The sequence below is a fragment of the Paroedura picta genome, chromosome 1, assembly GCF_049243985.1.
Source record: "Paroedura picta isolate Pp20150507F chromosome 1, Ppicta_v3.0, whole genome shotgun sequence".
Taxonomy (NCBI): Eukaryota; Metazoa; Chordata; class Lepidosauria; order Squamata; family Gekkonidae; genus Paroedura; species Paroedura picta.
The window spans coordinates 75,500,388-75,608,521 of NC_135369.1; the positions used below are offsets into that span (position 1 = coordinate 75,500,388).

General features: G+C 43.2%; 1 protein-coding gene across 4 annotated transcripts; it reads right to left on the bottom strand.

Moving 5' to 3' along the window:
- Positions 1-470: 470 nt before the first annotated feature.
- VIT (vitrin) lies at positions 471-77,875 on the bottom strand. Of its 4 annotated transcripts, none has more exons than XM_077343901.1 (18): positions 77,670-77,875; positions 43,412-43,467; positions 42,315-42,380; positions 40,794-40,950; positions 36,747-36,880; positions 30,816-30,893; positions 28,739-28,960; positions 28,501-28,551; positions 25,120-25,158; positions 24,980-25,036; positions 21,536-21,598; positions 17,197-17,244; positions 14,722-14,784; positions 9,895-10,042; positions 8,394-8,497; positions 7,537-7,763; positions 5,565-6,078; positions 471-3,164 (listed from the first exon to the last, which is right to left on the bottom strand). In XM_077343901.1, the coding sequence occupies exons 2-18, from the start codon at positions 43,434-43,436 to the stop codon at positions 2,986-2,988; spliced, it is 2,175 nt and encodes a 724-aa protein (XP_077200016.1). In that variant the 5' UTR covers positions 43,437-43,467; positions 77,670-77,875; the 3' UTR covers positions 471-2,985. The 4 variants fall into 4 exon arrangements, with proteins under 4 accessions (XP_077200016.1, XP_077200035.1, XP_077200025.1 ...); XM_077343920.1 differs by lacking the exon at positions 77,670-77,875 and adding an exon at positions 76,424-76,442; XM_077343910.1 differs by lacking the exon at positions 77,670-77,875 and adding an exon at positions 57,100-57,118.
- Positions 77,876-108,134: the final 30,259 nt, after the last annotated feature.

Here is a 108,134-nt window from a genome sequence, read left to right on the forward strand (position 1 = left end):
TGATATGTCGCTTTTCTCCACCCGAAGGAGGCTCAAAGCGGCTTACAGTTTCCTTCCCTTTCCTCTCCCCAAATAGACACCCTGTGGGGTGGGTGAGGCTGAGAGAGCCCTGATATCACTGCTCGGTCAGAACAGCCCTATCAGTGCCATGGTGAGCCCAAGGTCACAGACCTGGCTGCATGTGGGGGAGTACAGAATTGAACCTGGCATGCCAGATTAGAAGTCTGCACTCCTAACCACTACACTACCACTACACCAAAACTAGTCTGGAGGAAATTTTTCCTGAGCACCTAGATGCTGCTGTCATTCAGTAGACACAACTGACAGCCTCCTCATATATTCAGTGATGGAAGAGTCTGCAATGTGATCTTTGATTCCAAAGAGAGATGAAGCCCCTTGGATGCTATTGGAAAAAATAATTGTGGCATTAGTTTTACAAATGTTTGAAGGAAAAAACAAACAAAGGGACCTAATATGTACTCTTATATTTTATTGTAAAAGGTACTGCAGCTTATTTTGAAATTCTCTTAAAATGTTAGAATAGGAGTGCTGCTTCCTTCTTTGAAATATACAAGCACATAAGTACATGAAAACAAAGATTTACAAAATCACGTTATAGAAATTGAGATTTACAAAAATGTTTTATCAACAAAATATTTGCAAAGATGGCATGGTGCGTGACCTGAATTTTCATACTTGTTAATACAGCAAAATGTTACAGGTTAGTCACTTAGATGGGGAAATCAGGGCTAGAGGGCATGCTTTAACATAGTGTGGGTTTTGAAGACAAAGACGTAGACAATATTTTACAAGGAACATAAGACTGATACCCAAAGGCATGTTTTCATCCTCCCTTTCCATTACATTTAATGAAATTTATCATGGGCCCTGATGTGATCATTGCTTCCCTTTCCTCAGCAACAGCTAACAATATGGAAAAGCCGCAGGATTATGCCTCTAGGATATGCCAGGTAAACTGGCAAGGAGTCGACATGGTTGCCATTTAAAGTGACACTACCTGAAGAAGTCTCAGAGTGGCTCACAGTCACCGTCTCTTCCTCTCCCCACAGAGACACCCTGTGAGGTAGGTGAGGCTGAGAGAGCTTTGACAGCACTATCAGAACTGTGCCAAGCCCAAGGTTGCACAGCTGGCTGCATGTGGAGGAGTGGGGAATCAAACCTGGCTTGCTAGATTAGAAGTTACCACTCTTAACCACTACACCAGACTGGCTCTGTAATCTGAGACTGGAATTTTTCTCTTTTTTTTTCTAAACTAAGGAATGTACTATCACTTAGTCATAAAGCTTTAAAGCAAATTTGAAAAGGTCCTTGAAAAAATACCCTAATTTTTACATATTTATAGAAGCAAGTCATTTACTTTGGTATACCATCACTTGCTTTCTCAGATTACTTAAAGCTGCTGTAGGCATGCTGCTGTGACAGTGAAGGGGCTACAGCACTGAGTTTTTGCATATAGGTGAAGGGGAATTCTGACCACACTTTTCTTCTGATAACATAGTTGTTCAGTTGCTTCACTGATGATTTGGGACTGTTTTTTTCTAGGTATGTGGGGCAGTAACAGCCTTAGACAATATTACTAGCATTGAACAGGGGGAAAGCCCCATTCTGTCTTTTGCAAATATCTGTATGTGGTGTTGCAGGACAAACAGGCTGGCAAAATGTATTTCCATGTCCAAATGAAAAGCTTATTAAATAATAAATAAATGCCTCATGGTTAGCTGCAGTCTGAAGAAAACACCATTCGCCCATCAATCTTTCGTAGTTGTACACTGCAATCTGTTTGTGACAACTCTGAAAAGTTGTAACAACTCTAAGGCCTTTCCTTAGATCCTGATATTATAAACAAGCTTTTGGTTGATGGGCTACAGAATAAATAAAATACTGTTGCTGCACCTCCTGTGTTAGGTTTGTAAAGCTTTTCAATCAGTTCCCACTGCTACCTACAGCAATTTTTAAAGGTGGAGTGTGGTGAAATTGTCTGTCTTTTCCATGGTCCCCTTGGGTGTCGTATCATTGTCCTAGAAATGCAGGAAGCAGCTGATTTTTGTGAAGGCAAGAAAGAAGGAACCATACTTTCACTATAATTTCCTTGCTGGGTTGCAGGTAGGGTTGGCCTGGCATTTATGGCCACAAACATGTTTGGGTCAGTAATCAAGACCTCTACTCTCCAGATATTTCAACTATACCTATACAGGGATGTATCAGAAATTAATATACAGTGAGGGGGAAGCCAAGAGAAAAGTGATTTCCAGGCTGCATTGTGACATTTTTATTCCAGATTCAACATGTCTCTCAGTTCTTATTAATTTGTTGGCTGCTCTTTGCTTGCTTCCATACTGTCCTCTTCTGTCACCAAATCACAATTAAAAAACAAGAGCTTAGTGAATAACCACCAAATTGAGTCCAGGATCGTTTCAGCTTCCCTTCCACCAGAAGGCCCCCGTGCCCCAGAGGACCTCAGAAGCGGCAACCCCTGAAGTATGAGAGCTGCATGTGAGCATGATACGGTGTACCCCAACCAAGTATACCAGCAACCGCACAGTTTGTTGTCTGTGTGTAAAATACAAGGACCATGTGTTTACATCAATCTGTCAGGATAAAGTGAGATTTCTCATGGTTGGAAATGCTTTTCTATTCTAATTAAAGCATTTGAAAGTCACAATCATAAGCACACCCAAGATTTCAATCACATGTCTGGGTTGTATAAACTTTGGAACTATTCTTCCCTTGGTCTATGTAATTTCAAAAATTGGATTTGAATCAACTGACTTAATCTTTCTATTAAAGAAGATTTGAAACCTACAGAAGGGAAAGGCATTGATCTACCGTACATTTATATTGCCACCATATGGGGATCAGAGCTAAAATTGGCAGTCTTAACTGGCTCTGTCCACGGATAACAGTTTGCATTACCTGGTGTGATAATAGTAATTGACACGGCATGCATAGAACATGCTACTACACTCAGTTTCGTGGCTGTGAATTAAACTCTGTACAAATATTCTCAATGATCCTCGGAACAGATCTGTAGAGGCTGTCAAATTCATCCACAAAAAACGAGTGCTGCCTGTCAGGGTCGGTTGCGATGGCTTCTAGCTCGTCTTGGGCAGCCCACGCAATTCCTATGGAATAGGCAATGACTCCTGCAGTGAAAAAGGGAAGCATGTCATCAACCTGTGCATTAGTTCCAAACATTTATATTAACTTTTTAAATATTCATACTATATGAAAGGGAAAGATGGCCAATGTCTGCTCAGAAGCTGTGGGAGATCTGCTTCGCCCACCATGCAGCTACAACATGCAGTTTGATGATTCAGAGCTAGTTCCAGCCTCTGCTCCAGAGTTTCTATTCAGGGAGGTGAAATGCAGTACACCGCAGCCAATGGCTGCCAATGGCTGCGGTGCACCGCATTTCACCTCCCTGAATAGAAGCCATAGTCTCTCACCTCCCAGCCACTGTCTCTCCCCTCCCAGCAGTCACTAATGCTGGGAAAAGCCATGTGCATTGGACTGAGCATTGTTCAAGCAGCATTCCTTGACTACTAGAAAACAGATGCTCTACCATACAAAATACAACACAACATATCTCCTTGTTGTCCAGTGTTTATTGAATGTTATGTGCTTCTGTCTCTTTCTCCTCCTTCGGCCAGTGTTTGACAGTTTTGTGTGTGTATGTGTGTGGTAGATTGTGTGTGGTGGAGAGAGAAATGTAATCATAATTGAGTATGTGACATATCCATTATTTATTTCCATTGCAAAATTTCCAATTGAGGAAGAGGCATACATAATTTAAGAGCAATATTTTAGATCCAAATCTGTATTATAAGACTGGTATGGTTGAAGCTGTTTTTTTGTACCCTGCTTCTTATTACCCAAAGGAATCTCGAAGTGGCTTACAACCACCTGCCCTTCCTCTCCCCACAACAGACACCCTGTGAGGTGGGTGAGGCTGAGAGAGCCCTGACTGAACAGTGATTCACCCAAAGTCACCCAGCTAATTGCACGTAGAAGAGTAGGGAATCAACCTCTGTTGAAGAAGTCATTACTAGATCTGTGGGACTCAGCCAATTACTGCCCCATCTTGCATCTTGCGTTTCTAGGGAATGTGGTCAAAAGGAACAACTGCCAACCATCCTATAGCATACCTAGATTAAAGTTTGGCCTTTGACCTATTCCAATCTGACTTCCAGCCTGGCCATGGGGTGGAGATGGTGTCAATCACTCTGATGGATGATCTCCAGTGCCAGATGGATCAGGTGAGTTGCCGCTGGTTATGATGTTAGATCTCATGGCAGCATTCAGCGTGGTAGACCACAGGGAACAGTCTTACAATGGCTGGTCTCATTCTTCCACAATTGTGGACAGAGAGTTGCAGTAGGGAGACAACCAATCACGCCACTGCCAGTTTTCACATAAAGTTCTGCAGAGCAAGGTTTTGTCTCCCACTTTATTTAGCATCTTGCCCAACTGGAGATTTGGGCTTGGGTGTAATCAAAATACTGATGACACCTATCTCTTAGTGGATGGCCACCTGGATTCACTCCCAGAGACAGTTGCCAGTTGTTTGGAAGCAGTGGTGGTCTGAATCAAGCAGAGCTATCTGAAACATAACCCCTCCAAGATAGAGGTCCAGTGGCTGGCTGGAAAGGACCAAAAGAGAAAGCATACTTGCTAGGAATTTAGGTGTGATCCTTGATTCCTCCTTATTGATGGAGGCTCAGGTCACTAGAGTAGCTCAGTTGTCATTTTACCATCTCTGCCAAGTGAATCTACTAGCTCCCTACCTGGCCCTGGAGCACCTAGCCACAGTGATTTACACCAGAATCACCTTCAGGTTAGACTTGTGTAACTCACTGTATGTGGGCCTGCCCTTGTCCTTGACCCAGAAACTGCAACCAGTCCAGAATGCAGCAGAACAGGGCCTCAAAAGAACACCCAAGAGGGCCCATATTTCTTAAGCAATTCTTAAGCAATTGCACCGGCTCCAGGTTGAATTCTGGATCAAGTTCAAGTTCTTGGTACTGATCTTTAAGGCCATTTGTGTTCTGGACTCAGCATACCTGTGGGACCACCTAACTGACTATACTCCTTGAAAAGTGCTTTGCTCTGCCAACACAAACTAGCTGGTGATCCCCAGCCCTAAAGAAGTATGTCTGGCCTCAACCAGGACCAGGGCCTTTTCAGTCCTGGTCCCAACCTGGTGGAATGAAGGGCCTGCAAGATGGAGCTCTTCTGCCAGGCTTCTGGTTGGGATCAGTGAATGACTGATAATGACAACTGAATGGGCCCTCCCTAAAATTAACTCACCCGCCGAATGGGAGAGAGGCTGCAGGAACCCATGGCTAATGTGAATATTGAATAATTTTAATGGTTTTAACTGTAATTATTATTTTAAATGTGGCTATGATGTATTTTAAATGCTGTCAAATGTCTTGAGCTGGCAATGCCCAGGGGGAGCAGTATAGAAATCCAATTATAAATTTTAAAAACAAATAACCTCCCTACTCAAATAAAATGGGTCTTTATAGGGGTATATTATTTACCATTGTGATGAGCGGCTGTTGCTGGCCCCCGGACGTCATCATAAGATCTGCCATCTGTAATGAGGATCATTATCTTCCTTTTGTTAGGTTTAGACTTGCTGAACAGTTGTTCAAAGGCATAGTTAATGGCTGCTCCAGTGCTGGTCCCACCACTCCAGTAATTGATTCTTTTGATGGCATTCAGGACATCCTGTTTAGTGCGGTACTTATCAAAGCTGAACTCCAGCCTCTGTTCATAGGTGTACTGCACCGCACCAATGCGTGTGTCCGTATCAGAAATCTCAAATTCTTTGCTAATGTTGGCTACAAACTGGAGGACAGTACGGAAGTTACCAGTGCCCACGCTGCTGGACCCATCAATGACAAACCCAATGTCTGCTGAATTTAGGCACGTCTTGCTACACACAAGGTGATCGGAGTCACAGACTCGTTTTACTAAAGGCTGCACGATTTTATGCAGGCCAAACCAACTGGGAACATTGATCGAATAGTAGCCATTGGTTCTGCATACAGCCTGAAAAAGGGAGGGAACAAAAAGCAGAGCATTTGTGTGACAATTTATGACTGTGTTGTGACTGTTTCCCTGGCAAATGCATGCAGTGATAAGGACTAATAGCTGAATGGCTTCTGCACAAAAGGTTCCTGACCTATCCAGTTTAAGAAAGGATTTAAGGAAACATATTATGAAAGATGGCAAAGTGAAGATCCTGGAGTTCCTGCTTGAAATGACGACAATGTTAGATGGTTTGTTGGTCTGACACAGTGTATAACAACCTCCTGTGAAAAAGCTACTATTTAGCGTATTGTACATCCTTGCTTAAGGCACTTCAATAATGTATTAAAAAGGAACCATGTGGGCGAGTAGAAAAACATGATTACTAAGTATGGATTTCTTCGCAAGTCAGCAACATCTATGACAAGGAAGTGGTGATGTATATTTGTTCATATATTTCATTACAGCAGTATTTGTGCTGCAAAAATAGCATTTGAATATGGCTTATTGTGTTCATACGTTCAAGATTCATTACATATATTTCTGATTTCCTTTCTTGTAAATTGTTCCATGTTCTAAGATCAGGATACCACTGAATATAGATGTACCTTGTCTAACCCTGCATTTCCAATCTGGCAGGTGCACAGATGTTCACTGTGGTTTTGCCTTTTTCAAAACCTAAATAAAATCAAGATTCAAGTCAGATTCACCCTGGAGACTTCCCAGCTGAAGTTCTTAAGGCCCTTTGAAGCTCCTGTGAAGTCTCCAAATTATCAAGAAAGAATGTCCAGGAAGGAGGGGGGGAGTTGTTTTTTGAGGGACAGTGCCCAAAATCCACTCCACTTCTTTAACATGGGCTCATTTGCCAGGCTTCTAGCCACAGCTGCATGCTGACGTCATTCCATTGAATAGGCATTCTGTAACGGGTAACCAGTCTCTAAACTATATGGCTGCTGAGAATGAATTCTAACTGAAGTGTTTCCAGAATTTTCATGTATTTTGGAGGAAAACTGTAGGGAACAGCACACAGTGTTCAGTAAACATGTCTTAACACCATGCATCTTGATTTAGGTTTTGAAGTAACTTGATTGCTCTTTCTTTGCTACTTCTCTTAGACTTTTCATACTTGTACTCTCCACCCAGCATACCACAGCTACAAGCCAGAGCAGTAGCCTGTCAGCCTCCCACAAATATTGCACAAAGATGTCTAACTTCTATACTAAATCTCCCCAAAAGGTGGAATGAAGAGTTTCCGCACTGGGAACTTTGCTGCTTTGGCTCCCATGTGGGAATATGTCCGGGGCAGATGAGGTGTGCCACGCTAAATGCTCCCGCATGTGGGAGCATGAAGAAGTGGGGTAACCTGACCCGGGTCAAACTTCAGCCTACAGCCTGGCATGAAGCCTCCAGTGCGGAAACAATCAGATCTGTCTCTGCATATGTCTTGTTTCTGATCTGATGTGCCCCAATTTCTATTACCTTGTCCACAAAATTTGGTTCAATAACATTCTGCTTTTCATTTTCATCTGGTCCTTCAATGGTGACAAAGAAAATGTTAATGCCAGATTCCCTTGCCAGCCTTGAGGCCTCTTCCACCTTATCAGTGGGCCATCCATCCACCATCACTATGGCCACATTGGGTGCACCACCTCTGTTCCCATTGGAATCCTCAAAGAAGTCTTTGTTGACAAAGGAAAGTGCTTTTCCTGTGAAGGAAATGGAAAGTGAAAACCTATCCAAAAAATTCAGTTGTATTGGTAGAAGATGCATATGAGCCATTCCAAGATGCTGCTCGCTATTAATATCTTTTATGTAAAACTGGATATTGTGAAGAATGGCAGGAACTGTACAATGAAAGAGAATGATATAATGGGATTAAGAGATTCTTCTAGGTGCTCCCTTGGCTTCTTATGAAGGGTGTTTATTTCTGATATTACACAGTTCAGGCTCAGAGGCAGTAACTTCAGTAACTTCAGGACATATCCTACCAGATCTCCTGGTTCTTATCAGACGTCACCAGAGGCAGAGAGCTACTCTTCCAAACATTCCGTGTTTATTAATCACATAATCCTACTGTACACTCAGTACCATGAACAAGAACAAAAATTATATGAGTGTATTTATGCTGTAAAGTGAATACAATCTTTTTATTCTGATAAGTCTCTCACATGTTAGTTCATGAATCTCTCAGGGAAATAATCTTTTCCACTCTGGGGGGGAAATAGGTGAAAGTGACTTGAGAGAGGTCTTGACCTGAATCAGGCTAGAATATCTGGCATACCACTGTGGCCGTCATCTGATTCTTAAGCTGTGAATGTATCATTCAAATTACATACCGACATTGGATAATCCTCCTTTCTGTAATATTTTCTCAATAGCGTTTTTCAAATCCTTAGAATTTGTATGGGTCTTCAAATTAAATTCAGTAGATGGGTCATCACTATATTCAAACAAAACATAGTCTTATGTAGAGAAATTTCCCTTGTATTATGTCCAAGAAAAGACATGTAAAGGCTACATTATACAATCTGTAGAATTAAGAGTATGATATTAATAGCATTACACCTCCTTCGTGTGTATATGCATTACCTTTACACACTGGGCTCATGAAAAGCATATTTGTGCATGCCACTTGAGCCCTTTCCTTCCTTCTGCGGTACATGGGCTGTATGGCACTGCACTGGTCATTACTGATCATTACTGATATATATCCATCCAGTTATAAGAAGGATGGCTAGATGCATGGCACACATGAGTCTATTATTTCATGTACGAGTTAGTATGTGAAGTGTTCATTGGCTAAAGATGGAAGAGGGTGCCACTGAAACATATCCAATTGCACAGATGAACTGAGTAATGATGAATTACACCAGACAGTTACATAACATATTTTCATGACTGTATATTGCCTTATTTATTTAAAACATTTATTAGCTGCCTTTTTACTTTATGGAATTCCAAGTGGCTTATATCAGTTTCATGTAAATGTTGAAAAGCATAGGAGATAAGATGTTGCTTTGTGGGCCTCTACAGGCCAAAGGTCAAGGGTCTGACACCAAACTCATAGGAGATCTCCTGCCGACTCTTCCCTACTTGCTCACTGTGGGGGGGGCGTTCTACTACATCACGAGCCCAACCAGTTTGCTTGGCAGCTAAAAACTCATGCCAGTTACGGTTCACAAACTGGCCATACCACGAACCACAAGCTCAACTGCATTTTCCCAATTTTTGCCCATCCCTAATAGAGGCTGAAGCCTTCTCCTGATGTTGCCTCCTGGCTCCGAGATTCAGAGGTTTAGTGCCTCTGAACATAGAGTCTCCCCTCAGTCACCAAGACTAGTAGCCACCTGATAGACATCCTACATGAATCTATCTAATCCCCTTTTAAAGTTGTTTATTATTGTGGCCATCACTACATCATCAGGCAGCAAATTTCACATTCTAATCACTCTTTATGTATATTAATATTTCCTTCTGTTCATCCTGAATCTACTGCCCTTCAATTTCAGTGGATGTCCTTGAATTCCAGTATTTTGGGAGAAATTTTTTTCTTTGTCACACATCTTTGTTATACTTAATTCATGATCAGGAAACAAACCTTTGCTTAAGGAGTAAAATGCTGGCTCTTAGACCATGGTGCTCTATTTTGTGGCAAGACCACAGCAGGAAACAAAGCTAAAATTTTAATACTGTACCTCTCTGGGTACTTATTCTCTTTTAAAAATACTAAGATTTATCTAGAAATCAATCTAGAAATCTCTTGTATCACAGCTCCATATAGTTATGGAGACAATTATTATACAGTGTATATGGTTTGATAATAAAAACATTTCTTACCCATATTGAATGATGCCCATAAGAGGACCAGCTATACCAACATCCAGGGCTTGAGCTACATCTTTAAGGAATTGTTTTTGGATCTGAAAGCGGCGTTTCCCAATACTCCAGCTCCCATCTATCAAGAATGATAAATCGACTTTGCAATCTGTAAAAATAATGCAATACATAATATGACTATTCATCTTTCCTCTTTAAATTTCATATACAATGTATCACATATGCACATGTATGAATACCATGTATTAACAACAACAAATTTATTATGTACTAAATCAAAGAAGAGCAATTATAAATGTCAATAACTAAGCTACATTTTTGATACCAAAACTAAGGCCCATTCTGCACAAGGACCAATGTTGCCAATTGGTTCCACAAAGCAGAAACGCTATTTTTAAAAGTGCAATCTCGGCGTTACGCATACCTGCCTTTGTAGTGGAATCCAGTAGTGTTTCAATCGTTTCCCACAGGTTTCCGGTCTCGCAAAAATCGCTAGAAAAGAAGCGATTTTTTCTGTGCTTTGTCCCGCCCCTGGCCGTCAATCAAACAAACAGCCAATGGGCGGCTGTTATCATGCTCCTGAAAAGCCCCTTTCCCTTTAAGAACAGATTTTTTTAAAAAAGGAAAAACACACGTTGCAACGAATATGCCTTGATTCCTCCTTACGTAGAGACCCATCTAGCTGGCAAGTTACCACACTCCCCCGAGTGGAAAAAAAAATTCCCCCCCCTGCACGGGCACGATTTTCGGCTGAAAATAAAGGGAACTTGCAAACGGGGCTGTGTTGTGCTTGGGGACTTAGGGGACTCCGGGGAATGGTAGAGGACAGGAAGGCCTGGAGGATAATTGTCCATGGGGTCGCGATGGGTCGGACACGACTTCGCACATAACAACAACAACAAAGCACTTCTATGGAGGGACTGTAGCCGGAGAAGCTTCGCTGGGTGAATGAAGGCTTGCTGGTTCATTGCTTTCTACTCGCTCCAAGAAAAAAAAAATGGCGATCGCTTCGCTGGAAGTTCGGAGGAGAGAGCCAGGGGAAAGGACTTGGCTGGAACCGCAACAATGTTAACGCACAGGTCTTTTTAGCTAGTGTTGCAGATTGTTTGCAAGAGTGTAGCGCTTTTCGGAGGGTGAATCCACTTTTCTGAATTTCCCTTTAAGCGCTACAACGAATCACTTTTTGCAGGAATGTTTCAGGAGTGTGGCAGATTGTGTGCAACATCTTACGGAACTGCAAATTAGTAGCGTTTACAATTTGCAAGCCTTTTGCAACATTGAAGTTTTGCGGAATGGACCTAAGAATGTCTGCCAGCTTTTAAAGAAGGTCGTTTTTGTTTTCCATTTCTTATAACATGGATTAATTCTGTTGATTTAGCTGTTGGTTGGAGGGGTGGGGGTAGAACAATTTGATTCTCACAACATGCCTACCACTTTAAAGATGCAAAATATATTTTATTGTGACACAAACAGTACTCAAGACACAAGCAGCTATGAATATGGTAAACCTATTCCTCAGCTCTAACTCTGATAAATGCGAGTTGAGATTTTACTGACTCTCCCTGTCCTCTGCCCCACAAGAAAAAAATCTCTATTAATATACAAAACTAGTGCATCATCTAATCATTCCTTTCTTCCTCTCATCTAGCTTTCAAGATGTGAGGTATTAATTCTAATACAAAGCAAAATCCAGTCATGTGATTTGCTGTCTTCATATTAAGTGGTACACACTCACAAATGTGAAATTTTACCATACTTCAGAATCTAGTGTGCCTCTCACACCTTCCTCTTTATGTGTTGTCACTGGCCTCAGAACGTGGCAACCATTGTGACACACAGAGGAGCCTGGCAAATAAAGAACCTGATGTGGCTCCTGCATGTGAACGTGCTGCAGGCAAGCTGTTTCTTGCGTGAAGCCGCAAGATTCGGGGGGAGGGGCGAGCTGGCATGAGGCGGCAGGTAAAAAAGGAGCCCAGCATAGCCATGCGGTCTCTTTGCCGCTTGCTGCTCTGGCTGTTGGCTGCTTCCCTTGTGGGAGCTTCCTTAAGAGGCTACACATGTGACTGGGAGCCAGTTCTGGGCTGGGGAGTCAGCTACATCACAAGGTGGGGTGGCTGGGGGACCTCATCAGGGGAGTTGCATTTGAGATCTGGCCCCTCATCTTTGTTGTGCCTTCGCTCATGTTAATAGCTGTAAAAGCTGTGGCCCTGATTATGCCAGAACTATTGTGCTTGTGTTCTTTGTGTGCCAGGACCTGCCATCCTGCCTCGCGATGTTTCATATCCTGCATTCTCCCTTTTATAGCTATTTTAAATATATATATATATGCTAATTAGTTTAGGAATGAAAATCCCCTACTATATTCAAGTGGCAATTGCTATTTTGACACACATGAAAGTAGTTCAAAGAATGGTAATCTCCTTTGTGGATTTTAGATCTGTCTCTCTAGATAGTATATTAAAAACTTAGTTGCAGACACTTAAATACTGGTGTGCTTGCTCATCTTATTTTTTTGTCTCACAGAACTCCAGACACACCCAAGGTTCAAACAAACTTCCTTTTAATTTAAAGAACAATTTGATCTTTAGTGACCTGAAAGTGATACCTTAACAGTTCACAATCTATCTTTGTTTTTCTATAAGCCAGTCGAAAAAAACAGTCATTAAGTGGGAAGGGATCAACACTTGGATACAGTTAAATGGCAGTTAATGTGCTTATTTTCTGTGTGTGGCTTCTGAGAACATTCATACCCAGTCATACTGGCCAATAGCAGAGGGGAGGAACTGTAACAGAGGGAGTTGATTAGAATCAACACTTTGATACAATGAAACAATAACAAAATGTAACATGTATGATTTGGCTTGTAGAATTACTAACATTATTGACTTTGTTAATTGTTTCTATACAACAGTAGCTGTTTCCTCAATTATGTTACTACTTTAGTGTGATAGCTTTTATTTTGAGGAGGGGAGAAATTGACATCAAAGGGGCAAAGGAGGGGAAAGACAATAACCCACCCTTCATCATCAAAGCCTTCACTGATTACTCCCATATGAGCCGAAATCATAATGTAGGAAATCCACGGTATAAATCTTATTGTTTAAGAAAGTACAGATTAAGAGTGCCTGGTGATTTTGAGCATTGCACTGAAAACACCCTTTCTGTATTGAGAAAATAACATCTTAATTAGCATTGCAGCTGTCCAAAGTCAATTGTCTCCCTAAAAAAGTGAGATGTTGCTGCCCTGTATCTTCCTTTTGATTTTAGGAAGATTTAATATAATTATGAATGCAAACAAAGATCCAGAGCTGAGCATGCGGTCCATTCTGCACAGGCTGCCTTCTTAATTTTAACAGAAGAAACAGATGTACATATTCAAAGGAATGCGAGAGCAAATCTGTTCCTTTCCTCAAAACCATCCTGAGCCAGTTTCGGGAGGGTGGTATAGAAACAAAAACAACAACAACAACTTGAATGGGCCAGTCCTTATGAGTGGAACAGATCCTCTATCTAATCAAACCTGGGTCATGTTGAAATAGCATTGTAAAACAGATAGATTTATCATAACATTCATTTTTGTAGGCAGTTCCTAGGTTTATTTGACGTATGAAGCACACTGAGAGGGTGGAATTGGATTACTTGTCATGAATTTCCATAAGAACATACAGTTCAGAATTCTTCTCACAGAAAACCTGCAGCTCAATCATCTGCAACTTTGAGGAGATATAAGCTACATCTACTGTTATTATTTATATTTTTTATTAATTACACTTTTAGGCCACCACTCCCAGCCTGGTGGATCACAGTGGCTAACAGCAAAACAACAACAACAATAAAAGCACCCCCCCCCACAAGCCCACAACTAATAATCACAGCCAAATATCCCCCCCCCCCATCTACTCAGTCTCCAGAGATGATGTTATAGGGGATTCTTCGAGGAGGGCAAGATTGTCTATCAGCCTGGCCTCAACCAAAAGCCTGGTGGAATAGCTCTGTCTTACAGTCCCTGCAGAATTGTGTCAGCTCTGGCAGGGCCTTAGCTCTTCTGGGAGCACATTCCACCAGGCACGGGCCAGGACCGAAAAGGCTCTGGCCCTAGTTGAGGCCAGACAAACTTCCTGTGGGCCCTGGATCACTAACTTGTTCAGACCCATAGAATAGATTTAAAATGTTTACACCCTTGCCTTCTTCCAAATGGCCCAATATGCTTTGGGGAGAGGACAAATACCAATAGGCAATTAAAATTAGCCATCATATTTTTAAAATGTTATCTATCACATTTTTATTCAGTACTTCATCAAAGGAGCTCATAGTTCACCCCTCCTATATTTAATCCACACAACAAGCCTGAGGGGTAGGTTATTGGTTTTCTGTATTGTTTTTGTTCTGCTAAGTTCTATGTAAACGGTCCAGAGCCTCAGGGGAGGGTGGGATATAAATATAAAATATAATAAAATAAAATATATTTATTATATTTATATACCACCCTCCCCCTGTAACTCATGGTGATTAGGCTGAGGAAGAATACTATGGAGTCCAAGTGAGCTCCATTGCTGAAGATTTGAACTCCGGTCTCCCCTATCCAACATTCAACATTAAAACACTGTACTGATTCTATACAGAACATCCATGAAAATGCAACCACAATCCAGCTTCTCTCCAAAAAAGATTTTCATACCACTATAAAAACAAACAAACAAAAAGAAACAAATGAAAAATCAAAGGAATAAATGATATGCCAGAATTTAAAAAAAAAATTGAGTAGCCTTCTCCATTCTGGCCTTCTCAATTCAATTGCATATTTAGCCTATTTTCTGATTCACATACTTGGATTTCCATGGGAAACTGGATCCAAAGGTTTTGGGATCAAGTCTTCTTTGGAGCTGAAACCTGGAATGTTCAGTAATAAACAATGATTAATTAAAAAGGCAAAAAACAAGACAAAACACACACAGACATAATAAACAAACAAACCATGAGACCGGGAATATGTCAAAGCAGAAAAATCTTATAAATATAATGATAAATCACCTTACTAACTTACTAACTTACTAACCCCTGAAACATTCTTCAGGTTTTTAGGAAACCGCAGAAGTGGCATGATCATGCAGAACACGGTTGGGAAACATAGCCCACCTGGCCTCTTCCCCTTTCCCCCCTCTCCAGGTTCATCATTGACTTTTCGGGATGGGGGGTGGGTGGAAAACAGGTTGACATGACCATATATAGTTCTATCACCTGATAAATGCTTGATTTTTAAAATAATTAATTCTCACCCATTTGAGAAACCCTTCCAGGGCCATCAAGAAACCCCAGGGTTTGTCCAAAATATTTGTCCAAAAGCACCTTACAGAATGTGTGAAAACCCCATTCAATATACTATTTCAACTTGTGTGCTTATTCAAGGCCTGGAGGCCACACTAGGTCCCTTCTAATTCAGAATATTTTTACAATTCCATTTTGAAACACAGCCAACACAGTCCATTAGGTTTTAATTCTAAAATTAAATTTAAACGTTAAAATATAAGGTTGAGAATGAGATAATCATTCTTTTTAAATGCCATCAGAAGGCATGCATCACTCAATGCTAACAGAGAGGTTGTAATTTCCAGTGAACCTTCTGGGTTCCCAAGCCTACTTGATAATTGTACTGTCAGTCATGGGAATATTAGCTCACTCTCTAGATACCCCATTGAAAGCCAATTAAGCTTTTCCCCACCAGATTGTCACAGCTGTCTGGGTTTATTAAATCTCCATTCAGATAAAAGTTGCCACATTTAAATCACAGATCATTCTCTTTGAAGCGATCATCTGTATGCAGGGACTAAATTCCCCTCTGGACCAGTGTTGCAGTACAAGGCATAACTTTATCTACATGCCAGAATTCATGCCACTGTCTAATGATGTTTAGTGTTTTACAGTGGGGTTACCATAAAACTCCCCCCTTCTTCTTCAGTAACTTACTTTCAATTACTAGCAATCTTTTAACATCCATGAAATTATGCTGAGGCACAGCTGGGAAATGTAAACCTTTTTGTTTCCTGAATTACGTACACACACACATATTTATTCACATATATTCTCCTACCTCTTACTCAAAAAAAGAGGATTGGACTGCTAGTCATCAGGAGACTGAGCTAGTGGCAGGCCCCTCCCTGGCCAGGTCTCACTGTGGGAAGCTGGGAAGCAGGGATAGCACCCCAGAAGCTCTGGCAGCAGGCCCCTGCAGTGGAGGCTGGCAGCAGTCTTTGCCCTGAGTGGAGGTGGGGAGGCTGGCCAGAACAGTTTGCACCCACGGGCATAGACTGGTGGCATTCCTTGCCGTACCTGGAAGCAGGGAAGAGCCTATGGTTGACCATGAGTGGGGAGGGTTCTCCCTGTGAGGGCTAATCAGAGGCCCACCAGTGCTTCCTGATAGCACACTAACTCCTCTGATTGGCTTGGGGGAGTCCTCCTTCCCCAAGGGCCATTCAGATGGGCAGTGTGTTGTTGGAAGTACCTTGCACATTTTATGTGGTATGATGATGATATTCAAAGGACTTTTCTGGTGTTAGATGGATGTAGGAACAATTGTTGGTCATTGTTTGTGCAGAAGCCATTTGCTGCTACTTGTTCGCAGACATCCAAGGTAAAACCTGACATCACCACCATTTTAAATCTGCATGCCTGATCAGTATACTCGCACAAACTGGTCTTAAAATAATATTTCCTTTTAATATTCTTATTTTGTAAAGTCCAGCCTGTGGAAGAGTTCTAGTGAACTTGTAAGTTTGTACACTCTTTTGTGTCACTTTGGGCATGCTAATAAAAGGAATTTCATGAAATTTGTCTTTGGTTTTGAGTTTTGCTTTCAGAGCAGTCCAGCAGCAAACAACTTTGGTCTGTTCTATTAAGGTATAAAATGGTGAAAAGAAATGTATTTACTTAAAAAATGTTTATGCCACTTCTCCTGGGAAACTGTCCAAAGTTACTTATAAAATAAAACACAATAAAAACTTGGAAATGTTAACAGTTACTAGTTGAAATACAGAACTGAAAAATCTATCCAGAACATAAAACTGAACAACTTAAAAGTTTTTAGACAAAAATGATCATAAAGATAAACCCTTTCATTAAGTCTGAAGGAACAGAAATGTTTGGGCTTGCTGCCTAAAGAAGAGTAACAGCTTCAAGACAAGCTTCAAGGGAAAGGGCATTCCAAAGCAAGGTGCCACGTCTGAAAAAGCGCTGTCTCTGGTGGTCAGCTGCTTCATCATAGAAATGCCCTCAGAATTTCTGTAGGTAAAAGACTTCTGTATTTACCTGTTTCAAAAAGGCTTGATCCAGATTTCCATAAGTCTGTTTCCATAGCTTTTATACACAAAGGAGAATAATTATAATTCAAAGTAAGAACATAAGCTAAAGAATAGAGCAAATGGCACACTTTTAAAACAGTCTTTTGAAGGAATGTGTTACATGAGTGAATTTTATTATAAGAAAGTGACTGACAGGAGTATATACGACATTCATGTCTTTAAGTGAAATGTTAAGGGACGTGCCACAAACACGAAGTAGCATCCACAGGGCAAGTTTGGATAGTAACCCAGAGCTCATGGTTTATGAAACTCTGATCAGGGGGGGGGGGGGGGCGCTGCCACAGGCTTTTACTGTCATAGACCTTTTATAATTGTGTTGTGTGTATGGTATTAAATACATAGTGAAGTTAATTATTTCCGGTCATATTTTTAATATCATGGAAGCAAGAGAACAGAGGGAAGACTGGTTGTGAAGTTAAAATGGACAAAACTTGGAAACAATTTATTTGTCAGCGTGAAACATGTTGAGTGAACCTGTCAGCATGCCGTGCCAGGGCCTAAAATGCTGAGCGATGCCATCGCTTTGTTCCCAGATTTTCTACCCAATCTGATCTTGCTTCCTTTCTTGGTTTGTTCCTTCTATTTTCCCAGTTTTCATTCAATCAAGAATAGTCAGAGGTGCAATGAGATTTCACTCTTGTCCACATAGATTCCAGTGCTTATATCGTATTTACATATCTCAGATCTTTGTAGATGTGTGTGGCAGCCAGCTGGGTCTGAGAGAGTGGCGGTGACATTTTGGAAGACTGAGCTTTAAAGATGCAACTGTAAATGCATGGATATGGTTCCTTGGAAGTTAATGTATTTGGGACTGAACACATACACAAGCAGTAGCAATTGATGCCAGGAAAGAACTAGTCAGCAAAGTGATGTCTTATATAATTTATTTGTTTACATGTATAGGAAATAACTAGGGGAAATTATGACTTGACTGACGGGATAAATGTTGTTAACCAGGTTATGAAACAAATTCTGAATGGAAAGTACACCAGTGACGGGAAAATATAATGTTCCTGGAAGCAGACAGGATGTTTTAATGCAAACATTCCAAGTGTGTATTCTGAACTAACTACACATAAGTTCAATAAGATGAAAACATCAACTGTGTTGAATATGGCATGGCTAGGAAGGTTAGGTCCCAAAAGGTTAGGTGTCCTCCGAATATAAATAATCAAATTATATCAACATTAATGGCACAGAACTTACACAGTTAAAAAGTTTAAAACAGACAAATGATGATGTTAGCCATTCAATCATGTCCAATTTTTGGCTCAACTGTTGCCACGTTTTTCAATCTTGCACCGCTTTTTTCAGTTTAATAATGCTCTGGCCAGTGTCCATTTTGATCCTGTCTAACCACCATGTTCTTTGCCAGCCTGGCTTCCTTTTACCAATGACCAATCCTAGAATAATTGTTCTTTCCATTGAGTTGGATTGCATGATATGGCCAAAGTAAGTGAGCTGGAGTTTTGTGATTTTGTCTTCCAGTGATGTATCAGGCTTTATGCGCTCTAGTATTTCTTTGTTTGTGACTTTTGCTGTCTGTGGAATCGACAGAAGCCTCCCCAGCACCAGAGATCAAACAAATCAACTTTCCTCCTGTCCGATTTCTTCATTGTCTGACTTTCACAGCAATAAGTGGCTTTTGGAAATACGACAGATCTAACATCTACATTTGGTAATCGGGTTTATATCCTTGCTTTTCCATGGGTCAAGCTTATCACTGCTGAGCAACACAGAGCAATTTGACATTTAATTTGCATACTGTAGCCACCACTGATCCATTTGTGATCTTTTAAAATGTGTTATTGAACACATTTGATCTCTTCATCATCAATTACTATTGTCTTTTTTTTTTTTTTGCAGTGGTCATTATTTTTGTCTTTTTACTGTTTAAGAAAAGGCCAAACTTCTTGCTTTCTTCACTGATTTTTGCAATCAACTGCTCTAGGTCTTCCTTAGTTTCTGATAGGAGGGTAGTGTTATCAACATGGTTCTTCCTCCAATATCTGATTCTTTGAGTTGAAGCTCTCTCAGAATGATCTTAACATATAAGTTAAACAGGAGGGAGGAAAGAATACAACCTTGGCAGACTCCTTTCTTTATTTTGTACCTATCAGTGTCATCAAATCATCAAATGGCTTCTTGATTTGCATAGAGTGAGTGTATCAGTTTGATCAAATGCAAATGGGACCCCCAAATATTACAGGACTTTCCACAATTTTTTTTGCTATCTACACAATCAATAAAACAGATGTAGATATCCTTCTGATACTCCTGTGACTTTTCCAAAACCCATTGCAGGTTTGCTATGTGGTCATGAGTGTCATGTCCCTTTCAAAAGCTGGCTTGAACATCTAGCAATTCCCTTTCAATGGCAGATGCTAAGCATTGTTGTATGATTTTTGTTTTGATTGGTACACATCTCAGCAGTTCCGCAGGTATGATATCAATGCCTGGGACTTTGTTGTTTGGCAGTCAACTCAAAACCCATTCAATTTCATCCTCAAGAATACACAGTAGAACTTCTAAGCACCTTTGGAGAAGGAGACTTACACTTGATAAATGGATATTTTGTATCAGTTCCATTGTAAATGATCTTGTTATTCATAGAAAATAAATGGATTTTAAAAAATCTCACTGGCTGCTCTTTGCATCCACTACTGTATCAGATGTGTGTTCAGTATTAGACCTCTGAGGAAGACTCACTTTGGGGTTGAAATGTGTCAGGTCTAGTATTTTATGGTGCATATTACGTTACTTCAAGGATTTGTCTATGGGCTTTGTCTATGTTTTTAACTTTATAAGTTATGCACAATAAATGTTAATGTAATTTGATTATTTATATTTCTGGTCATCTAACCTTTTGGATTCTAACTACTTGTTGGTTAGGTTTGTTGCCTTTTGTTTTTGTAAGTTTTCAACAAAAATTGCTATTTATATTATACTACCAGTAAAGCCCATTATAAAAATAGGCCTAGGAATGGGCTCGGGACACGTGCAGAGGGGGCGGCCGGCAGCGAAGGGCTCTCAGCACGTAGGCAATGTGGCAAGAGCCCTTGGGGGGGGGAGCGGACCAGAAAAGGCTCTCACCGCCAGCTGGTGCGCTGCTGATGCATCAAGAAGCCTCCCCAGGCTGGGAAAGGCACCTCCTGAGGTGTGTGGGCCAGTGGCAAAGGCCTTTTGTAGCCCACGAAGGGCAATGCGGCGAGATCCGTTCACAGTCCAAGCAGGCCGGGAAAGGCCTCTGCCGCCAGGTGCGCACCACCATCCTGTAAAGGGTTGTTGACATGTCGGCCATGTGGCTGGGAGGGGCTTTGGCAGGGCGGGAAGGGCTGTCACCACCTTGCTTACCCGGTGAGAGCCATTTCCAGGCCGGGAAAGGTGACCGGCACCAGCCGCACACCTCCAGAATAGGGCAAGAGCTGTTAGTGGGCCAAGCAGGCTGGGAAAGGCCCCTGACGGTGGGCGCGCCCCCCCAGTGAAGGCCTCTCACCAGGTCTGTGTCCTCCTCAGCGGCCAGAAAGCTTCTGGTGGCGAGGCTGGGCGTGGACCTCAAGGAGGCGAGCGCTCCAGGGGCTGGCCCAATCCAGCACTGGACCAGAAATGGTGTCTGGACAGGAGGTTCCTGTGTCTGGACAGCACCTGGACAGCGGAGGACAGAGGCCGGGCAGGACCGCCGAGATGGGGATTTCATAAATATATAGAGGAACTATGGTAAGGATGGGAAAAAATCCATTTGATGTTAACTATCATGATGAAATCTGGCGTGAAAAACTATGTGCAGGTTGTTCACAAATAGCCCAATCATGCGTTATATGAATTATTCTTGTCATTTGGTGGGAGATCTTTTCCCCTTCCCCTGCCCCAATATACTGCCAACAGAACTCTTTTCAATCACTATGAATATCATAGGCTGGAATAGCAGTTTTGCAATGCAGTTACTCCCGTCTAAGCCCATTGACACTGTAAAGTGATAGAAACAAATGCTTCTGTTCAGATTAACACATCCAGTGGAATGGAAGGGAAAATTGGCTCAGACATCAAGTGTTATAGAAATATCCAATTACCCCAGTTAAGAAAAATAGGAATGCCATCTTCAGACTACAGAGATCAGTTTCCCTGTAGAAAATGGAGGGTGGCATTGAACCCCACTGAGGTGCCTGTCCTCCCCAGACTCCATCCCCAAATTTCCAGGAGTTTCCCATCCTTGACCAGTCTCCCATCCTTGACCAGTGGCCAAAGGGGACCTGGCAACCTTACTAGAGGCTGAAATGAACACCTACCTAGATTGGCAGGAGAACTGGCAGGTTTCCGGAATGAAGCAATTGGTTCTTGGCGCTGAATACCTGTATGGTTTGACAAAAAGATGCACAGAGAAGTCAGTTCTACATTTCAGCGTGAATCTGAAGCTACAATTTTGCTGACACCCTACATTTGAAGAGAGTGAGAGGGAATGTGAAAAGGATGTGTATTTTCAATTTATAGTGCTTTCAGATTTCCAGTATGGAACTATTCTCTTTTTTGGCCTCTTGCAATGTTACCCCAGTAAAAATAGCAACATAACATATATGAATTTTCAATTGTAACTGGATGCCCAGATTCGTCAATATGTTTCATTTATTTTTCTTTCACAGTTGGGTCTATTTGACATTCCTTGAAGCAGGATTCTGTTGGTAGTCTGAGGACAGTTTGAAAAGAGAAATTATTTATCATGTATACTTGTTCTAGATGTATTTCTAGTTTTTACCACTTTTTAATACCGTATTTCAGTGGTTCGCAACCTTTCCAAGGCTGCGGACCAGTGGTGGCGGGGAGGGAGATTGCGCAGCTGTGCATGCTGTGCATGCGCAGGAAGTCCACACATGCGTGTTTGTGCGATGTGCCTGCTTCCCTCTCCCCCCACACAAAAAGAAGCTTGCCGAGCCGCAAGCTAATCGGCCACTTTTGCAGCCGATTTGCTTACGGCCTGGGAAGTTTCTTACTGCGGGGGGTGGGGCGGGGAGAGGGAGTTCAATTGATTTTAATTGATTTTAACAGCCAAGCCCTTCACCATAGACCAGCGGTTCGCAAGCTTTCGCTTGCCGCGGACCGCTGCAGAGTAGTGGGCGGAGAGGGCGGTCCAGGGGCCCGCGCACGCGCGGCAGCCCCAGCGCAAATGCCTCTCCGGGCTGCGAGCAAATCGGCCACTAAAGCTTGGCAACCGATTTGCTTGCTGCCTGGCGATCTTCTCGCTTCGGTGGGGGGAGGGAAGAAGGAGCCGCGGCACGGTGCCGGGCCGCGGCCTGCGGGTTGGGGACCACTGCCATAGAGCATTTGCCACATGATCATTTGCTTGTAATATCACCAATATGGCATGGATAAGTCTGTAAAAATTCCTGGGACTTAGCTCACAATGTTCAGATTGTTCAATCGAGCCTGCAACATTTACTTTATTCGAATGATGGTGTAAATAGACTATAGATATCACTTCAAACTACATTTGTTGTTAGGTGCGAAGTTGTGTCTGACCCATCGCGCCCCCATGGACAATGATCCCCCAGGCCTTCCTGTCCTCTACCACTCCCTGGAGTCCATTTAAGTTTGCACCTACTGCTTCAGTGACTCCATCCAGCCACCTCATTCTCTGTCGTCCCCTTCTTCTTTTGCCCTCGATCGCTCCCAGCATTAGGCTCTACTCCAGGGAGTCCTTCCTTCTCATGAGGTGGCCAAAGTATTTGAGTTTCATCTTCAGGATCTGGCCTTCTAAGGAGCAGTCAGGGCTGATCTCCTCTAGGACTGACCGGTTTGTTCACCTTGCAGTCCAAGGGACTTGCAAGAGTCTTCTCCAGCACCAGAATTCAAAAGCCTCAATTCTTTGACGCTCGGCCTTCCTTATGGTCCAACTTTCACAGCCATACATTGCAACTGGGAATACCATAGCCTTGACTAAACGAACGTTTGTTGGCAGGGTGATGTCTCTGCTTTTTAGGATGCTGTCTAGATTTGCCATAGCTTTCCTCCCCAGGAGCAAGCGTCTTTTAATTTCTTTGCTGCAGTCCCCATCTGCAGTGATCTTGGAGCCCAGGAAAATAAAATCTGTCACTACCTCCATTTCTTCCCCATCTATTTGCCAGGAATTGAGAGGGCCGGATGCCATGATCTTCATTTTCTTAATGTTTCAAGCCAACTTTTGCACTCTCCTCCTTCACCCGCATCAACAGGCTCTTTAGTTCCTCTTCACTTTCTGCCATTAGAGTGGTATCATCTGCATATCTGAGGTTGTTGATATTTCTCCCTGCAATCTTGATCCCAATTTGTGACTCCTCTAACCACGCCTTTCTCATGATGTGCTCCGCATACAAGTTAAATAGGCATGGAGACAGTATACAGCCTTGCCGAACTCCTTTCTCAATTTTGAACCAATCAGTGATTCCATGCCCGGTTCTCACTTTTGCTTCTTGACTTGCATATAGGTTTCTCAAGAGACAAATAAGATGCTCTGGTATTCCCATCTCTTTAAGAACTTGCCACAATTTGTTGTGCTCCACACACTCAAAGGCTTTAGCATAGTCAATGAAGCAGAAGTAGATGTTCTTCTGGAACTCCCTAGCTTTCTCCATGATCCAGCGTATGTTGGCAATTTGATCTCCAGTTCCTCTGCCTCTTCGAAATCCTGCCTGTACTTCTGGAAGTTCTCGGTCCACATATTGCTGGAGCCTAGCTTGTAAAATTTTGAGCATAACTTTACTAGCTTGAGAAATTAGTGCAATGGTGTGGTAGTTTGAACATTCTTTGGCATTGCCCTTCTTTGGGATTGGAATGTAAACTGACCTTTTCCAATCCTGTGGCCATTGTTGAGTTTTCCAAATTTGCTGGCATATTGAGCGTAGCACTTTTACTCCATTGTCTTTTAAGATTTTGAATAGTTCAATTGGAATGTTGTCACTACCACTATTGTTGCTCAGACTTCCTAAGGACTTAAATCATTTGGAGGTTTACATTCAAATATTAAAAGTTAACAGTGCCCCAAGCCTGTAGATAAATGTTTGGAAAACAATATAGGATTTGGCTCCACTAACATTACTGAGACAGTGAATCAGGAGCTGAAATCTCTCCCACTGAAATCCGTGGGAATTAAGAGGGCTTAAAAGCCCTGATCAGAATAGCCCAGGCTTGTCTGACCTTATCAGATCTCAGAAGCTAAGTAGGGTTGGTCCTGGGATGGGAGACCTCCAAGGGAGTCCAAGGTTGCTATGCAGAAACAGGCAATGGCAACATCTTTTGCCTTAAAACCCTTGTGGGGTTGCCATAAATTGGCTGTGACTTGATGGTGCTTTCCACCACCTGAATGTTGATTGTTGGAAGAAGAAGAAGAAGAAGAGTTGGTTCTTATATGCCACTTTTCTCTACCAGAGTCTCAAAGTGTCTTACAATCACCTTCCCTTTCCTCTCCCACAAAAGACACCCTGTGAGGTAGGTGAGGCTGAGAGAGCCCTGATATCACTGCTCACTAAGAACAGCTTTATCAGGGCTCCTAACCACTACACCAAGCTGACTCTTTTACAAATGATACCTTTTAGTATGCAATCTTGCTCATATCTGCTGGAAAAGAAGACTGAGCTAAATTGAAGGACTCACTTCCAAAGAAACGTGTTTCAGATGGCATTGCAAATTTTACCTTACAGAGATACGTGAAATCAGATTTATTACAGAGAAACTTTGAAAAATAAGTAACAGAAAAGCTTTACCTGCATTAGTACGTGGGATATTTCTGTTGCTTGCATAGCTGGAAGTGCTTCTGAAGGCTTTAAAAAATATTTTAGTGATCAGTGCATCAACTTCAATTAGAACATTAACTTTGTCTTCATTAGTTTAAACTGGGACATACCTTGATTCTGGGTCCTCCCTTGTACGGCCTGAACCTGCCCTGAAGGAGGCATCAGAACGGAGAATATCAGTTAGTTTTCAAATCCATTGTAAGGCATTCATTTTAATGTAAATGCAATGTCATAGCTGGTGCCCTAATTCTTAAAACTGGATTTAATTTTCTTATGTAGGATATTAGTCAACATTTATAGTTAAAAAATCTTATTTATGAATTACTAGCTTGTATCCAACCATGCACTTCTTCTAATGGTACAGCATATATGTTAATGGAAGTGGGGTGGGGATTTTGGCTTGTTGCCCCCTCTCTCATTGCAGACCCCCCCTCCCACACACACTTTGCTCCTTGTTCTGTTCCTGAATGGCTTGATGGGAGACTTAGTGGGCTGTATCAGGAGGGGGAAGCAGACAGGCAGTCGACACAGGGACTCATGCCATGAGTTACATAATTGGGCCTTGCACTGTTGTAGAAGAGGAACTGGGGGGCTCCACAAGAGCACTCAGCACCTCACTAAACAATATCAGCATGGGGTTCTTCAAACAAATTCTATAGGTGTTTCCCACAGCAGTCAGCTGTAGCGCAATTGCTTCAATTATAGCATTTCCAGATGATATCCATAACAATCTGCAGCTTTGCGCTGTGAATTTCCAATGTGTCTTTTTGTTGTAATTTGGCGTGAATGTTGTGAAAAAGAAATCTGAAACATTTATACCAGACTTTTCTCCAAGAACTCAAGGTGACTTTTGTGCTCTGGATGGTTTTTGCACTATTGGGCTTAATGCAGATTGGGGGGCTTCAGGCGCACTGTAAAGCATTCTCCCCATGTTCCAGTTCACCCTCCCTGAGGGGCACCAACCTCCAGGCGGAGCTTCATCTCCCCAAGTTACAACTGATCCCTAGACCATGAAAAGAGTTCCCCTGGAGAATATGGCCACTTTGGAGGGTGGACTCTAGGAACTGGATGCCGGATCAGCAGATTGGCTACTTCACAGCAGTGCAGTAATGAGAGGAGAGTAACATCTTGCCATTAAATAATAGTCCTAAACAGCTTGCATAAAAAAAATGTTGACATACTTCCACAGATGAGCCAATCAGTGGGAGTGTCAGAAAACAACCACTTACTTTTTGGTAAAGAAAATTCATGTGGTGAACTATTTCAAATGGTGCAACATCCACCAATGTGGATCCTCTGTTCCATACAGCTAATGTACAGCTAATGTGAAAACAACAGTGATTGGTTGTCAGAGAATGGCTTTAGTGTGGGACTGCCCTGAAGATACTTGAGGTGATATAAAATTACTTTTAAACCACTAGCTTGGTTTGTTCCACACTGAGGCCTTTTTAAAATGATGTACTGTGGTTGGCAGCATTAGGAAGCAATGACAGTATTCCTATGTCTGGAAAAGATTTTTTTTAACATGAATCGGAGTGATTTTTTACAAACAAAATGACTTTCCAGACTTCGTAGATACTAAAGCATTGGAAAGAATACATTTCTATTTGCTTTTTCCTTTAATCTCAATAAAATGGATGAATGGATATTGGGTAAGTTGAATTCCCAGAATGCATTGTGTATTTGTATGCTAAACAGTGAGCTTCTTCTGTCTCCCTCCACCCCTCCACCCTTTTACTGCACATGTTTGCAGGCTCTTAAAATTATCCTTCTCGTTCAGAAAAAGCATGATTATTATTGCATATGTCCCTAATTTGTGGTGCCACATTCCATATAGCCCCCCCCCCCAGCACAAAAACAAAATAAAAAAGACAGGGCATATTCATTGAGAGAGCCATAGTTTCCCAGAAACTCTACTTAATGGCCTGAATTCTAGTAAAATCATGATCCCTTTGCAATGGAGACAAATGCTTGGGCCATGTTGTCTGGAATGTGCCAACAAATATCTAACCTGTTTCAAAAATGTCATTTTTCAGAAAGGCCAAAGGCCACAACAGTAACATCAGTTATTCTAAAAACAATATGTTAAAACAGCAATAGTATTTTGCAATATTTCACTTACATTTTACTAATATTCAGAGGACTTAACTATAGCTATTCCAGATTCTTGATTATATTTGACTGCCTATGGCAGGCTTTCTCAAACCTGAGGGGTTTTTTATGGCCCTGGAAGGATTTCCCAAATGGGTAGAAGTTAATTAATTATATATTTTTTAAATTTGTTAAGCATATAGTCATGTCAACCTGCCACCCCCCCCCAAATGTCCAATAATGGGCCTAGAGGGGCCCCAAGTGGGTGTGTACACAGCTATACCCAGCCATATTTTGCATGATCACAACACTTCTGGGGTTTCCTCCAAGCCTGAAAAATGTTTCAGGGGTTTATTTATTTATTATTTATTATTTCAGTTTATATCCTGCCATGAGTCCATGGAAAGTGGTTGGTTACATAACCATGGAGAGCCCATGGTTACATAAAACCAAGTAAACCCCCCAGTAAAACAGTCACAGTCCCTAATATCATAAAACACACAAGAGGCGGCATAGGTCCCATTCCTCCTCCTACAGTCAATCATTACAGGGTAGAGGTTCACAGAATGGCATCACGTTTGCCGTAGGAGGGGCTCTAGTTGTTCCTGAGCCTGGCCTCAACCAAAGACCTGGTGGAAGAGCTCTGTTTTGCAGGCTCTGTGAAACTGAGAAAGCTCTGTTAGGGGCCTCAGCTCTTCCGAGAGCTCATTCCACCAGATCAGGGCCAGGATAGAAAAATCCCTGGCCCAGGTCAATGTCAGGCATGCTTCTCTAGGGTCAGGGACCACAAACAGATTAGCACCTGCAGAGTGAAGAACCCTGCAGGGTGCATAGGGAGACAAGCAGTCCCTCAGATAAGTAGGGTCCAAGCTGCGGATGGCCTTAAAGGTTAGTACCAAAACCTTGAATATGATCTGGGTCACAACTGGCAACCGATGCAGGTGCCTCAGCACAGGCTGGATGTGAGCCCTCCATGATGTGCCAGTGAGGACCCTAGCAGCTGCATTTTGCACCAGCTGTAGTTTATGGGTCAAAGACAAGGGTAGGCCCACGTACAGCAAATTACAGAAATCTAATCTGAGGTGACTGCTGGATGGATTACTGTGGATAGACAGTCCAAGGGCAAATAGGGTGTTAATAGCATTGCCTGGCAAATTTGGAAAAATGCTGTGCAGGCTACTCCTTTCTCTGAACAATAAAAAGTTTTGAGAAATACTAGCCTATGATTTTCTCAAGAAATCCTGCAAGGTTCCTTCTTTGAAGGACCTATTTGTCAGAGATAATGCACTTTCTTTTTTTGTGGAAGGAACCCAATGAATCATCTTTCAAATATGCAACCATGAGTAGGATTACAGCCTCAGTATGATGATACTCTGCCCTATCCCGGTCCCTGTACTTACTTGATGCTACAGCTGCCACTGAGGAGTAAGCCGGATGGACATGGCTGGAACCTATGAACAAACAAGAACATCTCTAAACTGCTGGGACAGTAAATTCAGTTGGCAATGTGTAATGCCGAGGATGAAATAATGGAAAATATTACAGTGGCCAAAGATGACTGTGCAGTGTTCTATAAAGTCTCGTAAGCCCATTTCTAATGTGCTCAGAGTTTCAGAGAGCTGTATTCATTCTACTCACCTATATCTCTGACTCTGTGCATTGCAGGCTGAGGCTTCATGGTTGCCATGGTCATTGCTTTCGTGGTGACTGTGGTGGGGATGGTCGTTGGGACTGCTGTTGGTTTTGGAACTGTGCTGACAGATTCAGTTGTCATGACAGTGGGCTTTGGTAAGGAGGTGACTATTTTGGTACCTGGCAATGGTGCTGCCGTTGTCAGATATTCTCTGCGCGGTGAAGTTCCTACAAAAGTCACAAACAAGGAAATACTAGAGCACATAAAACCTGATGTATCACTGGAAGACAGAATCACGAAACTCTGACTCACTTACTTTGGCCATATCATGCGTTCCAACTCATTGGAGAAAACAATTATGCTAGGACTGGTCACTGGTAAAAGGAAACCAGGCCAACAAAGACCGCGGTGGTTAGATATGATCAAAATGGATACTAGCCATTACACAATTAAAAGAAGTGGTGCAAGATTGGAAATCATGGAAGCAGTTGTGCCATAGGATCATCAAGAGTCAGACTTTACTGCATGGCTAACATAATCATGAACATGTAGAGTTATATGAAAGAACAGAAGAGCTGTTTTTTGTACCCTGATTTTTACTACTCAAAGGAGTCTCAAAGAGTCACCCTCCCTTCCTCTCCCCACAACAGACATCCTGTGAGGTAGTTGAGGCTGAGAGAGCTATGATATAACTGTGATTGGCTCAAGGTCCCACAGCAGTCTGCATGTGGAGGAGTAGGGAATCAAATCCAGATCTATGGATTAGAGGCCACTGCTCTTAAGCACTACACCAAGCTGGCTCAGTTCAGGCAGTTAGCAGCATCTCGTGCAGATACCTTGAAGCACATGGGAGTGACCTCGGGGATAGAGGCCCAGCAGATCTCATGTGGAAAAGGCACTGTTTGTGAGAACCAGCATTTACATGAGAGGCTGTTTCCATGGCTACTGTTATTTATGCATCTAAAAAGAAAACCAGGGTTGGGGTGGGGTGGATGTTGTGACATCGCAGGCCATGTAGACCTTGTGGCAGTCCTGCATTGACCTGAGCTATTTGTTTAGAGGTTGGCTGGATCTTCAAGTGATCAGGAAAGTTCCCAGTGGGCTACTATCCTGGAGGCCAGTCTGCAGGAGATAAGGTGCATCTCAATGAGATCTGGGCTGGGTCAGGAATCCCCAAAACTGTCTGATAGTCAAATGTGCTTTCTGGGCTACACATTTATTAACATTAGGGTGCTCCGTGCAGTTGGAAGTGCTGTGAGGCTGTTTAAGCTAGCCATTCCCTGCCCCTTCATCTATTCTTATCATCTCTATAGCTTCCTGCCTTCCCTCCTGCACCATTTTCCCTAAGGCTATTTGCTCCTTTCTTGAGCAACATGTGTCCTGGGATCATGTGACTAAATTAATTCATTAATGTTTACTGTTGACTTTTTGAACAAAAACTAAGTCAAGCAACTGAATGATGATGATGATGAACGTTTCCGCAGAGGCACAATTCTTTTCTCATCTCCTTCCTTTTCAGTATTCTAAAACAATTATTTTGTCGCTGACTTGACACGGTATCAAAGCCGATACCGAGATGACCATGAACCAACTGAAAGAAGCAATCATTGACAGAGACGAATGGAGAAAACTTTCCTATAGAATCACCAAGGGTCGGACATGACTAAACAGATAAAATCATCATCATCAAAACAATTATTAAGCTTCTGGAGTTAAATTCTAGATGTTTCTTGCAATTAAAATTCTGCCATATTTTGACTCAAACCTCTGACTGTATATAATAAATATTTTGGGTGACCAGCAGGTAGTGAAGAAAAGCAATTAAGAGGTCTTATCAATTCTTCAAATAAGAGCAACTAAACTGCATAGCAGCTGTTAATTCATATTGGAATTGTTTATCTCTAACTGCATCTAAAGACAATTCAGTTGATGAGCAACATAATGTCACTGTATCTGTATCCATCAGGGCAGGAAAATGCATGTGCTCAGAACTGCCTTGCTGAACTGGGACACATTTCATCATATACAGGGGAAACACAGACATAAAAGAAAAACAGCTTCAAAAGAAATTTAACCACTTGCCTCCTTTTACTGGGGGGCTTTTGACAGATGAATATTCAAGAGTTGATGGATATTGCACGCCTTTTTTGGGTTTGCCTTCTATAAAAAACAGTCAAACAAGAAGAGCAAAATGTTCTTGGGATAAAATTAATCATGTTTTACGTTACTGAGTATTTAATACATTTAATGCAGAATTAGTGTATTAATTTTAAAATACTTTTTTTCCCAATTCAAATATTTTATTGTGATATCAAACAAAATATCCATACCCATCACTAATCCATAAATTCATCAATCTAACATTCAATAACAAATAAATACAAATATACATTCAAGACTTCTCTCCTAGTCCTAACAAATGAAATAGTAAACCTAAATCTGTGACATACTATGCTTAGAATCTGCTGTTGCTATGTTACATTTTACAAATCTTCACAAAGTCTGGATAGTTTTTTTTTTCATATAATTCCAAAACAATGTCCATTGCTTTGCATATTTTCCAAGATCGGGATCTTTGTAGATGGCAGACAATTTGGCAACTTCAGTGTAGTCCGCCAGTTTTGTTAACCGCTCTTCAGTCTAGGGAATATCAGGGCTCTTCCATTTAGAAGCAAAAACAATTCTGGCTGCAGAAGTAGCATACATAAATAAAACTCTATGATCTTTGTGGACCCTGCCCTCCAAAAGGTTCAATAGAAATAACTGTGTTTTTTTCAAAATTAAATTTTAACATTTTTTTAATTCCACAAGTATATTCTCCCAATACTGTCTTGCTTTCTTACATTCCCACCACATGTGAAAAAAGTCACCCCTCTCCTGTTTACATTTCCAACATTTGTTGGAAATTTTTTTATTTTTTTATTCCATTTAGCTAACTTAACTGGAGTAAGATGCCAACAGTAAATCATTTTATAAATATTCTCTATAATAGAGTAACAAGGGGTGAATCGCATATCAAACTTTCATAACCTTTCCCAAGTGTCCAAACTCACCGTTTTGCCAAAATCCCTAGCCCAAGAAATCATTACTTCTTTGACTTTTTTGTCTTCCATATTCCATTCCAACAGCTGCTTGTAGATTTTTGAAATTTCTTTACCATCCTGTTCTAATATTTCTTTCTGAAATCTAGATTTTTGTATATTGAAACCCTTCTCTTTATGTATTTTAAACAATTCTGCCATTTGATAATATAAAAACCAATCTATCCTATAATCTGAAAGGTCTTCTCTTGATTTCCATTTAACAATTTTTCCATCAATATAAATCAATTCCCTATAGGTATACCAATTAGGGGTTTCCTTTAATCCCCAAAGTCTCGACATTTCTTCCGGAGAGAGCCATAATGGGGTATAAGGTTCCATCCTGTTTTATATCTCTTCCGGACTATTATTAAGTTTCTTCTTATACAATGGTCCTTAAACTCTTCATGTATAACATCTTTATCATGCCAGATATATTGGTGCCAACTAAAACATTTATTAAAACCTTCTAGTTCCAACAATCTAGTATCTTTCAGAAGACACCATTCCTTTATCCATGTCAATGATGCTGCTTCATGGTAAAGTTGAAGATTTGGAAGGGAAAAACCAACTGTCCCAAACTTCTCAATTTGTTCCATCAATGATAAAATTTTCTCAGGGGGGTCTTCTAGAAAGAAGACTAAGTCATCAGCAAATCCACGAAGTTTATAAGAGTGTTTTCTTATTATAGGGCCTTTTATTCTATCATCTAACCTAATAGCTTCACATAAGGTTTCCAAAACTAAAATAAACAATAGCGGAGACAGCGGACACCCTTGATGCGTCCCTTTCTTAATTTGACATTTTTTGGTTTATTCATTATTGATTTGTAATCTTCCCCATTGCTCTGATAGCCTTTATATACTGTCCCCTTTTGCTCCTTCCTTCTCTCCTTCCCACTTGACAACCAGCCTTTCTTTTATCTGCTTCTTTTGGCCTGCAGCTTTAGTATTTGTTTGCGTCATTTAAAATTGTACCTTTCTCCCCAATGAGGACCTGAAGCAGTTTACATCAGTGGTCCCCAACCCGCGGCCCGCGGCCCAAAGGCCTTGGTGCCGGGCCGCGGCTCCTTCTTCCCTCCCCCCCCGGAAGCGAGAAGCTCGCCAGGCCGCGAGCAAATTGGCCGCCAAAGCTCACGGCCCGGCAAGCTTCTTGTTTCGGGAGGGGAGGGAAGAGAAGCTTGCTGAGCCGCAAGCTAATCGGCCGCTTTAGCGGCCGATTTGCTGGCGGCCCGGAGGGGCCGGGAGGGGGAGCCGCGGCCGCTGGCATGGCGGCGGCGCAAACGCGCATGTGCGGACTGCAGCGCACGCGCGTTTGCGCCCCTTCCAGGCGCAAATGCGTGTGCACGGCAGTCCACGCATGCTCGTTTGCGCTGAGGCTGCCGCGCGTGCGCGGGCCCCTGTACCGCCCTGTCCCCCCACTCCACTGCAGCGGTCCGCAGCGGCCAAAAGCTTGCGGACAGCTGGTTTACATCATTCTCCTATCTGTGACGTAGATTATGCTGACAGAGTGACTGATCCAAGGTCGTCCACAAAGCTTCCATGGCAGAGTGTCAGATTTGCCACAGTCATCGGCTGGCAACCGGCAGGACTGGAAGGGGGCAGGAATGCTAGAGGGGAATGATGTCACACCAATGGCACAATGCCACTTCCAATTACTTCCAATTACTTCTTAGAAGTGAAGTCACTAGTGCAACACTCTAAGAGTTGGAAAAAACCTCTATGGCAAAACTCTTTAGAGAATAACAAAATATCCATCATTAATTTTCATGAATCAGTGGTCACTTCAGAGGCATGAAGTGATTATCCATAAAACTATTGCATTTCTATTTGACATTGATGATGCCGCTCTTATTTATGTATGGATGCATTTTGCCTTGATGAATTGCATTTAACAAATTTGCACTCTGTCAAGAATTTGGGAGTGATCCTTGATACCACCCTCACAGTAGATGTGCAGGTCACGAATGTAGCTCCCTGGATGTTTTACCATTTTTTGCGAAGTGAAGCTACTAGTGCTCCGTCTGGTCCCAGAAGTCCTAACCAAAGTTATCCATGTGATGGTCACCTCCAGACTGAACTACTGTAACTCTTTCTTTGTAGATCTACTCCAGAAATTACAGAAGATGATGATGAAGAAGAAGAATTGGTTCTTATATGCTGCTTTTCTCTACCTGAAGGAGGCTCAAAGTGGCTTACATTTGCCTTCCCTTTCCCCTCCCCACAACAGACACCCTGTGAGGTGGGTGAGGCTGAGAGATATCACTGCTCACTCAGAACTGTTTTATCAGTGCTGTGGAGAGCCCAAGATCACCCAGCTGGCTGCATGTGGGGGAGTGTAGAATTGAACCCAGCTCGCCAGATTAGAAGTCCACACTCCTAACCACTACACCAAACTGGCTCTGGTGCAAAATGTGGCTGCACAGGTACTTCCAAGGACCTCTTGGAGGGTACATATTCAGCCTGCTCTGAATCATGCACTGGTTGCCAGTAGAGTTCCAGTACAAGGTGCTGGTGTTAACCTTCAAGACCTTATGCAATCTGGGCCCTGGGTACCTGCAGGACTGCCTCTCCCTATATGCTCTCAGAAGAGCATTATACTCTGCTAATAGCAACGTTGGAGATTCCTGGTTGCACAGAAATCTGACTGGCCTCCACCATAGCCAGGGTCTTTTCAGCCATTGTTCCTGCCTGGTAGAATGAGCTGCCAACAGAGACTCAGGCACTGATGGCATTAACAAAGTTCTGCAGAGCCTGCAAAATGGCAATCTTCCAGCAGGCCTATGGTTAAGGCCAGGACAAAATGAAGAACTATTTTGGGCCTCCCTCCCTAACTCCCTCTTTCTCCATGCCCCCCCTTTCCCATCTGCCACATTGCCCCCCCCCCATGCTTATGGAATGCCTGAAATATTAAGAAGGCATGGAGAGCTGTGGAAGTAGGAATCAGCATATCATTAATGTTAAATTGTTTTATACTTTAAGATGATTTTAATGTTTTACGGGTTGTGAACTGCTTCGAGCCCACTCATGGGGAGGGACAACCTAGGAATCAAAATAGAAACAAATAAAATAAAATAAATATTTTGTTAGATTTTATTTTTATTCTTTGTACATAGATTCCTTAGGCCAAAAGCTCCAGTGGTTGTAAGTAGTGCTATTGAGCTGCATTGTGACAGAGATGTCCAATACCTACAGCAAACTGCCTAGGGCTAAAACTGCTAATTAATTAAACAAAAGGGAAGGGGAGTCTGAGTACAGTTGAATTAGATCCATATACTCTGTTTTTCTTTCCGCATCTAGCTACCCCATTTTTCATTTCACCAAAGAATATTTTATTTATTAAATATATACCATTTAAATAGGATATTATTTTAAAAATAAAGCTGAGTAGAAGACAAAGCAGATGGCGGTCCACTTTCCCCCCTACTTGGAGAGCTGTGCAAAAGAAGAGTTTCACAGTCTGCTAGCAGACAGTGCTTCTTATCTAAATGGAGCCATTCATTTATATACAAACACATTCAAATACCTTTGACAGTGAATACCAGACAATTTGCATGCCTCCCAGTGGGCTCTTCAGTTTGGTTCTGTGAAGTTGGTCCTGTATTCCCCATCAGTCTACCTCCTGATTTGGCAGGCCTAACTCTTGCTTTTGTAGGGGCTTTTGTGCATATCCTTATTGGCCAAGCAGGCAACTCCCAAACTTCTCATGCTTCAAAAGTGGGCTTGCATTGTCAGTGTGGCTTTTGTTGTCAGTGCTGTTTGGCGTGTTGACAACAAGCTTGGTAGAAAGGGCTGCAGCTTTTCTGATCCTGCTGAATTCTTCATGCTCGGTGTCACCAGCAGATGACTTACTACAGGTTGTTACTTGCATTTCTGTTTACTTTCAGCATTTCCCTGCATGTTTCTCCACATAAATTATTAACAAAATCTGCTACCAATGGTAAAATTCAGTAGCTCTTTAAAAAACAGTTGAAGTTTTGCAGTTTGCCTCTATTTTTTAAAAAAATACCCTGTTAATCTTTAACCACTTAGGCCCATTTTGTTATTCTGCTACAACAACTCAGCATTGCTAAAGTCTGCAGACATCCATTATTTAACTTTTTTAATTCCTCACATACCAAGAAGGATATTTTGTCACTCCCATTTTTTCCTACCGCCTTTACCATATATAGCAGTGGTTCCCAACCTTTTTATCACCGGAGTCCACTCAACGCCGGGGACCACTCACCGGGGACCACTCAATGCCTTTTACTGAGGCCTGGTGGGGGGGGGTAGTTTACTCCTCTACTCTCAACCACTGCCCTAACGCTCTCTGATCGCTATGGTAATGTTTAAACATCCCTTCAAAATAAGATACAGACACGCCACAACAATGAAGTGTGTTGTAAAGGGCTGGGGGGGGATGAAGTAAAGGGCCGGGGGGGGGGAGAAGGTGTCCTTCGGGGCCCACCTCCAATTACTCAAAGGACCACATGTGGTCCGCGGCCCACAGGTTGGGGATCGCTAATATATAGGGTTACTATATATGGATTGGGAAATACCTGGAGATTTCTTTTTTTGGGGGGGTAATAATCAGGGGAGGGGAGGGTTTGGGAGGGGAGGGGCCTCAACAGGGTATAATGTCCACCCTCCAAAGCAGCCATTTTCTCTATGCTCTTGGTTGATAGCAGGAGATCTCCAGGTACTACCTGGAGGTTGGCAACCTTAACTATATATAAGCTGCTTACATACATGTCAATGAAGCTGATGCATTCCCACTGAACACTGTGAGGTAAGAACATAAGGAAATCTGGACCATCGGGAGGAGTAGTACAGACTGTTTGGTAGGCAGAAGGCTCCAGGTTCAATTTCCAACACCTTTGGTTTAAAAGGATCAGATAGAGCCGCTAATTTCCTAAAAGAATTAAATTCTTAGTTTCTCATTTCCATCGTACCTGAAACAATGAAAGACTCCCTCCACCGCGGCAAAGACAGTGACTGGATTCCATTGGAGTAACTACCCTTGTAGCCAGATTGTCCAGCAACTTTCTGAACAAGAATTTTCCCTCCAGATTTGTCAATTATACCACTGTAAGAACAATTGTGATTATGTCAGAAACACAATGGCACCAGGCAAAAACATTCCTTTTCACTCATTCTAACTAATGGGCTCCATCTTTTAAAGCTGTTTTTATGGTCTGAATAGGATCTTCCCCTTCTAGGCCTCAGAACTGGATGGTACAACTGAACAGTTAGGCATTTTTAATGCACTGAGGTGCATGTTCTGCTACTATCCAACTCCAAATTACAGTACAGAATCAAAGGCCTTTCTAGTTAAGGACTAAGTATAATTTGAGCAATACAGTTCTGAGTTTGAATGTACTTAATGTTTCATAATGTTTCATGACTATCAAATTAAGTGGGGAGGGTGGTAAATTTGACAAAAAATTGTATGGATCACGAATTTTCAGGGAAAGCATGAATCCCATGTATTTTGAAAATGACAACAGTAAAACCCTACAAGAATCAGGCTGGATTCTGATAACATAATCATTTTGAGTGTCACTTATTCCATAGTGATGAAAGCTTGAGTCCAGTGGAACCCTTAAGTGGGCAGGGCGCCTCTGCCACTGAGCCATATCCCCCTCCCGTACGCTTGTTCACCGGTTATAAAAAATCAATGTGGGCAGAGTGTATGGCCACTGGTTGCAACTCAACTCCTGACATACATGCATTAATTCTTCCTAGAATGAACAGTCAAGTCTCACTTGCAAAAAAAGGGAGGCACATGTCCTTGTCCTGCCCCTCCTTCAGAAGAATGAACATCTTCCTTCCAATGGATAGGTGTGATAAGTGTGGGGAAGAAGAAGGAGAGTTGGTTTGTTGGAGTCTCAAAGCAGCTAACAACCATTTGCCTACCCTTCCACTCCCTACTAGGGCACCTTAGAGTCAGCGGCGGTGCTCTTTGCCGCTGCAGGGCAGGAGCACCGGCTTAAGGCGCTGGCTGCTAGGCTGTCTCTGTCACCGGCAGCTTCCAGCATCTTGCTGGAGCTTCGGCAGCAAGACAGCTGGGAGGAGCAGAGCCGTTCGCGTGGGCATCTCCTTTTATGGAGCGTGCTCTGCGAGGCTTGTCTCTTTCCCTCCCCGGAGCCAGCCAAGCGAGACACCCACCCACCCACCCTTAGTTATTTCTTGGCTAGTTGCATATATTTTTTGGATGTTTAGGTTTGGGTCATGGAAGATGTTTGTTAACGGTTCGGGATAAGTGGGAGTTGGGTAACGACGGATTTTAGTAAGCTAGATAAGTAAGTCACATGTGTGTTAAAACAATGTTTGTGTTTTTTGCATGTTTAATTGTTATTGTCACAGTCTGCGGTTTGTGGCCCGTGGGAGGATCATTTTAGGGGTGGCTGAGTCTGCATGCCAGCCAACCCGAGGGTTTGGGGCTCCCGTGGGGGCTGAGGAGATGCATGGCTCGCGGAGAGTTTGCTTCTCCTTCAACGGTTGGTGACCCACGGAGGCAAATGCCCATTGGGTCGTATTGGGAGCTACCTCAGGTTTGTCAGAGGTCACCGGTGGGCCTACTGACCGGGTGCCTTGCGTCCGGCTGATCGCAAGGAGGTATGATCCTTCCCATGTTGGGTGCCACGCTCACATGCTCAATAAAGGCTGTGGCCAATTTGTTGCCAAGGTGATTGTGCCTGCGTCTTATTAAGGTGCGATTTGGCCCCTGCAAGGCAACAGACGCCCTGTGAGGTAGATGGGGCTTAGAGAGCACTGAGGGAACTGTGACTGGCCCAAGGCCACCCAGCTGGCTGAATGCGGAAAAGGAGTGGGGAATCCAGCCTGGTTCTGCAGATTAGAGGCTGCCTCTCTTAATGACTACACTACACTGGCTCCTTAAGAGACCCCAAAGATACACATGCATTCACCAGTTCCTGTGAGTGCTTGAAGTAACTCTCAAGCACATTCAGTGGTTATTATTTCTTCATTTATTTAGCTATTTATGTCCCTTTCTCCCCACTGGGGACTTAAAATAGCTAACAACATCATTGTCCCCTCCCGCTTTTATCCTTAGTATCAAAAAGTGGCTGTCTGGGACTCAGAGGATTTGAACATTTGGTGACTATATTGGTAGTTTCATTATCCACATTCATCTGATTATCTGATTATATGTCAGTGAAATCACTCCAAGCAGTTTAATGGCAATTTAATAAAATGTATGAATATATGGTTACAGTCAGTAGGTGGCAGTATTGGGGGGAATTAGCCATCGGTCTACATACAACAAAGGAAACCTTTGTTTGGGTTCTAATTATATGTCTCTGTGTGGGTATGCTAAGGAGCTAAAAACTTTTTAAATTTCAAAATCCTGCCCCATATCTGTTTTCTTATGTTGAAAATAAAAACTTAGTTTTCTACTAGTATTGGAATTTGCTATTGCTAGCTTTAAATTTGGCACATACATTTTTATGCTGTCACATCACATTTATATAGGATGAAGATAAGATGGCTTAGGTCCAGATAAACACGCTAAGGTGTCCAGCTTCCCTTCAACACACCCACCCCGTTTGTGATCATCTGTGGGGTAGGGTGGGGTAGAATAGCTGTATTGGTTGTATGTATATACAGCGTATGGCTGTTTTTCTCCCCTTCAAAAGTCATCCGATTTAAATGCTATGACCCTATGGGTAAGTTGGAAGGTGGGGCTTACATGAAAACTGGAGCCCCTGTCCACCATGCAGAGAAGACTGGGTCATCATATAGTTCCCTTGTTACAAAAAATATAAAAGACTCCCTGAGAAATTTGTGGAGGCACTCACATAGCACAAATTGCCTCTTGACTATAAGAAAGTGTCTCCAGCTGAACAACTGATAGGTTAAAGTGGGTAGCCATGCTGTTCTGAAGTAGTACAACAAAATTTGAGTCCAATGGCACCTTTAAGGCCAACATAGATTTATTCAAGGCATGAACTTTCATGTGCATGCACTTGCCTTGTCAGAGGAAGTATGCATACCCATGAAAGCTCATACCTTGAATAAATCTCTGTTGGTCTTAAAGGTGATATTGGACTCAATTTTTGTTGAAGTACTGACAGTTTAATATTCTGTTCCTACTAATCCTCCTCTATAGCTTGTACATCTTGATACTGAGGGAAAGAAAGAACCATGCTAATCTATGCCTTGCTCAGAGCCCAAGGTCACCCAGCTGGCTGCATGTGGGGGAGCGCAGAATCAAACCCGGCATGCCAGATTAGAAGTCCACACTCCTAACCACTAGACCAAGCTGGCCCAAGGTCACCCAACTGGCTACATGTGGAAGTTCTTCAGATTAGAGGCCACTGCTCTTAACCACTACACTAAGCTGGCTCTCAGATAGGGCAGGCACAAGCAGGCAGTGGGAATGTGTTCTTCTTTTCCCCAGTGTGGTGCCCAGGACATCAAGTATTTATCACAAGCGGACTGTGAATCTGTTGTGCTACAAAGACATGTCCCACTACTTCTTAAGAGTACTTTGGGGGTATTAACAAGATGTCAAATGAACAGGTAAATGGAAGTTTGTTAAAATGAAAGGACAGGTGGCCTGTGTGAAGGCAGGAAAAGACAGACAGCTGAGTCCATGTTTGATTCATGGGTATGCATGCTTGGCATTTCAGAGGCAAAGCTAAGAGAAAGTGGGATTCTCCCCAGTGTGAGCTGTGTTTTCATTAAATATGTCCTCAGCATGGGACCATGGCTCTCTGGTACAGATTCTACTTGGTCCCAGGGCTTTAATCTCTATCATCTCCAGTTCAAGGGCCTGGCAGTAGGTTATGAGAAGGTCATGCTACTGGTGCAAAATAAAAGTGAATAAGTGTTGCACTTTGTTAGCTGCTGGTAGGACCAAAGTTAAAGGTTTATCAGCACAATGGACTGACTGTGGAACACTGAGTTTGTAGGAGTCTTCCCTCTCATGCTACCAGTTCCAGCTGCTGAGGACGCGCTTCTCTTTCTCCACTGACCTGTGAATAGCAGCTCCACATACACTGGAAAAAGAAGCATAGATGTCTGTGCCATAGACCCGGTACTTGGTGTCTTGACATCCAGAAGGACACTTTGCAATGAATTCTGGAGTGATGATTTTTGCAGCTTTGATATCACATTCAATCTGAGGGACATCTATAAACACACAAGTCTAAAGTTATTATTTAATGTTAACAGTCTTGATAACCTAGGAACCATTCGTAAGAATTGTTAAACTGAGCAGGATTTCTAAAGAGACAGCATATAAATGCCCTAAATTAATGAATTAATACATGCAATGTTTAAGCACCCAATAGAAGAGATTAAAAACCCAATATTTGTTTTGGGATTTCAATGTTTAACAGTACTGTCCTAAGCAGAGTTGCACCTATCTTGGTCCATTGAAGTCAGTCAACTTTAAGGGGATGACTCTCCTTAGGACTGTATTGTAAATCAGAGCAAGAATAGTCCTTCTACAATCAGTTTTACCTACCAGATCAGAGCCTCAGGGCAGCAATTTGTTCATGTGAGACTCTGGTCCAGTGTGATTCAGTTTCTGGGTCCCCCTTAGCTGATTTTTAAATTTAGAATGGGTGTGCCACTTCAGGAACACACACACATATCTCCCTCTGTGCCTAAGTCCCAAACATTTAAAGACAGGCTACTGTATAATCAGTACATTATCATAGTCATTGATGAAGTGGGCTAGGAAATGTAGCCAACAGAGCAATCCCCAGTTCTGTGATTAATCATGTTATTTCACACCCCTGAGCCAGTCTTTGTCTCTGTATCTTAAAGGTCTTATCTGCTCTCCCACAGCTGGAATGGGAGGTTCCAATGATTAAAGATGTACAGGAGAAGAGAGACAATAGGAAGAAAAGCTTAGGCTATTAGGGCACAAGACCTGGATGTAATCCAGTTTATTCTTAGGTGGAGGCCTGTAATTCCCAACAAATATGTTGGGATGCATAGTAAGGGTCATAAAGCTCTTTAACACTGAATAAGCCAGGACCATGCAATTAAGCACAAAGAGCTAATGGGAGGGGTGGTGGTGGAATTAGGGTTAAAGAGCTGATCTTGTGGAGAGACAAAGACTTTGAGCTGGAGAAAAGTTAATGGAGAATTGGCATTTCTGTTTCATTCAGTTGCTAAGTCCTTCAGTGAAGATAAAGTACAAAATACAAGTGTCGTAATAATAAATAGTAAATAGTACATATTTTTCATTTAAAAGGTTAAAGACTATGTATGTTCTTAATGTAGGACAAATAATGTCAACCTATTATTTTTATGTCATCAGCCACAAATACATAGTGCCCTTTCGAAATCTCTGGGAACATTGTGATAAGTAAAAACTGGAAGCAAAATGGCTGAGAACTACCATACTGGGCAATGGTATCATTTCTATAATTCACTTTTACAATGTCTCTCTTCAAGACAGAATGTAGTTTCTAGAAAGAAAGCCCTTCCGATACCAATGAAACTCCCATTTTGGACTACTATATACCACTTTGTTCACTTACATAATTTGGACTTTTTGTTCTTCTTTGCTACTTCTTTAGTTGCAAGTGTACGAGTCAGGAGCAAGGCTAAAACAGAAAAATATGAGGGAAATAGACAGCTATCAGCACAAAGATGTATGATAGTTGAAAATGTGTTTTTTCATAAATTCAAATGGTTTATCTGCCTTTACTAAAACTTCATACATTAATTATCTATTTGTGTTCTACTTGACACTTTTGTGTCCCCAAGATCTTTAGATTTTGTACAAATGACAAAAGTCCATTGTTTGGGCTATGTTATCTGGTGTGGGTGCCTAGTAGAGACATTGCCCCCCCAACACCTGTAATCTGAGAATTGTAAATTACAGTGCCTGGACTGAATCCAGGATTTTCTGCATGCAAGCATGTGCCACTCCACCAGACTATGGCCTTTCCCCAGCATATGGTTTTAAAGTAATCCAGACTATCTACCACAGCTCTCTGAGGTCCGAGACAGGGACCTTTCTCAGTGCCACTCCAGATATCCTTTCCACTGCAGTCTGAGCAAGAAATTTTGTATGCAAGGTTTGTGACTGATATTGGGACACCAATAACCAGGTGGGACCTAGGGATCCCCTGGAATTACAGCTCATCTGCAGACTAAATAAATCCATTCCCCTAGGGAAAGTGGCTGCTTGGGAAGGTGGACTCCACAGCATCATATTCCACTGAGGTCCCTCTGAACCCTAAATCCTACCAACTCCTGGCTCCACCTCCAAAGTTTCCAGGTATTTCCCAAGCCTAGATTGACTACTGAGCTCTGCTTCCTCTAGTGGAACTGCAGTGACCTGTCCTGAATCTACAAGGCAGATTACAAAAATAAAAAAGTTAAGTAGATTGGGTGAAATATTTGTTCTTTACTTAATTTATTTATCCCCGTGACTCAAAGCAGCTGACATCACTATCCTCTCCTCTCCTCCATTTTATCCTCACAACAAACCTGTGACAGTATCATTGACAGTATCGCTGGCCCAAGTCTATACGGTGAGCTTCCATGGTGGAATTCAAACCTGGGCCTCTAAGATCCTAGTCGGACATTCTCACCACTGTACCACGCTGGTATTACTTTAAATACTTACCAAAGACCACTGCAATAACCTTCATGATGAGAGTCCGGGAGCTTTAATAAGGGTTACTGAAAAGTAAAAAATCCAATATTTTCACAATTAATTTCAAAAATCCATCATTTAATAATATTTATTTATACTTTATACTTCTGGGCAGCTCACAAAGGATTAAAACCCATATTTAAGACACAGATACTATAATGATCTGTCTACATGAATGGTCTCAATTATTTTAAAAAATACACTGCTGATACGGTCATGGCAGTGGCAGAATAAGTCATCTCAGCCACGTATACTTTCACCACTTGATTGACAAGCAGAGAGTTGATTGTATGAATGAGTCAAAAGATTTCAAGCATCAGCAGTCTTATTATGCATAACATGTGCATCCTCTAGTTTCCTCCAGGAGATAATATGTATGCTATATCTTACTTGTGCTGTAACAGTGGGTACCTTTACCAGGGATAGTTGGAACTGACAGTTTCGTTTTCCTTTCTTGCAGTCTATGAGCCGCATAAGCATGAGGGCCCCCTAACAATCACAGTGTGAAGGTCCCCTAATCGTACAGCACTGCAGGGCCCCTGGAACTGTGGGGCCTGTCGCACATGCGCTACTAGGCTAAACCGCCTCTGTATGGAAGATCCATCCCCCATGCCAGTCCTGCCAGACCATAAGCAGTGGTAGTAGCTGAACTGGGATTGCCCTTCTAAATAAGTCTTTTGTGCATGATCAAGGCGCTGATGATCTGCCAGTGCATTAATGTGAAACTGCCCTACAAATCTGAACAGCAGTCATTTAGTCCCTATCAAATCTCTGTTTGGAAGGTGAGTTCATTAAAAACCCACCTAAGAATAATATTAGGAAAGGTTTTAACATTTTAAAGAAAACAATCTTTACAAACCACACCTAAGTCACAAATGCTATATTTCAGAATTAAAGTATTATTGGCAGACTGACATTTATAATACTTTTTATAGAGTTGCAGGATGAAAGATGAGTTCTACAAATGGATTGTTTAATTACACTCCTCATAAACAGTTGGGGCATGCCTAATCTGATATTTTTAAATGGAAGTGCTGGTTTTAGGTATTTGACCCCCCTCCCCCCATGAATTGCATAGGCAAACAGACATTCTTTATGAGAGTCACATGGTTCAGCCTGGGCAATGTAAGCAGTTTGTTGTTTCTGAATTGATCCTCTTTAGGAGTCAGCTTGCATATGCTTTTCCTTAAGGAGGGTATAGGAATATTTCTTTCTCTTAATAGTAGTTGTTGCAGCAGTAATTTAATAAACAGTAAGTGACTATGAGCAATTTAAAAATAGCTCAAGCAAATGGCCTAAGGGAAACATGACTACCTTGAATTCAAGGTGTCTGTGTTAAATTTAGTTTTACAGAGGATACAAAAAAAAATAACTGGAATGGGAATAGGTGGACCAAAGGTGAATTGGCATATTTTATTCCTTCTTACAATCTGTATTAGTTAGTAGTGGTTAAGAGTGGCAGCCTCTAATCTGGAGGTTTGATTCTCCCCTCCTCTACATGGCAGCCAGCATGAAAAGTGGGAGACAAAAACACAGCTCTTCTTCTTCTTCCTCCTGTCATACAAAAACAGCTACAACATTCCCCACCCCCATTTTACCTTCAACACAACTCTGGGCTCTGTGATGGGTTCATATTTGGGCTCTGTGAGGTTGGTTAACCTGAGTGTATGGTTGGCCCAAGGTCACCCGTGAACTTAAATGGCAGAGGGGAGAGTCAGCTTGGTGTAGTGGTTATGAGCAGCAGCCTCCACTCTGGAGAGCTGGGTTTGATTCCCCACTCGTCCTCCACATGTAGCTGGCTGTGTGACCTTGGGCCGGTTACAGTTCTCTCAGGGGTGTCTCAGCCTCATCAACCTCACAAGTTTCCTTTTTTCAGGAGGGGAACGGTATGTGATTGTAAGCTGCTCCCAGACTCCTTTGGGTAGTGAAAGGTAGGGTCCAAAAAACAGCCCTTCTCCTCTCCTCTTCTAAGCCTTCTTCTTCCAGGTTGGCAAGGACAGCTTTAAACAGGGTGTCGGAAGAAATGTGGTAGGCTTTAAGTACAGAGGCCAGACAGTCTTCTGTCAGGAATGCTCTACCTGTGGATGTCCAGTAATGAGAAGCAGGTTGGACTGGATGGCTTATAAGGCTCTGTTAGACTTTCTGATACTGGGATTTGTGATATCAGAGTTACTAGCCTTAGTCACCTTTTCTCCATTCAAGCTGCAATACTCCAGAAACCTGCAGCACCAGTTTAGAACTCTTCTTACAATGGCAAGATTATGTCATGTTATCACACTTACAATGACATAGTTGTTGTCTCATTTTCTTAGCTTCTATAACAAAAAACAAACTGGTTTATGTGGGGATGGTGGACATGCCCTACAGTGTGGACTAGACGGTCTTTTTGGTTACATGGGAAAGAAGCCCATCAATGGCTACTAGCCATATTATATAAAATGGACCTCTATCTACAGAGGCATCAAACCACTATACCAGTGCAATGAAGCAGAGTCAGGGGAAGACTTTGGCCTCTGTGCTCTGTTTGTCTCTCCAGAGAAATTATTCTTCATGCCTCAAGAGGCACTATTTACTGCTGTTTATCCTGTCCCTTTCTTGCAACAAAGACAATAGCCACATTTTTTGTTCTGGTCTCCTGCTGTCAGCCCCCTCTTGTTTTTATTTTCCATAATAGCATTTTAGCCATTCTAGGTGCTTTGTTGGCCAGCAAAGCTCAGGCACCCATACCACTCAGCCTTTTAGCTCCCCCTCTCCATGAATTACCATGTTAAAGCTATCTATGTATATAAGGAAGGTGAAGTCACTATGTGAATGGGTTCAGGCGATGTCAGGTCTGCTTTTGCAAAAAAAAAGGTGGGAAAAGGACAGTAAAAGGCCTGGTATTCTTTGCAAAAAGGAAAAAAAGTTGCAAAGTGTTTTGCATACTGAACATTTCTAGAGGCTCCACCTATCAAAGCAAGTGGCTTCCAAAGTTACTGGTGAGGTTGATGCTGCAAGCAAAAGCATTCTTCCTTCCACAACAAGAGCTGGTTGCTCTGACTTCTGGCCTTGCTTGCTTCTGCCTCCCTCCCTCACTCCAGCTAAGAGTCTTCTTATACATCTGTTACTACAGGAGCCGGTGAGTGGCCCCTTGAGTACTCTCTCAGCAGAGAAGCTTATGGGATTCCCCTTCTCATATCTTCCTCCAGCCAAGTTCCCCTTCCTCTGGCTGCCATTTTACTTCTCATGATTGAGGCCTGGCTGGCAAGCAGTGATGTATATGTGCACCCTGCATCTAAATTGAAATCAACTTAATGGTGGACTGTTGGCGGACAGAGGCGTCTGAAGCTGGGAGCACTCGTTTTGGTTGGGTGCGGTGGCAGGGAGCATGTTGGAAGCAGGTGAGACTCTGCCCCCCCGGTCTGCTTCAGCCAGGTCTGGGCCCGCAGCCTCCGACCTCTCTGCACAGTGCTTCCCTGCGCTTGTCACAGCATATCCCTCCACCTGCCCCTCTCCCTCCAGGATCCTGCTGGACTCTCAAAATGGATCCTCCTGATCAGGGCTCCACCTGTCACTCACCAAGGAGCTACATCATCACCCTCCCCTCTTCCCCCTCCCCCACGGTGGGTGGGGGCTTCCCTCAGCGGTGGCTGCCCCTTCCTAGGAACCCAGCCTACCTCCCTCCCCACCCCCACCTGCTGCCCATTGGCCTGCAGACTCACTGACAGAGGCTCCCTGCTGCTCGAGCATGACACCAGCTTAGAAACAGGTGTTGCGTAATCAAATTTGGTTTCCCTTGCGAGGTGGTGACCTGTGTGGAGAGGTCTGGAGGGCGGGGGTGGGGTTGTCTTCCCCCCTTTCTCTTCCGTTAGCATGTCTGGAAGGGAGCCTTTCTTGCCTTGTAAGGGAGGGAGGGAAGGAGGGGAGCGGCGTGGAGGGGGGCCTAAACGACTCAGTGGGAGTCCAGGGTGTAAACTGCATGGAGATTTTATTTCATCTACACAGAATACGATTTCCATTTTGATTTTGGGCGATTTAAATTTTTTCTCTGCAACAAACAGAGTCAACCTGCCATTTCTTCGAGATATCCAGGTGTGCTTTTAATCCTCGATATTGGAAGGATCAGATTGAGAAAGCATGAGAAAGCACTCACTTCATGGTAGAGAAACGCTGATTGACCAGCTGACTCCGTGGTAGAGATGCCCTGATTGGCCAAGCCTGCTAAGCCTGCCAAGGCTGTTAGCTTTTCTTAAAGAGGAAGCCCTAATTTTCTTTCTGTAGAAGCTGCAGAAGCCTTCACTTCTGTGGATAGAGATTTGCCTCATGTTTTTTTCCCCCTCTCTTCTCTGTTGTCTTCATTTCTCCCCCTCTCCATTCAAGAAAAGAAAAGAAAAGAAAAGAAGGAAGGAAGGAAGGAAGGAAGGAAGGAAGGAAGGAAGGAAGGAAGGAAGGAAGAGGCTCTGTCTGGCCTTGGCTCCCCTCCCCTTCTGAGCTTCCCTAACTAGTGTAGAACACTTTTCTGTTTCAATGGGGGGGGGAGAGGAAGACTGAGGGCCATTCCGCACTGGGATCCATGTAGCAAATTGTTTACTGAATGAAAAATCGCCATTTTAAATAGTGGAATTCGTCGTTATGCATACCTGCCTTTGTAGTGGAATCCAGTTGCGTTTCTATTGTTTCCCACAGGCTTCCGGTCTTGGCAAAAATCGCTAGAAAGGAAGCGCTATTGCCGAGCTCATCCCGCCCCTGGCCGTCAAGCAGCCAATGGGCGGCCATTAGCATGCTCCCAAACAGCCCCTTTCCCTTTAAGAAAGGTTAAAAAAAAACAAAAACACCCGTTGCAACGAATCTGCGTTGATTCGTTGCAACGGAGAGACCCATCCAGCTGGCAGGTGGTGTTTGAGCTGCCATTTCATTGTTGCCATGCTCCCCCCGAGTGAAACCCCTCCCTCACGGGCGCGATTTTCGGCTGAAAACAGTGTGAAAAATAAAGGGAAAATAAACCAGCAAACTGGCTTCTGTGTTGTTCGTGCTTAGTGACTTTAAACAGAGGGACTGCAGCCGGGGAAGCCTCCCTGGGTAAACAAAGGCTTGCCGGTGCGTTGATCTCCGCTCGCTCGGAGAAAAAAAAATGGCGATCGCTTCGCCGGAAGATCAGAGAAGAGAGCCAGGGGGAGGGACTTTGCAGAAACCACAACAATGGTAACGCACAGAACTTTCCCGCTAGTGTTGCAGATTGGTTGCAGGAGTGTAGCGCTTTCCGGAGGGTGAATCCACTTTTTGGGATTTCCCTGAAAGCGCTACAATGAAGCGCTTTTTGCAGATCGGTTTCAGGAGTGTTGCAGATTGTCAATGACGTTGTGCATAACGGCAAATCAGTAGCGATTTCAATTGGCAACCATTGTGCAATTTTGAAGGAGTGCGGAAAGCCCCTGAGTTCAAATCAATCTGAATTCAGCAGGATCCATGTTGGAAAAAAACAAAGTAAGTGCAGAATCAGCCCAGGAGTGCTGAAAAGGCGAACATTAAAATGCGTAGCATGCATGGGAAGGAGTGGGTTGACTTGTTGAAAGCCACGGCTGTAGCAAATGTTGGTGCTGAAGGCCCCGAGGGAGCCATGCTTGCTTTTACTACCAGAGGGTTGGCATAAAAAGTCATGCTTACTTTTACTACTAGGACAGGCGGTCCATATAGACCAAATTTTAAATCAAGAACCCCACCCCGGTCAACATTTACAAATGTTAAAATCTGGTCACCTTAGTTATATTCTGTTTGATTGTGCACACTACAGATCTTGCATGTCCAAAAATCTTTAACCCATTAATAGAATGAGTGTATAACCTTCACCATCTAAATATAACAGCTAAAATATTAACACACACTTAAAAATTAGAATATATTTTTAATAAGAAAGCAGTGAAGAAAATATTTGCCTCTGCAGGGTAAAATTGCTGCTCTAGACAAGTCTTCTAAAAAGCCTTGTGGATAGAGAACAATTGGCCACTGCAGCTGAGGGATATGAAGGCACTTCAGTTTGGATGTGTGTTCACAATTTGGGGGAGGGTTGGGCTCATCAGGGATTAGGCATCCTCTGTCTGAGGCTTGTGCTCATGATTCTAGGAGTCTGCTTTTCAGTGCTGTGGCTTACATAACCAGACAACTGAATAAAATACCTTCTGGCATTTTTGAGACTAAATGGTTTATTTGGCATGCATTCTTGTAGGCTCTGAGAGCCAAGAAATGGCTTAGAGTGTTGACTCAGTTATGGCTTGGCTGGAGAAGTAGCTTAGTTTGTCAGATTTCATAGTTTATAAAAATGGTACAGCAAAAGAAAATACAACACCACTGAAGCAAGGTGTGAGCATTTCAGATGAACTTTACATGGCGATGACTGAAAGTGTGCAACCAGTGAAGGATGACTGGATCCAGCACTAAAAGTTATCATTTTGCTGACCCTTATAGATCCTGATCTGTCGGGCCACATGGCTATAAACCCCCTGATCACCTTTTCTCTGATTCCAGTGCAGAGAATAGCGGCTGCCATACACGGTCTGGGCCCAGTGTATCTGAGGGACTGCCTTCCTGCCTACACTCCTCAAAGAGCCTTGCGCTCTACTACCTCCAACCTCCTGGTGGTCCCTGGCCCCAAAGAAGTCCGCTTGGCCTCAACCAGGGCCAGAGCTTTCTCCATCCTGGCCCCCACCTGGTGGAATGAGCTCCCAGTGGCCCCTGAGCCTTCCTCCCATGTATCTCAACATCCTGAACCGACCAATCATGGTATGTTGCCGTTACAAATTTACTTTTCTCACTGTTTGTTATTGTTCTATTGTTATTTATGGTTGCCAATTTTTCTCTGTATGGTTCCTGTTCCTGTGTTTCAGGGCGGTATATAAATGTAATAAATAAATAAGATAAATATGTAGCTCTGTCTCTGAAAATAAGCAAAACTAAGGGCCTTTTCGCACAGGGATCTTTGTTGCAAATTGTTTGCGGAATGAAAAATCGCCATTTAAAATAGTGGAATTCGTCGTTATGCATACCTGCCTTTGTAGTGGAATCAGTTGCGTTTTTTAGCGTTTCCCACAGGCTTCCGGTCTCGGCAGAAATCGCTAGAAAGGAAGCGCTATTGCCAAGCTCGTCCCGCCCCTGGCCGTCAAGCAGCCAATGGGCAGCCGTTAGCATGCTCCCAAACAGCCCCTTTCCCTTTAAGAAAGGTTTTTAAAAAAAAAAACGACCCATAGCAACGAATCTAGGTAGATTCGTTGCTACGGAGAGACCCATCCAGCTGCCTAATGTGAGCTGTCGTTTGATTGTATGATCGTTTGCATGCTGCCTCGAGTGATAAAAAAAAAATCCCCCCCCCCTCTCACGGGCCCGATTTTCGGCTGAATTTATTTGTAAAAAATAAAGGGACTTTATTTCAGCAAACGGGCTTTTCAGTGGTTTGTGCTTAGTGACTAAAGGTGAAGGACTGAAGCCAGGGAAGCCTCTAAACAGAAAGAGGCTCGCCGGTGCGTTTATCCCCGCTCGCTCGGAGAAAAAAAAATGGCGATCGCTTCGCCGGAAGTTTGGAGGAGAGAGCCAGGGGGAGGGACTTTGAAGAACCAGCAACAATGGTAACGCACAGGTCTTTAGCGCTACTGTTGCAGATTGGTTGCAGGAGTGTATCGCTATCCGGAGGGTGAATCCACTTTTCTGGATTCCCCTGAAAGCGCCACAACGAAGCGCTTTTTGCTGATTGGTTTCAGGATTGTTGCAGATTGTCTACGACGTCGTGGGTTATGGCAAATTAGTAGCGTTTCCAAATAGCAACCATTCTGCTACTTTGAAGCCGTGCAAAATGGCCCTAAGTTAGCCAGTAGCTGGATTGGAGATCACCTGTGAACTCATTGTACCCTATTTCATAACCTTGAAAGACAGCATAAGGCAATATCCTTATCTATTGTTGTTCCTCTATATATTTATGAAACAGCCTATGGGGTGGGACATGTCTGGCTGTCCAAGTTAGAATAGTACCAATCAGGGTGCAGCCAGCTTTGCCCTGATTGGCCCTGCCCCTGCAGCTCCTGCCCTCCATCCCTGGACTCTAGCCTCTTTACTCTCAGACACTTCAGTGCCTGAAGCCAGCAGCAGGTAAGGGAAGAGAGCCCTGGAAAAGGGTCGTGGTGGAGGCCTTGCTAACAAGGGCCTCTTGGCCTGCTAGACTGGGCTTGCTGATGAGGGCCTCCCGGTCTGCTGACTGCTTGCTAAGCTTGCTAAGGAGCTCTGTCTCGGCCCTGCTAATGAGCTGCCTAGCCCCTGCCTGCCCCACTTGATCTGGCTGCAAGTTGCAGACCAAAGCCACCTTAAGCTGCCTGGCCAGGGGAGGGGGCCCTTTCAAGGCCCGTTCTTAGGAACGGGCTTTGAAGCTAGTGTTGTATATAAACTTGTATTCTGCAAGCAAAAATACACATTCATAGCTTCTGCTGAACGTGTTCTTTCCCCATACAGCAATGCCTGATTCGGGCAGAGGATGGAGCAACAAAACTCCTGCAGTGCGATATTCTGTCTCATGTACACAGTTGTTTACTCTGTGCTGGTATGCAGGTCTCTGTTATGCTGGCTTCTGCATGCATAGTCCCAGGTTTGCAAAGAGGAGCATAGCACCAGGCTGCTTAAAAGCATAAGGCAGTTTTGTTAAGAAGAGAAATAACTTTGTACAGAAAGAGAGAAGAGAAAGACACAACGAATTGTTCTGTTGCTGTTACAGAGGCAAGCAGGGAGGAAATGTGCTCAAAGGAAGTCTCCAAATGAGCCAATTAGGGCACAGGAGGAGATTATTTGAAAAATACCAGGATGTTCCTAATCTAACCAAGCTAAATACGCCTCCTTTGATGAATATTCTTCATATGTTTTTCAATTGTGCACACTACAGATTGTGCGTATTCCAATAGGTTTGACTGCAGACCATAAAAATGTTGCATGTGCAGACTTTCCCCATAATCAGTGAGTTAAATGGGCACCATGGCTGACAGCAGCTTTGTTGTGATTGTGTTGTGGAAAACAGCACAGAGGGATTTGTGGTCATGCCTTTTCCCACATTTCTACAGCTTGATCTAATCTCCCCCTTTCCCCACAGCTTATTTAAAACATTCGCAAAGATAAAACATAGTTTGATTGTGAGCCAATACATTTGAGATGGACAAAGTGTATTTTTAAAGATCAATGAAGGTGGCATGTCTCATGGTCATCAGTAGTTGAAAAGGTTTCATAGGCCAATTCCACACAGGAGGAAAGGGCCAGGAGCACAGTCATATAGCAGCGAGGCTAATCCTGGGCCTTGTGTGCTTTAAGGCACCGTTGGCTCAGGTTAAGAGAATGTGGATATTTTCTGCATTCCCTTAGCTGCCACGGGGGCCAATGGGAGCGCTCCAGAGGAAGGTCTATGTAGATGGAGGAAGGCCTGGAGGGGCCCGGAAATGCCCATTTGACTCCGCTGTGCTTCGCAGTGCCATGGGGGCTGATAGGGGCATTTTTTTGTTTTTTTTTTGAAGGAAGGTGGGATTGCATGCTCACTGAATGCTTTGGATGCTTTATGTAGGCAAATGTAATTAATGCAGTAATGGTGCACAGACTGATTCAAGAGTAGATAAAGGTCTATTTAATAATTTTAGGTACCTGACAGGTTCCTAACTACATCTCTAGCTAAAAGAGAGGGTATGACATGAGCGTGGCACTTACAAGAAGAAGAGGGAAATTGCCCCGAGAGTTGCAATCTGGAGACAGGCAAAGAATGACACTTAACAGGAGAGAAGGTGCTGACCTCACTATCCTATCATAGAATCATAGAGTTGGAAGGGGCCATACAGGCCATCTAGCCCAACCTCCTGCTCAACGCACGATCAGCCCTAAGCATCCTAAAGAAAAGTGTGTATCCAACCTTTGCTTGAAGACTGCCACTGAGGGGGAGCTCACCACTTCCTTAGGCAGCCTATTCCACTGCTGAACTACTCTGACTGTGAAAATCTTTTCCCCCTAATTGTCTTCCTGCTGCCCCCTGGTGAGTCTTCATCTCTTTTTCTTTGCAAATGAATGAATGAATGAATGAATGAATGAATGAAGATCACTTTGACTTTTCCAACACTTTAATGGCAATATGACAGTATTTCTGTGGGTATACTGTGATTAAAAACAGAAAAGTGCTCTTCAGCATTTTCAGCAGTGTTGAAAAGGCACTAGATAGTAATATTACCTGAAGGATACTCCCCCCAGGTTACGCTGTTCATATTGAAAGTGGAAGAGGAGGCTAAATCAGTGGTCCCCAACCTGCGGGCCGCGGCCCGGCGCCGGGCCGCGAAGGCCATGGCGCGGGGCCGCAGCTCCCTCTCCCCGCCCCCCCCGCAGTAAAAAACTTCTCAGGCCGCAAGCTTGCAGCCCGGGAAGCTACTTACTGCGGGAGGGCGGGAAGAGGGAATCAGGGCCGGGCTGTGCCCGTGCAGGCCGCGCCTGCGCGGCCTGATCCGCGGGCGTGGCTCGCGGGCGCGGCCCGATCCGCGGGCGTGGCTCGCGGGCGCGGCCCGATCCGCGGGCGTGGCTCGCGGGCGCGGCCCGATCCGCGGGCGTGGCTCGCGGGCGCGGCCCGATCCGCGGGCGTGGCTCGTGGGTGCGGCCCGATCCCCGGGCGTAGCTTCCGGGCGCGGCCCGATGTGTGGGCGTGGGCATGGCCCGCGCGGGCACGGTCCCCGCGGGCGCGGCCCGATGCCCTGCCGGTCCCCAGCCTAATAAAGGTTGGGGACCACTGGGCTAAATAAAACAATAGCAGGCATGTGGCGGTTTGAGGCATATTTGGTTGGATCCAGCAATCCACTCACACAAAGATCACAGATCTTCCTGATACATGTTTCAGTATGGATAAGTTGATTCCCAAGGATCCATGTGAAGCAGTAGTCAGAGCAAACAGTGGACTGCAGTGGGAAGGAGGAAATAACAGTAACCCCCTTCTCCTACCTCACTTCCGCCCACTGACACACGTGACTATGACTCCTGCAACCCCAGAAATCAATTTTCATGTGGAATCAGAATTAGCTACTGGAGGAAGGAGAAGATCCATCGCCTTCTGCACCTTTTGCTGATGGTTTGCTGGATCCAGACCATTAACAGAGAATAGCCCTACACTGAAAAAAGCATCACAAGAACCATTTCCCTAGGACTCCTCTAGTGACTTAAATTAAAGATGGATATGTATTTTTTTCAGAGCTGATGGTGCTGTGATAATTGCAGCTAGAGATTTTGAAATTGATACCCAGGGAGACTTTCACTTTATTATTATTGTTGTTGTTGTTGTTGTTGTTATTAATTGGACAAGGCTCGTGGCGGGTCACATTTGATAAACCCTCCGTAAAACCCCTAATACAATAGAATCCTACCTAAAAAACAACCCAATCCAACATAACCCAAGCCCAAGTCCAAGTGGCGGTGGAACTACTCGCCCCAATCCATATCCCAAGGGAAGGAGCAATAACTAATCACCGCCAAGAATAACTCTGGGGGGGGGGGGTCCCGATCTATCTTCGAGGTGCTGGCCTCAACCATAAACCTAGCAGAAGAGCTCCGTTTTGCAGGCCCTGCGGAAAGCTGGTAAATCCTGCAGGGCTCAAAGCTCTTCTGGGAGCTCCTTCCACCAGGTGGGGGCCAGGACGGAAAAGGCCCTGGCCCTGGTTGAGGCCAGACGTGCCTCCAGGAGGCCGGGTACAATCATCAAATTTGTTTTCCGCAGAGCGCAAAGCCCTGTGGGGGGCATAGGGCGCAAGGTGGTCCCTCAAGTATGTGGGTCCCAGACCGCGGAGGTCCTTAAAGGTTAAAACCAAAACCTTGAACCTGATCTGGGCAGCAATTGGTAGCCAAGGCAGCTGCCTCAGCACAGGCTGGATGTGGGTCCTCCATGATGTCCCTGTGAGGACCCTAGCAGCTGCATTTTGTACCAGCTGTAATTTCCGGATCAGGCGCAGGGGCAGGCCTGTGTAGAGCGAGATACAGAAATGTATTCTGGAGGTGACCGTTGCATGGATCACTGTGGCTAGGTGTTCAGGAGACAGGTAGGGTACTAGTAGCCAAGCCTGGCGAAAATGGAAAAATGGAAGCCAGACTGGTATGGATCAAGAGCCAAAGTTTCCTCCAGGAACGCCAGGAGCTGGTCCACCGCAGCCCTTTCAACTACCTTCCCCGGGAACGCTAAATGCGCAAATGGTCAGTAGCTGGCTGGGTCTCGCTGGTCCCGTGATGGTTTCTTAAGGAGCGGACAAACTACTGCCTCCTTTAGCAGCTCAGGAAACTCCCCCAATTGGAGGGAGCAGTTAACAATATCCAGGAGCTGCTCTCCTACCCACAGCCCCCCATCCTTGAGGAGCCAAGATGGGCAGGGATCTAGAAAGTAGTCCGCACCCTCCCCAGAAACCTGTCCACTTTGGATAAAGAGAGCTGTCTAAAGCCATCAAACACCACATTCAAAGGCAGCCAACAGGCCTTTCAGTCAGCCTTCACAATGGGCAAAACTTACTGCAAATGATGTTAGAGTGACTGTGCCCAAGGTGCTGCTTCTCTCCATGCATTCACCAACAGCTAATAACTCTGTCAATAACCCTGCCAGTACTGGTGGTTTTCTAGAGGTCTCTTTGCTTGTGACATACACACGTTTCCTGCTGTTATTGCAGAAGCACTATGATTGATACTACACTGCAGTGGCTGTTCCTGGCTGCCAGGAGAATGTTGCTGGTCCGGTGTGACCTATTACACTGCAGAAATGTGTCCCCACAGGGAACGCAACCACTGCAGAAAGGTTCCATCTCATGGGGTGGTGGTAGGGGGGTTGTTTGGCAGGAAGGTGGGATTGCATGAGAATGAAAGCTATTTACAAGTTCCAACAGAATATATTGGTCACCCCACGTTGACTGTTTCCTCACTCAGAGGTTATCCACTTGGTTTCTACAAGAGCCCACTTCTTCTCAATATGCTTTTCCCTGAACAGCTAACACTGAAGCTATGGCTTCAGAATGCAACACACCTTGCAAAATTTTAAATGGCAGAAATATGAAATCTTCCTAGGATACTTAACTCCTACTCCATCTCCCCCTCTCCCAAGGAATTCGGCTTCACGCTCAGCTGACCAACACCTGTGTAATGTTTATGCTTTCATTCATTTATCACTAATATATACTTCCTCTCATATCATAAGAACTTCATGTTCCAATCATTCTCTCCTCAGTAGTGAAAAAAGCATTATTCTTGTGGAGTCATCATGCATTAAGGATGGGATTTTTAGTTTGAATTTTTGCTCACCTCATTTGAGATGGAAAACTTATTTTGAGGCCTCTTTTAACTCATACAATAAAATCATCTTGAAACCACTTATTGAAGATGATATAAATATATACAATACTAATTATTACCTTAAAATTTGTGCATTATTAAATAGTATAAGGCATATGAAAGGAGCATACCATGATGGCTAAATGACAATATAAAATTGATACAAATACTAGTCCCTTTATTTCAAATAATCTGATGACCCAACAGTCTTGAATCTACAAATCACACTGATCTAATTCTGCCCTCATATTGAAGCAGCCAAAACTTTTGCCACAGCCAATGTTATGCCAAAATCAGGGCCATTCCGCACGACTTTAATATAGCACTAGTCTTACATTTTGTTTTCACCACTAAAACTGCGTTCCGCATGACGTCATGAGCAATCTGCAACACTCCTGCAACACTAGCCAAAATTGCTTCGTTGTAGCGATTTTCAGGGAATCGGGAAAAGTGGATTCACCCTCAGAAAATTGCTGCACTCTTGTCAACGAACTGCAACACCTGCGAAAAAGACATGTGTGTTCTCAATGTAGAGGTTGCAGCAAAGGCCCCCCCCTGGTTCTCCCCTCCAAACTTCTGGTGAAGCGATCGCCATTTTCCCCCCCTCGGAGCGGGGAAAGCAACGAACCAGCGAGGCTTCATTCACCCAGCGAGGCTTCTCCAGCTACAGTCCCTCCACAGAAGTGCTTTAAAGCTCCCCTAAGTCCCCAAGCACAAAACAGCCCTCTGTTCAGCACTGCCTGTAATTTCGGCTACAAATTGCGCCCGTGGGGGGGGGAATTTTTTTTCTACTTGAGGAGCATGTAAACGATTAATCGCCAGCTCCTACGCCAGCAAAAAGGTCTTTCCGATGCAACAATTGAACACAGATTCATTGCAACGTGTTTTTTTTTTAACCTGTGCTTATAGGGAAATGGGCTTTTCGGGAGCATGATAACCACCGCCCATTGGCTGTTCCGTTTGATTAATGGCCAGGGGCGGGAACAAGAACAGAAAAAAATCGCTTCCTTTCTAGCAATTCCTGCGAGACCGGAAAACTGTGGGGAATGAATGAAACCCTACTGGATTCCATTACAAATGAAGGTATGCGGAACGCCGAGATTCCACTGTTTAAAATAGCGTTTCGGCTTTGTGAAAGCAATTGGCAACATTGGTCCTTGTGCAGAATGGCCCTCAGTATCCACTAGCAAAAAAGCCAAGGAAGTTGGGGAAACATCAGTAGCAACCATTGGCTGAATCCAGAAATCTCTCAAAGGGCTGCCATCATGCAGTCAAAGAAAATATGAGCCAATATTCCAATTGTCCCAGTCTGTCTGAATATGTTACACCTTGGAATCTACCCAGCAAAACAGAGGAGGGAAAAGCATTTAACCTAGCCAAAATAAATGTCCTCCAATATTTAGGGATGTATAATTGATAAAAATAAGTACAGAAGGAGTCCCAGTACCAAAAAACCCAACACAGAGCACACTCTATGAGCTCTAGCAAGGGCCAGAGCAAGTCCTCCAATACTCTGTTGAGAGAAAGTGCAGTGAGGCTGATGACCCAACAGATTTGAGCTTTCATTGTGAAACATAGCCATCAGACTATAAGAAAACAACAGGAAACTAGTAGCTTCCCTAGAAAATAGAACTTTCAGGTACAAGTGGAAGATCAGCTTAATCTGTAGGGATTTTAAGTTGTTTTTTTTGCAATTAATTACCAACCCCTCACCAATACAACAATTCTGAAAAGAATGTAGGCAGCTCATACAGACCAAGCGGGGATCTGGATAAAAGGATAGCTTCATATGCATAAAGCATAAAAGCAATGCAACTTCTCCAAACACTCGAGGGGCATTGAAAGTGCATTATTCAAAGTGTGCAGAATGGGCACTTGAAGAGGAAATAGCCAACATGGGGTTACCAAAGGAACATTTGGCTCATAGCTATATATGAGAAAAAATAGTCTTTCAGCTATGCAAGCCCAAAGTTGTGAAGGGCTTTAAAAGCATGTTGATTTGAATTTGGAAACAAACTGGAAGACCATGTAGTTATTTTAAAATAGAAAAAGGCGATTGACAATCAACCTGGGCATTTTATCCAAGAAATTCAGTTTTATTTTCTTTGTAGTAAAAAATACCACTGATAGAAATTCTTTACTGCATTTTAAAGTTTTCATCCTAGACATCTAAAAGAAAATTTACCATTTGGGCAATTTCTCAAACATAAAAGGATTAACCAAAATGTTAATGATTTTGAGGAAGCTAGTGAGAGATTTTCTATAGCCTAAAAACAAAGAGGATATCCTTCAAAAGTTATATCCAGAGCAAGAGAAAGAGCTAGAAGAATACAGAGGGAGGACTTACTAAATACAAACCTAAGTCCAATATGGATAGGATGGCGTGCTCTTTTGAGTATTCCAATAGGGCGGAACAAATTAAAAAGATTATTTGCAACCACTGGCACTTAATAGCAGACCTATATGAATGTGGAAATAAACCCATGTTTGCATGGAGATGGGGTTGTAATATAAAGGAACTGGTGACAACAAGAAAGAATAGGAGGGATGTACCTTTAAGAGATGTACCAAAAGGCAATTTTCAGTGTAGCACTTGTAGTGCCTGTAGATTGATGTTACCCATAAGAGAATTTACCAATCCCAGAAATGGATTTAAAATTTATGTTAATAATTTTCATAGAATCCTAGAGTTGGAAGGGGCCATACAGGCCATTTAGTCCAACCCCCTGCTCAACGCAGGATCAGCCCTGAGCATCCTAAAGCATCCAAGAAAAGTGTGTATCCAACCTTTGCTTGAAGACTGCCAGTGAGGGGGAGCTCACCACTTCCTTAGACAGCCTATTCCACTGTTGAACTACTCTGACTGTGAAAAATCTTTTCCTGATATCTAGCCTATATCGTTGTACTTGTAGTTTAAACCCATTACTGCATGTCCTTTCCTCTGCAGCCAATGGGAACAGCATCCTGCCCTCCTCCAAGTGACAACCTTTCAAATACTTAAAGAGGGCTATCATGTCCCCTCTCAACCTCCTTTTCTCCAGGCTGAACATTCCCAAGTCCCTCAACCTATCTTCATAGGGCTTGGTCCCTTAGCCCCAATTTTATAAATTATTTAGCCATAAATGTCATATACTGTATATTGTGTCCATGTCAACTTTTATATATAGGAGTTTGTTCCAGACATTTGAAAGTAAGAATGATGGAGCACTTGTCCTGTTTGAAACATTCTGTCAGGGACCACTTTGACCTCCATGGACAGTCCAGGGGACTTTCGTTTCTTTGGAATTTAACAACTGATCCAAACAAAAAAACATTAAAGATAAATATGGAGAAATTCCTGTTACAAAGGAATTTTTAAAAATATTTTTGCACTGAATACGGGGGAAAAACAGTTTAAACGCCAGTTGGGACTTATCGTGTTTTCTGTGAGCTGGCCCTTTAAGGGACTTGCGATCTTTGCACCTGCCGTTTAATGGAGTTTGGGCACGATTGTACTTATTCATGTGGTCATTGATTCTAATGAGGACCAACTAACAACCTTAATGGATCCTCAAAGAACAGGCAGAGCAAATGGCCAGAGTATATTTTGAGGTAATATATTTAAAATATGGATTGTAATAATAATATGTATAGAAAGTAAAATAGAAAAATAATTTTGAAGAGAATATACTTAGCATATTACTTATTTATTTTATTTTTAGAAAATTGGAAGACCATGCTAAGTATGATTGAAAACTCTTTGAACAAATTCTAATGTTGGATTTCACACAAAAATATTCATTAAAAGATATTTGAAATATATAATTTTGAGGTTAGAGAAATGTGAACATATCTAATGTTTGAATGTAATATGTTTGGTGATTAGGTATAAGCCACTGATGAAGCTGCATGCAGAAAACAGGAGATTCTGTACCTAGGACCCATTTTGGCTTTACTGAATAAACTACAAAAATAAACTACAAATATAGATAAGAGAATAAAATTGAAGTTATTGGATACAACACCCAGGTCAATCATCTTTTTCTTTTGCTGGGCTCTTTCCGATGTTGACCGACTTTCTTTTTGTGCTATTTTAAAATAGGCAAAATGCCTTCCTATCCAATGACAATAACCAGCTGTTAATTTCTGAACCAGTTGAAGTTTCTGGGTTGTCTTTAAAGGAAGCCCCATGAAGAGTGCATTGCAGTAATCTAACAACCTAGTTAACAAAAGCATGAATGAGTATTGGCCAGTTAGCTCAGTCTAAGAAAGGGAAGAGCTGGCAAATGGAATGAAGCCGATGGAAGGCACTCCTGGCCACTACATGAACCACCTTTACAAATAGCAGAGATGGGACGGATCCAAAAAGTACTCCTAAGTCTTAACCTGATCTCAAAAATTAATGTCACTCTGCCCAAAATGAGGGGGTCCATTCTTTCCAAAACAGCCTTCAACCCCAGTATCACCTGCACCATGACTGGATTAATCTTTCACTTTTTCTATCTTACCCTCTTGATCATGGCCTCCAAACATTAATTCAAAACTAAGATAACTACATCTGGAGGTTGAAATAATGAAATACAGAGTTAGTTGTCAGTATACACCCAACCCCAAAGGTTTGAATGATCTCATTCAGCATCCTCACATAAATGTTTAAGAGCAAAGGAGATGAAATTAACTTCTCAGAGACTCCACAAGACAGGTCCCAATTTGTTGACTCTGCCCTCTCTCTATCTGATCAGACACCAAAGACTGAAACTACTAAAAGCAAGCTACCTTCAAATACAACTTCATATTCCAATCAATGGATGAGACTAGCATGGTCAGCTGCATCAAAAGGTAGATCTAAGAATATCAACAGAGACCACTGTCCTTTATACACCAGTGCTACTAAAACTACTTCATTTCCATGCTCAGGCAAGACACCTGGTTGAATGGGACCTCCAGACCAGATGCTGAGAATTCTTGATTCTAGTGTCTCTTCAGATTGCTGGGAGAAAATGAAGAACTGTAGCAAACCAGTTTAGATCGCTGACTAAAAGCTCAAATTAAAGCTTTCAAATGGAAATGGTATCCCTACGTTCAATAGATTTTCTTTCTGTCCACAAAACAAAACAAAGCACTGTGTAAATTTTGCATTGGACCCCTTGCAGCCCAGGAGCTATTGTAGATGCCAACTTTTCCCTGAAGGTACATATTTAGTCTAGAAGCAAAGAATTTATGTATGAGACCCAGTTCCCTGAAAAACACCTCAGGATTGATTTTACACATTTTTCTTACATGTCCACACAGAGTCTGACATCCTTCTATGCAGGAGAGCTTAGCAGTAGCATTTAATTCAGCACTGTGATGTTTACATAGTCTCCTTTCATGTAGCCAATCATATACTAAAATGGCATATTAATATCCAGGTGAAGAAAAATGATCTGTGGCAGGGCACACACAATCTGGACTAAATTCAGATTGATCAATAAAACAGCTGCCTCCAAACCAGGTTCGTGTGGTTGCTGCTCATACTTGTTCCGTACTCCCTATGTACACAATGAAATAGGTGAAGGTAACTCTTGGGAGCCTTTCATGTAGAACCTGCTTCAGTCTCTATAGGGCTTTAAGCAGCAGTTGTTAGTTTAGGAAGAAGCTCAACAGGGAAAAAGAGAGTTCCCAGTGCTTTTCAGAAATGGCAACCAATAGCAGCTGTTTCAGAAAAAGAAGAGTTGGTTACATGCCGCTTTCCTCTACCAGAAGGAGTCTCAAAGAAGCTTACAATCACCTTCCCTTTCCTCTCCCTACAACAGACACCCTGTAAGGTAGGTGAGGCTGAGAGAGCCCTGATATTACTACTAGGTCAGAACAGCTTTATCAGTGCTGTGGCAAGCCCAAAGTCACCCAGCTGGTTGCATGTGGGGAAGCGTGGAATCAAACCCGGCTCATCAGATTAGAAATCCGCACTCCTAACCACTACAACAAGATGGTTCTCTTCAGACAGGAAGGCCTCACCATCCTTCTGTTCCCTCCATCCCTTTGTCTCCAGAAGTGACTGACGAAGAATTTTCTTTCTCCTCATTACCCTGCACGAGTACGTCTGTGTTGTCAATAGCCACCAGAACAGAAGAAGAGTCCTGTTGGGTCATACCAGTGATACATTTAATCCAGAAACCCAAGATCACATAGGAGACCACTAGTGCTCTGGAAGGCAAACAGATCTAGCTGTTCTACTGCAGGCCGACACAGCTTACTTCTGAAACTATTCCTGCTACTGTAAGGTAGAAAACCTATACAGAGCCTCTTGAGCAGCAGCAGTGGGAAAAATACAACCTGCTGCAGACAGCCTGCTCTTGCAAAATGTTCCCTTCCTGTTGTGTTAGATTTCTTGGTCCACTCTTCTCCCTGAAGGGAGCAGCTGCTGCCTGGTAGCATGCCTTGGGACATATGCTCATCACTAGGGGCGTCTGAGGGGAGGCAGGAGGAGTGTCTGCACTTGCAGCTGAATGTGGCGGCACCTGGCAACTGAGGTCTGATGTCCATCCAGCTATTAGCCTAAGGCCAGGCTGTCAAAAGTTATCAGGGACTGACGGAGGAACACAACTTCCTGTGAAAAGGGGGAGGTTTGTCATTCTGCTTTGCGAATGCTATGAAATATATTTTGTCAAATCCCATAATGTTGCCAGGTCCAGTCCACCGCAGCTCCCAGACACACCACCACATTGTGAGTGACACAGCTGGGCTGCAGTGGCTCCTGGCCACCTCCCACCACAAACACACTGAGAATGATGCAGCTGGGCACCGTGGCTCCCAGCTTCACCCCCCTCATAGCAATGCAGCCTGCCCCCCCCTTCCCGCACACAGAGAGCAATATGGCCAGGCCACAGCTTCCACTACCCTCCTCACACACCTTGATCCAACTGAACCCTTTGTAAGAGGGAGGTATGTTGTCTGCCCATGTGCAGACATGTGTTTTAAAAGGAGAGATCTAACACACACATACACTCCAGGTAACTTTGTGCCAATTTCAGATTTTTCTGCAATCCTGGGGCTCCCTTCAAGATTAGAAAAAAATTATCCTTTATCTCATTGTGGCCTTGATTTTCAGATTTAAATAGCTACATTACACATCTACTTACACATGAGAAATAAAAATATATAGATGATAAACCGGGTCATTTAGCATATAGTAGGGTAGGAGTGGCCATACTGTGGCTCTCCAGATGTCCATGGATTATAAGGACCACGATCCTTTCCAGCATCCATAGACATCTGAAGAGCCACAGTTTGGCCACCGCTGTACTAGGGCATAATCATAGAATCCTAGAATCATAGAGTTGGAAGGGGCCTCATGGGTCATCTATTCCAACCCCCTGCACTATGCAGGACGCTCACATCCCAATTGCTCATCTACTGTAGCCTGCCACCCCTTTGCCTTCAAAGAATCGGCCTCCCTGTCAGATGGCTAGCCTCTGTTTAAAAATTTCCAAAAATGGAGAATCCACCACCTCCCGAGGAAGCCTCTCCCACTGAAAAACTGCTCGAACTGACAGGAACATCTTAAGGAAGTTTAGATGGAATTTCTGTTGAATTAATTTCATCCCATTTGTTCTGGTCTGTCCCTCTGGGGCAAGAGAGAACAATTCTGCTCCATCCTCCATATGGCACCCCTTTAAATACTTGAAGATGGTTATCAGATCCCCTCTCAGTCATCTCCTCTCTAGGCTAAACAGACCAAGCTCCCCCAACCCTTCTTCATATGTCTTGGTCTCCAAATCCCTAACCATCTTTGTTGCCCTCCTCTGGACACGTTCCAGTTTGTCAACATCCCTCTTCAACTGGGGTGCCCAAAACTGAACACAGTACTCCAAGTGAGGACGAACCAGAGCAGAGTAAAGCAGTACCATCACTTCCAATGATCTGGACACGATACTCCATTTGATATAGCCCAAAATCCCATTTGCTTTTTTAGCCACCGAGTCACACTACTGACTCATGTTCAATGTATGATCTACTAGGACTCCTAGATCCTTTTTGCACAAGTCTCCCCATCTATATTGGTGTATTTGGTTTTTTCTACCTAAATGCAGAACTTTACATTTGTCCCTATTGAACTTCATTTTATTCAGTTTAGCCCACTTCTCGAGCCTATCAAGATCATCCTGTCTTCTGTTGCTGTCTTCAGTTGTGTTTGCTACCCCTCCCAGTTTAGTATCATCTGCAAATTTAATAAGTATCCCCTCTAAACCCTCATCCAAATCATTTATAAATATGTTGAACAACACAGGCCCCAGGACAGATCCTTGGGGTACTCCACTTGTCACTCTTTTCCAAGAAGATGCTGAACCATTAACAAGTACCCTTTGGGTATGATTTGTCAACCAGTTATTGATCCACCTGACAGAATCAGGATCCATACCGCATTTTACCAACTTGTGAACAAGAATATCATGTGGAACCTTATCAAAAGCTTTACTGTAAACCAGATAAACTAAGTCCACAGCATTCCCCTGATCCAGCAAGTGAGTCACTTTCTCGAAAAAAGAGATAAGGTTGGTCTGACATGATTTGTTCTTGCGAAACCCGTGCTGAGTCTTAGAAATCACAGCTCTCAGTTCCAGCTGTTCAAGGACTGAGTGTTTGATTATTTGTTCCAAAATTCTGCCAGCTACAGATAGTAGCTCCAATAGTCTGGCACCTCACCCGTTCTCCAAGAAGTGTAAAAAATAATGGACAGAGCTTCAGAGATGACATCTGCAAGTTCTTTTAGTATCCTTGGATCCAGTTCATCTGGCCCAGAAGACTTTGTTTCCTTTAAAGAAACTAGGTGTTCGTGGACTGCTCCAACAGTGATCCTAGGCCACCTTTCCTGTCCCCTGTGTTGTGTTACGTTTTCCCACATTGATCACTATTTCCCTCACAAAAGAAGACTGGGGAGAAATAGGAGTTAAGCAGTTCAGCCCTGTCTTCATCATCTATTATGATTTCACTTTCTTGTCCCCTCAGTTTTCCTATGGTGTCCCTATTCTTTTTCTTTTTTTGTTATGTTTAGCATTTCTTGCTAGCCTAAGTTCATATTGAGCTTTAGCTTTTCTACCACTCCCCCTACAATTATTAGTTATTTTTTTATACTCATCCTTAGTAATAAGGCCTTCCTTCCATTTCCTAAATGACTCTTTTTTATTCCTCAAATCTTTTGACAACGGCTTATGGAGCCAACTTGGCTTCCTTAGGCTCCTTCCATCTTTTCTTCTCAAGGGAATTGTTTGTGATTGAGCCTTCAGTATTTCACTTTTAAGATGCACCCAGCCCTCTTGGACTCCCATCTCTTTAAGTCTTTCTGACCACAGGACTCTACGCAACATACCTTTAAGGCTGTGAAAATCAGCTTTCCTGAAGTTCAGTCTATGCATATGACTACCTAAAGGTTTTCTCTTTCCCACAATTGAAAATTCCAAAAGCACATGGTCACTGCTACCAAGTCTGCCAACTATTCACATTCATTTCTAATGTTTCTATTTAAAAGGGGCAAGGCAAAGGGATGCCTACTTTAGACTTCTTCAGTCTTTAGGGGAGCTTTCTAACCTCCAGGAATAACATTATCATCATTGCCTTTGGCATAATTTCCATCTGGCAGATGTTTTTATTACACTTATTAAGAAAAACTTTTATGTTAATATTTGGACATTGGCATTGCAAATGGACACACAAGTGCTCTAGGGGGGAAATGGTTTCTGATTTCTGTCCCAACGACCACTGCTACAAAATACATACCATTAGTTATTTGTGTAGAGTAAACAGTTGGAACCAGAAAATACAAATTTCATGTGTAACACCATTACACTGCTTATGTTGGTACTAAATATGAATTATGTTTTGGGGGTAATTGCAGCAACTAAAAACTTGGGCAAACTTCAGGGAACTTTTTGTTCCTTGAGAAACAGATGGGCATAGCCAAATAAAGTAATGGCAGCACCTTTTCTCTATATGGCTATGCAAACAATTTAAATTTGTCCAGGTAAAAAGTATGAGGGCTTGAGACTTCTAATGGACAACATAGAATGTGGTAGTAATTACAGACCAACAAGTTTTTCAGGGTATAAGTTTGCAAAACACCAGGCTGCTTAAAGAATAAAATAGTTTTAATTCAGAAGAGAAACAACTATGCATAGAAAGAGGAGAGAAGAGACCTCACTAACTATTAGCTATTGTCTGAAGTTATTCAGTTGTTCTGGGGCAAGCAGGGGGGACAGTGGGCTACAGGCCAATAGACATGGTCATCAGGAACAGCAGGTGGAAGAAGTTAGGGAACAGGAGCCTCACCCCAGCATCTCTCCCTCAAAGAGCCCAACCAGAGAGAAGCTCCATTAGTGGTTGTCAGTGATGAACCAGGAGATCAGCAGCAGCAAGGATGCCAGACAGGCAATGGTATAGGACCCTGCAGAGGTGATGGTGTGGGAGTATCTTGCCAAGTTCCCTGAGCCCGTCACTCCAGTCCCTTTAAGTACTGGTTATGCAAGGCATCTGGCCCAACGTCAGCAGAGTAGAGGAGTCCACAGTCATAAGGGTACAAAAGCTGTTAGACCTGTCGGCTGCATGTGACATGGTTGACCATGAACTGCTGGCACACTGCCTCACTGGGGCAGGGATATGGGGCACAGACTTGAGCTGGATATGCTCCTTTCCCCATAATCAGATACAGAGGTTGGTGGTGGGGGAAGAGTTATCAGGTCCTTATCGGGTCCTTATTGGCTCCATTGTGGGGTTTCTCAGGGCTCAGGGCTCTCCCCCACACTATTTAACATCTTTATGCGCCCTCTGGCCCAGCTGGTATGGAGCTTTGGCCTGGGGTGCCATCAGTACACTAAAGACACCCAGCTCTATCTGGCCACCCAGACTCCACCCCCTCCAGAACCATTCACCAGATGTTTGGAAGCCATGGCTGAATGGCTCAAGCCAAGTCACCTGAGACTCAACCTCTCCAAGACAGACGTATTGTGGTTGGGTCATAGGGGGCAGAACAGAAAGTGCGCTTACCCTCTCTTGGGGGGACACAACTTGAGATCATGTCCCAGGCCAGAAATTTGGGAGTGACCATCAATGCCTCATTAACACTCGAGGCACAGGTCAAGAGGGTAGCTAACCAGGGATTTTTCCATCTTTGCCAGGCTTGGCTATGAGCACTCTACCTGTCCTCCAAACACATGGCCACATTGATTCATGTGATGGTCACCTCCAGAATAGATTTCTGTAACTTGCTCTATGCTGGTCTGCCTCTGGGCTTGCTCTGGAAATTGCAGCTCATGCAAAATGCAGCTGCTAGGGTCCTCACAGGTACACCTTGGAGGGCCCACATCCAGCCGGTACTGAGGCAGTTGCATTGGTTGCCAGTTGTTCTCCAGATCAGGTTCAAGGTTTTGGTTTTGAGCTTTAAGGCCATACGCAGTCTGGGCCTAGTGTATTTGAGGGACTGCCTGTTGCCCTTTGCTCCCCCACGGGGCTTTATGTTTTACGGAGTCTAATTTATTGGTCATTCCTGGCCCCAGGGGTGCTTGCCTGGCCTTGACTAGGGCCAGGGCCTTTTCAGTCCTGCCCCCAACCTGGTGGAATGAGCTCCCGGAGGAGCTGCAGGCCCTGCAGGAGCTTTCAGTGTTCTATAGGGCCTGCAAAATGCAGCTCTTCTGCCAGGTCTATGGTCGAGGCTGGGTGGCAAGGAAGATCAGCCCCCCACCCCATAGGAGTGGCAGTAGTGAAGTCTATCAGCACCCTCTTGCACCTTCCCCTCTAGGTGAAGAAGATTTGGGGTTTTATGTCAAGGAGGAGGGTTTTTTTTCGCCACAGCATCTTGGTTTTATGGGGTTGTTGTACTGTATGTATTGTGGGTTTTATACTGTTTTAATGGATTGTACTTCAGGGGGATGTGGGTAATAAATAAAATGATATGATGATGATGATCATGATGATCATGATGATGATCATGATGATGGGTCCTCAATCAAGCCATTCAGTGTGAGTAGAGACATGAGGTGGCTCAGAGCCCTGAGTGTACCTAACACCCATACCTCAGCAGGTGAATTCATGATCAGGAGGATATAAAATGCGGATCCCTGGACAATGCAACCAGAAGCCAATCCCCAGTGTTCAGTGTGAATGGAGAGTCAGGATTGCTCAGAGCCTTGAGTCCACCTAACACGCAAACCATGGCAGCTGAGTGATGTTCACAATCAGGAATAAAATAATATGCTCTGCTTTGAACAAGTTCCTGCCTTGGTCTAACAGCCAACAGCCAACAGAGAAGAAGCTGCAGAGCTGAGTTGATATACAACACACAGGAGAGAACGGGAATTCTGTCAGTGGCATCCAGCAATGCCTGTTAGCTTTAGAGGGCTCCTGTTGGTTTTTCCAAGGCTGGAGAATTCCAACCCCCCCCCCCATTGCTTTTAAGTTTTTTAATCAGTTTAATTGAGCAGAGACAGTCTCTCTGGAAATGTATCTATTCACAAATGACAATGAACAGCATGAACTTTTGTGGAATGTTCATGCCTATCACTGTGCCACAAACATCCCTTTGCAAACTACAAATCAGCCCAAACTAATCACAAACTTTAGTTCATAAACTTGTTCATGCTCATCACTACCTATGAGCTCATCACTACCTTAGGGGCACTAGACCGCTGGATATTTTGAGTCCCGCGGTAATTTCAAATAAAGGATGGCAGTTTCTTCAAAAGAAATCAGTATGTTCTAATACAATTCTTGGCAAAAAATATTTTAAAATACATAATTGTATTCTAAAGGGCTTGGCTTTGCCAGTAACAATATGTGGGCACGACTTCCCAGCTATTGCTCCCACAAATACTGCATTTTTCCAATGGAATCTGTGTGGGAGCAGCATTTGCTGGATCGTGCCCAATGTATTCAGAAATGGAGAAAACATGCTCTCTTATGGAAAGTGTTGACAATCAGTAAAAATCTTTTACTGTGTCTACACCAAGATGCAAATCAAGTTTCCAAAAATATAGCACAGTGTATAGTGTTGTGAAACATTATCTAGAGATCAGCAAGGAAACCTGTACCCTTTTCATTCTTTTAGATTCTATGCTGTCAGTTTGAATAGTAAGGTACAAATACAGGGAATAAGATTATTTAAATAGATTTTTCTGCAGCCATTTGTACAGGTGATCATGAGGTGCAGGTGACATGTCTGTAGATTTGGGAATGACTCTTGATTGGCTCTGTTAATTCTTGCGAAAGTGATCCTTGAAGACAGTTATGGAACAGATGATGGTTTGTTCATCAACATGCGGCATCTTCCCTGAGGGTTTCCAGATTCCTTCTTGTCTCTTTTCCTTTCAAACCTGCATATGAGACCTGAGTAAGATTATATGGAGGCCAGGTTTCTGTAATACTAATATAATATGTTGTTGTTTGTCAGCTCTACTTCTCATTTTAACCACATAAGTCTTGGCATTTAAAGAGTCTTGCCTTGCTAAATTGGTGGAAGGGTAAAGTTACAGGCCCTGGAGAAGTTGTGACACCTATAATAGGCAATCACTTATCTTGTTCAGACTTCTAGGATGTTTGATTACGCTGCTGGGAGCTTCAAAACCCAGACTGTGGCTATGGGCAGGTGCACCATTTACCATAAAGCCAGCATTGGCTTTAGAGCTATCGCAAATTATTCATGTCTTTGTAACATAAAGGCTAGAGCTCTGTTCAGAGTGCCAAAATATGGATGTGCAGGATAAGGTAGGCAAGAATACACCTGCTAGCTTCATCTGTGACTGAGATGGGATCCGCAGAAGATCTAAATAATGTTTGTATGTCAAGTTTTCCATATATTCAGCACCACTGAAAAGGCATGAACAAGGCGTCCCATTACTTTGATTCACGAAGGCAGGGTATTTGCTGGCAGGGGCTCATAGGAATTGTAGTCCATGGACATCTGGAGGACCACAGGTTGACTACCCCTGCACTAAGGTATCAAATATCTGAAGATTTGGCAGTGGAATCTGTAGAGGAAGTGGTATGGGGAGGGGGAGGACAACAGTGGGATATAATGCCAAAGATTCTACCCTGAAAGCAGCCATTTTCTCCAAGGAAACTGATCACCATTGTCTGGATATGAATTTGAATTCTAGGAGATCTCCAGGCTCTACCTGGGGGTTGGCAACTATATGGTGCAGAGATCTGGTGTCCCCTGTTGACGTTCAAAAGCTTCAGTTGGTGCACAGTGTTCAGCCCATTTCTTCACAGTGATGTGCCACTTTCCTATTGTCTTCCAGATACAATGCAGAATTCTTAAATTGACCCTTACCATGCTGAAAACCATTGAAATAACTGAACATTAAGAAGTTTCTTCCTCATTGGATCCATTCCAAATTCTGTGGTAGACCAAAGGTAGTTTCTTAATAGTGTCACTTATTCACTGTGCTAATTGTTTAGACAGATATTTATTATTGTTGTGCTACCACCGTGGAATTTTCTTCCACTGGAAACTCACTGAAGTCACACATTAGTCCTCTTTTAGAAGCAATGTATGTGTAGAGGTCCCTAGAGATAATGATTCTTTTGTTTGTTTATTCGTTGGTTAATATCTGTTTTGAAATTGGCATTTCTTGTTCTGAGCTATTGGCATGGACTGGTTCCAAACATTTGAATATGCAAATCAGTCAACAGATGGTCACATTACTTTGGTCTGTACTGGGCTAACGGTTTAGATAAGAATCTTTAGTAGGCTAAGAATGAAAGGCTGCAAACATTTTATTAATAAAGAATAATTATTCCAAGCATGACTCCAGGTGCTGGGTTTGGCCAACAAGCTTCTTACATCTTGGACCTAGCTTAGCTAAAAGAGTGTGTCTTGCCTTGTGTGCAATCATAATCTCTCAGATCAAATTAGGGCTTCTGAAGACACCTGGAAAAATGAGCAGTGACTTACGAAAGCTCCTGCCCTGACACATTTTTAGTCTTTCAAGTGCTCTTGGACTCTAGTTTTTTTTTCTACTGAAGACTTCCTGTTAACATCATTTGGGCACAGAGAAAGCATTCTAGATGACTGCTCTACAATTCTAGGGGCCATTCCACACTGATTCTTTGTAGCAGGAGTGTGGCAAATTGAAATCGCCACTAATTTGCAGTTATGCACAATGTCGTTGACAATCTGTCACACTCCTGAAACCGATCCGCAAAAAGCGTTTCGTTGTAGCACTTTCAGGGAAATCCCAAAAAGTGGATTCACCCTCCGGAAAGCGCTACACTCCTGCAACCAATCTGCAACACTAGCAGGAAAGTTCTGTGCGTTACCATTGTTGCGGTTTCTGCAAAGTCCCTCCCCCTGGCTCTCTCCTCTGATCTTCCGGCGAAGCGATCGCCATTTTTTTTTCTCGGAGTGAGCGGAGATCAACGCACCAGCGAGCCTTTGTTTACCCAGCAAGGCTTCCCCGGCTGCCATCCTTCCCCAGAGCTGTTTTAAGTCACCAAGCACCAAGCACCACACAGCCCCGTTTGCTGGTTTAGTTTCCCTTTATTTTCCCCTTTATTTTCGGTATAAAATCGTGCCCGTGCGGGGGGGGGTTATTTTTTTTCCACTCAGGGGGAACGTGGCAACGATGAAATAGCAGCTCAAACACCACCTGTAAGCTAGATTGGTCTCTCCTGCTAGCTAGATTGGTCTCTCCGTTGCAACAAATCAACGCAGATTAGTTTCAGCGTGTTTTTTTTAAACCTGCTTTAAAGGGAAAGGGGCTTTTCGGGAGCATGATAACGGCCACCCATTGGCTGCTCGTTTGATTGACGGCCAGGGGCGGGACAAAGCTCAGCAATATCGCTTCCTGGCTAGCGATTTCATCACATTTTCTGCTCTCTCCTAAAAAGGTAAATGTCTGACCCTTGGGGCGACCCCTCCAGCGTTTTCATGGCAGACTCAATACGGGGTGGTTTGCCAGTGCCTTCCCCAGTCATTACCGTTTACCCCCCAACAAGCTGGGTACTCATTTTACCAACCTCAGAAAGATGGAAGGCTGAGTCAACCTTGAGCCGGCTGCTGGGATCGAACTCCCAACCTCATGGGCAGACAGCTTCAGACTGCATGTCTGCTGCCTTACCACTCTGCGCCACAAGAGGCTCTTGCTCTCTCCTAATCTTCCTTTAACAATGCTTTTATATCGGTCATCTAAAGGCCCAACTGTTTCTCTGGCTTTTCCTCTTCTGGATATATTTAAAGAAGCGTTTATTGTTTCTCTTGATGCTTTGGACAACATGTTCCTCTGATTCTCTTTTTGAATACCTAATTATTAACTTACATTTTCTTTTACCAGAACCTATGGCACCTTCTGTTCAATTCACTGACGCAGTCCTTCCAGTAAGAAGCCTCCTTACTTTTTATAGCTTTCTTGATTTGTGTTGTTAACCATGCAGACATTCCTTTAAGCCAAGCAGTGTCTTTCCTAACCTGCACTCTATCTGGGCTTCAATTAGAGTGGTTTTATCTAGCTTCCAAGCACCACTAGAGATTTGACTCTCTTGTGTTTCCCTTTCAGCTGCCTTTAGAATATTCCCTTCATTTTGTAAAGTTTCCTTTTTTTGAAATTGAATGTTGCAGTTTTGAGCTTCAGGGTAATTTTCTATTGACAGGAATGTTGAACTACATACCATTGTGGTCACTGTTCTTAATTGGTTCAATAACCTCTACATCTCTCACAAGGTCTTGAGCCCTGCTCAGAATTTTGTCCAAGATTACTACCGGCTCCTTGGTTCTGTGACCACCTGTTACAGTGTTCTGTCATTTAAGATATTTAGGAATCTCTTTTCTACTGCATGACTTAGAGAATGACTGAGACATATGAGGTTCTTTGGGGGATAACTGTCCAGGTTCAGCCCTGTGACCCACGTTCAAATCACCACATATGTCATGGAAGTTCATTGGGTGACTTTAGAGAACAATATTAGAGTCTATTGGCATCTTTGAGACCTACTTTTATTCAAGGTATAAGCTTTCATGTGGATGCATACTTCCTCAAACACAATGAAATGGGTATTTTCCAGTCCATACATATATAGGCAGAGGAGAAGAAACAAATCAGTAAACAGATACAAGGGCCTTACAGGAATAACCAGCTATGTTGAAAAGTTTGTAATGTGTTTGTGCCCAATTCTGGGGGGGGGGTGTAATAAAAAGAAATAAACATTTCAATATTGGAGATTAATGGTCAGATGGATCCCCAGTTGTTTTTTGCTCCACAGAAACAATCTCAACCATGCTGAATGGAAGGGCATAGACAGTCTCAAGCACAGTCCAGATGTTATAATTAATGAGGCAGTCAGTGCCATGGTCATCATGAATAGATCAGGTGACATCCAGGAAGCTCAAAGACAACTTTCTAATACCACTTTTTATAAACAACTGGAAGCAGACCGCACATAGGAATACAAAAAAGAACTAAACAAGATTATAAAGGAATTACCTCTGCACATTCAGGAATACATCCTTTCAGACACACCACAGGAACCTTGACCAAGTATCTTTTATCTTCTAACCAAAATACACAGACCATTTCCACATGGAGGAGTAAAACGCGTGCCACCTTCAGCTTGCAAACGCGCAATAGGAAACCGTGCGTTTGCAGGCTTCCTGATGGGAGTCCCTTCCTGCATTATCTTTATGGCTGACTTGGAGCAATGCTTACTAAACTCCCACCCACTCCCACCCCTGCATTTCATTGATGACATCTTTATTGTTTGGACATATAGTACAGAAACCCAGAACATATTCCACTAGGCATTCAATTACTTTCAACCCACCATCAGCCTGACAATGAACCAATCTATGCAAGAAATACATTTTCTAGAAATGGATACGTAGACACTACCTTATACAAGAAACGTACTGACTAAGAAGCGTACCTGCATGCCTCTAATCTACAATCTTGACACATTTATTAGTATTATGTTTTTCACCCCCCAGAGTTGAACCCAGACAAATATCAACCTTATAAACTTAGTTTGTTATTTCTGCAACTGCTTACTGATTTATTACTCACACCCTGCCTATATAGGCGTGGACTTGAAATTCCCATCTCATTGTCTCTGAAGAAGTGTGCATGCACCTGAAAGCTCACACCTTGAATTAGACTTTGTTGGTCTTAAAGGTGCCACTGGACTCTGCTGCTTCAGACCAACATGGCTAACCACCTGAGTGACCTTGGTCCAGCCACACTCTCTTAGCCTAACCTACGTCACAGGGCTGTGGTAAGGATAAAATGGAGGGGAGGAGAATGATGTAAGCTGCTTTGGGTCACCATTGGTGAGAAAGGTGGGTATATAAATGAAATGAATGAATATGTGAGAAACAGCAGCCGGAACATCCCAGGCAAGGCCAGGCTCATGAGAACTTGTGAATTAAGTAGAGCTGGACACAGTCAGTACTTGGATGGAAGACCTGGGTTGCCATGCAGAGGAAGGAAATGACAAACTATCCCTGTACATCTCTTGCCTTGAAAACCCATGAAGAATTGCCATAAATTGATTGCCCTTTGATGATTATGTGTGGGATCTAAAAGAGGGAAAGGGACCATGTTGAGTTTGTCCCCCTCACTCAGCATAACTTGTCAACAAAGCCATATAAGGCCAGATATGGTCATGGGTTCTGGTGGTTGTGGGGTTTCTAAAAACATGGACAGAGTTTGCATGCATTCAGTGTGCATGTGTGTGTAGGCTCTTTGCACAGGTTATGCTGAAAACATCTGTGTAGGGAAGTGGCAGCAGGCAAGGTCATACACATGTTGAGACTACAGGCACAGGACATGTGAATGGGACCTTTGGCACTCCTTCAGTTGTTGTCTCCAATCTGATGTGTGACAATCTAATCTGTACACTCCAGGAATGAAGTTATGTGCCCTTACCACTCCTGAGGCTTCACACATTTTAACCTTCAAAACTAGCCAGATATAATCTACTTAATTTGTATTTAGCACTGCAGTTTTAAGAACCTGGAAGCAGTTTTAAGAAACTGGCTTTTAAAAGCAGCAAATGTTGGCAATCATACAGAAAATCTGACTAAACCAAGTGTTTTGTCTGGCTGATAAAGGCTTTGTCTGGCTGATACATCTCTGACAGGTGAAGACATTTACCAAAACTTGTACCTTCACTGCCCTTCTCCCAGGTATTCTATGCGGGTTGATATTGTATAGTCCCACCACTGACTGGGCCTCAGAAGCAGTGATGAGTGATGAATGCAAGATAAATGCAAGATAAAATAAAGGTGCATGATTTCACTATGCTTGAACCCATACCTCAATCTAGAGTCATATTTAACCTGTGCCAGTAATGGTGTTTCCTGGATTTTTAGCTTCATTCATACTTTTCTGCAACAAAAGGATGAATATATTTACCTGTTATTCCAGAAATCTCACTACTGCCAAGCAATTTGTCAGATCAGATCAAAATTAGACAAGAAACAAGTCTGTTCAAAATCTGGTAGCAATCTGCATTCAGCAAGTAGCACTTTATTTGGATGAAGTCAAAAGACAAACCTTTTCATCTAACAGTGGTCTGAATCTGGAAGTACCCTGGTTGCCCGAGAAATGGGGGCAGGAACTCATTCTGTGTTCCCTAGGCAAATATACACTTTGTTTACCAGGGCTAAATGCAAGCTATCTGATTATCTTTGTAGTAAAATTCCATTTGAAAATCTTGCACCTTTTGACTGAATTCCTTTTGCATTGATGTGCTAATGAATGATGACAATTTTGGCTGCTTTTTTATTTGCTTCTGGGACTTGTTTAGCTCAAGAAAGAAAGAAAGAAAGAAAGAAAGAAAGAAAGAAAGAAAGAAAGAAAGAAAGAAAGAAAGAAAGAAAGAAAGAAAGAAAGAAAGAAAGAAAGAAAATTAGTTTGCTTTCCCAAAGCGGTTTCCTTCCTGAAATATGTAATATCTTTATTACCTTTAAAGGGATGCAGATATCAGCCAAGCATTCAGAACTGTCTTTCTCTCTCTGAAACGCTTGCTTGGGGCAGTCAGTACGTGTTGCTACTGGTCTGACACAAATCACATTTTAGAGACTTATCAAGAATCCAATCTCTCTAGGAGAAGGTTAGCTGCAGTGACAAGCTTGATAGTGCTAGCCCTTTTCTAAGTCTTCCTAGAATAGCAGCCATTCAATACACAAGGATATTGGGGATGGGGGGAGTCTCCTGCACATGCACACAACCATACTGCTTTTCCAGTTCCAGAAGGGTCGCCGTGTCAGTTTACTAATGACAACATAAAACAAAGTCTCATAGCAACATGAAATTAATAGTTGCATAATTTGTGAATCAGATGCATGAGAATGCAATATGTTTTATCAGAAATTGGTATAATATCTAATAAGAGATTCCTGGACCAGTCTCATGAATGTGCTTTAATTTAAAGAAGGTTCCTCATTTCCCAACGGACCCTTTTAGCAACAATGTAATTGCCCAATAGATAAAAGTGTGTGTGTGTGTGTATTTAAAAACCATTAGCTTTTCAGAAATGTACTGAAAACAGCAACATTTCAGCAGCACCTTAACCCAATATTTGTGCAGTTCTGACACAGCAAGACTAAAAGGTGGTAGGGGAATGAAAGCTATGCTTGAAGATGAATACAAGTTTAAAGGACTTGATAAATTATATATATGCTCCTTTGCCTGAAAAAATACTTTCAGGTTCTAAGGTAATATCCATCAAAACCTGTGGATTCTCATTGTGGGTGTCTGTAACTTGGTAGGCACACTAATAATTTATAAAATCTATATCAACTATAGTACAATTTTATATGCACCTCATGAATTCTACTACATGCATATAGCTTAAAACTGTAAAAAAAACCCCACAATAATTAAAATATATATATTCTTCCCCACTCCCCACAATTCCTATTTCATACAAAGCTATAAAAATGAAGCAAAATAATCAGTATTACCTTGCTGGAGGTGTATGATTTTTTTTGAAGTTCTTTTTTCCACCTTGTAAATCTGGGTTACTTTCCCAAAGATGTTCTATATCACAAACTTCAGACAATTTAATCTAAAGAGTCAGAAATAAGTAGGAAATACAGTCCAGGGCACCTTTTTCCTTTCTCATCAAACATTCCCGTCAAGCTCCCAGTAGTTTGAAAGACACATTAAACTCCTTCTCCCTCCCTCCCTCTCTCTCCCTCTCTCTCTCTCTCTCTCTCTCTCTCTCTCTCGTTCTGTCACCACAAACACAGAGCTCCTTACATTGATGTCGCTGCTGAATTAGGTGGTGCACTTTTAAATTTCTCCTCCCTCCCACTTTTTTTTTCTTCCTGGTGGGGATTCTGATATTGTGAGAAGTGAATTGGTATGTACTATTTTTGTCAGAGTGTGGAGCCTTATGGAAATTCAAGACTATCTTGACTTTGTTTTGGTTTAGTACTTCAAAGTTTCTTTGTACACTCAATATGACTGAGGTTCTTCCTTTTCTTTCATAGGAGAGGGGCTGCAAATAGCACATTTATTACAATCTAATCACCATGAACTGACAGACAGCAAAGAGGAAATTACTCAATAGAGCAAGACATCTCTCACTTTGTGGATAGCTAACAGAAGCCCTTGTAGAAGCATAGGGATGTCTGTAGCAAAATAAATAGGCCAACCACATTGACTTGGGTAATTGGAACTACAGCAGTCAGATTACTGATCAGGGTGAGTTCCAGGTGTCTATGGTCCCTGCAGGACACAGTATAAGTTGGCCTCCCCCCCCTCTGGTACTTCCCCTTTCTCCTCCAGCCTCATTCCATATATTTGGCCCCTCCTCCTTTTCATTAACCTCTCTCTTTTCCATTTTAATTTGCTTACTCTGGTAAGTAGAAATAAATAAAGTTTTTGCCTTCTTGGCTACCTTTTGTAACTTGTATTTTATTATTTATTTTATTTTATTAGATTTTTATACCTCCCTCTCATGTGGCTCAGGGTGGTTAACATGAAACATCATGGTGTATTACATATAACACTAAAGCATATATCAGTCATAACATAACACATCATTAACAGTTCCAACCATAGTTCTAAGATTAACAGAATTACAGCAGGTTCGATTGAACAGGTTGGTTCAGGTCATGGAGTGGCTGAGGGAGGGATCAGCGGATGTTGATGGGTTAGTCATCCTCAAGCAAATGCCCTGCCAGCCCTGCAGAATTATGGCAGTTTGGGCATGGCCCTGATCTCTTCAGGGAACTAGTTCCAGCAAGTGGAGGCCAGGATAGAGAAGGCTCTGGCCCTTGTTGAGGTCCGAGCTTCTTTGGGGCCAGGGATCACCAGCCAGTTGGCAGTGGCGGAACATAGGGCTCTTTTAGAAGTATAGGCAGAGAGATGGTCTCTCAAGTACACTGGGCCCAGACCGTGTATGGCCTTGAAGGTAATTACCAAAACCTTAAGCCTAATCTGGAATTTGATTGGGAGACAACTGAGTTGTTGAAGTCTAGCCTGGATGTGGGATCTCCATGTCTTAGTGAAGATCCTGGCATTCTGAACCAGTTGTAGTTTCTGGATCAAGGATAAGCCTGTGTAGAGCGAGTTGCAGAAGTCCATTCTAGAGGTGACTATCACATGGATCACTGTGGCTAGGTGTTCTAGGGCCAAGTAGGGCACTAGTAGCTTGGCTTGGTGTAGGTGGTAAGAGGCCTGCCGTGCTATGCTCATGATCTGTGCCTCTATGTAGAGCAGTGGTTCTCAACCTTTGGGTCCCGACCCCAAGTGGGGTCGCCTGGCCCCTTCTGTGGGGTCGCCATGACAGGTTGGTGGTGGCTGGCAGCGGCAGGCAGCAGTGGCATGTGGTGGCGGGTGGTGGTGGTGGTGGCAACCAGCGATGGCCAGTGGTGGAGCCATGCCACTTGCTGCCTCCACGCTGCCTCCAGATCATTGAGCACCTGTGTGTGTGCCTGTGCAAATGTGTGCACATGTGTGCGCACACGTGCACCACTGCCACCGCTGCTGCAGTTGGGGTTGTGGCATTACAGTTGCTGAGAACCGGTGATGTAGAGGGAGACGTTGAGGATCATGGCCAGGTTTCTGCTGGAGTGGGCTACTGCTAGTTACATTCTGTCCTGGCTGGGTAAACGCTCTTCCTTGCATGGTCCCTTCCTACCCAGCCACGGGACCTGTATCTTCAGACAACTCTGCTTGACTCACCTCATCGCTGCTTCCAAGCATCTGGCTAAGGATATAAAACCAGAAAGAAAGTAAAAAAAATGCCTTATTTTATTTTATTTGGAGCACTATTCAATAAAATTGGCATCAATTGTGTAAGAGCACTACCTATATTATTCCGGTGGAGCTTTGGCCTCAGGGTCTACAGAAAAGTTTCTCCAGCCTCATCATTAGAAGTGAGGAAGCCAGTTACCCTCCATCCAGAATACTTCAGCATCTGAACACTTCCAACATACTGGCAATTTTAATTTGAAAACATCCAGCAGAAAGAAGGGAATTTGTCACTCAGCATTAAATCCAAGGAGCCATAACTGAGCTAATACAAGAAGAAAACTTATTTTTAGCACTGAGAAATGTGTCACTCAGGTTTTTAAAATCGTGAGTTACATCTTTGAGGCAACAAATGATGGTTTCTTCACTGGTGTCACCACCCTAGGGTAAGCCTTAAAATGAGCTCCAGCCCGTGCCTTGTTTGATTTGCCCTGAGTCTTTCTCCACTGTCCCTCTAGTCACCTCCCATACAGCCTTTCAGGAAACCTATGACATAAGGGTCTGAGTGGCCTTTCTTCTGTAAGTTGTTGCTGGTCGAGGAGAACATATGGCTTATGAATAACCGCACTACCATGATGCCGTTCAACATGATGCAGACATGCTGTTTACCCTGGCTTTGTTCTGGTGCGGCAAGTAGCAAGGGCTGAGGGTATTTTTCTCTGATATTTCAGACAGCATGTGATTATTTCTCAGGAACACCCACACTTACATCCAGGAACACCTAATATGTGAATATTATAAGGAATTAATAAAAAGCTACAATAAACATAAAATATCCCTGAGCAGACCTCTAAGTTAAGGGTGTCCTTCAATGGCAAGAAAAGGTGAAATGTATTTTTAGAAGTGACTTACAATCGCCTTCTCTTTCTCTCCCAAGAACAGACATCCTGTGAGATAAGGGAGACTGAGAGAGCTCTGAGAGAACTGTGAGTGGCCCAAGGTTACCCAGTGGGCTGCATGTGGAGGAGTGGGGAATCAACCTGGTTCTCCAGATAGAGGCTGTCACTCTTAACCACTACACCAAGCTGGCTCTCCAGAGTCATTCCCTGCCTTCATCTAGGATTCTTTTCTTTATATAAAGTCTGTCATTTTAAAGGACTTAAATGATTTATAAAATGAATTAAAAATGGGAAAAATAAATTTTGAGGTCAGAACTGAGAACCTGTGATACTCTGTTCTGTTTTTTAGGAGAGCTTCCAGCTTCCTTTGTTTTTTATAGTCTTCTGATGGCTATGTTTCACAATAGAAGCACAAATCTTGAATTTAAACATATTTTGGGACTATCCCTTGAGTTTTGGCTATCTAGTGGCCTTTCTGTAGTCGGACCACTGGAGAGCATAGATCATCAGTTGGCCCTTGCTAGGGCTCTTAAGGGTGTGCTATACGTTACTTTGAGGTATCCCACTTTTTTTTTTTTCAATTGGCTGTGGCCAAATTTTTGGCTGCAGTGGCTTCAATATGAGGGCCATGTCGGTGTGGTTTATTTTGTCCAAGACTGTGGGTCATCAGGTTATTGAAATAAAATTAAGTAAATAGCCATTTCCTTCATTTTGTGAGCCTCTCCTTGCTGTCAACCACTTGGGGTTTGTGACCAGCCTGTCTTTGCCAGTCATGTGTAGCTCTTGGGCCCTTTGCAGGATAATTGGAGGTGACTCAGCTGAAGAATAGGCAGCAACAAAGATGCCAAACTGCATCCTGTCAGAGACACATTCTTGGGCAGTGTGATAAGCTCAGAGACACATTGCCTGGTACAAAGGAAGCCCAGAAAGAAATGGACTCAATTATACCTTGGAGGCTCTTGGACTATTGTTGAAGGGATCTTGCTTTTATCAGGAACTCTTTTGGTACAGTGCTCTGTTGTTTCGCCACATTCCTTTCTCAAAGAGTAACAGCAACCTCTGATTAATGAGGCTTTCCCCTCTTGCGTGACACGTTCTTGGGAGGGAACTCAACCCACCTTTAACCTGCCACCTTCCCGTCCTTTTCTTATTTGAAAATTTCAAATAGGGGTGCTCCCTCTGCTGTGCCCCCAACCACTAAGGTACCTGGCTGCTGACCTCACCTGAATTCCCGGCTTCTCTCCAAGCCTGAGGAAATCGAATGCTTCTTCTGTTATTTTTCCTTGCTTCTCTCTATAAGCAGGTAAATCCCCCTCAAAGCGTGCTCAGCAATCCCCTCCTGAGGGGTTCCTGCTTTGCTGTGTTCCCTGAATCTTAGCTGTCTTGGCATACTCACTCTCCCTGGGACTTTTCCCTATGGGTTATACTGGAGCCCTTCTTTGGGTCCCCACAAAACTGTAACATGCTGTCATTAGGAAACTGCACGCTTCTTGGTTTGTGCACATTCCAGCAGTCTGGATCCATGGCATCTTTCCATTTGAACCCCTTCCTCTTGCTGCCTGTCTTTGTGATTCTGTGCAGCTCACACCGATTAGTGGATTTGTTATGTGTTTCGATGTTTGTGTCCACAAATTGTGAATTAATTCTGATTGGACTGCACATACCTTCTCTGGCCTTCTGTCTGTCTTTCTAGTTCCCAAATTGCCAGCTTTGCCCTCGGCCCTGTGACTTGGTTTACAAACATTTCAGATGCCTCCTTCTGCCTACTGTATAATGATGTTAGCCTGCTGGAGATGCCAAATGTCTGTTCTTTCCTGCTCTCTCATGTAAGAATCCAAGACTGTCAGGCCATTGGATTATTTGAAATAAAATTAAGTACACAGCCATTAAGTCTCCATTTTGTGAGTCTCTGCCTCTACCCACCCTTGGAAATGTCTCCCCAATTTTTATGATAATTGAATAAGTTATTTTCTTAATGCCATAGTATCCATTTTAAAATATTCATCAACCTTTATTTTTACTTTCTATAAAACAAGGGGGGAATCTTTACAGGAATCCAGTTGGGCTCAGGAGGACAGTGCAGTGGGGTTTCAAAAACATGGCTGTTTCAGAGTAGGGGAAGAGTCAGAAACCCAGTCATCCTGAGCCCAGTCAGGCTCCCAGGGATGTAAAGAAAAAATGTCTTTCCCTGTGGCTGTGTATTCTAGAACCAGACCCTGTTTCATTAAAAACCTAACTTGCCCTTTGGCTCTGAGCTGCAGCTCATCACATTTCATTTGGGCTTGCTTTGCCCCTCTTTGTTGCTGCACTTTGGACAAAACGCTGAGGTTCAGGATCATGTAGAGCAAGTGGTATCCCGTGCAAGGCCCGTGAAGTGGCTACAGTCTTGATGACGCTTAACTTTGTACTGTATTTAGAACTTGAAATGCCCACAAATTCCATGGTATGGCTTTAACTGCTGTGAACAGCAGATGTCCAGATCTGAATGATGCCCATTAAATCTGGAATCAGGAAATGCCTTGGGTGTATTTTTTCTTCCCATGAGGAAGGCTGTGTTCATTATAGGCCACAAGCATGTTGTTAAACTTCAGAGAGCTAAAATAAGTATTCCCGCTCTGGGAGCCACTGTGGAGAGTCCGCTGGGTCAGGCAGTGTGCGATTGATGGGTGAAGTATCTTCCTTGGCTACATTCCTCTCAAGCATCCTTGTGCAAAGGTGCACCAAAGGACACTCAATTCTAGTGGCTCTCTTTAAGTTAAAAGGCGGATATGGGACCATAGTCAGTCTAGGTCAGGCTATAGAACACAGGTGGCCAAACTGTGGTTCTCCAGATGGACTACAATTACCATGAGCCCCTATCAGCATAATTTTCTATAGAACATTTTCAATGGAGCATGCCACACCAACAGTTAAATCAAATACAAATCAGCTACCTTTAAGCAAACTAACTGAACTAACAAGAAAGGCTAACAATAGGTAAGAAAGCAAAACCACGTATGACTATCTCCGACTGGGATCTGGAGTTGCTTTAGGAACCCCTATAGATTTGGGGGATTGTTGACGTAGAAAAAAATTATTTAAGGCTCCCCTCAGTGGCTTGACATGGTGTGGATGGGGTGGAGGGAACCGGCTATTCCTCAAGCAATGCAAGTCCTCAAGCAAGTCCAAAGTCATTGTAAAGAATAGCCCACCAGGGCAAGCAATGCTCCTTCTGACCAGCAGAGGGAGCAGAATGATCATGCCCCGTACTATTCATCCATGCTCCCTCCCTAGGACTGCTGCCACAGTCTTCTTCACTGGGTGACTTGGACTGACAGCATGAAGAGCCTTAAGGCACAGAGGCCACCATTTTTCATCCTCAATTTGTTTAGGTTTCATGTATCTGACCAGAAAGTCTTTGGTTTTTGTGGTCACAGCTAAGCACTTCAATAAAGCTGGCTGACTGTGTTGCGCAATCATGCATCCTCCTGGGGCTGGCTGCTGCAAGTCCCCATAAAATACAGCGGGGGGGGGGGGGAGGTCATCTGCTTTAAGCAGTCTTACAGAGTGCTCAAGCAGTTAATCAAAAGCTGACTTTACAGCCCTGTCGGACCAAATGGAAAAGCACAGGGCGAAGCAGAGGTTTTTGTGGTTAACAACTCCATTGGAGTGACTTTCAGAATTTGTTTGGCCCATCACTATAAACTAGGTCCATAAACTATAGTGCCAGTAAGAGCCTTCTTTATGCTTCGCCTCAGAACTTTTCCTTCCGAGCTTCTTCCAAGATTCCGTGTGGCACTGAGAGCTGTCAAAGGGTCCAGGCGATGCCAGCAACAACTACCTAGTGCCCGCTTCCCTGGCACTGAACAGATCCTCTCTGTGGCTCGCTTCTCCCTGGCTACTCCATTCCATCTTCCAGGGATGAAACAAGATGCAGATTCTTCTGGAGGGAGCCTGCTGGATCTGTCATGGAGCATTGGCACCTACACATTTCTAAACAGTTTCCGCAGCCAGAACTGCCAGCGTGATCAACAGGGAGATTAATTTATTTCTCTCTCCTGATTTCAAGATAGCTTCAGCAGTTCACAAGAAGCTTCTTATAAAAATGTACCATATTCTCCCCCCTCCTCCTACCATTTAAACCCACACCCTTCAGCTCTGATCTCATCTGATTGCAAGTTTTCCTACTCAACGTAGAAAAGAGGTTTATTTTTCAAAGAACTGTGCTGTGGAATACCATCCTAGGTTATCCATCATGATTTTATAAGCATGGCTTTCCAGCATGGCTGTCATGCAGAAAACCTGGTTGATCATATAAACTGTGCTGGAAATGCTGGCTGTTTCTAGGAAAGGTCACATACCAGCAAAGTGCTGTTTTAGAAGAAGAAGAAGAAGAAGAAGAAGAAGAAGAAGAAGAAGAAGAAGAAGAAGAAGAAGAAGAAGAAGAAGAAGAAGAAGAAGAGCTGGTTCTTATATGCTGCTATTCTCTACCCAAGGAGTCTCAAAGTAGCTTACAATCGCCTTCCCTTTCCTCTCCCCACAACAGACACCCTAGATTGTTGCTGGGGTGCTGGCTGGAACAGGACCAGCTGGAGACTGTAATGAACGCTTGGTTGGGGCAATCCAAAGCAGCAGCTTCCGTCTCCTTGAATCTCATCAGCATTGCCCAGAGGATGGATTTACTTTAATCTGGTGGATCCTTTGTGATGTAACATGTTGTGATGCTGCCAAACAAATAAATACAGGTTGCATTTAAACAGCACAATAAACCACAGGTTGTTCGACAGGCTCTGATTGTCTACTAGATATGCTAAAAATGCATAAATTAAATGGTATTTTAAGTTATTTTAATGTTCTGTATCTGGATACATATGCTTGCATGTGAAAGTTTACATCCAGAATAAAACTTCGTTGGTCTTAAAGATGCTATTGGACTCAAACTTTGTTCTACAAATGAGTTTCACAAGCCAGCTAACTGAGTTGAATAAGCCAGAGAGCCAGCGTGATATAGTGGTTAAGAGAGGCAGTCTCTAATCTGGAGAACTAGGTATGAGTCCCTGCTCCTCCACATGCAGCCAGCTGGGTGACATAGGCTAGTCACTGTTCTCTTAGAGCTTTTCTCACACAGCAGTTCTGTTATAGCTTTCTCAGCCCCACCGACCTCACAGGGTGTCAGATGTGAGGAGAGGAAGGGAAGGCAATTGTAAGCCGCTTTGAGGCTTCTCTGGGAAAAGAAAAGCAGGGTAAACTTCTTCTTCTTCTTCTTCTTCTTCTTCTTCTTCTTCTTCTTCTTCTTCTTCTTCTACTACTACTACTACTACTACTACTACTACTACTACTACTACTACTACTACTACTACTACTACTACTTTTTGCATTAATTTAAATCATCTGGTTTAGTACCAACCCCCCCAAAAGTCCACTTTATTGGATCATTTCTTCTTAGATAATCACAACTAATCAGGGTTTAATCAACTCACATCTTATGATTTACTGTGACATATTACTATGTCCAGATATCAAACAACCCCAGGTTTCCAGAATGATGACTACTGGCAGAGCAACAAGGTTTACAGAGCAATCTCTGGAATAACAAACAACCGAGGGGATTCCCTACAAGGTGAAAGAGAGGAAGACTAGAAATCCCTGGTCTTCAACTGTATTATGAAACTTTTCAAATATTGCAGCTGATATATGTGAGAATGCTCATGTTCATTGGGTATATGCAGAAGCAACTGTACTTAAGACTATCCCCAGTTCAAATCCTGGATGTTCCAAACTCTTCCATATGCTCACCGTGCACCATCTAGATGAGGGGCGGGACTCATACATTCTCTGCATGTGGAGGTCTCCTAATTAAGTTCTGTTCAATCGCAGCTGACTTATGGCAACCCTGTAGGTTTTAGAAGGCAAGAGACATCCAGAGGTGCTTTGCCATTATGTGCCTCTGCAATAGTGACTTGCCCTTCCTTGGTGGTCTCCCAAATGGGGCCAACCCTGCTTTGCTTACCTGCTACAGAAAAAAACTTTTACCTACTTTTATATTATTCTCTTATAAGCCTCTATCAGAAGGTTTAAAACTTCAATAAACCTTTAAAAAATGAAAACTGTGGGCCATTCTGCACCAGGATCTATGTGGCAAATTGGTTGCGGAACGAAAAAACACCATTTTAAATTGTGGAATTAGTCGTTATGCAGACCTGGCTTTGTAGTGGAATCCAGTTGCGTTTCTATCGTTTCCCACAGGTTTCCGGTCTCGGCAAATATCGCTAGCCAGGAAGCGATATTGCCGAGCCCGTCCCACCCCTGGCCGTCAAGCAGCCAATGGGCGGCCGTTATCATGATCCCAAAAAGCCCCTTTCCCTTTAAGGAAGGTTTAAAACACACACACACACACACACACACACACACACACACACACGTTGCAACGAATCTGCGTTGGTTCGTTGCAACAGAGAGACCCATCTAGCTAGCGGGTGGCGTTTGAGCTGCCGTTTCATCATTGCCACGCCCCCCCAAGTGAAAAAAAATACCCCCCCCCGCACAGGCGCGATTTTCGGCCGAAAATACAGTGAAAAATAAAGGGAAAATAAACCAGCAAACGGGGCTGTGTGTTGTTTCGTGCTTGGTGACTTAAAATAGCTCTGGGGAGGGACTGCAGCCAGGGAAGCCTCGCTGGGTAAATGGAGGCTCACCGGTGCGTTGATCTCTGCTCGCTCCGAGAAAAAAAAATGGCGATCGCTTTGCCGGAAGATCAGAGAGCTAGGGAGAGGGACTTTGCAGAAACCACAACAATGGTAACGCACAGAACTTTCCCGCTAGTGTTGCAGATTGGTTGCAGGAGTGTAGCGCTTTTTGGAGGGTGAATCCACTTTTTGGGATTTCCCTGAAAGCACTACAATGAAGCGCTTTTTGAGGATCGGTTTCAGGAGTGTGGCAGTTTGTCAATGACGTTGTGCATAACAGCAAAACAGTAGCGATTTCAATTTGTAACCATTGTGCTATTTTGAACGAGTGCGGAATGGCCCTTAGACAAAGCCTTTCTAAAAATGTGGCTCCTTTGCAAAACTCATTGCTAGAGAATCTTCTCAATGAGGCCGACAGTTCAAGGTGCCAGAAATGGGGAATGGAAACCCTGGTCCTGTGGAATGGAAATAACTTTGTTCTGCGAAAACCACTGTTCCATTAATTAAGCAACCACTCCTGTAATACAGATGCATATGAGGCACCCTCAGTTTTAGTGGATGGATTTTCAGTAGGCACAAATAGTCTCTAAATGTTAAAGGACACATAATAGGAAACCCCCGTAATATTATGCGCATGTTCTCTTCTCAAGAATTACGCACGTTCCACTGTAACTCAAGCAAAATGAAAACAGGCTATCTGCTCTAAGTGTCCACAGCAGCAATAATGCTTGTCCCGTGTCAGCTGAGATATCCATTCTCAATTTACACTCCCTTTAAAATACCTAGAGAGATCAAAAAGTAGTTTGAAAGCTTTCTGTGAATGTTTGCTTTGAAAGTACTGCTCCTTTGTGAGGACTAAGAAGCTGGACATAGTTCTTCCAATCTTGTTAGGTGGATAATGCCTACTGAATATGGCTCTGTCTGTCCTGTTCTGGTATATTCTTGATTAGATCATTCTGGTGCACATAATTGGAGAAATGGAAGCCCAAAATAGACATAAAGTTTCAAATCATTTGGAGCAAATCAGGTGGCCCCAGCCTCAAATTCCTTAAATATCAGTTTACAAAATAATGCATGCCCTACGTTGAGTTGAAAGCAAAGCTGCTATTAATGGCTTGATTTAATCTCCTTCTTTAAAAGTAGGATTTGTGTAGATGGAGTTTATATACTTATTGATTGTGTATGAGAACTCAATGATTTTGTAACAGTAATGGAGGGATTTTTTCAATGTGCTACAGGCCGTGCTTTCCAGGCTCTGGTTCCTTCCTCAGCCCACCATTGTCATTTAAATTAGCAGCTCAAGGGTCTAAGCATCTGGGATTTGCATTTTGTCAGCTTTTACTGACTGAAGGGTGAGCATGGGGAATGAATAGTGTCCTTTGATGTATAGAAAGGAAACATTAGATGATGGGGTAATTCAATTTTAGTTGGACCAGGAGAAAGACAGCTATTTCCAGGGCCAGAACATTCTCTGTTCCGGCCCCCACCTGGTGGAACAAGCTCCTGGAGGAGATCAGGGACCTAACGGAGCTTAAACAGTTCCACAGAGCCTTCAAGGAGGAGCTCTTCCGTCAGGCATTTGGTTGAGACCAGACATAATCAACAGCTACCAAAGGGCCCCTACTCCCCCTGCCCCCGCCTCAGAACAACACCTATATACTCTGGACCTGTTTGTATTGTTGCACTGTTGTATTGTTTATCGGTTATACTACTATACTGTTATATGTTTAGAATTATCAGTTGTTATTTCACGGTTATTCAAATGTTTTATACATTGTTCCATGTATTGTTCTTATGTTATTATGTAAACATGACTGGAATGTAATGGTGGATATGAACTGTTCAGAAAAAACAGAATAGATCGAAGAGGTGGAGGAGTGGCACTGTATGTGAGGAAAGGGCTTACCTGTCAGGAAATTCTAGTGAAGGAGAACATATCTACAGTGGAAAGCATCTGGGTGAAAATAAGCGAGGGGAAAACGAACAGTGTTGGTTGGTGTCTGCTACCGACCGCCTGACCAACGAGAGGATGTGGATGCTGCACTTTGTGAGCAGCTTGAGAAAATGAACCCACAAGAGGTTCAGCCATACTTGACTTAATACTGACCAACAGGCAAGAGTTGGTGGATGAGGTGAAGGAGGTGGGGACCCTAGGGGGAAGTGACCATGTCCTCATAGAATTCCTTTTGAGATGGGGAGCCAAGGAAGCTTGTAGCCAGACGCGGATGTTGGATTTTCGTAGGGCAAACTTTAATAAACTCAGAGACATGATGAGTGTCATACCATGGACGAGAATGCTGGAAGGGAAGGGAGCATGTGAAGGGTGGGCGCTATTTGGATGAACAGAGAACTTCAAGAGGAACTAAGAAAGAAAAGGAAAATGTTCAGGAAATGGAGGGAAGGACAGAGCTCTAAAGAAGAGTACCTACAGGTTACTAGGCACTGTAGATCAATCAACAGAAAGGCCAAAGCTGAGAGTGAGTTAAGTTTGGCCTGGGAAGCCCATTGGAACAAGAAAAGATTTTTCAGTAATGTGAGGAGCAAACGTAAAGTAAAGGAAGCAATAGGCCCACTGTTGGGTGCAGATGGAAAAACTCTAACGGAAGATGCAGAGAAAGCAGAAAGGCTTAGTGCCTATTTTACATCTGTTTTTTCCCACAGGTCAAAGTGTTTAGGCACATCTAGAGATGGCTGTAGCCAAAGGATAGTGTCTGGGTGGCAGGTTAACATGGATAGAGAGGTTGTCGAGAGGCATTTACCTGCACTGGATGAGTTCAAATCCCCTGGTCCAGATGAAATGCACCCGAGAGTACTCAAAGAACTTTCCAGAGAACTTGCACAACCCTTGTCCATCATCTTCGGAACCTCTTTAAGGACTGGAGATGTCCCGGAGGACTGGAAGAGAGCAAACGTTATTCCGATCTTCAAAAAAGGGAGGAAGGATGACCCGGGAAACTACAGACCAGTGAGTCTGACCTCTGTTGTGGGGAAGATAATGGAGCAGATATTAAAGGGAGCGATCTGCAAACATCTGGAGGACAATTTGGTGATCCAAGGAAGTCAGCATGGATTTGTCTCCAACAAGTCCTGCCAGACCAACCTAGTTTCCTTTTTTGACCAAGTAACAGGTTTGCTGGATCGGGGAAATTCGGTTAATGTCATTTACTTGGATTTTAGTAAAGCTTTTGACAAGGTTCCCCATGATGTTCTGATGGATAAGTTGAAGGAGTGCAATCTGGATTTTCAGATAGTTAGGTGGATAGGGAATTGGTTAGAGAACCGCACTCAAAGAGTTGTTGTCAATTGTGTTTCATCAGACTGGAGAGAGGTGAGTAGCGGGGTACCTCAGGGCTCGGTGCTCGGCCCGGTACTTTTTAACATATTTATTAATGATCTAGATGAGGGGGTGGAGGGACTACTCATCAAGTTTGCAGATGACACCAAATTGGGAGTACTGGCAAATACTCCTGATATTTGCATCTGGGTCAGAAAAATGTGTGTGTCAACGTGTGTGGATTTGTCTCCAACAGGTCCTGTCAGACCAACCTGGTTTCCTTTTTTGACCAAGTGACAGGTTTGCTGGATCGTGGAAATTTGGTTGATGTTGTTTACTTGGATTTTAGTAAAGCTTTTGATAAGGTTCCCATGATGTTCTGATGGATAAATTGAAGGACTGCAATCTGGATTTTCAGATAGTTAGGTGGATAGGGAATTGGTTAGAGAACCTCACTCAAAGTCTGGTACTTTTTAACATATTTATTAATGATCTAGATGAGGGGGTGGAAGGACTACTCATCAAGTTTGCAGATGACACCAAATTTGGGAGTACTGGCAAATACTCCAGAAGATAGAGACAGAGTTCAACGAGATCTGAACACAATGGGAAAATGGGAAAATGAGAACAAGGTGCAATTTAATAAAGATAAGTGTAAAGTTCTGCATCTGGGTCAGAAAAATGAAAAGCATGCCTACTGGACGGGGGATACGCTTCTAGGTAACACTGTGTGTGAACGAGACCTTGGGGTACTTGTGGATTGTAAACTAAACATGAGCAGGCAGTGTGATGCAGCGGTAAAAAAGGCAAATGCCATTTGGGGCTGTATCGACAGGGGCATCACATCAAAATCACAAGATGTCATAGTCCCATTGTATACGGCACTGGTCAGACCACACCTGGAGTACTGTGTGCAGTTCTGGAGGCCTCACTTCAAGAAGGACGTCGATAAAATTGAAAGCGTACAGAGGAGAGCGACGAAGATGATCTGGGGCCAAGGGACCAAGCCCTATGAAGATGGGTTGAGGGACTTGGGAATGTTCAGCCTGGAGAAAAGGAGGTTGAGAGGGGACATGATAGCCCTCTTTAAGTATTTGAAAGGTTGTCACTTGGAGGAGGGCAGGATGCTGTTTCTGTTGGCTGCAGAGCAGAGGACACGCAGTAATGCATTTAAACTTCAAGTACAACGATATAGGCTAGATATCAGGAAAATATTTTTCACAGTCAGAGTAGTTCAGCAGTGGAATAGGCTGCCTAAGGAGGTGGTGAGCTCCCCCTCACTGGCAGTCTTCAAACAAAGGTTGGATACACACTTTTCTTGGATGCTTTAGGATGCTTAGGGCTGATCCTGCGTAGAGCAGGGGATTGGACTAGATGGCCTGTATGGCCCCTTCCAACTCTATGATTCTATGATTCTAAACCGCCCTGAGCCCCCAGGGAAGGCGGTAAATAAATAAATAAATAAATAAATAAATAAAAAATAAAAAAATAAATAAAAAAATAAAAAATAAATAAATAAATAAATAAATAATATGTCTGACAAATGGGAAAGATGGCTGCTTGAGCACTTCTCCTAAGGAGGAACTCTTGGTCCGTATAGGGGGCTGAACGTATCTACGTCTGGAGAAGCAAACAAGGTGCGCAAACCTTGCTCTATTCTCCTTATTAGAGCCTCGAAAAGCTCCGGAGCTCTAAAAAGGCCCGTTACTGATCTGCGGAGAGAGATTCTCCAGAACTTAAGCTATATGTGACTACTAAAGGCCAAGAAGCAGTCTGCCATCAGAGCTTTCTTCAACAAGGATCACCTTTTCTTTCTCATTCCTCTCTCATTTTCTGAACTGCTTTGAAGAGACTTCAGAGTTCTCTAACTTCAAATGCCTGCTATCAACAGTGAGTAACATTTTAATGACACTAAATTGTTTTTGTACACCTCCCCCTGTCTCGTTTACCAAGTCGCGGCAGTGAGTTCATCTTTCTCACAAAGACTTTCCTGCTTGTTTTTCTTGTCTTTTTTCAAACTCTGGGAGAAAGGTGAAACATATGAACAATTTTTAAAGATAAATGAGCTAATTTGGACTGTTTACATTATACGGAGATTTCCCTTGATAACGGCTCTCGCGATATTTCTCCCACTGTGTGACTTTCTAAGCAATCAGAACGTCTGCGGGAGGACCTCTCCTGGCTGTTTGAAACACTGCACAAAACTGGTTGGTGTTGACTTCTAAGTCTGATTTCTAATATGGCTATTTTGACTCAGATGGTCCATCTGTTAGCAAAACAAAGAGAAGATCTGAATGCCTTCACAGAAAATTTGTTGAAAGATATTTTTAAGGAGATCTGAAATGGCAAGAACAGGAATGATGAACCAAATGATAATGATAATATTAACCAACTGGAACAAAAAAAATAGCAAGAGTGAAGAATTACAGGATTGGAAATCTTCAGCGGAAGAACATTTTGAAGCACTGGAGATGGAGTCCTTCAGAAAGCAAGACCTGCAACAAGAACTTATTATCATCACTGATCAAGTTCCCCCAGATGAGGTTACCTTTACTGAAAAGACATATCTCAAAGCAGAAGCACAAAAGAATCAGCCAAAAGACACATTGGTTTGTCCTGAAAGTAATAATTCTAAAAGAGCTTCCCAGGAAAAAAATGGTCCTAACACACCCCAGATTGGAGATCAGGAGGTGCAACTGTTTCAAGAATCATTGGCAGATATTCTGTGGAAAGGGGCACAACTTCATTTCCTAAGCCTCGAACTGAGACCTCCTTAAGAAGATTGGGAGGAGGCAGGGGGGGGGGGCTGACATTTTTTCTATATTCTGTTTCTGTATGGATGGCATTAATACTTACAGTAACTGCAAAGATTTTAAAACAATTTGAATTGAAGAATTTAAGAGCTGCAAATATTATGATAAAGTGGGCTTCTTTTTTTTCCCCGTAAAAAAAAAATACTGGGCTAAAGTAGCTGTAAATGTCATGATAAAGGGTTTTTTTCCCTTTTTTATTTTCTTTTTATAAATACTAGATTAAAGTTCATATTGTTTTATAAGAAATGCTTAATATTAAGTACTTAAAATATGCTGTAAATAAGTGCAGGAACCAGCTGATTTTCTAGATTAAGGCTATGTCTTGGTTCAAGTCTAAGGGTAATTTTTATAACACCCAAGTTTGACTGTAAGTGCTGGAAATGTTATGTTAAAGTGGGATTTTTTTATTGTGGCTTTGTTTTTATATTTACAGGCAACAGACATCTACAGTATTCAGCAATGCAAAACTTCAAGCAAATGGGGACTTTGGGGAGTAGAGGGAGGGATGATATTGTAATATTGTAATCAAATATATTTTTCCTTGTTCTTTCTATATACAAATAAATATATATATATATTTAAATAAATAATATTTCAGCATGCCAATGAACCTCAACCTTGATTGTTTGCCATTTTATGCATTATCAAGCTGATCCCACTATAAAGATAGGTTCAACTGGGTAGCCGTGTTGGTCTGAAGTATCACAACAAATTTGAGTCCAATAGCACCTTTAAGACCAACCAAGATTTATTCAAGGCATGAACTTTCGGGTGTAAGCACTGTTCCTCAGACAATGGAACAAGGATCATAGGACTGTAAATATAAGGAAAAAGTAAATTAGTAGCAAATGAGTAAACTGTGTCATAATATTCAGAATTATAATTCTTTGCTAAAATGTGTACCAGTTCTTTGGGTTCAGTTGTGGTTCACAAAAACATTGGATAAATAAAATTGTCAAGGTTAGGAATTAATGGCAGACACTTTCCCAGCTGTGAAAAGAAATAATTAAAAGAAAGGAGTTCCTTGCCCCATACGTCTACACCCAAGTGTGGAAGCATCCTTGCAAGTGACAAGCTGTGCTGAGATGTTGTCCTGAGACTAGAGAGTTAGATTCTATATTAAATTACATACTACTTACATCACATTACAGTCACATTGTCCCAAATAAAATAAAAAGAAGAGGGGATTGTAAGGAATGTCAATATAAGAGTTGAATGAGATTACCATACATAGTGAGATAAAAAACAATGTTCTTGTTGACTCCTGGGTATTCCGTTGTTTTGAGTGTGGCAATAACTTGCATTTCTGCAATCTCCTTAGTCTAATCTAGTGTAACAGACTCCGGGCTGCAGCCTGCTGGTTGGGCTGGGGCAGGTTGCTCCACCTTTTCCTGCTCCTGCACAGGGGAGCATTTGGCCCACTGCACCTCATCTGGCCCAGATTTGTGCTCCTGAATGGGAGCTGGAGCAGCAAGGTTCTGCTGCACTGTGGGGCAGTGTAGGTCTGGTTTTTAATTTTAATTTTAATAACTTTTTAAAGAATGTGGTATCATGATCCACTGCAATATTGCATTCTTAAAAAAAAAAAAAGTCCCAGGCAGCTCAGCCGCAGGCTGAAGCCCGGAACGACAGCATCCGTGTGGTAAACGCCAGGGTGTATGTTGTGGGGAGAGGAAGGGAAGGTGCCTCCTGGGGCATTTTTTTGTCCCTTCCAAGATGCTGCAGGTGGGGGAGGAGCTGGGCCAGGATGTACCAACTCCTCCACTGCCACACGGGCCTGCCCTGACCTAGGCCCCATTGCCCTCCATAGGGCCTGAGTTGGGCCATGCCTGGAACCAGGAATTTGCTCTGCTACCAGATGAGTGGTAAAGTGGGGCAAATTGCCAAAGTGGAAAAGTTCCCTGTGAGGTAGGTGGAACTGAAAGAGTTCTGACAGAATTGCTTTGTGAGAACAGCCCTAAGAGAATTGTGACTAGCCCAAGGTCACCCAGCTGCCTGCATGTGGAGGAGTGGGGGATCAAACCCCGCCCTCCAGATTAGAGTCTGCTGCTCTACTCACTACACCAAATGAATCTGCCACACTTTAACAACTATACCACACAAAACTGTACACAGAAAACAGTTGCAATGTTAGTGATTAATTTTGTCGTATCATATTTGCTTTCTTGCTGCACAAACTACTCTGCTTGATGAAGGAAATATATGCTGCAAACTGCCTAATCTTTTCCTGGTTTGTGTTGAAAAGTGGTAGTGGGGAACCCTGTAAAACAAATCAGAACAACTCAGTTTTTTTGCCCTGCTTAACAAGAGACCTGCTGATTTTCTGCATGGCTGGGCAGGCAACTTTGTCACAACATTATAAGACCAATTACCATCTCTGTTGGACGGTGTCATGTGGTGCTTTTTCCAACAACCAACACCAATTTTTACAAAGTCACAAGCAAGATTTGCCCTCTTTATCTTCATAGGGCTTGGTCCCTTGGCCCCAGATCATCCTCGTCGTTCTCCTCTGTACCCTTTCAATTTTATCTACGTCCTTCTTGAAGTGAGGCCTCCAGAACTGCACACAGTACTCCAGGTGTGGTCTGACCAGTGCCTAACTATCTGAAAATCCAGATTGCAGTCCTTCAATTTATTCAGCAGAACATCATGGGAACCTTATCAAAAGCTTTACTAAAATCCAAGTAAACAACATCAACCGAATTTCCACGATCCAGCAAACCTGTCACTTGGTCAAAAAAGGAAGCCAGGTTGGTCTGACAGGACCTGTTGGAGACAAATCCATGCTGACTTCCTTGGATCACCAAATTGTCCTCCAGATGTTTGCAGATCGCTCCCTTTAATATCTGCTCCATTATCTTACCCACAACAGAGGTCAGACTCACTGGTCTATAGTTTCCCGGGTCATCCTTCCTCCCTTTTTAGAAGATCGGAATAACATTTGCTCTCTTCCAGTCCTCCGGGACATCTCCAGTCCTTAAAGAGGTCCCGAAGATGATGGACAAGGGTTGTGCAAGTTCTCTGGAAAGTTCTTTAAGCACTCTGGGGTGCATTTCATCTGGCCCAGGGGATTTGAACTCATCCAGTGCAGCTAAATGCCTCTCGACAACCTCTCTGTCCATGTTGACCTGCCACCCAGTCACTATCCTTTGGCTACTGCCATCTCTAGATGTGTCTAAACCCTTTGACCTGCGGGGAAAAAACAGATGTAAAATAGGTGCTGAGCCTCCTGAGACAAGAAGACTGGTTGACACACTTTGGCTTCTCCTCCTCTCAGTAGGGACTCCCCAATTGCCAGCATATGTCTCTTTGTCCTAGGGGAGCAGAAGAGCTAGTCCTCTCATTTTCAGGGGCCTTCAGGGGTGGACAGTGGGAGCAGACTTGATATTTGGAAGAGACCGAGTATGTATGTATGTATGTATGTATGTATGTATGTATGTATGTATGTATGTATGTATGTATGTATGTATGTATTTATTTATTTATTTATTTATTTATTTATTTATTTACCACCCTCCCCGAGGGCTCAGGGAATATGTTACTAGACAGCCTCTGAATGTTGGTAGCTTTTAAAGCCCCCTCCTCACAACATTGCCAACATCCTGAGGCTGTCTAGCAGACAAGTCAAAATTCGGCCAGTTTTAAAGTGCATTGCAGTAAATCCAGGAAAGTGGATTTGCCACCCTCTATTGCACATCCCAGTGGTGAACAAGCAGTGAGCAGCCAGCGATAAGACCATATGGAGGGGGAAACGCACTATAGTCTCTTGAGCATTGTCTCACTCTTGCACCTGCCCTCACCTCCTCATTTCCTGCCCACCGCTTCCAAGCTTCACAGCAAGGGAGGCAGATTCCCTCCCATGCAGTAGTCCAACCACCATCTGTAAGCTTCTCTCCACTAGTTCTAATTAACCACCACCACTGCCACTGCCGTAATTGCCTCACCAGTCAAGATACCAAACCCCTGTCCCTTCTGCTCCTCTTCTACACCTCCCACCCCACTGGTCCACCCACCAGCCGCTCAGCCCTCCTCTTTCCCACTTGCCTTGGCCAGAGTTGCTGCCGCCGCCACCTCACAGGGAAATGTCTTCTGCTGGAGGGAAGAGCATGTGTGCATGCATGCGTGCGGGGGAGGCAGTGGTGGCTTGCTCAGTGAAGCAGCATGCCCCCACTTAAGAAGTGCTTGGGGAGGAAGAGGGCAGGAGACCATGGCAGGGGCACTGCTACCTCACCACGCAAGCCAACACCACTGTGTCTCCTCCTCTCCTGCATGCATGGACACACACACACTCGCTTGCCCTGATGGGGAATGTGCTGTATACTAAATACACAATAAATACACAAGGTTCCCGTTCTAGATGGGGGGATGGGAGACAGAGGGTGCTGATTAAACTTCGCTACTGCTGTTACAAGGAGGGCCAGATCTTCCTCGCGGCCCGGACTCATCCAGCGACCTGGTGGAAGAGTTCCGTTTTACAGGCCCTGTGGAAAGCAGAAAGCTGCTCCCCACCTAACAAAGAAAGGATGCCATAAATTGTTGGTAGGTGGGGGAACAGTGTGATGCCGTACGGAAGGATAATCTCCTCCTAGACTTATCTGATCCACATTGATTTAGGTAGGCTACACTGCCTGGGCACAATCAAAACTTGGGTTCATTAATCTTCTGATTAAGCCAATTAAAGTCAGCAACTATATTTGCAGATAAAAGGAACTTGAAGGATGCCATCTGTTGTGACAGTTGGAAAGACAATTTAGTGGCAAGAGTTGTAGGATTCTTAATGGAAGTGAAACCCTCACAATTTGGGAAGGTATCTATCTCTTTTTAAAACACAAGCACTTGTAACTCACTTGAATTCTCTTCAGAAACAGTCAATAGGCTTCAGGCTTCTCAGAATATGGCTAAATTTCTGAGAAGTGTTTAAGATTAAGCCATTGCTGTGGCAGTTGGCCAGAAGGGTTCTTAATCACAAGATTTTGCTCAGGGAGGTCAGCCCTGGAGAACCATGTTAAGGTAATTGATCTAAACCCATATATTGTCTTAGCCCAGAGGGAATGAAGTCTGAATCTTTAAAGGGCCAGCAATTGATAGACAGGTACAGATTTTTAAAAACAGCATAAAGCCAACCAAACAAAGGGCCTTTTCGCACGGGGATCTTTGTTGCAAATTGTTTGCGGAATGAAAAATCGCCATTTAAAATAGTGGAATTCGTCGTTATGCATACCTGCCTTTGTAGTGGAATCAGTTGCGTTTTTTAGCGTTTCCCGCAGGCTTCCGGTCTCAGCAGAAATCGCTAGAAAGGAAGCGCTATTGCCAAGCTCGTCCCGCCCCTGGCCGTCAAGCAGCCAATGGGCAGCCGTTAGCATGCTCCCAAACAGCCCCTTTCCCTTTAAGAAAGGTTTTTAAAAAAAAAACAGACCCATAGCAACGAATCTAGGTAGATTCGTTGCTATGGAGAGACCCATCCAGCTGCCTAATGTGAGCTGTCGTTTGATTGTATGATCGTTTGCACGCTGCCTCGAGTGATAAAAAAAAATTCCCCCCCCCTTCTCACGGGCCCGATTTTCGGCTGAATTTATGTGTAAAAAATAAAGGGACTTTATTTCAGCAAACGGGCTTTTAAGTGGTTTGTGCTTAGTGACTAAAGGTGAAGGACTGAAGCCAGGGAAGCCTCTAAACAGAAAGAGGCTCGCCGGTGCGTTTATCCCCGCTCGCTCGGAGAAAAAAAAATGGCGATCGCTTCGCCGGAAGTTTGGAGGAGAGAGCCAGGGGGAGGGACTTTGAAGAACCAGCAACAATGGTAACGCACAGGTCTTTAGCGCTACTGTTGCAGATTGGTTGCAGGAGTGTATCGCTATCCGGAGGGTGAATCCACTTTTCTGGATTCCCCTGAAAGCGCTACAACGAAGCGCTTTTTGCGGGTCGGTTTCAGGATTGTTGCAGATTGTCTACGACGTCGTGGGTTATGGCAAATTAGTAGCGTTTCCAATTAGCAATCATTGTGCTATTTTGAAGCCGTGCGAAATGGCCCAAATAATCCCCCCCAAACCCAACTCAGTCTCAGACAGTTGGGCATGACACCAAATGAGCCCAAATTCCCATCTCCTAACCGCCTCCTCTTTCTCACCCTCAAACAAAGCTACTTACTTTTAAAGAGCTGACCTTTTCCGATTGTTTGCTCATAGCAGTTGGCTTGAATAGCTAGGAAAATGTTATGTAACCAATTGCTGCAATTGCGTTGTTGAATCTGAAAGAAGTGACACATGCAAAGGTCACACTACTGGAGTTTGTTTAATTATAGCTAAGCGCATCTACATGATGTCCATCTCTGAATCTCCCTCTTTGTTGCTTTTGAGGACTGCTGAAGTGTCAGTGTCCTGACAATTAAGGTGGAGATCAAACACTACCCCACAGCCGAGAGTTCAACCAAGAGGTCTTCTCCACCAGCCAGCTGGAGTTGCTGCTTGACCACTTATACCCCCCCCCCCAATTCTCAGACATTTCCAAGCCCTTTTACACTCTGCTTTGCTCACTAATTGGATTATTTGTTTTTAAGCATCTTGCTGAGCAAGTCAAATTGTCCCCCGCCTGGTGAGCAAAGCCTAACATAATTGTGAGTGGTTCAAAGTGGCCTTCAAGGTGAGCATGAGTGTACAGGCCTAGCTTGGTTCCTGAGCCTGCTGTGACTCTTGAATTCATGCCTAGCTTATCTCAACCATCAGCCCAAAGGTTCAGTCATCATGCATGAGCAATACTCTCACTGGTAAAGAAGAAATGAATCCGACTGAATTGTTATAAGGAGTTACAGGACACACATTAATCATATTATCACTCTGGCAGTGCAAAAAAAAAAGTTATTCCATTGCCTCAATGCTAAGAATTTGAATGATAATATTAGTTGCACTCAGGGGAAGCAGACATGACTTTGCTTAACCCAGAAGTAGCTCCACAAGTAGTAGTTCATTGTATTTTGGATGTGTTTTTAAACTATTTGTTTGGCATTGTATGTCCACAGTACCAACACCCCAAATATTATGGATGGTTTTCTCACAGCAAAAATTAAATTGTGCCTCAATATGCAATCCAGGTGCATTTCATATTACTTTTAAAACAAAAAACCTTAAATATTGATAAAAAAGAATTAGTTTAACTAATCAGTTAGCTTTTATTCTACTAATCTGCCCACAAAATTGATCCAGGTTCCCTAGCACTAACTGCCATAACAGAATAAAAGAAAAAGAACATTTTTTATTATCCCACTTTTCACTACCTGAAGGAGTCTCAAAATGGCTGACAATTCTCTTCCCTTCCTCTCCCCACAACTGATACCCTGTGAGGTATGTGGGGCTGAAAAGCTCTACGAGAACTGCTCTGTGAGAACAGCCTTAAGAGAACTGTGACTAGCCCAAGATTATCCAGCCACACTGGCTCTGTACATGATCTTATGATATCACACCACAAGTGAGTGAAGCTATATATTACAGGAGTGCATTTACAGGAAATATGAGAGGATGTGAGATTAGGTATGTTGCATTTAGTTACAATTATGTGTCTAATCAAGGAGCATTGAAGGAGGAGAGTGCAAAAGTTGGCTTGACACTCAACATCAAGAAAACAAAGATCATGGCATCCGGCCCTCTCAATTCCTGGCAAATAGATGGGGAAGAAATGGAGGTAGTGACAGATTTTATTTTCCTGGGTTCCAAGATCACTGCAGATGGGGACTGCAGCAAAGAAATTAAAAGACGCTTGCTCCTGGGGAGGAAAGCTATGGCAAATCTACACAGCATCCTAAAAAGCAGGGACATCACCCTGCCAACAAAAGTACATCTAGTTAAGGCTATGGTCCTCCCAGTTGCAATGTATGACTGTGAAAGTTGGACCATAAAGAAGGCCGAGCGTCAAAGAATTGAGACTTTTGAACTCTGGTGCTGGAGAAGACTCTTGCGAGTCCCTTGGACTGCAAGGCAAACAAACTGGTCAGGCCTAGAGGAGATCAGCCCTGACCGCTCCTTAGGATCCTGAAGATGAAACTCAAATACTTTGGCCACCTCATGAGAAGGAAGGACTCCCTGGAGAAGAGCCTAATGCTGGGAGAGACTGAGGGCAAAAGAAGAAGGGGACGACAGAGAATGAGGTGGCTGGATGGAGTCACTGAAGCAGTCGGTGCAAACCTGAATGGACTTAAATGGACTTTGGGGATTGGTAGAGGACAGGAAGGCCTGGAGGATCATTGTCTATGGGGTCACGATGGGTCGGACACGACTTCACACCTAATAACAACAACAACAAATGTATCTGATTCACCATAAACATAAATCCAGGAAATGGCCTTATAATAATTCTGTTCACATGTTACAGTGAATGTACATATATCCTGCATCTGTTTGTAAGGAAGAGCCAAGAAATACTCCCTCCTCTTTTGTAATATTCTTATAGCCCATATCAAGGAAGGGGGAAGCTGGAGAGCATGCCCACCCCAGGCTCTGACTTCTGCAGAGACAGACACATGCATAAAGTGCAACATGATAATTATTCAACAGCCATATCAAATCAATCGACTGTATAAAGCTGATATTCTAGGGGGACTGAATCCACTTATCCTAAATTGGGTGACATTGGTTTTTTCAGAATGGGTTAAGAGCTTGGGGGAGCTCATGGACCCTGCCTTGCTGTTTGAAAAGCAGGTTGGTATGGTGGCCAGGAGTGCCTTCTGCCAGCAGCATCTGATTTGCCAACTTCTTTGCTACCTACACTCAGCTGATCTGGCCACACTGATCCATGCTTCTGTGCTCTATGTGGGGCTGGCCTTATAGACAACCCACAAACTACAGGTGGTCCAGAATGTGACCAGCCTGACTATCGTCAGGGACCAGCTGCCAGAACGTAGGTTGCCCATTTAGAAACAGCTTTGGTCTCCTCCTAGGAAATCTTAAGAGATGATGTGAGGCCTGCCTGTTTGCCAGGCTTTTGAATAACAGACATCTGTTTAAGGGGGGAGAGAGGAGGGATGTTGTACTTGCTATTTTATTTTTGGTTTTAGGTGAAGATGTTTTCTCTAGTATTTTAACCACTTTGAACCAAGATAAAAAGCTAAATGTTTGAGGAAAAAATATGTAATTGTAGTAACTTGTGACCAGGGAGACCAAGTCTGATCATTGGTGTATGAAGATAGGAGACTAAAAATGGGCATGAACCAAAAAATTCTGGCTTAGTTTGGGGTTTGTAGTGTTCCCAAACAGAACCCCTAAACCAAACCAAAATCTCTGAAATGAACCACATGGTTTAGGGTTGTCCATTTTACTTCTACCCACTTTGAGGCAGGTGGAAGTGAAACAGATCACTGTGATGGGTATCAGCCATTTAACCTAACAGCTCAGTTTGGGGGGCACGAACCAAGCCAAATTTGTGATGAATTTTGGCTCGTGACCTGGTTTATGCCAATCCTACTATACTACTATATTTAAAGCACCAGACCAAATATTTTTGACCCAGCTTTTAATTCAAAGGACTATTTTTTGTTTTCATGGTCACTTCCTTGAGGATATGGGGCTAGGGCTGAAAGGTGTTTGCCCCCAAGAAAGAATGATATGCTTTTATTTTATTTATTTATTTTATTTATATCCCACCACTGTCCATGGACTTGTGGCAGATTATATGGAAACAGATTAAAACCCCAATAAAATCAATCACAAGTCCCCTAATTCCATAAAAGACCATAAAATTCCATAAAAGACCATAAAATGCACATAATGCACAGTCCTCCCCAATCTACAATCAACCATTGCAGGTATAGGTTTGCAGAATGGTATAGGGTTGGCTGGAGGAAGGGCCCCCCTGAAGCCCAGCCTCAATCAAAGACCTGGCGGAAGAGCCCTGTTCTGCAGGCTCTGCAGAACTTAACTTAGTACAGCCTTCCTCAACTGTTTTACCATTGAGAAACCCCTTCAGGATTTGAGACACCCCAGAAGCTGTGTGATTGTGCAGAATATGGTTGGGAAGCACAGCTGTGAACATGCCCACCCAGAGCCCCTCCCCTCCAGGCCCAGCAGTGGCCTTTTTGGGAGGGGAGTAAGTTGACTTGACCATATGCTCCGGCTAGCTTTTTAATTATTTGTTTTTAATGCTTTACCAACTTTTTGTGATTTTTATATTGATTTATCTTTTTATCATGTTTTATTTGGTAAGTTGCTTCAAGCTCTCCGGAGAGGTGGGAGACATTTTCTAAATACATACACCCATTTTGCCTTCCTGATCCCCCAAGCTGTGTGTGTGTGTGTGTGTGTGTGTGTGCTATAAATTGTATCATAAACATTTTGTATGCTCAATTTGCACCAAGAGACAAAGTTTCAGTCCTCTAAATATGAGCATACCACAATGTCACGATTGTCCCTGTCTATGCAGATGCAAGGGCAGTACATATTAGTCAGTCTATAACCAGCCCAAACCAAGCCAGAAGCATATACATTGCAAGAAAGCTAGTCACTTGTGAACATGCACCCATCAGGGATTCTTAGCCAGTTGTCCTACAGAATGGCACTGAGAGTACAGATGCAAAGCTAATTGAAATGCTGCTTGTTATAAATCATTGATACAGTGTACAGGATGCTTGACTTGAGAGCAAACGGACATCAGATGGAAAATGGAATCATCACCAGAACAAAAACAGAAACAACAGTTCTGTCAACTGTTCTGTGGCCCCTTTATTGACCTCTTGCTTCTATTTCTTAACAAAAATAGGGTCCAGTAGCTCCTTTAAGATGAACAAAGATTTATTCAATGCGTTGGGCTCTAGTTTTATTGTGCTACTTCAAACCAACATGGCTATCTACTTGATTCTATTTCTTAAGTTAAGGACAAGAATTGGCTCCTTGTGTCATTAGTTCCATTTGCTTCTGGACTTATTATGGTCAGTTCCATGCAGAGAGAAACACACTACCTATTAGCTTTTCATTAGTTATGGTAATGAAGTCCAAAAGGTCCCCATTTTCTGCTAAAAATAAATGTGCCTCCAGTTGAAATCTGTGGCCATGAAAGAAATCACAGTTCACTTTCTTATTACTTTATAACGTTTATTTGTTTTAAAATTGAAATTAGAGATGATAATCTCAAAACAAATATACTTAGGGAGGAAAGGAAGGTGGGCTTTTTTGTAACCATCCCAAGTAACACAAATAGAAAATGCAGTTTTTGCAAAAACATATTCACCTCCCCAGCCCTTTTGGACAGTGTAAGATTCCATGTGAGTATTTTTCTTCATTTAATGATGAAATGTATGAATACCATTCCTTGGACTTGTGTGTCCAGAAAGAACATTTTAGAAGGTAGGAGTTTGCCATATGTATCCATTCATCACCCCAATTTGTTACGCGAACTAAAGTGCATACCATGAATGCACAGGACAGAGTAGGGCAACAAGACCCACCCTTTGAATAAGTGCATCCACTAGATTTTTTTTTTTTGCTTTTAAATCTAATAAGGAGAGATGTTCACATGTATACTGAAAATGCTGTAGCAGGGCCTAGAATTCTTGTTGAATCATGGACAAATTAATCAACCACCCATACCCTTTCTATCATATAGGGGTCATGCTACACTGATGCCCTTTACAGAGCAGGTATTATGATTAGATAGTCCAGTTCTGATACCAGGCAATTTAAGGACTCTCTGGCAGAAGTAGATGTGTACTCTCTTCTGTGTTCGACCACAGTGAAAGTCTGGGACTCTGAGAACCAAAGCTCATGTCCAAGCCATGGCTGTTGATGCTATTTTAGAGACATTTAAAAATTGCTATGGGAGCTTGATCAGACCTATACTGTGGTGGCAGGAAGAAGGTAGGGAAAAAGAGGAGGTAGGTAGGGGAAAAGAGGAGCAAAGTACAAGGCTGAGAAGTTTATTAAGCTCTTTTAGATCACTATATGAGACTGCAAGTTGTTCAAGGTGGGAGCCAGAGAAGGTTCTATGTAAGATCCCCTGACAAATCATACAGCAAAACACATAGGGATCTAGAAGATCTAATAAAACAGTTCAACCTTGCACCTTGTTCCTCTTTTCTCCTACACTGTGGCATCACCAGGTGAACACGCCCACCCGCATGGTTTTTTTCCATGCCAAATGCTGTTTTGGCTTTGGAAAGCTATGGGTAGGTAGACTGAGTGGAAACAATCACTGGGTCCTGCCACAGCATGGCCATTTTTAAAAAACTGAATTTCCTTCTAAAACAGCATTGGCAGTGGCCATTTGGACCCATGGCTACCATAATGTGTAGCTTGGCTCTGAGATAATGGCAATGCCTGTCTAGTTTTAGCACCATTGTACAGTTATATGAACTTTCATGAGCATTGGCAGGTTGCCTTTTCTTTTATCTAGTAGCCAACACTGGTCTCCATTTGGATTTAAAAAAAATACAAAAATGGTTTAGCATTGACTACAACTGATACCTCTGCAAAGTAAAAAAAAACAACCCCGGATTTGATGAAAATATCTAATTAGCAGAAAGAAAGAAAGAAAGAAAGAAAGAAAGAAAGAAAGAAAGAAAGAAAGAAAGAAAGAAAGAAAGAAAGAAAGAAAGAAAGAAAGAAAGAAAGAAAGAAAGAAAAGGGGGAGATTACCTTCAGCATGCAACATAAAAACCTGACCAAGTTCCTTGCTGTATTGAAACAGCCTGGTAAGAATTTTCTTGCCATTCTGAGACAACCTTGGACATTCCAAGGTCATCTCAGAATGGCAAGAAAATTCATACCAGACTGTTTCAATACAGCAAGGAACTTGGTTAGGTTTTTGTGCTCCTCCCAAGCATCAAGCACCAGATGGGTTGCCTAATGCTTGGATGCGTATGTAGGCAGAGGTCCTGGTGTTGTGCAGGGTCCTCTTGGTGGTTCAGAAGGCTGTGATGTCCATGATGAGTGGAAAGACAATGGTGGGGAAGTGGAGGTAGAGCCAGCATGGGAGGAAGTGGGACCAGAAGGAGCAGAATGCCATTTCCTTTATCCCCAAGTCCTCTCAAGGGGCTTTTAGTACAGATGAAAATTGGTGATGAGTGGAAGAAGCTAAAAAAAGAGGAGGTGTTGGAAATGGAGAGTGATTAAATTGGGGATGGCTTACAGTGATATGAAACGAACAGAGTTGCCAGGTTCGTGCATGGTGCTGGTGGGGAGGGCATTTTCCAGGAGACTTTTTCGGAGAGATCAAGTCTCAAATAGCAGAGCAGAGTGATCTCAAAGTAAATTGTGCTTATCAGAAGAATCTCCCCACCCCTCATTCTGAAGAACTGTGCACACACACCAAAGTATATATACCTGAAATAAAACGTTGTTGGTCTTAAAGGTACCACGGATGGGACTCCAATTTTGTTGTCTCTCACCCAGACTCACGTTCTCTCTTTCCTGCCCCTCCCCCAAGCAGGAGGAGACCTTAGGCAAGAGCTCTTCCATTTGGCTGCACAAACACAAGCCCTGGGGAAGGAAGCAGGAGAGAGTGATGGACGGAACTCGGCATAAATGAATCTCTGTGTGGGGTTATTTTCTCCAGTTTCTTAAAGTCCTTAACCAGGTGGGGGAGACATGCAAAACTGGGGGATCTTCAGACCCCAACTGGGGAATGGCAACCTTGGAAACAAGGAGTGGGGTGTCCAATGGGAGGAAGTTAAAGAGATGAGATGTGGAGCAAGATGAGCAAGAGTAGGGAAGAGGCAAAATGAGAACATGTAAGAAAGGGCTGACGGAATAGGCACTTGAAGGGTGCTGTAGAGGCAGCTGAGGAGAACAACAAGCAGGGAGGAGGCTGGGAATGGGTGTTAAATGGAGCAGGAGCTAGGACCACAGGGGAGAATGGGCCTTGGGGGCAGGTTTGGAATTGGGATGATAGAGATGTGAAGGTAAAGGAAGTGCTTCCTTTACCTTCACATCTCTATCAATCAATCAATCAATCAATCAATCACTTTTATTGGTATAATCATAACAGCTATATAAATCACCTTGTCTTTTATATAGATGTTTTGTTATGATTGTGCCAATAAAGGTATTTGATTGATTGATTGATTGATTGAGTTGTGAAGGTAAAGGAAGGGTGGCTGGGCAAAGTGAGGGTGGGGAGGGGAACAAACAGTAGCAGGAAATGCTCAGGAGAGGTAGGGTAGAAGGGCTGTTACAGGCAGAGGGAATGATATGGGGTGAGGGTTTCGGGGGGGATAGAGAATAGGAAGATGCTTTGGGGATGGTGAAGTGACCATTTCTTGGGGGCAAGATGGAAGTGGAATTAAATGGAAGGAATGTAATGGAAGGGAAAATGTGTAAAGATGACACTAAGGGGGAGTAGAGATCTGACACAAGTGCTCATGGCCTGCTCTTCCCTGGCTCTGCAATATATGCCCTTGTTGCTGTTTGGAGGTCAAGCTGGGCTTAAGGGACAAGCTCAAAACAATCCCCAGCACTTTATTGTGGGTTCCTGTTTGCTTAAGAACAGTCCCAAAGTATGCCTTCCTTAACTGAGTTGGGAGAGTTCTATCCGCATGTTCAGCATCTCCAAAATTAAGGGGATCTTGTTTTGCTTGGCTGAGGAATGTTTAAAAATAAAAGGC

What these genes read in the sequence shown, in the direction of transcription:
- VIT (XM_077343901.1), bottom strand. Translation starts at nt 43,436, where the DNA reads ATGAAGGTTATTGCAGTGGTCTTTG. An exon ending in TGTGGAGCTGCTATTCACAG is followed by an intron (nt 36,881 to 40,793) that starts GTCAGTGGAGAA and finishes TTGTTCTTACAG; the next exon opens with TGGTATAATTGACAAATCTG. An exon ending in ATCAAGCCTTTTTGAAACAG is followed by an intron (nt 14,785 to 17,196) that starts GTAAATACAGAA and finishes TGAACATTCCAG; the next exon opens with GTTTCAGCTCCAAAGAAGAC.